Below are 144,179 nucleotides of genomic sequence, written 5' to 3'. Positions count from 1 at the left end.
CCTCACAGTCGATCTGGCAGACAAAGTCATGCAGCTGAAGATTCCAGTGGCCACGGTGACACGTCTGCATGTAAGAAATAACATTGAAGATGTTCAGCCATCAACAGGCGTCTGTACACAAGAAGAAGCAGACACCTTAATTATTTTACATGCAGCTGAGGTCTCTGCAGCTGGATAGAATGTGCATATTATGAGCCAGAACACAGATGTTATGGTACTTGCTCTACAGAGACTCCAAATTCTTGGTCCTCAGACAACCATGCTTATGGGAACAGGTGACAAGAGAAGAAAAGTGTTGCTGAAATCAATATATGACAGTCTTGGTCCATCAAAAGCTGCAGCACTTCCTGGGTTTCATAGTATGACAGGGTGCGACACATGTGGGCACTGGGCACACAAGAAGCAACACCAGATGAACTCACTGCATTGGCTTAACTTGGTACTGAAAAGATGCCATCTGCAGGTGTTATCTCGGGATGTGAGCAGTTCCTGTGTCAGCTGATGAGCACCAAAAGGGACTTGTCCAAAACAGCTGGAAAACTCAGATGGAAACGTTTCAAGAACCAATCTGGGGGGATAGACAGAATCCCTCCAACGGCTGGTGCCTGATATCAGCATATTCTCATGGCTCACATGCAAGAATATATTTGGAACCAAGACCTTGTGGAAGATCCAGATATTCCAGATATTCCAGATATTCCAGACCCTTTCAAGCGACGATTGCCGGACTCGCAGAGTAGTGCTCGTGGTGGGTGCAGCGCGTGGTTCCCGTGTAGAAGGGATTCCATCAAGCGGTGGTCAGGTACGCCGGCGGAGTGAGGCGCGACAGACACGGGAGTCGTGAGCACACATGTAGAAAATCACATCTCGTGCCAGGCAAGCAAATCCAGGAGGATTCTCGCATAAGTAGCCGTCAGCATTTCCCGGACCAAGGCAGTCACAGCCAGACTCGTACCTTCGGCTCCGAGCACGTCCATCGACCCAACGGGGTTTCAGCTGCAGGACGTTTCCCAGTGGCATCGTTCTCCAGGCGTCTTGCCGGAGTTCGTCACACCTGCTCCGGCGTTTGCACCTCGGTGAGCATTACTTGCTCAGACGACGTAGTTTCTGAACGAAATGCTTGAGGGGTTCCAATGCATCCAGTCTCTTCGTGGCAGACTGGTAGCGAGGGTAGTTGGTGCTCCGTGGCTAGAGATGGCTCGGCGGGTCCTCTGCTTGACGTTCTTCCCTGAGGAGGGGTAGTCGCAGGAGCGTGGGCATCATCTCGATTCAGAACGATGTCAGGAGAGGATCACGATTAATTGTTGTAATAATCAGATACAACATTGTCTCAGAGTAGAGTTTAATCGTGATCGATCTCAGACAGCATCGAAAGAGAGAACCAGCAATCATAGTATTAGTGTTACTACAGGTACATACAGGTGCATACAGGTGATATCTCATCAAGCGAGCATGCAGCGCACAATGCAGGATCCTTACCATTCTACGGAAGCCCGGAGTTGCTACAGGGTTACATGGCACAGAACTACCTTCTGCGCTGAACGGCAGTCTCTTTTATAGGAGCCGCGTACTGAGGGTGGGGGGCGGGATGGTCGCTTACATGGAGAGGGTCACACTACTGGGGGGGGGGGGGGGATGAGTGGATGGTCGCTCCAGTGGAGATGGTCACCCTACTGGGGGGGGGGGGATGATCGCTCTTGTGGAGATGGTCACCCTACTGGACGGGATGGTCGCTCCAGTGGAGACGGAAGCACAGGGGGGTTGGGGGGTGGTGGGGGGTAGTTGAAAGTTAGGTCGAGGGTGCAGGTAAATTGAAATGGATATTGACACCTGTGCTGCTGATTGTAGATTTGTAGTGTTTTGTGAGATGCAGGAGGCAGTAGAATGGCTGGGCGTGTGGTTTGGTTGTGAGAGATGGTTGACCGAGGCACCCCGGGCACTGTGAGCTCGTTGGCTAGGTAAGGCTGTAGGTAGGCTCAGGAAGCCAGTTAGGTTAGTGTGTGAGTGGGGCCCGAGAATCCAGGTAGATGACTCGGGTGCCAAATGCCAAGGTGGTGGGCATCGGGTGGTAAGTGCCAATGAGGGCTTTCCCCAAATAGGTAAGGGTGAGGAGTAAGCAAGCCTGGGCGGCAGCTCCGGTGGACGAGGGGACTTAGGCAGGTAGACCTGCCAGGTGAAGCCACACGACCCAGCCCTGAAATTGTGCAAGGGCACAGATAGAAAAGTCGGGGGGTGAGACCCAAATTCGGGGGGGGGGCGGGGAAGAGGAGGGGGCACTACTGTGTGGGCAATGGGAATTCGGGTTCTTAGAACCACATCGTTTAAATAAGGCCAATTGGCAGGGTACGATCCCAGGGAGGTTAAATGTGTAAATGATGTTAGTGTAGTTAGGATTTGTGAAGACCCCTTCGTACCACCCACAACCATCCACAAGGGGATAAATTTTGCACCATCGGGCTCGACGTTTGATGGGTGAGATTCATCATGACGTGGGTGAAAAACATTGTGTTCATTCCGTCTTTCCTTCCTGGGAGAACCTGGGGGGAGTTGGGGACGAATTTGGCAATAAAGAGGGGACGTGGGAGACAAGACGTCGAGATGAATTGTAAATACAAGGAGGGCTAGGGTAGTGTAGTAGACGGTGGGGGTACGTACGTTTAGGGCCAGGCTCGAGTTCACTCTGCCGGCATTCCTCTCACCCATTCCATTTGCCTTGTTTTGCATGTGCCACCGTGCCCTTTCCTTGTGCTCGTTGCGCTTTGTCTTCATCCCCGCCCCAGGACCATCATGAGGTCTCACCTTGCTGTCGCAGCATCTTGCTGCCATCCATCATCACATTATGGACCACTCGCCCTGTGGCCACACCTTCCTGCTGTTGCAGCTCTTAGCTGCTCCCATCATCTTGCTGGATGGACCACCTGTTGGGTGGCATTGATGCCACACCTTTGGACCACGTGTCAGTGGCCCTGTTCACAAAATAAAATGACCCATGTGTGGAAAGGCGAAAATTAGATGGCCTTATGATTTTGAAATGGCCTGTATACCGGTCAGGGCCAGCCGGTTTTGTTAGGAAGCCGACCAAGGCAAGAAGCCACAAGATGACTCCAGCAACAAGTCCTCCATTCTTTATTCCTTGAGTCCAGGTCCTGGGTCTTCGTTTTTGTAAATAAATCATGTGTATTGTGTAAATGTAAAAATGTTGCTCACTGGATATGTGTTTAGTTTCAAAATTCCAGCAATACGCGAACAGTATAAGGTTGTGGGTGTGTATCTGTAATGTAGTTTGTCAACGCATTCGGCGGGACATATTAGTTTAAATTGTCGCACACATTGGGGTTAGAGTTTAAAATGTTAGGGGAATTACATCTACGTGTCACACTAATGGTAATGTTAAATGAGTGCCAGCTCCCCCAGCCACTCCTGTGTGGACGACTTGGGACGAGTCTGGGTGAGAGGAGGGGGAAGTGTTACGGTTTTGCAATGAAGGACACCCCTCAAGTGAATTACACGACAACATGTAGCCTGCATTAGTCAGTTATTTCTTATTAAATGTAAAGATTAGTTCCCTTTCCATTGTGTAGTAATTAAAGCAGATATGTGGTGAGTTAGGCAGGATTTCAACCCCTCGTATGGTTGAACGAAGACGTTGGTTCGTGGGCGGGGAGAAACAGTCCACGTGATCAACCGCAACAGCGGTAGGCGGGAAATGAAACCTTCCAACGGTAGGTGTGGCATAAAACCTTCCAAAAGGAGGCGGGGCACAATGACCGCATGTGACTAGCAGTGACCAATGGTAGGTCGTGGAACCTTCCCGAAGGAGGAGCGTAGGTATGACCGCACGTGACCAACCTTGGCCAATGGGAGGTCGTGGAACCTTCTCGAAGGACATTCCACTCGATGAATGGCCGGATGCACCGGATGTACAGACAAACACTGTTCTAGTCGGCAATGCCCGAAGGTGTCCACCGTAAAAATATGGCTGTCGAACCACGTGACCGATAATGTCATCAATTTTCTTTTTCTCACAAATTTATCCCAAGATCACACTCAATAAATTTCATCCTGATCAGATATGACGAGCAATCGAATATGGCGGTTATTTTTGTCGCGCGCTTCAATTTTTTTTTTTTTTTTTTTTTTTTGTATACAAGATCGAGGCTCGTGAAAGAGCGAACATTAATCACACAGAAAGACAAACAGACACACAAAACAAATAACATCGGGAGCGGTAGACAAGATGAGGAGAGAGGGGGAAGGACACAAACACAACATATGAGAGCAGGGACCGAGAGACATGGAGACATCGAGAGAACTGTGGGAGGGAGAGGGCTTTGAGGGGGAGGCATGGGAAGGGGGGGGGGGGGGTGGGAGAGGTATAAAACATATGGACACTGCCAAGACTTCCAGGAAAGAAGTTGGAATTTCAAACAAGGTGGATCTGGGGTGAATTAGTGGGGTTAGAAAAGATCAAGGTTTTGGATGGGGGAAGATAAGAGATGGTGGTGAACAGCTGTTTTGAAGACCTGGAGGGAGGAGTGTGATTGAAGTGAGTGTGGGAGTTTGTTCCAGAGGCGGGAGAAAAGAGGAATGAAAGAGTGAAGGTGAGCAGAGAGCCGAGATTTCGGCAGTTTAACCATCAGAGGGTGGCTGGCAGATCTTGTGCGACCTGTAGGAATATTTGGGGGACAGAGCACAGAGAGAGCTGGGGGAGCAAGGCCGAGAGGAGTCGGTAGAAGACAGAAAGACCCCCTACCTGCCTGCGGTGAGTGAGTGAAAGGCCCTCAGAGATAGCTTCATCGCGGGAGATTCCAATGATTCTGAAAGCTTTGGATTCAACAGCGTGAAGCCGAGCCAGGTGTGAGGCAGGAGCACCAGCCCATAGGGGAGAACAGTATTCCATTGAGCTGCGGATGAAAGCCTTGTATGTGGTGAGGAGCTCAGGTGTGCCTAGGAAGGACTTCGCACGACGGAGGATGCCCAGTCGGCGACTGGCTTTGGAGGCCAGCTTGGAAATGTGGTTTTCCCAAGAAAGATCATGGCAGATGGTGAGACCCAAAAGCTTGAGCGACAGAACTTCTTGGAGAGGATTGTTGAGAAAGTAGATGGGAGGGTTGTCCAGTCGATCTTTTCGGAGAGACATAGTAAGAGTGTGAGATTTGTCAGGATTGAAAGACATGTTCCACATGTTTGACCAGTCTGTGATTTTGTCCAGGTCTTCAGAGAGTGAGGAGGCTGCAGACTGCCGATCTCAGGGAAGAGCAATGGAGCGGCAGAGAGTGGAGTCATCAGCAAAGAGATACAGAGGATTTTCCAGAGAGTCGGAGAGATCATTGATAAAGACCAGAAAAAGCACAGGGCCCAGCACACTGCCTTGGGGAACTCCAGCCTGAACGGGAAGGGGAGATGAGAGAAATCCATTCAGGGCCACATGTTGACTACGACCAGAGAGGAAGTCCGCAAGCCATGCATGGAGATTTCCATGGATACCATAGGAGGAGAGTTTGGTGAGCAGAGCTGGGTGCCAGACCGTATCGAAGGCACGTGATATGTCAAGGGAGACAGCTCTGATTTCCTGTTTGGCATTGAGGACCTCCATCCATTGTTGAGACAGCAGAAGCAGCATGTCCAGAGTAGAGTGACCTGGTCTGAAACCAAATTGATGATCAGAGATCAAGCCATTGGAGAAGAGGAAAGATTTCATATCCGAAGCAATGATGGATTCCATGACTTTGCTGATAATTGGGAGCAGGCTGATTGGTCTGTAGTTGCAAGGATCTGTTTTTGCACCTTTTTTGTGTAAAGCGGTAATGTTTGCTGATTTCCAGGATGCTGGCAGATGACCTTGAGCAAAGGATAGGGTGAAAAGAATAGAGAGAGGGTGAGATAGAGCGGCAGAGCAGGATTTTAGGACCCGTGGGCTGATGCCATCTGGTCCAGTTGCAGAATCAGAGTCGAGGTTTGACAAAAACTCCTCCACCTTGTCAGGAGAGAAGGTCACAGAGTCCAGGAGCAGTTTGTTTCGACTGGGAAAGGTGGGAACAGAGAGAGATGGGTTTGGGACTAAGGATTTTGAGGCAAACACAGAGTTGAGGCATTCAGCTTTGTCACGTGCGATGTCAACTGTGTGGCCATTTGAGGTAAGGGAGGGGATGGAGGGGGAACAAACACCAGAAACGGATTTGACCAGACGCCACCAGGATTTGGAGGAAGGAGACAGGTTTGAGAGTTCATTCTTGAGTGAGGAGAGATAGTGCTTCCTGGCACTCCTGAGGGTAGACACACACTTGTTCCGAGCTTGGTGGAAGGAACTGAGATTTCCTTCAGTTGGATTAGCCTTCCAAGAGGCAAAGGCAAGTTGTTTCAGGGCAACTGCCTCACCACAAGATTCAGTGTACCATGGACGGGAGGAAGGGTAAGACAACTGAAGGCGAGATGGGATAAATCTGTGCATGAGAGAGATCAGTTTGGTTTGGAAGAATTCCCAGGAAGAATTGATGTCAGAGGCAGTGGAGATGGGAGACCAATCCAGACGATTGATGGCTGCTTGAAGACCGTCCCAGTCGGCCTGAGTGAAATGCCAGACTCGTCGACGCTGAGGAGGCTCTCTGAGAATGGCCAGAGAGATGTCCACTTTGACAAGCACATGATCAGAAGAACCGATTGGAGCAGAAGAAGAGCAGCAGACATTAGCAGGGAAGTTAGTCATAACCAAGTCTAGAAGAGAAGATACTCCATTGGCTGAGATCCGGGTCGGGAAATTGACAGATTGTGTCAATCCCAGTGAGTCACAGAAGTCCAGAATGAAGGAATGCGAGATGTTTAGCTGGTGAAAAGAAACACAGGTTTATTCCCGAACCCACGAACAAAGAAACATGACAAATGAAAATACATCAATAATGATTTTAATGAAAATATAGCAAGGGGTGTTGCAAGGAGCAATGAGTTAAACACTAATTCATACAGAGGTACCTCACACAGACTGACTCAAAGACGGACACAAGGGGAAAGATAAATTAAAATAAAATGTCCTTTTTTTTAGTGCCGGCATTTAGCTCGTCCATTGAGTTATTTTGGTGAGGTCGGCAGTGCAAGGTGACTGACAAGGCAGATGGCCGACGAAAGGCCCGCGCGTCGAAGCACCACAAAATGGCGGCGGGGCCATGCTGTAAAAAACGCCCAGGCGTGATGCATAGAGTCAAGGCGGCCTCCTTTCGATTCCTTAGCCTGGCAAGCACAACGCGGCCCCAGCTCCCACCATGAGCTCAGCAGTCACCAAAGCCTCCTTTGCAATTGTTGCACCAGCTCTCCTCAAAAGCGCACCAACATAACCAACATGGCCAGCGTCTTGTCTGATTTCAGAGTCTCAGAGTCACCAACCAAGCGCACTCTTTACTCGGGTGAGCCAATCGGGTCATTTCCCCCCCAGTTCACCCCACCCACTTCTTGGTTCAATGACATCCCTCAGGACGTGGCCTGCTGCCGCTCTTAACCGCCCCCCTTATTCTCTGCCTCCCATGGGCGGAGTTTTTGCCGATTTGGTCCATTAGGGGCCGCGCGTAGTGTCCGGGAACCTGTTTACTTGCAGGTGGACGGTTGTTATGGCTTAACGGTGGCTTTCATGGCCGGCCTGGTCAGCAAAAACGTAAAGGAAAATATTACAGAGGCAAAGCATGCACTGGGGAAGATTATCCTTAATCCCTACCACTAATTAGCACCGTTTCAAGGTCATGAAGCCTTTTCTTGTGACCTCGACCACAAAGGTCATGAATCATTTTACATCTGATCTCCTCGCCCAGGAAAATCGATATACATATCAAGTATATCCAACTTGGTGCACCGGCTGATATATATGGTTTATCGTCATTTTTGGTCAAAATGCCAGTGACCTTGACCTTTCCATGTGACCTTGACATCGTATGGTGACGAAACATAGTTCATTCGATTCCTGATCATCAGAACTATCAATCGATGGTCAAAACATGTTTCATTCAGAGCAGGAACTGCTGAGACATTTTTTTATATCAGGTCAGTTTATGGTGGCCATTTTGCATTTATGCTAATTAGGACGTGGAAATCATGTTAACGAAGTCGAAATTATCTGTCCTTGATCAGACTTCGAAGAGGGCACAAATGAAAGGTAATCTGGGCCAAGTTTGGTGATTTCTTCCACAGGTGCACTGTGACGTCATGTGACGTTGGGTTAAATAATTAAATCCCTTCAGACTCTTGACGGAGCGAGTAGGGCGGATCGCCTAAGTGGAGCTATGTGGGCAGACATTCGCTCCTTTTTTATGCCTCCATTGACGAAGTCGCCGGAGGCATTATGTTTTCAGGCTGTCCATCCGTCTGTGATAGGTTTTCGTTTCCGAGATAACTTAAGAAAGGGATCTAAGTCAACTTGGTGCAGGTATGTATAAAAGGCCCATTCTGTGTTGTGACGTTCATTGCGAACCACGAGACAATCTGCATGACGAGGCCCATTCTGTGTCGTGACTTTCATTGCGAAACATGAGGCCATCTGCGTGACAAGGCCCATTCTGTGTTGTGACGTTCATACTGAACCATGAGACCATCTGCGTGACAAGGCCCATTCTGTGTTGTGACGCTCATACCGAACCATGACACCATCTGCGTAACAAGGACCATTATGTGTTGTGACGTTCATACTGAACCATGAGACCATCTGCGTGACAAGGCCCATTCTGTGTTGTGACGTTCATACCGAACCATGAGACCATCTGCGTGACAACGCACATTCTGTGTCGTGACGTTCATTGAGCACGACGAGACCATCTGCGTGACATGGCCCATTCTGTGTTGTGACATTCATTGCGAACCACGAGGCTTTCTGCGTGACGAGGCCTATTCTGTGTTGTGACATTCATTGCGAACCACGAGGCTTTCTGCGTGACGAGGCCCATTCTGTGTTGTGACGTTCGTACTGAACCACGAGACCATCGGCGTGACAAGGCCCATTCTGCATCCCTGTCTGCATACAATCGCTGTTCGTTGGAGGAATAAAGTTCTTCACGGAGGCTTTTGCTTTTCGGGATATTTTCGGAGCTTCTTGTGGGAAAATAGCTGAAGGTTTCTGTCTGAATAGGAGTCCTTCTTACCCTCATAATGTCGGCTGTTATGTAATTTCGTGTCAAATGTTTGTTAAAAGTAAACTTTTTCTTGATTTTGTATATTTAGATTGTGAAGATTTTAAAACAATAGGGTGTCATTTTTTTCGAACATGATAAAGGTCCCAAATCCAATATGGCCGCCTGCAATGAAAATAGACACTCAGTATGGAATAATTGGCATTAAACATTAGTTGTCGTTGCTGGTGTGAATTCAGTTATGTTGATACCATATTTATGATGACAGATACCTAAACAAATTATATTATGGATAACAACTACTATATGACGGCCATTTTGGATTTCAAAATGGCAGCCGTGAAGTATACAGGTGAAGGAGCAGCGCTCCTGCTTGAGATGGACGAAGTGACGGACAAGACACAAACTCGTCCGAGAAGATGTTTATTGTATAATCATCTCAGGAACTCTAAAAACCCGTTTATCGGGTTCGCATATATATATTCAAACCAAAAAGCATACATCAGAACCAAAGCCCCGCCTCTCAGACGAGGCACGCTTTGGTGGTCATGTGACCGACAGGTGCAAAGGATTATAACCTCGGCGCCGCGGTTTGGACGCCGGTTACGTCACCGGCTTGGGCCAGGAGATTCTGTTGCTGGTCTCGAGCTTTGGGGGACCCATGGGTCACCACACACGCCCCCCCAGAATCGACTTGGTCCAGGAAGGTCAACCTGAGGGGGGTCCGGATGACCCAACCGAAACGACCCCGGGCTGGTTGCGGGAGGGGGGGGGGGTCCGGTGTGGTGGCGGGTGGCCGGACGGGGGGTGCAGTGGACGGGGGGCGGCCGCGCCCCGGTGGGAGAGCCAGCCGTGGCGGCTGGCCGACGTCCATGTGGGCCGGCTTGAGGAGGTGCAATGAAATCCGGTCCGCCCGGCCGCCGATGCTGACGACGAAGGACTTGTTGTCCTGTCGTAGGACCTGGAATGGTCCGTCGTATGGTGGCCAGAGTGGCCCCCGGTGCGCGTCGTGGCGCACAAAGATGTACTCCGCCGTGCGGAGTGCTGGGAGGACGTAGGATTGGGGGTCGCCGTGGTGGGACGTGGGCACCGGGGCGAAACGTTGGGCGGCCTCCTGGAAGTCCATGCGCTGGGGCGCGGCGGACCAGGGGCTGGTGGCGTCGGCCACGAACTCGCCCGGGACGCGGAGGGCCTGGCCGTACACCAGCTCGGCGGTGGACGCCTGGAGGTCCTCCTTTGGAGCCGTGCGGAGGCCCAAAAGGACCCACGGGAGCCGGTTGGCCCAGCCGTCGTCCTGGAGGCCGGCTATGAGTGCGGCCTTCATGGAGCGGTGGAACCGCTCGCACAACCCGTTGGCCTGCGGGTGGTAGGCCGTGGTGCGGTGCAGGGTAACGCCCAATGTGCGGGCGACCGCGCCCCACAGTTCGGACGTGAACTGTGGGCCGCAGTCTGATGAGATGTCTGCCGGTGCGCCGAAACACGTGACCCAGGTGGCGATGAAAGCCTGGGCCACGTCCGCGGTGGTGGTGGAGGCGAGGGGCACGGCCTCCGGCTACCTGGTGGTCCTGTCCACCATGGTAAGCAGGTGGGTGAACCCCTGCGATGGGGGCAGGGGACCCACCAGGTCCACGTGGACGTGGTCAAAACGTCGCTCGGGCACGGTGAAAGGAGCCAGCAGAACCTGTGTGTGACGGTGGACCTTGGCCCGCTGGCAGGGTGTGCAGGCGTTGGCCCAGTCGCGGACGTCCCATCGCAACCCGTGCCAGATGAAACGTGCCGACACCAGCCTCTGGGACGCCTTCCGGCCCGGGTGTGAGAGGCCGTGGAGCGAAGCAAAAATGCGACGCCGCCAGGTGACCGGCACCACGGGGCGAGGTCGGCCTTGGGAGACGTCACAAAGCAGGACCGTGGCCGCGAAGGGGACGTCAGCCAAGCGGAGGCCGTGTCCGCCACCCGGAGCGCCTGCACCGTGCCGTCGGTGGCCTGGTCCTTCGCCATCAGGGCGAAATCGACGCCGAGGTGAATGTGTTGGCGCCGGCTCGAGAAAGGCAGTCGGCCACGGCATTGTCCTTTCCGGCGACGTGCCAGATGTCCGTGGTGTATTCCGACACGGCAGAGAGGTGGCGCTGCTGGCGGGCCGACCATGGCTCCGTGACCTTGGCCATGGCGAAAATCAATGGCTTGTGGTCGACAAAGGCCGTGAACGGGCGGCCCTCCAGGAGCTGGCGAAAATGGCGGACGGCCAGGTACAGCCCGAGGAGCTCGCGGTCGAAAGTGCTGTACTTCAACTCGTTGGGCAGGAGTTGCCGGCTGAAGAACACGAGCGGCTGCCAGGCCCCGTTTACCCATTGCTCATGAACCGCGCCCACGGCGTAGTCGGAGGCGTCCGTGGTGAGGGCGATGGGAGCATGGGGTACCGGGTGGGCCAGCAGCGTGGCGTTGGCGAGGGCCCGTTTCACGCCGGTGAAAGCAGCGTCCATGTCCGTGGACCAGACGACGTCGCGCTTCGCCGGCTGGCCGCGGAGGGCGGTGTACAAGGGCCGCATGAGTTGCGCAGCTCCGGGCACGAAGCGGTGGTAAAAGCTCAACATCCCGAGGAACTCCTGGAGCGCCTTGGCGGAGCGGGGGCGCGGGAAAGCGGCGATGGCCTCGACTTTGGCCGGTAGCGGTACGGCGCCGTTCCGGGTGATGTGGTGGCCCAAAAAGTCGATCGTCGCCGCACCAAAGTGACATTTGGCCGGGTTGACGATCAAGCCGTGCTCGGTGAGGCAGCCGAACAGCGTCCGGAGGTGGAGGAGGTGCTCGGCTCTGGACGTGCTGGCGACGAGGATGTCGTCCAGGTAGGTAAAGAGGCACGGCAAGTCGCGCAGCACGCCGTCCATCAGGCGCTGGAACTCCTGTGCCGCGTTTTTGAGGCCGAAGGGCACCCGGAGGAATTCGAAGAGGCCGAAAGGTGTAATAACGGCCATCTTCGGGATGTCGGCCGGGCGGACGGGCACCTGGTGGTACCCCCGAATCAGGTCCACTTTTGAAAAAATGGTCCGCCCCGCCAACCGGGCGGAAAAATCCTGGATGTGCGGGACGGGGTACCTGTCGGGGGTAGTGGCGTCGTTGAGGCGGCGGTAGTTGCCGCATGGCCACCATCCGCCCCCCGGCTTCGGGACGATGTGCAGCGGCGAGGCCCAGGCGCTGTCGGAGCGCCGCACAATGCCGAGGCGCTCCAGCGTGGCGAACTCGGCCTTGGCGATGGCGAGTTTGGCTGGGTCGAGACGGCGAGCTCGGGCGTACACCGGCGGGCCCGTAGTGGGAATGTGATGCTCGATGCCGTGACGCACCGCGACGGCCGAAAACGTCGGTCGCGTGAGGGCCGGGAACTCCGCGAGGAGACGCGCGAAGTCGTCTGCCAACGGGAGGACGCAGGAAAGCTCGGTGGGCGCGGAACGGCTCAAGGCACACGCCAGCAAGCTGAAAGTTTCGGCGTTGACGAGACGCCGACGTTTAACGTCGACCAGCAGCCCATGGGCGCAAAGGAAATCGGCCCCGAGCAAAGCCATGTGGACGTCCACCGTCACGAACTCCCAGCGAAAGAGCTGGCTGCCGAAGCGGAGGGCGACGGTGCGTGGGCCGAAGGTGCGGATGGTGGAGCCGTTGGCCGCGATTAAGGAGGGGCCGCAAATGGCGGCCCGCCTGTCCTCTGCCGAAGCGGGAATGACGCTCAGCTGAGCGCCGGTGTCGCAGAGAAAACGCCGCCCCAACGCTTGGTCCGCGATGAATAGCAGGTGTCCGGAACGGCCGGCGCTCATGGCTGGTAGTGAGCGCCGGCCGGACTGTTTCCCGACTTGCCGAACGTGCATGGGGGTCGACATGATCGGGCCTGCCGCCCGAACCTGGCGTGGAAATAACACCAGGCCGGTCTGGCGGGGGCTCCGGTCGACGCGTCGGGACTGGGTGACGCGGCGTCGCCGCTGCCAGTCGCGCCGGCCCGGCGGCCTCCGGGAAGGAAGCTGCATCGCGGGCGTCAGGCGGGTGGGCGGGAAACCGCGCCACGGGCGCCGACTAGGCGGCGGGCGGGCTCCCGGCAGCCACCTCGACGAGCTGGCTCGCCGCTACGATGAGCTGGCTTGCCGAATCGATCTTGTCGGCTCCATGGCGAGGTCGCGGGGGTTCGTGATGGTCGTGCTTGCCAGGGCGACCCGGACCTGGGCCAGGAGCTGGCGGAGAAAAAGCTCTTGGAAAAGGAAATCCGAGGGATGCTCGCCGAGCAACGCGAGCATGTAGTCCATACGTTCGGACGGGCGCGTATCGCCGAGCTCAGGAAGGTCGAGCAGGCGGCGTGCGCGTTCAGCCGGGGAGAGGGCGAAAGCGCCCAGAAGAAGTGCCTTGATGGCGTCGTACTTGCCGTCAGCGGGCGGGCTCTGGAGGAGGCTCAGGCAGCGGGCGGCGGTCACGGAGCCGAGCGCGGCGACCACGTAATGGTATTTCATTGTGTCCTCCGTAATGCCACGCAGGGCAAGCTGGGAGTCCGCCTGATTGAACCAGACGGCGGCATGTGCTTCCCAGAAAGTGGGCAGTTTGAGGGACACTGCCGTGTCCATCGCGTGTCGTAAACTCGGGGTCACCAGTGAAGGAGCAGCGCTCCTGCTTGAGACAGACGAAGTGACGGACTTCAGACACAAACACAAACTCGTCCGAGAAGATGTTTATTGTATAATCATCTCGGGAACTCTAAAAACCCGTTTATCGGGTTCGCATATATATATCCAAACCAAAAAGCATACATCAGAACCAAAGCCCCGCCTCTCAGGCGAGGCACGCTTTGGTGGTCATGTGACCGACAGGTGCAAAGGATTATAACCTCTGCGCCGCGGCTTGGCCGCCGGTTACGTCACCGGCTTGGGCCAGGAGATTCTGTTGCTGGTCTCGAGCTTTGGGGGACCCATGGGTCGCTACACAGGTAGCATTTCGATGGTATGTCAAAGCAAATACATGCACATGCATAATCGTAAATTTGGAGAGGAAAATGCGAACAATTCGCATGATTTCTTCACAATAAACATTTCAAATGAACAAGCATTGTAGCAAAACAGAATATAGTGCACATCCCTGTTTAGAAGGTCTGTGTTGAATATATCCCATTCTTACCAGCATAGGCTTACTGTGGGGAAGAAGACGACAGCCTCTCCGCGGTCTTCCCTACAAGTAACAAGAATTGTGAAACTAATGTCGCCACACAATCATCGAGCTGGCAGCCCAAGGTACAAGCCAAGGTCAAGACCAAGACCAAGGCACAGAACGTCCTTTTCAGGACGGGCGGCCATTCCGACCGTCGAAAACCAAGGCCTGTCAGTGCTCCAATTCAATGTCGAGGGCCTCACCACCGCCAAGCTCGAAGTCATACGACACCTTGCCGACTTCAACAAGGCAGCAGTCGTTCTGCTACAAGAGACACACTGTGCAGCTGACGACAACCTCAAGCTGCCTGGGTTCCTTCTCGCTGGGCCCATCCACAGTAAACAGCACGGAATGGCAACCTTCATCAGGACTGACCTAAGCTGGACAGCCATTAGCCAATCTCCACCAGGCTCCAACATCGAGTGGCTGGTCACCAAAATCCAGGAAACATCGGTCGTCAACGTATATAAGCCTCCTCCATCAGCGCTGATGGCGTCATCACTCCAGTCCGTTACTGCAGCCGCCATCTATGCAGGTGACTTCAACTGTCAACACACAGACTGGGGTTACAACTACACAACACCAGACGGAATGATGCTGAGCGACTGGGCCTCCAACACTGATGCACTGCTGCTGTTTGACCCAAAAGAGCCTCCAAGCTTCGTCTCTGCCCGCTGGAACACCTACACCAATCCGGACCTGGCCTTCGCCGTGTGCCGCACCAACGACCCGAAGCCTGAGAGATGCATCATTGACAGGTTCCCCCGCTCACACCACCGACCGTCCATCATCAAAGTGCCATCACTGGTGCAGTCGGTAGTGGGCAGACCTGTCAAGAGATGGAACTTCCAGAAGGCTAACTGGCAGTCGTTTGCTGCAGAGACAGAAAGAAGAACAGCCGGTCTCCCGAACCCAGAAGATGCTGATGTGGACGCTGCATACGCAGCCTATTGTAAGGTTCTCCTAGGTGCAGCAAAGAAAAACATCGCAAGTGGCTTTCATAAGAACTACATCCCGGGTTGGGACGAGGAGTGCAGCCATCGCCTGCACGACCATCAGCAGGCTAGCACCAGGGAAGAAGTGGACGCGACTGCAACAGCACTACTCCAGAAGCTGGACGCCACCCATAGGACCAGATGGACTGAAATAGTTGAGTCGATCGATTTTACCCACTCTAGTCGCAAGGCGTGGCAGACCATCAACCAACTGACAGGCAGAAATACAATGCCATTCAGGTGCCCGGTGACAGCAGACACCATTGCGTCCCAGCTCCTGAAGAACGGTCGCTTCCCGGATGCAGACAAAAACGTTGCCCGCCTGATGTTGCGTGAGGTGTCTTCTCTCTCCAGGGCGGCCAGCGTGGATGCCAATCTCTCTGGAGACTTCACAGCAGCCGAACTCAGCACGGCCATGAGAAAACTCAAGCCGGGTAAGTCACCAGGCCGTGACAACATCCATCCGGAGTTCGTCATCCACCAGAGCACAACAACATCTGGTTGGCTGTGTTCGTTCTTCTCGTCGTACCTCCGGAGGTCCAAGCTCCCGAAGACCTGGCACCACACTTCTGTCATAGCCCTGCCGAAGCCGAACAAACCTGCGGAAGATCCCAAGTCCTACAGACCGATCTCGTTGCTCTGCATCCCATTTAAGATTCTGGAGAGGATGATCCACAGCCGCATCGACCCAGTGGTGAACCCACAGCTCCCGCGGGAACAAGACGGTTTCCGTCGTGGCAGGTCAACAGTGGACCAGGTAACATTACTCACACAAGATATTGAAGACAGCTTCCAGGACAATGAGAAAGCTGGCGTAGTGTTCCTGGACCTGACAGCTGCATACGACACCGTTTGGCACCGTGGACTCCACCTGAAGTTGCTGAAGACAATCCCAGACCGGCATATGGTGAACTTCATCATGGAGATGCTGTCAAACCGCAGCTTCGTCCTACAGACCAGCGACGGCCAGCACAGCAGGCTCAGCAGACTGGGGAATGGTGTCCCGCAGGGTTCTGTTCTCTCGCCGATGCTGTTTAACATCTTCATCTACGACCTGCCGGATACAACATCCAGAAAGTACGGTTACGCAGACGACCTGGCCATCATGCTGCGACGACCAACATGGAAGGCGATGGAAAACGGTATCAACCAAGACATGGGCACCTTGGTAGCCTACCTCCGGAGGTGGCGTTTGCAGCTCAGCATTGGTAAGACAGTGTCAGTGGCATACCATCTTAACAACAGAGAAGCAAAAAGGGAACTGGACGTGTTTGTTGACAACAAACGCCTGGAGTTCCAGCAGGCCCCAAAGTACCTCGGTGTACGCCTAGATCGGATACTGTCCTTCGAGCAACACCGAGAAGAAGTTAAGGCCAAGGTGACATCAAGGGTCTCGCTTATCCGACGTCTCGCTGTTACGACCTGGGGAGCCTCTGCCAAGACCCTACGAATATCCACGCAAGCCCTGGTCTTCTCTGCAGCCGAATACTGTGCCCCAGCCTGGAGCAGAAGCCCACACGTGAGAAAGGTTGATGTTGCCATTAACATCGGCCTCTGCATTGTAGCTGGTTGCTTGAAGCCCACCCCGGCATTCCACCTGCCAGTCCTAGCGGGAATCGCCCCGGCCGGCCTCCGATAGGAGGCTGCTACCCTCGACCTGGCAAGGAATGTCCAGAAACACGACTGGCACATCCTGCACAACACCCCAACGATAGTGGCGCCTCCAAGCAGACTCAAGTCCCGCCATCCCTACAACAACACGGCACAAGAGATGCTCAGTTCTATCCCTGAGGACCTGTCTAGAAGCGCATGGCTGGCGGCATCTTGGAAGCAGGTGTGGGAAACGGCCGGGCCCACCCGCATCCACCGCTACATCTGGGACCCAAGAGGTGGCGTCGTAGGAGAAGTCCGACCACGCCTGCAATGGACCTTGCTGAACCGTCTACGTACGGGGGTCGGCCGCTTCAAATCATCGCTGAAGATGTGGGGCCTGGCAGACAGCGCCACGTGCGAGTGCGGCGAGCCTGAGCAGACTGCCGAACACATAATTACCACCTGCCCCCTATACAGACCACCTTCAGAAGCCGGCCTCTTTGACGTAGGACCAGAGACGAGGGCATGGCTGCACGACACTGAGCTGGCCATCTGATGATACACGAAAGAAGAAGAAGGCTTACTGTAAGATCAGGCCAATCACAAGATTTTCTGCACTGAAGGTTGCATCTCACACTCACCAGCCACCACGAATGGGATGACCTACCACAGTTGTATTAATGAGGAAAGAATATTAGGGTGGCACATCTAGACCTTATAAACAGACACTAACCGTATATTTTGTGTTCATGTATATTGTACATATATATATATATATATAATATATATATATATATATCACTGTTCATTACTGTCTCATATGCTAACACCATCTTTAACCTCCATCATCATCATCCAAATTGGCCTACTCATCATCATCTCTTACTCATTGTTCATCTCTGGCTTTGCTGCTGCAACTATAACCGAAGCAGCCACATAACTCTGTGCATGGAATGTTATTATTCCGACAACTGCATTTCCCCTTGTAGCCAGATTTGCACCCACACTTCACCAAGTTCATTATTGCATCGGGTGCTGGTTGATTCAAACATCGAACTGGAGTAAAACGGCATGTAGCTTCATCGAAGTTCCAACCGCACTCAGTTGGAGACGGGAGCCATGGGTGACTTTCGTCAGCTGTTCTCCAAATCATTGCTGTGTTATGAGCTCGCGCAATATGTGATGTTAACGAGCCAGTAGTTGAAGGAAGACTTTCTCCCTCAGCCGCACGGTTTGAGTATAAAAACCAACGAAGCTCATTTACTTTGGTGTACACGTTGTTCCTGTATAGCTTGCAGAGAAGTTGTTCCAAGTGGGAGCATATTTATGGAGATGGATCGTCTTTCACTAGTGACGCCAATGCTTCCAGGATCTCATCATCACAAGACATAAACACCTTGAAGCTCCAGTCCTTGGTTCTGCCAGCAAATCGCCAGATGTATCAGACCCTGTAAAAGCGTGGAAACCTAATATTGCTGATGCACGTTTTGGTCCGAACTTTGGGTAAATAGGTTGCACTGCGATATATCTCTTCAGCTTGCCCTTCCCTGTGAGAAAGCTGGTAGCAACTGGTAGGATTGGATACATTTGAACCATCAGTAAGAAGACAGCTTTGTCCTCTTTTTCCTCATTTGTTCTTTGAGGGATGTATTGATATACAGACTTGGCATTTAACATGGAATAATTTTTTTTTTTCACTTGGGTTTACTTTCTTAACTCAGTATATCAATCGAGTGAGTTTCTTTTACACTTTGGTGATTTATTTGTTAAAAGAACCATGTCACTGATTGTGTCGCAGCAAGAAGTCAACAACAGGATTATATCACAGGTGGCGTGGCAAAATGTACGGACAGGTGCATTTGATGATTGGCTTCACAGTCGGGTATACAAGGGTTGTTGCGTTCTGTATTAGTGGAAAACAACTGCTGCACATCTCCAACGGTTATTGCCGCTTCCTCTGGAGATGGTCCGTCAACTCGACAATGCTGTTTGTCATGGAGTGGTGGCTTTACGAAATTACGGCATGAAACGGCATGCTATTGCTCGGCAGTATGGCATCACTCAAGGTCAGGTGTCAAAGATCCTGAAACGAAATGCTCAGAGGGGTGTCCCTACTCCAATACCGAGGGCAGGACGTTCCCGCAGAACCACAAGGAGGGATGATCGCCAGCTGCACCGGTTAGTCCGCAATGGCCGTACCAAGTCAGCTAATCGGCTTGGGGCTGAGTGGCAGCAACTGGCAAATGTGCCTGTATCCAGAAGGCTATTCAACCAACGACTGGTTCAAGCAGGCTATCGTGCCAGGCGTCCCCTGGGAAAGCCACGCCTGATCAGACAACACCGCCAGCGCCGATTGCAGTGGGCCAGAGAGCACCGTCAAATGGCAGCCAGGACACTGGAATCACGTGATCTTCAGTGACGAGTCTAGATTTCTGGCCTATCGTCAATATGGCCGCGTCCGGGTGCGCAGACAAGTGCATGAAGCCTCCAACAAAGATTGTATAGTGCCAAGAGTCCAAGCTGGAGGTGGTTGGGTGACCGTTTGGGCTGCTTTTCATGCAGGCCTGGTTGTTCTGACCTGGTTGACCTGGTTGGCTGACCTGGTTGTTCTGAATGGAAACCTGAAGCAGTTCAAGTACACGGCCATTCTGGAAGAAACATTGCTTCCATTTGCTCGTGCAGCCTTTCGAGGAAACTTAGTCTTCCAAGATGACAATGCACGGCCTCATCATGCTCGCATGATCCAACACTTTCTTGCTGACCGTGGAGTAGAGCATATGGAGTGGCCTGCCATGTCCCCGGATATGAATCCGATAGAGAACTTGTGGGCAGAATTAACATGTCAAATCGACCACTCGGACCAACAGCCGACCTCTGTGCGTGAATTGCAGCAGGCCGTTGTCACTGCATGGCAAGCGATTCCTGTCCAAACCTTGGCAAATCTCGTGAACAGCATGCCTCAACGTGTACGTGCTCTCCCGAATGCTCGTGGGGGTTACACGAAGTACTGAACTGTAATTTTACTGTCTGTAATCCCAGTCGTAATTTAACTTTTGTTTTTGTTAAAAGAAATTTTGGCTAATGTGCAAAATAAAGAGATACTTCTGCAAAACGTTCACCAAGCTCGGAACAAGTGTGTGTCTACCCTCAGGAGTGCCAGGAAGCACTATCTCTCCACACTGAAGAATGAACTCTCAAACCTGTCTCCTTCCTCCAAATCCTGGTGGCGTCTGGTCAAATCCGTTTCTGGTGTTTGTTCCCCCTCCACCCCCTCCCTTACCTCAAATGGCCACACAGTTGACATCGCACATGACAAAGCCGAATGCCTCAACTCTGTGTTTGCCTCAAAATCTTTAGTCCCAAACCCATCTCTCTCTGTTCCCACCTTTCCCAGTCGAACCCAACTGCTCCTGGACTCTGTGTCCATCTCTCCTGACAAGGTGGAGGAGTTTTTGTCGAACCTCGACTCTGATTCTGCAACTGGACCAGACGGCATCAGCCCACGGCTCCTAAAATCCTGCTCTGCCGCTCTATCTCACCCTCTCTCTGTTCTTTTCACCCTCTCTTTTGCTCAAGGTCATCTGCCAGCATGCTGGAAATCAGCAAACATTACCGCTTTACACAAAAAGGTGCAAAAACAGATCCTTGCAACTACAGACCAATCAGCCTGCTCCCAATTATCAGCAAAGTCATGGAATCCATCATTGCCTCGGATATAAAATCTTTCCTCTTCTCCAATGGCTTGGTCTCTGATCATCAATTTGGTTTCAGACCAGGTCACTCTACTCTGGACATGATGCTTCTGCTGTCTCAACAATGGATGGAGGTCCTCAATGCCAAACAGGAAATCAGAGCTGTCTCCCTTGACATATCACGTGCCTTCGATACGGTCTGGCACCCAGCTCTGCTCACCAAACTCTCCTCCTATGGTATCCATGGAAATCTCCATGCATGGCTTGCGGACTTCCTCTCTGGTCGTAGTCAACGTGTGGCCCTGAATGGATTTCTCTCATCTCCCCTTCCTGTTCAGGCTGGAGTTCCCCAAGGCAGTGTTCTGGGCCCTGTGCTTTTTCTGGTCTTTATCAATGATCTCTCCGACTCTCTGGAAAATCCTCTCTATCTCTTTGCTGATGACGCCACTCTCTGCCGCTCCATGCCTCTTCCCTCAGATCGGCAGTCTGCAGCCTCCTCACTCTCTGAAGACTTGGACAAAATCACAGACTGGTCAAACAGGTGGAACATGTCTTTCAATTCTGACAAATCTCACACTCTTACTATGTCTCGCCGAAAAGACCGACTGGACAACCCTCCCATCCACTTTCTGAATAATCCTCTCCAAGAAGTTCTGTCACTCAAGCTTTTGGGTCTCACGATCTGCCATGATCTTTCCTGGGAAAACTACATTTCAAATCTGGCCTCCAAAGCCAGTCGCCGACTGGGCATCCACCGTCGGGCGAAGTCCTTCCTTGGCACACCTGAGCTCCTCACCACATACAAGGCTTTCATCCACAGCTCAATGGAATACTGCTCTCCCCTCTGGGCTGGTGCTCCTGCCTCACACCTAGCTCGTCTTCACGCTGTTGAAACCAAAGGGTTCAGAATCATTGGAATCTCCCACGATGAAGCTAACTCCAAGGGCCTTTCACTCACTCACCGCAGGCAGGTGGGTGGTCTTTCCGTCTTCTACCGACTCCTCTCTGGCCTTTCCCCCCCAGCTCTCTCTGGGCTCTGTCCCCCAAATATTCCTCCAGGTCGCACAAGATCTGCCTGCAACCCTCTTATGGTTAAACTGCCAAAATCAAGACTCTCTGCTCACTTTCACTCCTTCATTCCTCTTTTCTCCCATCTCTGGAACAAACTGCCTCACTCTCTTCAATCCCACTCCACCCTCCAGGTCTTTAAAACAGCTGTTCACCACCATCTCTTATGTTGGTGGTTGGTCCCCCATCCAAAATCTTGATCTTTTCTACCCCCGCTAATTTCACCCCAAATCCACTTTTTTGAAATACCAACTTCTGTCCTGGAAGTCCTTGGTGTCCTTGTGTTTTAAACCTCTCCCACACCCCCCCCCCCCCCTTCACATGCCTCCCCCCCAAAGCCCTCTCCCTCCCACAGATCTCTCGATGTCTCCATGTCTCTCGGTCCCTGCTCTCAAATGTTATGTTTGTGTGCTTCCCCTTCTCTCCCCATCTTGTCTTCCACTCCCTCTTTTTATATATTTTGTTTGTCTGGTTGATTTGTTTGTGAAATAAATGTTAGCTCTTTCATGAGCCTCGATTCAGTACACCAAAAAAAAAAAAAAACCTTTTTCAAATTTCTAAAATCCTCAATTTTCATCCGATTGACTTGAAAATTGAATGGGATTTACATATCAGCAAACGGAATTCAACCACCAACTATTTTTTGATCAACATAGGTCAAACTGTCAACACAGGCCAAAGGTCAACAACTTTTTTCAAATCTCTAAAATCCTCAATTTTCATCTGATTGACTTGAAATCTGAATAGGATTTTCATATCCGCCAACTGAAACCAACCACCAACTATTTTTTTGATCAACATAGGCCAAAAGGTTAACATCGACCAAAATGTCAACATCCGCCAAAATGTCAACATCGGTCAAATTTGTAAAACTAGCAACGGTACCCACCCTATGGGTGGGGGCTTCAAATGTGAGGCCCAAATGAAAAGGTAAATTCTTACTGTAATTCACCAAATGTCCGTCCGTCTGTGTGACAGTTCCACGTCTGTCTGTCGTCTGTCTAAATGTCCGTCCGTCGTCTGTCGGTCCGTTCGAAGGTACCGTAAAAACTGCTGAACCGATCGCAACGATATTTTGGGTGGATAATGCTGGAATCTCCAGGAGTAAAATAGGCTATTTAGTTTTCCCAATTTCAGCAATTTCAGTCAATTTTCAACCGATTAACTTAATTTGAAGAAGATTTGCATATCGATCACATAATTCAACCACTAACTATTTGTGAATGCAAAAGGATGCTTTTCCGAGCTCGATTCTACTTTATTCTCTTTTACCAAGTGTCGCTCTTTGAGTGATTTTTCATTTGTCGGTCTGTTTGTTTGTTTACTTCCGACACCGAACGTGGATTCTTCACCATTGAGAGATCGGGTGAAAACAGATATCTTACTATAATTCACCAAATGTCTGTCTGTCTGTCTGTCCGTTCGAGGGTACCGTAAAAACTGCTGAAACGATCGCAAAGATATTTTGGGTGTGTAGTCCTGGGATCCACAGGAGTAAAATAGGCTATTTAGTTTTCCCAATTTGAGCTTTAGTCTCCAGCATTCTCAGGTTTGGACTCCCGCATAACATTGACGTTTGCATGACGTTCATTGCGACGTATTCTGACGTCGAGCAACGGTACCCGCCCTATGGGCGGGGCTTCAATTGGGAGGCCCAAATGAAAAGGCTAAATATCGGAATTGAAGACTTTTTCTATTTTTTTTAATGATTTTTATAAACATCCGCCATGCGAAAACGTAACGCGGGAGCAAGGATCAGCAGGATGTGGCAGTGTTGGAGTCCACGTTTGCACTGATCGCTGCAGCGTGTGCCGCACAACGGCTGCACCGATCGCTGCACCATGTGCCACACAAACGACTGCACCGATCGCTGCACCATGTGCCACTCAAAGGACTGCACCGATCGCTGCACCATGTGCCGCACAAACGACTGCACCGATCGCTGCACCGTGTGCCGCACAAACGACTGCACCGATCGCTGCACCGTGTGACGCACAAACGACTGCACCGATCGTTGCACCATGTGCCGCACAAACGACTGCACCGATCGCTGCACCATGTGCCGCACAAACGACTGCACCGATCGCTGCACCATGTGCCGCACAAACGACTGCACCGATCGCTGCACGGCTGCATCGATCGGATGTGGCGTGAAGGAGGATCTGCACTTCGGCATGAAGGAGGATCAGATCTAACAGATCGCTTTCTCCATCGATCTTGCCAAGGCCGTAACACCTTTCGGCTCAAAATCCTTTTCACTGTTCATTTGGTACAGTTACACGTATCGGGAATCTGGTACACGTATCGGGAGTACATACGACATAGCGAATGTGAACACTATTATCGATCACGATTCACGATCACGATCATCACGATCATCGTGTATCGATTACTATTTGAAACACGATGGAATAATATTTACCGATATGAACAGTGATGTGGCTTGTATTGAAATTCTCAAGATACTGTTCAGATTTTGATGATTCGCGTGTGATTTGATTCAACGAATGTTTATATGAATCGTTTAAAATAAAAAAGCCTTCAATTTCTGATATTTTCCCATCGCCATGTCCAGATTCGCCACGGACCCACGATCGATGTTTCTCTACGTGAACGAACCCGTTTGTTTGCGAACAGGAATGTTTTTCATGGAAGTCCTTCACGAACTTGCTGTCCATGTCTGACGTGCGACTAAAGGTGCGACAGGAATGTGGAATTTATTGATTTCATGCTTTCGCATTCACCGTATCTGCATCGCCTGTTTGCTTCTGGCCTCCCACCTGTGCGTAGCACAGGTATTTCTCTAGTATAACATGATGTCAAAAGAAGTTATGGACGAGTTATGAATAAACTTGGTGGACGTGTTGGTTCGGTGACAAGAACAATAGATTTTGGTTCATGTCCGAATCCAGATCCGGCCTATCAGTGGATACAAAACGTAAACTGTTCACCTGGTGGAGGTATGCCCTCCACCGAGTGCCTTGCTTTTCTCTGCAACCGTTGGTCTGATTGACAGGAAGTTTTCAGCACAGGTGCGCCCCTTTTTATAGAATTATGATGTGAAAGGGAAGAGACAATTATGTTGCGAATACAGTAAATTATGTTGTGGTTTTTACTTTAACAACGTTATTGTTGATGTACTGTACGAAAGAGGCTTGCTTGACGACAATGCACCACGTGGTAACAACGGAGATGTGACGTCACAATAATCAGGTTTGGTTCAACAAAAATCTGGTAACCTAGCAATAATCCCACGTGATGTGTGACGTCACAATAATCGGCTTTAATGCAACAAACAGCTGGTTACGTTACTAGTTCTTTGAACGTGAGCAGGTATCGGACGGTTTTCCTGAAGCACCTGTTATTTTTCGATTACGAAAGAGAATGCAACGAAGGTAACGTGCCTTACACGGTTTTGTTTCTCAACATCAAGTGAATTTAATCTTTTAATGTCGAGTTTAACCATAACTCAGGTGGGAGAGGTGTAAAACACATGGACACTGCCAGAACTTCCAGGAAAGAAGTCGGTATTTCAAAAAAGTGGATCTGGGGTGAATTAACGGGGGTAGAAAAGATCACGGTTTTGGATGGGGGAAGATAAGAGATGTGGGTGAACAGGTGTTTTAAAGACCTGGAGGGAGGAGTGGGATTGAAGAGAGTGAGGGAGTTAGAACAAGTCAGACGAAACATGGTGGACAGGTTGGTGCTGTGAAGGACGAATTGATTATATTTTGGTTCAGGTCCGAATCCAGATCCGACCAATCAGTGGATAGAAACCATAAACTGTTCACCTGTGGAGGTATGCGCTCTACCGAGTGCCGCTCTAGTTTTATTTTACCTGGTTTTATGTGTCATTGTGGTGTCTGAAGGAAAGAAAAGATTTGTTGAAATGGAGAATGTGTTCATGTTTTCCGGTTTAGCACACCTGTATTAAGGTGTGGATGAAAGAAAACTGTTCTTTTTCAGGGAATCAAAGATGCTTCCATCATCATTTATCAAAGACGTTGATCTGAACTCCTCACCTCCACACGATTCACCAAAGAAGGAGAAAAACACCCTGTGGAAGCGTGTGAAGTAAATAATTTCATTCACCCCCATCTGCACTTTTGAAAACTTGATTTTGGATATATCTACCTCAGGGAATGTACAATAAATTGACTTTTCAATCTTTTTCAACTTAGACACATGTTCGGAAGAGACAACAACAAGGAGCGTTGTGCGGACGTTTCACATTCCATGTGAGTAAGAGAATCACCTTTCAGGACGTCATGACATTCATTGTGCTCGCAATAGAAATGGTATTTCTTTGAGGAAACTAATGTGAATCTTGTCGTGTTTCGATCACATTTTGATCCATAATTATTTTCTATATTATCGATTGGAGGTTTCACGGCTGTGGGATTTCTATGACGTGCCTCCATCGAGTTGTTTACCTGGGGTGGGAATCTTGATCCAGATATAAAGGGTCATGCGGGTGTTTTGTATGAAGAGCGAGTTTATCATATGGATAATATATATATACATCAGGAATACATCAGGAAGAAGATAATTGTTCTTTGGTCATTTATTGTTACATATCTTTTCTACCTGTCCCAGCTCGTATAATAATCATAAAAGTAGGACCGTGGGTCCTGAAGCTCACCTGGATCACGAGCTACAATCACTCAAACCCCCCACAGACCCTCTCAGACAATGATGTTTTTAATGTCGTGAACAAACTTTCGTACATCGTTGAAGGTTGTGATCAAGTTTCATTGAAATCGTGTGTGTCGTTTCAGAGAAAAGAGCAAATACCGATTTGGGTGGGTCAAAAATCCCCCGTGGACCCCACAATGAGCGCAGATTTTGATGTAGTCAATTCACCTTCGTTAGGTATCAGATATGAATCTTGTGGCCAGGTTTCATTCACATTGTGTGTGTAGTTTTGCAGAAGGGACAAATATCTATTTGGGGGGGGGGGGAGGTAGGTCAAACCCCCCCCGCCCCCCTTCAGACTCCCTTAATGAGCGCAGATTTTGATGTGGTCAATTCACCTTCGTTAGGTATCCGATATGAATCTTGTGGCCAGGTTTCATTCACATTGTGTGTGTAGTTTTGCAGAAGAGACAAATACCTATTTTTTGGGGGGGGGGGAGGGAGGTCAAAACACCCCTCCCCCCCCCCCCCCCCTTAAGACTCCCTTCATGAGCGCAGATTTTTATGTGGTCATACACCTTCGTTGGGCATCAGATATGAATCTCATGACCAAGTTCCATCGAAATCGTGTGTTTGTTTCAAGTGATAATCACTGAAGTGTTTACGGACTCATTCACTCACTCACTCACTGACTGGCCGACTTACCTGCGGACCAGACTAAATTCCAGGTGAGCTAATAATACACTTGCTTGTCCGTCCGTCCGTGTGTACCATTGCGTTACACCCATTGCTTGTTAATTACATTTTAAATCATAATTAATGGCTAGCCTGACTCCGCCCACAATGTCAACCTGAAAAATATCACATGGCCACCATTTTTGTGCTGTGCTTAGTGAAAGTCATCTTCAGAGGTGTCATATTCACAATCGCCATGCTCTCTGTAAGTTTTTCCTTTTGTGCAAAATGAGCAAAGTGACCATTAAAAGGATCATCAAATATCCAAAGATTGGGGCTGATATGTTCCCCAAGCCATATGAAGATCACGGTCCGTATCAGCCTCAGCGAACCAGGCATGGCTCTGTCGTCTATACACCGCCCAAATAACTGGCATTCCCTCAAGCAGGGATTTTACCGTGGACCTTATGTGGGTCAATACTATTATTTCCGACTATTTTGTCTTAAAAAACTCGAACAAGGACCATAAAACCCAACTCCACGGGGTTTCCGCGTATCTCGCGGGATTATCAATTGGACAGGTGACTGTGGTGGCCCATGCCATGTAAGAGCTGTTTTTTGAACATGATTTATGTGAAATCCATGACAGCATGATAGAGGAAGGGAAAAGCGTTAAATATTCTGCTGTTTCGAGGAGGTTATGAAGAAATGTGTTATAATCGAAGTGTGGAATGCCCTTTTGCTTTTATGAGCGTGAGGAGGGGAGGACTGAGTTGTGGCCATGAAGGAGGAGGAGGTACAGGTACATCCCCGACATCGAAAGGGCATTCACTCGTCCACTCGTCTCGACCAAATTACTTTTGTACATTTTACACCTTTTCCTGATCATGTTTTATATTCTGTGGCGTGTTGTGTCGGGGACATTGCAGCGTCAGTTGTGAAAAGAAAAGATTTGTTGAAATTGAGAATGTATTTATGTTATTTGGTATAACACACTTGCACCAACTTGTGGATGTTATTTTACCAGGAAAACAAACAAGAACAAGTCTCCTGGTTCTCAAGGCATGTGCGGGAACCCGTCACGTGGACGAAGTTATGAAAACGCGGGTTTCATGGAGGGTCCACCACACGATTCCCCACAGAGGAAGAAGAAAACCACGCCATGGAAGCGTGTGAAGTAAATAATTTCATTCACCCCCATCTGCACTTTTGAAAACTTGATTTTGGATATATCTACCTCAGGCAATGTACAATAAATTGAGTTTTCAATCTTTTTCAACTTAGGCGCATGTTCGGTGGAACTGTGAAGAAGAAGAAGCGACGTTACATGTTTACGTGTGGCGACCTTCCCCATATGTAAGTAAAAGAAGAATCCCTTTTCAGGATGTCATGACAAGATTTGTGGTAACGATATAATGGCATTCCTCAAAGGGAATGGAAGCTGATCTTGTCATATCTTATGTCATCTTCCATCTTCTTCAAAGTCAGCTTCCATCACCTTTGTCAGACAATCTTGCTGCTTATATTTGGAGCTTTCAAAAATCTCTTTTGCTTCCCTGCAAAGCTGTGTTTGGTGCTTTGGGATGAACCTCTGCTTAAAATAAATGAACTTAAACATTTTCTTCCTCAGATTTACTCGAACCCAGAAATTGTTAAAACTTTTTTTAATAAGAAAACGATGATTTCCAATACCGGATACCACCTTGTGGTGCTGGTTTCGATCACACATCCGGTTAGTTCTTCGGCTTCTGAAAGTTTGGATACACAACTTCCACTGCGTTTCCCTCATCCACGCATTCTTTAACTTTGAAACTCAGTGTACACAGACGTGGCGGATTCCTGAAAGTGAGGATTTGAATTTTCCATTTTGATGACACGTTGGGCTGTTTCCACTCCCTATTTTACCGCTTTTCCTCTTGAGTCTCAGCCATCATCATTTCATGGGAGCTGCTGCTTTGCATCATTGCTGGAAGCGTGGATGTGCCGCTGGTGCAATGTCCTCTGCTGGTCGGGGTAGGAATTTGTTCAGGGAGTCTGTGATAGCTCACCTACTTTTCTCAAAGGAGCAAACTGCCACCTGAAGGAGAGCACACACATTGATGAAGTGCCCTACCTGTGAAACACCAGGATGACAATTTATAGCTGGGTCGGGATTCAAACCCTGGCAAGACTGATGGGAGGCGAGTGTGGAAGATTGGGAAACCAAGGGGAAACAAAATTGTGGTTTTTGTGAACTTCACACCCGATTCACCACGTCACATTTCTTGTCTTCATTGCCAACTGTGTGTGAAGGTACTTAGAAGGGAGCAGTCCAGTCTTGTTTGCTCTCTCAATGCAGAAAATAAATAAAAAACTGATGCAGTCCGACCCACAGCATTTTTATTCTTACATTGTTTCTTTTTGTGACATTTTTTAACTTCAGCTTCACAAAATCTTTCTCATTTTTACAGGAATGATGTGTCTGAAATGTCAATACAACCGGTTGAGAAACAGCAGCGATCTGGTGAGTGTTGAAAATAAATATTTCCTTCTAATAAATTAGTTATCTCGGTTGCAAGTATTTTGCATGCATTTGGATGTTTAAGCACCTTTAGGAGGAGAGACATGGAAATCGTTGCTGTTACCTCCGCTACCGAAGGTAGATGGAGTCGGGAGAAGACAGAAAGACCACCAACCTGCCTGCGGTGAGACAGAGAAAGGCCCTCAGAATCAGCTTCATCATGGGAGATTCCAATGATGCTGAAAGCTTTGGTTTCAACAGCGTGAAACTGTGGTTTTGGCAGATGTGGTTTTGGCAGATGTGGTTTTGGCAGAAGTCCTTGATCAAAAGAGAAGGTGAAGAGAACAGAGACAGGGTGAGACAAAGCTTCCAGAGCTCTATATAGAGAAAGCAGAGCAGGATTTGAGGTCCCGTGGGCCGATGCCGCCTGGTCCAGTTGCAGAACCAGAGTCGAGGTTTGACAGAAACTTCTTCACCTTGTCAGGAGAGAAGGACACAGAGTCCAGGAGCAGCTGGTTTGGACTGGGTAAATGGATACAGAGAGCGATGGGTTTGACCAGACACCACCAGGATTTGGAGGATGGAGACAGGTTTGAGAGTTCAGTCTTGAGAGTAGAGAGATATTGTTTCCTGGCTCTCCTGAGGGGAGACACACACTTTTTCTGAGCTTTGTTGAAGGAACAGAGATTGCCTTCCATTGGATTTGCCTTCCATGAGGAGAAGGCAAGTTGTTTCTGGGCAACTGGCTCACCACAAGTTTCAGTGTACCATGGACGGGAGGAAGGGGGCGACAACTGAAGACGAGACGGGATGAATCTGTGCATGAGAGAGAGCAAATTTCTTTGGAAGAATTCCCAGAATGAGTTGATGTCAGAGACAGTAGAGATGGGAGACCAGTCCAGATGTTTGATGGTTGCATGAAGAATCCATGTTCCATCCATGTTTGATAAAATCAAATTGGTGCTTCGCAGGTAGGGCTTTTGGTTACAGGTGTGCAGTCCTTAAAATGAACCTTTTGCTGGATTTCCCGTCTGATGGCATTATTTTGGAGACATTAGACATCCCTCGGTGTCTTTCATGAAGAGTTGGCAAATTATCACCGACACCCGAAACAAATTACAAATTCCTGTCTTTGCCAACTTCAATCATGTCAGGCCTAGCCAACTGGTTCCTGAAAGACTCGAGCCACTATTGCATGTGCTGAGCACTAGACCTCTTACTCAGGGACATTGTACATGAACAACTGGCTGGCAAAGAAGAAGAAGAAGATGATTAAATAATAAAAATGACGTCTAATTTCCACAATACACACACACACACACACACACACACACACACACACACACACACACATACACACACACACGCGCACACACACGCGCACACACACACACATACACACACACATACACACACACACACATACACACACATACACACACACACACACGCACACGCACACATCTGAACATGTTGATATTCTCTCCATTGATGTTCCGTCACAATATCAGTATTGTGTTGACTTTTGCTTCATTTTTGAAGGTGATTTGGGTGATTCCTCCAAGCGGAAAACAAAGCCTGAGGAAGATCAGGATCTTGACCTGGTAAGCAAGATATTGGATCTCCTGCAGTGTTGTGCAAAAGCATGAGTCCACTTAAATGGATGCCAAACATTCTCCAATCACAAATGCAAACACTAATTTGTCATATTATATAAGATATGCAGGGGCGAATCCAGTTGGGTGGGGCACACCTGGGCGCCTCCCCCCACAAATACCTCACCTCCAATAAAAAGCGATCATTTTTTTTCACATGTGTTGAGGTGGGATCACCCGGTATTCCTCAAACCACAGCTGATGTTGACCATAGCGTTCAACATATGTGTTTAATACGTTCAACATTGTAACAGTTCAACATGTAACCGCAAAACCATAATTCTGATTGAAGGTCACTTCCACCATGTCAAATCATGTTCAATATGTCAGACATTGATTTGTTTTGATCATTATGTAACTTGTTTAATTGCATGCAGTGTCTGCTATTCATACATATTCATTCATTCATTCATTCATATTGCAACGTCTGCTATTCATTCAATTGGATTTTTTGATGAGACAAAAATTTAAATAAATGTTGAGGTTTTGAGGAAACGTTTTTTTCATTGGAGTACTTTTTTTTTAGAATACTTAGAGTACTTCATTACAGTACTTAGAAGCAAGCTTTGCGGGATATCCCATCATTCACACTGTAAACATAGCCGTTGCAGGATGTTCGACCATTCACACTGTAAACATTGCTTCATGGGAATATCCCACCAGCTGCTTAACATGTAATCCCCCACGAGTTACTGTACAGAATTAAAACATTCCACCACATGTATTAGTGCAATTAGCTGTCCCCATTTTCTCCATTGAAACATTTACCAGACAAGCGCAGATTTTCCTTGACAGTCACGGGATTTTCCTCGACATTCACTGGATTTTCCTTGACATTTACGGAATTTCCTCGACGTTCGTGGGATTTTCCTCGACATCTGTGGGATTTTCCGAGACATTCGTGGATTTTCCACGAACCAGGAACTGCCGGGAACCTATTCCCCCTTCTCCCATTGAAACAATGCCCCCACATTCGTGGTTCCAACATTTGTAGGAGAGAAGGAGGGGGGAGGGTGGGGAGAGGTGGGGGAGAGAGAGGAAGGTGTAGGAGGAGAGAGAGAGAGAGGGAGGGGGTGGGGGAGAGAGAGGGGAGGGAGAAAGGAGGAGGGGAGAGCGGAGATGTGACGATACTGTAATCAAAACTGAACCAATTCTCACCAAATTCGCTTTACCGGGGTCTTTATCGACCTCAGCGACGATGAAAACAGAAATCAAATCGGAGTTAAAATGAGTCTGTGAGGTCCTGAAGAACATTTGGAGCCATCACGATCACAATAATAAAAAGAGAGAATAATGCGGCTTCTGAATGTCTTACGTTAAGTCATTAAAGGTTGTATGTTTGTCAAATTTCATCAGATTTTCATCAAATTTGTTGTTGTTGAGTATGCAACCGCTCCCGCGACCACCGAAAACGAAAACATAAATCAAATCAAATTTTTAAAAAACCCGTGAGGCCGTTCAAAGCATTGAAGGAAAAAGGACAATGATCATCATCATTTCCCATGTTAAATCCTTGAGGTATCATACTTCGGGCTAGTGGAGAAATTAACAGAAGGGCGGGTAAACGGCGGGAGTAACCATTTTCTTTGTGGTGGGATTGACTCTCTTACACTCCACCCATCCTCCCCTTCCTCCCTCCCCTCTCTCCCTTCCCTTCCCTTCCGCTGCACTCTGTTGGAGGTCGAGATGTATGCATAAAAGTTTGGGGCCGCTAGGTTTCATGGTTTTGGAGTTATCAAGGACATACACACGTGCACACACACACACACGCACGTGCACACATACACACACACATGCACACACACACACACACACACACACACACACACACACACACACGCACGTGCACACATACACATGCACACACACACACACACACACATACACACACACACACACGCTGCGTTTTATTATTATAATAGAAGCATTGTTGTGAAGTTTTGTTTGTGCCTTCATCAGATTGGGGACTGGAAGGTCATCTCCAAAATTGGACAAGGCGGTCTTGGAACTGTCTATAAAGCAAGGGACATCAAGTCTGGAGTAGAGGTACAAACTTGTGGTATACTTTCTGTCTTTCTTTTACTTTCTGGGAGCTGGAACAGCTCGTGGGAGAGCTAGATAGAAAATACGTGTGGAAAAAGTCGAGTACACCCCTACATTTATCACTATTTCAAATACCTAAAATTTCAATCAGGTGCACCAGCTCAGGTGCAAATGATTAGAACATCGTTTGAGAGGATCTTGGAGGAACCTGTCTTATTTAAACCTCAGACATTTCGTTTGGTTTGCTCTTGTTGAAGTGTGCGGCGTCACCATGCCTCGATCAAAAGAGCTCTCTGAGGCCTTCAGAAAGAACGTTATAGATGCCAACGAGTCTGGGAATGGATTTAAAAAGATCTCCAAACAATTTGAAATCAATCATTCGACTGTCCGGAACATCATGTACTAGTGGAGAAGATTCCAAACAACTGCCAACTTGCTCACGCCAGGCCGCCCCAGCAAGTTCAGCCCGATAGCAGACCACAAGATGCTGAAAGAAGTCTCTAAGAACCCCAGAATGTCATCACGGGACCTACAGGTAGCTCAAAGTGCACGAGTCTACCATTAGAAAGAGGCTGCACAAATTTGATCTACATGGGAGGTGTGCCAGGAGGAAACCTTTGCTGTCCAGAAAGAACATCAGGGCAAGACTAGAGTTTGCAAATGAACACCGAGGCATAGACCAGCACTTCTGGAACAATGTGCTCTGCACAGATGAGTCAAAGGTAGAGCTATTTGGCCACAGTACCAGAAGACATGTTTGGCGAAAACCAAAGACAGCATTTGACCACAAGAACCTGATACCAACTGTAAAGCATGGTGGTGGAAATATTATGGTTTGGGGCAGCTTTGCTGCATCAGGGCCTGGGCAGCTCACCATCATAGAATCCACGATGAATTCTTCATTGCACCAGAGGGTGCTTGAGGATAATGTGAGGCCATCTGTCGGAAAGTTGAAGCTCAACCGAAGGTGGACCTTGCAACATGACAATGACCCTAAACATACCAGTAAATCCACCAAGGAATGGGTGAAAAAAAAGAAATGGATGGTTCTGGAATGGCCAAGTCAAAGCGCGGATCTAAATCCCATCGAGATGTTGTGGGGGATTTGAAACGAGCTGTGCATGCAATAAACCGCTCAAACGTCGCACAGCTGAAATAATTCTGCATGGAGGAGTGGGCAAAAATTTCTCCCAGTCGATGTCAGAGAATGGTAGACAGTTATAAGAAACGCCTACTTGAGGTTCTTTCTGCCAAAGGGGGCAATACCACCTATGAGAGCCAAGGGTGTACTTACTTTTTCCACATGCGAAATTTGCATTTATGTTTATTTAAATTATACAATGGACTACAAAATGTAAATGTTTCATGATATTTGTTGTATTATATCACCTTTATCTATCAATATTGTTGAAATGAAGATCAAATAGCTGTTTGTTGAAATATGTTGAAAAAGTCAAAACTTTACATGGGGTGTCCTTACTTTTTCACGTGACTGGAGGTCGAAGGTGTTATCATGTGGACCTTTTGTTTTCTCTTTCAGGTTGCTTTGAAGAAAGCAAGATATGTGAAGGTGAACGACGACGTAAGTTTGTGTGAATGTGGAGATAACTGTGTTTTAACTGCTGAACCAATAGTTCACTGTACCTCGGAACTGTCTTGATATAACTTTTGTCTGTGTTGAATCCTTGTCGATTGGCCCATGATGATGTGAGTCCCCATGTGTGAGTTACAACTTTGTGGGTGCAGCTGTGGGGTAAGTTTACCTTTTATACAGGTTTTCTTTTCTTCTTTTGTAGCTCTTGGAAGAAGCTGAGATGTTGCGGCGACTTGACCATCCACACATTGGTAAGTTTGGATTTCACTCAAACTTATTGCAATATGCACTATGACGTCACTCGATTGAGTGCATACCTCCGCCAGGTTAAACCTTTTACATTTTCTATTCCATTGATAGGCCCGATCCGGATCCAGACCTACAAAATCGAATGAGCTTGTTCTTGTCACCAACCCAACTCATCCGTCAAGTTTTGTCCAAATCTGTCCGTGGAAATCTGTCCGTGGATTGAAGCATGGACCAAATGTCGATTGAATAAAGATTGCTGGAACGGACGGAGTGGGAATTGTTGGAACGAACCGAATGGGAATTGAAAGAAACAGATAGTTTGAATTGGGGAGACACCACACTGGGAATACATCGACAAACTAACTTCAACGCATGTTCCCATAACCTGAACCCCTTAGACAATGGGCAAAGGTGCACCTTTACCTGGACTAAGAAATCACTATCCTGGGATTCCTATGGTGCACATGGTTGCGCTCCCTCATTGATACATTTTCCAAATCCACAGCAATATCCGGTACATCGTTTTTGGCGCTTTCTATCGATGATGAAGAATCGCTTTAGAAATAAAAAAATTCTCATATCTGGATCCGGATCTTCACTAAAAAGAATCAAAAATAGACCTCAGGATCCCAAGGCCGCCGCCTGAACCATGAGGCTAACACCAGTGCCAGTGATCACTCGCCTCCTCTTCATGAAGGACACCGTGGGATCCTCAACGCACACGGACTCGTGTCCGCAGATGGGATGCCGGTTTAACGTCCATCCGAGGGACAGCACACAGAATCACCTGTGAAACACGAACTTGTCACACTCTTGATCAGTTGTCATCGGAAGGGTGACACTAAATTCATGTGTTCATCATGAATGTTTAAAGGTGTTTAACTTTGGACGAGTTTCTTTATGCCATCTTAACTTGTGCTCCGCCATGTTGTTTCCTGACAGTGAAGCTGATTGGCGTTCATCAAGTTCAGATCTCAAAGGAAGTGGTCATCGCCATGGATTATGTCGCTGCAGGTGAGGTTGCTAAAGTCGTTTTGCTGAAACTCCGCTGTTTGTGTCCATCACTTTTACTTGAGCAGACAAATAACTTGGTAATTGGCAAACTTGAATTGTAATGTCTTGATTGTTGGGACTTTTTAGGTTCATGCTCGCCCATGAATATTTGTTATGGGAACAAAAAGAGCAGAAAAGATCATGTGAACATGTTTTGTTTCACCTTCTCGTGTTCTCAATCTGATGTCCCGATAAGCAGGTGTGTTGAGCTCAACCATGAGTGTTGATCAAAGGAGGAAAGTAAATAAATTGCATTTGAAGTTGAGGTCTGTTACTCTGATATCTGGCACTTCTTTCAGTTCTTACAAATCCCAAGAGAATATCCATGGCGTTTGTGCAGAAAAATACAGAGAAGTCGCGTGAACATTGAGCAGAGAACAAACACCAAGGTGCACGTGCAGACCAAGCAGCGGGCGGAGGGGCGCAGGAAGGTGCGCGATGTTGGGCACGGCAGCGAGCAGATCAAGTCATGAGCAGAGGGAGGGCAGCCGTGGCAGGAAGGGGGTCGTTTGGGAAGTGGTTTGGGAAGTGGTTTGTGAAGTGGTTTGGAGATGTGGTTTGGAGAAGTAGTTTGAAGAAGTGGTTTAGAGAAGTGGTTCGGGAAGTGGTTTGGGAAGTGGTTTGGAGAAGTGGTTTGGAGAAGTGGTTTGGAGAAGTGGTTTGGGAAGTATTTGGAGAAGTGGTTTGGAGAAGTGGTTTGGAGAAGTGGTTTGGAGAAGTGGTTTGGAGAAGTGGTTTGGTAAGTGGTTTGGGAAGTGATTTGGAGAAGTGGTTTGGAGAAGTGGTTTGGGAAGTGGTTTGGAGAAGTGGTTTGGGAAGTATTTGGAGAAGTGGTTTGGAGAAGTGGTTTGGAGAAGTGGTTTGGAGAAGTGGTTTGGAGAAGTGGTTTGGAGATGTGGTTTGGAGAAGTGGTTTGGAGAAGTGGTTTGGAGAAGTGGTTTGGAGAAGTGGTTTGGGAAGTGGTTTGGGAAGTGGTTTGGAGAAGTGGTTTGGGAAGTATTTGGAGAAGTGGTTTGGAGAAGTGGTTTGGAGAAGTGGTTTGGAGAAGTGGTTTGGAGAAGTGGTTTGGAGATGTGGTTTGGAGAAGTGGTTTGGGAAGTGGTTTGCAGAAGTGGTTTGGGAAGTGGTTTGGGAAGTGGTTTAGAGAAGTGGTTTGGGAAGTGGTTTGGAGATGTGGTTTGGAGAAGTGGTTTGGGAAGTGGTTTGCAGAAGTGGTTTGGGAAGTGGTTTGGGAAGTGGTTTAGAGAAGTGGTTTGGGAAGTGGTTTGGAGATATGGTTTAGAGAAGTGGTTTGGGAAGTGGTTTGGAGATGTGGTTTGGAGAAGTGGTTTGGGAAGTGGTTTGGAGAAGTGGTTTGGAGAAGTGGTTTGGGAAGTGGTTTGGAGATGTGGTTTGTAGAAGTGGTTTGGGAAGTGGTTTGGAGAAGTGGTTTCGAGAAGTGGTTTGGAGAAGTGGTTTGAAGAAGTAGTTTGAAGAAGTGGTTTGTGAAGTGGTTTGGAGATGTGGTTTGGAGAAGTGGTTTGGAGAAGTGGTTTGGAGAAGTGGTTTGGAGAAGTGGTTTGGGAAGTGGTTTGGGAAGTGGTTTGGGGAGTGGTTTGGAGATGTGGTTTGGAGAAGTGGTTTGGAGAAGTGGTTTGGGAAGTGGTTTGGAGAAGTGGTTTGGAGATGTGGTTTGGAGAAGTGGTTTGGGAAGTGGTTTGGGAAGTGGTTTGGAGATGTGGTTTGGAGAAGTGGTTTGGAGAAGTGGTTTGGGAAGTGGTTTGGAGAAGTGGTTTGGAGAAGTGGTTTGGAGAAGTGGTTTGGAGAAGTGGTTTGGAAAGGTGGTTTGGAGAAGTGGTTTGGATAAGTAATTTGGAAAAGTGATTTGGAGAAGTGATTTGGGAAGTGGTTTCGGAAGTGGTTTGGGAAGTGGTTTGGAGAAGTGGTTTGGAGAAGTGGTTTGGAGAAGTGGTTTGGAGAAGTGGTTTGGGAAGTGGTTTGGAGAAGTGGTTTGGGAAGTGGTGTGGAGAAGTGGTTTGGAGAAGTGGTTTGGAGAAGTGGTTTGGAGAAGTGGTTTGGAGATGTGGTTTGGAGAAGTGGTTTGGAGAAGTGGTTTGGAAAAGTAATTTGGAAAAGTGATTTGGAGAAGTGGTTTGGGAAGTGGTTTGGGAAGTGGTTTGGGAAGTGGTTTGGAGAAGTGGTTTGGAGAAGTGGTTTGGGAAGTGGTTTGGAGAAGTGGTTTGGGAAGTGGTTTGAAGAAGTGGTTTGTAGAAGTGGTTTGGGAAGTGGTTTGAAGAAGTGGTTTGGGAAGTGGTTTGGGAAGTGGTTTGAAGAAGTGGTTTGGGAAGTGGTTTGGAGAAGTGGTTTGGAGATGTGGTTTGGAGAAGTGGTTTGGAGAAGTGGTTTGGAGAAGTGGTTTGGAGATGTGGTTTGGAGAAGTGGTTTGGAGAAGTGGTTTGGAAAAGTAATTTGGAAAAGTGATTTGGAGAAGTGGTTTGGGAAGTGGTTTGGGAAGTGGTTTGGGAAGTGGTTTCGAGAAGTGGTTTGGAGAAGTGGTTTGAAGAAGTAGTTTGAAGAATTGGTTTGGGAAGTGGTTTGGAGATGTGGTTTGGAGAAGTGGTTTGGAGAAGTGGTTTGGAGAAGTGGTTTGGGAAGTGGTTTGGGAAGTGGTTTGGAGATGTGGTTTGGAGAAGTGGTTTGGAGAAGTGGTTTGTAGAAGTGGTTTGGGAAGTGGTTTGGAGAAGTGGTTTGGAGATGTGGTTTGGAGAAGTGGTTTGGGAAGTGGTTTGGGAAGTGGTTTGGAGATGTGGTTTGGAGAAGTGGTTTGGATAAGTAGTTTGGAGAAGTGGTTTGGAGAAGTGGTTTGGGAAGTGGTTTGGAGAAGTGGTTTGGAGAAGTGGTTTGGAGAAGTGGTTTGGAGAAGTGGTTTGGAGATGTGGTTTGGAGAAGTGGTTTGGAAAAGTAATTTGGAAAAGTGATTTGGAGAAGTGGTTTGGGAAGTGGTTTGGGAAGTGGTTTGGGAAGTGGTTTGGAGAAGTGGTTTGGAGAAGTGGTTTGGGAAGTGGTTTGGAGAAGTGGTTTGGGAAGTGGTTTGGAGAAGTGGTTTGGGAAGTGGTGTGGCGAAGTGGTTTGGAGAAGTGGTTTGGAGAAGTGGTTTGGAGATGTGGTTTGGAGAAGTGGTTTGGAAAAGTAATTTGGAAAAGAGATTTGGAGAAGTGGTTTGGGAAGTGGTTTGGGAAGTGGTTTGGGAAGTGGTTTGGAGAAGTGGTTTGGAGAAGTGGTTTGGGAAGTGGTTTGGAGAAGTGGTTTGGGAAATGGTTTGAAGAAGTGGTTTGTAGAAGTGGTTTGGGAAGTGGTTTGAAGAAGTGGTTTGGGAAGTGGTTTGAAGAAGTGGTTTGGGAAGTGGTTTGGAGAAGTGGTTTGGAAAAGTGGTTTGGAAAAGTGGTTTGGAGAAGTGGTTTTGGAAAAGTGGTTTGGAGAAGTGGTTTGGACAAGTGTTTTGGACAAGTGGTTTGGAGAAGTGGTTTGGAGAAGTGGTTTGGAGAAGTGGTTTGGAGAAGTGGTTTGGAGAATTGGTTTGGGAAGTGGTTTGGGAAGTGGTTTGGAGAAGTGGTTTGGGAAGTGGTTTGGAGAATTGGTTTGGGAAGTGGTTTGGGAAGTGGTTTGGAGAAGTGGTTTGGAGAAGTGGTTTGGAGAAGTGGTTTGGAGAAGTGGTTTGGAGAAGTGGTTTGGAGAAGTGGTTTGGAGAAGTGGTTTGGAGAAGTGGTTTGGAGAATTGGTTTGGGAAGTGGTTTGGGAAGTGGTTTGGAGAAGTGGTTTGGAGAAGTGGTTTGGAGAAGTGGTTTGGAGAAGTGGTTTGGAGAATTGGTTTTGGAAGTGGTTTGGGAAGTGGTTTGGAGAAGTGGTTTGGAGAAGTGGTTTGGAGAAGTGGTTTGGGAAGTGGCTTGGAGAAGTTTTGTTTGGGAAACCACATGAGAAGTGGTTTCGTCTGTTGACTTTATAGGCCTCACCATCAGCCATGGTCGTACAGTGGTTACCTGGCCAAATTCACCTTAATTGGTAAAATCATGATAGAAACATGAAATTTGGTGGAAATGTTCTTTATTCTATGCAGAACTACAAATGACTGGTACCCAGGGGAGCAACCAATGAGAACCGCATCAAATTGGCCACCATTTCCAAGATGGCCACCAAATGGATAACAAGTAGCGATTTTACAATCTTTATGGAGTTGTGTTTCCGGAAAACGATTCAAACACATTCTACCCTCCAACACCTCAAGCAGGGATGCACCTCCATCTCGAGTCATCCTCCACCTTTCCTTTTCCTATCTCCGTGAACCCTCTTTTCACTCCACTCACTTCCAGTCCCTCCCCTTCCTCTTCCTGTCTTGTTCTCCCTCACTCCTCTCCCTCTTCATTCACTCCTTCTTATGTCCATCAATGATCTCATTGCCCTTGTATGTTTGTGTTCGATGCGTGCAGGTTCGCTCTCTCGACAACTTAATTCACAGAAGACGTTCTCTTCACCTAAAGCGTGGTGTGTCATGAAGCAGGTGAGCTGACACATCTTTCAGCCTCAGTGTGATGTTGACGTGTTTTGAAATATGACAGAAAACATTGAACTCGAAATTGTAAAACCTGTCTCCATGTTTTAATATTCTACCTCCACCTTCCAGATGGCTTCTGCTTTTGAGTACTTGCACAATAAGAACATTGTGCACCGGGATATAAAGGTAACCAACGGCACCACCATAGACCGTGACATGTGCTGTGTAACACTGCGATGAAATATATATTTTCTTTGGGCAGCACAGCAAGGAAGGAATGGAGTGGGAAGGGGAGAAGGGAGGAAATAACAAAATGTATATCTTTGTATAATTACCAACAAGGGGTGGGGGGGGGGGGGCACATGTCCACCCATTTCTGCTCATTGCACAATTCATTAGACCTTTCTGTGAAGGTGTGTGCACACTGAACCACCCACTGTCGGAGTTTGTATTTCATCTTTACATCTCGATTCATGGCGACATTGTGAAGATGTTATTGCACATTTTCTCCATGAAGATTGCCCATTTCTCTGATAATGATTGCCCTCCTGTTCATCTATTGCACCTCTCTCCCTGCACTCTCAAAATTGCCCTTCCTGATATTTATAGAGGGTGTTTTTCTCTCTCTTCCTGGAATTTTATTTTCCTGCGTGCCCTTCTCATTAAACTTTGAATTTTTATTTTAACATGTTTTATCATCAAAAGTTTCACCTTTTTAAAATATATATTGATTTCTGTTTCTTCTCCAGCTTGACAACGTGCTTTGTGATCATCATTGGTTCGTGAAGGTCATCGACTTTGGTTTGGCTAAAATTTGCACGCCACGTGAAAAACTCAATCCCGACTGTGGCACACGTGCTTATTTGGCACCAGAGATCCTCAAAAGGGAGAACTATGAAGGTCCCCCAGCCGACGTGTGGGCACTCGGCATTCTGTCCACACAATTATTTGTGGGATGCCAATTTGATGGACGTGATCTTTTTCAAGTGAGTATTGTTCATAATGGTGTGAAGATCATTATCACATCGACATGTGACCATCATTATAACATGCAAAGTTGCCTTTTGAACATAACTGCTCTAATTGTTGTTTTGAAAACATTTTTTGTTGTTGAAAGTGTTGGGGAACTTATCGGTTGAAAGAATGGAGGAAGTGCTGTGGATAGCTTGAAATAACTTGGCAGGAGGTAACAGAATGTGAATATTGTAGTGTCGATCCTGTAGTGAAGACCTCAAGGCGACGGATGACCAAACGAGCCTTAACTCCGAGCCGTAAACACAAAAATATGGCGGTGCTATCTCTTCGGCACGTGGGGGGAGAAAGATAACGAGGTCCCTACCTGAACGGACGGATGTGACAGGGGTTTATCCGAAACCATAAACACAGAACACGACAAACAATTGAAAATGCAACACAGATGAATTTAATGAAATAAAGCAAATAATAGAAATGAACAGTGAGGTAAATTGAATATTTCCTTATGTGAGACTTCTCCACTCAGACACGAAAACAGACAGGGGAATGATTAAATAAAATAAAATAAAATGCCCCCTTTTGACTGACACTCAGCTCTGGTCTCGACGAGCACTTTGGTGGGGTCAGTCGACGAGTGGACCGCAAGTCGAAGCGCTCGAATAATGGCGCTGGTCAATCACGTGAGCACACTGAGCTGTGCAGCAGGCAGCCAAACGTCTCATCGCTCAATCCTGGGCCAGCCAGCACAACATGGTCCCCAGCTCCCCCGAAGAGCACCAAGTCGAACAACCTCCCCTCCTCTGATGTGGCAAAGGCTCCCCAAAGCTCTGAAAATGTTCTTTTCACAAAAAGCGCACACGAGCCAGCCCCGAGAGCCAGAGACAGCAGCATCCACCCACCACGAAACTCCAGACAAGAGAGAGAGAACAATGGAACAATGGCGAACAATGGCAGAGAGAGAACCGGATCCCTTCACTTTTCTTCCTCCTTTCTCCATCGTTCCTTCTGACGTCACGCTCACTCCAATCACCAAGCACAATTCAATCACCCCATCGTTCCTCAACCAATCCTCATTTGGGACCTGACCTCATGGCCATTCTTGACTGCCCATCGAGAATGTTTGGGGGGCGGCACACCCTGGCTGATCGGCCAATGTGCTGGGTTTCTGTCGGGCTTGTCGTTGTGGCTGTGGCAATGTGCCGAATGCATGGCTGGCCGAGTGAATTTTATAAGAACAAAGGGAAAAATCACAGGGACAATTAGACACTGGGGATTATTCTTAAGCCCTACCTAATTAGCATAGCTCCACCCCTCGTTTGGAGACATATACGATCTTACCCAGACATCGCCTCTTACAATGCAAAGGGATACGGTGTACCTATTCGAAATTGGGGTGCACACCGGGATCATTCATCCCAGCAAGCTGGCACTCAATTTGCCGACCTCGAAAGGATGACAGGCTGAGTCAACCCCCCTGGCGTTAATTCAGCGATCAACCAGGATTCAAACTCAGGATCCGAGGATCCCAAGCCTGCACCGTAACCGCTCAGCCAACACCAGTGAACACACAATCGTGTTAAAAGATTGGCCTTTAAAACCTAACCTTCTGAAGGAGGACAGATATCTGGACAAACAGACACACAAACTTTGGTTTGACTCGAACTGGTCCAAACCGGATGGGTGTTTTTTAGGATACACCATCACCTTATTGGATGGCCGTTGGCTCCCAAAAAGTGCTCATCCACCCTTTGTCAGGTGTTGTTTTTGGTCCTGGCAGGGTGTCACAGTTACCCTCCCCACCAACAAAGCCAGTGAGGGGTGTCGGTTTCGTCGCCGACAACCTGACCATGCGGCAGGTAGCACTGAGTTACATGTTACCTGCAGCAGTCCCAAAAGACTGACTTGATTTGAATTTGTAGATAACAGTGGATTAAGTTTGTGGAGAGAAACTGCACAGGAGATTGACAGTGCCGAGAGTGATAGGGTGTGCTAAGGGTGTGGTAAGTGAGGGAGGAGGGTCTGCCTGTGTGGTGTGAAGGTGCGGTGAGTGAAGAGAGTATTTCTGATGGTTTGGTGCGGGATGGTGTTGTTTGACTTGTTCAGCACATGCCATTTTGGACACATTGCTCATGGCGATGCTTTTGATGTTAAGATCTGTTCGTTTGATGAGTGGAGGTTCTGCTGCATATTCTGGTTTGGACACGTGATCTATTTCCTTCTCCACTGTGGAATGAAACAACCGATTGTTTCATCATTCACATGTACTCTCTTTTGTAATTACTGTTCGTTACGTTTCATTTTGACTGCCAAATGTTTGAGTTTTCACAAAAATATTTAATAAACCAATCGACTTCATATTCATTGTTGAGTGAAGAGGGTTTGTTTTTCGGTTAACAAAGAAAACTTCTGTATATCATCGCATATTTTATTTCATGAATCAAAATGTATTTTATTTGTTCAGAGTGAAGTCTTGGATCAGAGATGGATTGTTTGGAAGATGCTTCTGCTTATTATGTAAATGCGAGTACAGTATTTGAGTGCGATTATGCTTTTGGATTCTGTCACGAATACATTTGTTTTGCTGCTTCACAGGTAGATGTCAGCAATAACTTAGTGTACAAACCGCCACTACGTGCGGACAAAATTTTGACTTCCCTTCTGACCGGGATGCTTCATCAGAATCCCCAAAAAAGACTCACTATGAAGGTGAGGGTTTGATACCGTTTTCGACTATTTGATTTGCATGAACAAGTATGTTCACACATGCTGGGGTTGCTGACCTCCTGTTGCTGTGGAGCACAATACTGTTGTTCACTTGTGAAGGTGTTTCCTGGTCGTGTTTATATTTGATTCCAACACATTGTTTTGCAGAAGATTTCAAAGCACGCGTGGTTCAATCAAAAAATCCCTCTTCACAAACGTGGAGGTAAGCAGCCGCCCTTTTGCACTCTTTTAATATCTTCTGCTCGTATTGTTTCTCCACAAGATGGAAGAGCAAATGATGTATAATGGAAGAGCATGTAAGAGCAAATGATAGAGAGCATGAACTGACAAAAGGGCATCAGGGAAAGTAATGGACAAAATAAACATAAACTTCCAGTTCTGGGTCTGAGTGCGCTAGACTTTGATCCTCTTTCCAGTTTATCAAAGCTAAGTTTTCAAACCAGATCCGTTGTGCCCTCAACAGCACCTTCACAAAGTATTCACACCCCTTCACTTTTTTCACATTTCATTGCATTATAGCCTGAAGTTGAGATTTTTTTCTCTGATCTACACATAATACCCCATAATGTCAAAGTGGAATTTCTTTTTCGAAATTTTTACATATTAATTAAAAATGAAAAGCTGAAATGCCTTGAGTAAATAGTATTGTATGGCCGTTGGCTTCAAATCAACTTCCTCAAACTTAACTGTGATAAATCTGAAATAATCATCATTGGCCCAAAAACGCTCACCAAGTCCACCCATAACTTTGCCCTCAACATCGACGGTTTCCCAGTGTCCACCTCCCCTCACATCCGGAATCTTGGCATCATCTTTGACCAAACCCTCTCCTTCGACAAATACACTAAACAGATCACAAAGACAGCCTTCTTCCACCTGAAAAACATCGCCCGTCTCCGTCCATCCCTCTCCTCTGTGGCTGCAGAAACCCTCATCCACGCCTTCATCACTTCCCGTCTGGACTACTGCAATAGCCTCCTTTATGGTTCACCCTCAACAATCACCAATAAACTCCAATACATTCAGAACTCCGCTGCCCGTCTACTCACCCATTCCCGGACCCGTGACCACATCACCCCCGTCCTTTACAAGCTTCACTGGCTCCCCATCTCCCAGAGAATCCAGTACAAAATCCTCCTCTTGACCTACAAAGCCCTCCATAACCTGGCCCCATCCTACCTGGCTGACCTCCTCTCCAGACACACTCCCACCCGCAACCTCCGCTCTGCTGGTACCAACCTCCTGACCCCCCCCATCCGGACCAAATTTAGATCCTGGGGGGACAGGGCCTTCTCCATCGCTGCTCCCACCCTCTGGAACTCGCTACCTCACACCATCAGAGACTCCTCCTCACTCACCACATTCAAAACATCACTCAAGACCCACCTGTTCAACACTGCATTCAACATTTAACCCACAGCATCTAACCCCTGACTATCTCCTCTCCTTCTCCCTCCTTTGTGCTTTGAATATTTCCCTATTGATTCTTCTTTTTTTGCAATTGTCTTTATGTTTTGCTATGCGTTATGTTTTGCACTCTGTCAAAGCGTCTTTGGGCTTCCTGAAAAGCGCTATATAAAATAAATGCATTATTATTATTATTATTATTATTCAACTCCTCTGCTATGACGCTCCAAATTGAGCTCATGTGCATCCAATTGCCGTTGATCTTCCTTGAGATGTATCCATAACTTGATTGGAGTCCAGCTGTGGCCAATTTAATTGTTCAGACATGATTTAGAAAGAAACACACCTTCTGTACAAGGTCCCAGAGTTGGCAGTGCACGTCAGAGCAGGTACTACACCATGAAGTTCGAGGAACTGTACGTAGAACTCTGAGATAGAATTGTGAGGAGGCATAGAACAAGAACGTGAAAGTCCTTGAGTGGCCCAGCCAAAGCCCAGACTTGAATCCCATTGAGAATCTGTGGAAAGACTTGAAGATTGCCGTTCACCGATGCTCTCATCCAACTTGAAAGACCTTAAGCAAATCTGCAAGGAAGAGTGGGAGCAACTCCCCAAATCCAGATGTGAAAAGCTGTTACAGACATACCCAAGAAGACTCAAAGCTGTAATCGCTGCCAAAAGTGCTTATACGAGGGTATTAACTCGGGATACTCAATATGAATATAAATTAGATACCGTTGGACCCCGATATTCGCCGTTGATAAAATGCGACCTGCTTCCGCATTTGCGGCCCTGTGTCCCGCATATTCGCGGTTTTTGGCGGATGCAAAAAAAAATTCCCGCCCACCCACGGACTGACTTGGTACTAAGTTATTATCCCTTTTCACCTCCGGGTAGGGATCCCAAGTTAATATTATTAGTATTTTCTGTTTCAGGAAAAGCTTGGTTCACAGAGATGATTGCAAATTCTCCACATTGGGAGGAGTGGGAGGGGGAAAGAAGCTTACAGATGCGATATGACGTGGGGAGTAGGGTTGCTTGGTTTGTTACATAATTATTTTGTTATTTGTTTTTGATCGGGAACCGTGAGTGATTATTTAATTACTTATCTATTGTTTAATTTGAAGTCTCCTGATTCCTTTAGTCCGCACAAGATTAATGTGTAATATATGGGGTGCAAGTCTTGCGCCGATCAGCGAGACTGGTTCATAAAACGTGAGTGAAAATGAACTTTTGTTTTGAATCTAAAATAAAATGTAATTCTAACACAAGGCTGTGATACCTGTACATTTGTGATGATGAAATCTAAATTCAACATTTATCTTCGTAAGATAAAACAGAACACCGTATCATCCTTGAAGCTTGTGCAGTTAAAACGGCAACGATTGCCGGGGTCATGACGGGCTTTGGAAATCCAGCAAGATCGAAGCACAAACTGTTCGTTTTCGATAAAGTAACATGGCGCTCGCAGCAAAAGAGGAAGCTTAACTTTTGGAATTGTATTTGTAAGAATTTAATGAAAACGATAATCATGTGCATTCGTGTTCGTAAAAACGTTGACATTTTCCCTGATGAAAAACCATTTCCCACCAGCTGCGCGCACATCACTTCTGAAAGCAACTTCCACGTGCCACGTGTAAAACCAGGTCCATCCACTCTTAAACCATTTCCCACCAGCTGCGCGCACATCACTTCTGAAAGCAACTTCAACGTGCCACGTGTAAAACCAGGTCCATCCACTCTTAAACCATTTCCCACCCGCTGTGCATGTCGAGGCTCTACCCTTTTGCCCCATTTCCCCCCGGGTCGGAATGAGCCCCTTCTTGAGTCGGACCAAGATATACAAGACATTTATTCAGATACAAGACTATATACTTGGCACCATGGTTCGCATTGGGTTCAGCTCCTGCAGCCGAACACCAATGACGACCCTGAATTTTAATTTGCATTCACTTTTATACAATTTCACAGAACAGAGAGACCTTTATAACACACATGGAATCAAAAACATATCCTTTGTTTACGCTTTGTAGGCGGAGAGACCGAGCAAGGTCGAATAAGCTTGGTCAACAATCTCGCAAATTCCGACGTTTAGACGCGAGTTAAATGGGACACAGTTGTCTTGAGATTCCGGTGAACGCTTTCACCTGCACATAACGGTTCGAAAAGCATCTTCCACTTGTCACGCATGAAACAGTTGTATGTGCGCAAAAACCTTCCCCCACCATGCCAATCGACATTTGCGTTTTTTCACTAAACTTGTGAAAAGTTTTCAAAGTTTTAAATTCCACTCGCGGTTTGCTTCGACTTTTAAGGCTTTTGTGGGAATATTCGAGATTTTTGATTTTCCCCGATGAATCACGAACAGTCGGGAACCTATCCCCCTTTTTCATCCATTTTAAATTCAGGCTATAATGCAACAAAAAGTGAAAAAGTCAAGGGGTGAATACTTTCTGAAGGCACTGTATCTTTTCATCTTGGTTGTGTTTTTATGTAATTTTTACTGTTAACCTTAACTTATTGTGGTGTTTTGTCCCTGGTGTTTGACTAGGTAACTTGCCATGCAAAATATTGTTGTTTTTGATGGGGATGACCTGAGATGCTGGTGAGCAGCCACCCTCCAGAGGTGCGAAAAGAGCAGGAGGACCTAAAAGACCCCAGGGACACAGAAGACCCCAAGGACCCAGAAGACCGCAAAGACTCTATGGACCCTAAGGACCCAAAAGGCCAAAAATATCCAGAGATTTTAGTTCTCACACGAGCCTCGATTTTGAATACAAAAAATATATACATTGAAAAATAACTGCTTTTCAACTGCTGGCAGTGATGACCGGTTTACTCCGGTTTCCCGCTTTCATACAACCCTGCTTTTGATGCAACGTAACTTTCATTGGACATGCTTTGGCACAACCCCCTTGGATAAAACCCCGACACACACACACACACACACACACACACACACACATACACATCTTCCCCCCCTCCCCCCCCTGAGACACACACACACACATCCCCACATACACACACACACACCCACACACATATACACACACACACAGACATCCATATCCCCCCCCCCCCCACACACACACACACACACACACACAAACACACATATCCACACAAACACACACACACCCATTCCCCACCTCACACACACATCCCCACCCCCCCACATACATACATATCCCCCCCCCCCCCACATATCCACACAAACACACACACATACACATCTTCCCCCCCCCCCCCCACACACACACATCTCCCCCCACCCTCCCCCCACACACACAGACACATACACATCTTCCCCCCATCCCCCCCGCCCCCCACACACACACATACACACACCCCCACACACACCCATTCCCCACCTCACACACACACACATCCCCCCTCCCTCCCCCACACACATACCAAAGATGTATTATGACGTCAAAATTGAGGCAAGTGTATATTATATTACAAGTGTGTGTATTTTTAAACATGTGGTCCTTAAAATAAAATTTTCACACACAAAAAACATTTGTTTTTTTCCTTTGGTGTACAACATGTAAAAGTGGTCCAAATATAATAATAAATCTTTATTTTCCCATATTCAGGGAAATTATTCTTTGGTGACACCGTAAGTTGACCATCATTAAAACATAAAACACAAAGGGAATAAGAAAACAAAATAAAAAGATTTCAAATATAAAATAAATATAAAATATGGAAGATTGACCGAACAGCAAAATGTCGAGGAATTTGAATTTAGCATTTGAATTGGACATGGTAAAAATGACCTTTGGAAAATGTTCTTCTTCATCCTCCTTACACGAAAGCATCTCCCTGATGGCAGTTTTTCAAAAAGTCCGTTCAAGAAATGACTTTCATCAGTACACACCTGTACTGCCTTCCTTTTCAATGCTCGCAAGTGTAGAGACTCCAGACTGGTTGAAGGCCCACCCACTTTAAATGCCAGTGTGATGACCTTTCTCAATCGTGACTTATTCCGCACATCAAGATAACTGGACCAGGAAATCAAATTAAATAACAAAACAATGATCAGTAAGGAATTTGTTAACATCCGCATCACACGAGAGCAAACACCAAATGAATTCAACTTCCTGAGAAGATACAATCTTTGCATTGATTTCTGGTACACAGCATCAGTATTTACATCAAAAGTTAGCTTGTTATCAATAAAGGTGCCCAGGTATTTAAATTTGTTAACAATTTCCACCTTATCACCATTTATGGTTACAGGCTCTTGATTGTGACCTTCCCGAAAGTCCAAAGTCATCTCTTTTGTTTTGTCCACATTCAGAGTAAGACAAAAGTCCCCACACCACTTGTTCAATGTGTCAATCTCATCGAGGTGAAGATACAAAAGATGATTGATCGGAAAGACAGCCAACAATGGCGATATCGTCGGCATACTTAATAAAGTTACAAACTTCTTTGAGAGCCACACATCCATTGGTGTACAAACTGAACAGTCGAGGTAACAATACACAGCCTTGTGGAGCACCAGTATTCAACATTGATAACTTTGATAAGCTACCATCCACCCTCACCTGCTGAGGACGGTCTCGGAAAAAAACTTTCCACCCAGAGTATGATATGGGGGTTCAGGTACAGGTCACTCAACACTTTAAGAAGGGTAAATGGCTGCATCGTGTTAAAGGCTGACGAGAAATCAATAAATAACACACGGACATCGGTTCCATTCTGGTCAAGGTGATTTGTGATTAGATGAAGTAAAGTGAGCCAGGTATCTTCAACACCTCATCTTGCTTTGAATGCAAATTGTAAAGGATCCAGTTTAGGAGTTACGTCTGATGTTAGAAACTTCACTATCAATTTCTCCATACATTCACACAAGATGGAGGTAAGGGCAACAGGTCTATAATCATTGAGCTGCCTTGGGTGAACCTTTTTTGGCACGGGAGTCATAATGGACTTTTTCCAACAAATAGGAACAGTATGAGTGGCCAAAAGTAACAGAAACAATCGAGTAAAAACATTACTAAGTTCTTAACAGAACTCTTTCACAATATAAGACTTAATGCCACCTGTACCACAAGTCTTCCTTTCACTCAACGCCCTAAAACACCTCATAACATCAGGTTCAAAAATTACAGGTGTGGGACACGCTCGAGTATCTAGATCCTCACAGAGCGCTTCACATTTTACTCGGTTTCCTGGAACATCAAATCTCGCGTAAAATTCACTCAATTCATCCACAAATTTGGAATCTGGAACCTTCGTGGGCAATCTTCCATCCTTGAGCCTCTCATCCATTCCCATCATATGCCTGAGTCCCCTCCAAGCGGTACGAGCATCACCATCGTGTACTTGTCCTTCAATCTTATCCTTGTACGACCGTTTACACCTGCCGATGACAGAGCGCAATTCATTCTTCGCCACCCTGAGGGCCGAGTCATCCTTCTTCAGGAATGCATGCTTCTTCTTCATCAAACAGGTCTTCACTTCAGCGGTAACCCAAGGTATGTTATTGGGAAACATGCGATTGGTTCTCTCTGAGGTCACGAGGTCTTCACAGAACTTCACATCATCTGTGATCGTCTCAGTAGGTTCATCAGGGTCGTCACAAGAGTCGAAAAATACATCCCAGTCTGTGCATAGGAAACAGCCCTTCAAACGTTCGTTATCCTCCGCCGTTCTGGTTTTAACGTCTTGCAAGGAACTGGCATTCGTTTCACCTTTGGTCTATTCGTAGGTAAGAGATGGACCACCTTATGGTCTGTACATAGGCAAGAGATGGACTACCTCATGGTTTGTACATAGGCAAGAGATGGACCACCTTATGGTCTGTACGACTGTACATAGGCAAGAGATGGGCAACCTTATGGTCTGTACGACTGTACGTAGGCAAGAGATGGACCACCTTATGGTCTGTACATAGGCAAGAGATGGACCACCTTATGGTCTGTATGTAGGTAAGAGATGGACCGCCTTACGGTCTGTACGTAGGTAAGAGATAGACCACCTTATGGTCTGTACGTAGGCAAGAGATGGACCACCTTATGGTCTGTACGTAGGTAAGAGGTGGACCACCTTATGGTCTGTACCTGTACGTAGGCAAGAGATGGACCACCTTATGGTCTGTACCTGTACGTAGGCAAGAGATGGACCACCTTATGGTCTGTACCTGTACGTAGGCAAGAGATGGACCAACTTATGGTCTGTACGTAGGCAAGAGATGGACCACCTTATGTTCTGTACGTAGGTAAGAGATGGACCACCTTATGGTCTCTATGTAAGTAAGAGATGGACCACCTTATGGTCTGTATATAGGTAAGAGATGGACCACCTTATGGTCTGTACGACTGTACATAGGCAAGAGATGGGCAACCTTATGGTCTGAACGACTGTACGTAGGCAAGAGATGGACCACCTTATGGTCTATACATAGGCAAGAGATGGACCACCTTATGGTCTGTATGTAGGTAAGAGTTGGACCGCCTTACGGTCTGTACGTAGGTAAGAGATAGACCACCTTATGGTCTGTACGTAGGCAAGAGATGGACCACCTTATGGTCTGTACGTAGGCAAGAGATGGACCACCTTATGGTCTGTACGTAGGTAAGAGGTGGACCACCTTATGGTCTGTACGTAGGTAAGAGTTGGACCACCTTATGGTCTGTACCTGTATGGAGGCAAGAGATGGACCACATTATGGTCTGTACCTGTACGTAGGCAAGAGATGGACCACCTTATGGTCTGTACGTAGGTAAGAGATGGACCACCTTATGGTCTGTACCTGTACGTAGGCAAGAGATGGACCACCTTATGGTCTGTACCTGTACGTAGGCAAGAGATGGACCACCTTATGGTCTGTACGAAGGTAAGAGATGACCACCTTATGGTCTGTACCTGTACGTAGGCAAGAGATGGCCAACCTTATGGTCTGTATGTAGGTAAGAGATGGACCAACTTATGGTCTGTACGTAGGCAAGAGATGGACCACCTTATGTTCTGTACGTAGGTAAGAGATGGACCACCTTATGGTCTCTATGTAAGTAAGAGATGGACCACCTTATGGTCTGTATATAGGTAAGAGATGGACCACCTTATGGTCTGTACATAGGTGAGAGATGGACCACCTTATGGTCTGATCGTCCGATCACAGGAGCACATTTCGCCACGTAAGCATGTTCAATGTTACCGTAACATTTGTCCAACGTCCTGTTACCACGAGTAGCAACATCCACATACTGATCAAGCTGAGGAAGTTCCTGATCGAGGTCACAGCGATTTAAATCTCTAATGATCAGGATTGATTGATCCACTGAACGGGCGGTCTCGTACATGGTGTTATGTAGAATTATTTGATGTGCGTGAAAAATTTGCTATACTAATGGAACCAATGTTTTTTACCTTCCCTACACCCTAACGAACAAAACTGGAGTTGGTTCCATTTTTTTCAATGGCGTCTTCGGTGGCCATTTTGAATTTCAAAATTTTGAATTTCAAAATGGCCGCCATATTTTGAATTTTTCAAGAAGTATTTGCACCTAAAGCACAACAAGTTATGCTTTTTTCTATGATTTTCACCACTTGTTTGTGAGGAATCCACTAAAAACTAAAAACTTCATGAGATAAATCAATGATCTATAAGTTTGTTCCGAACCTTGATCAAGATCACACAATGCCTATCATTAAAGCACCAGCTCATGAGTGGACGACACTGGTGACAGTTCTTGAAAAGCTTTCCCATCTTAATAGTGTTGTATGTCCAGAAAGCACTGGAAAGATCTTAGTTACATTTGACATGGATCTTTACAAGAGAGCCCTGAAGTTAGATTATCTTAATGACCAATTTGCCGGGAAATGGATGGTATGGTAAGAGATGGTAAGAGACATTCCATTCACAGGTGTTGGGATTGATCAAGGACAGGAGCTTCTGAACAAAGTTTTCAAAGGAGATGGTGGTTTCAAAGGAATCACAAATAAGCCTCCAACTCTCCTGAAAAAACTGTCTTTGTGCCCCAGAGTTAGCCAGACTGGCCATGGAGTCAGAGACGATGACTGGTATGTCAACAGAAGACAATACTCATCACCACCACTTGACGTCAGCCAAATTTACTCAACGGGAGCAGAGTGTAAATCAGCTATTGGCAGCATTGAAGGACTGTAATCCATTTGCTGACAAATCACCTACATTGTACAATTTAATGACAAAAGAGGTGGTGCCTGAGAATATTGAAAAGGACATACTGAACATGGAAGTTCGTCGGCAGCAAGCACTCAGATCTTTTGTTGAACAGCGCATCTGTGGATCAACAAAAATATGGGACCGCATGACAAAAGTAAAGAATCTCAACTGGGACGACATGTGCAAAACCCTCAAACTGTAAGGTACCAAGGGGGAAGTCGAATTGAAAGCAACAAACACACTCTTTGCCAGATTGCTAATGATAGCAAAGTCAAGTCGCGAAATCGACCTTCAAGACGTTATCTCCAATTACGAGTTCACAGCCGTCAATTCAACTCTGATGAAAACTGACGGCTCGCTGATAACTTCAGACAGTAAAAGTGATCTGATACATGTGTTAGAAAGCTTGGCAACAGAAGAGAAAGCCAACAGAGAGGTGACAACTGATTAACATTTGAACACTTTCTTGGTTGTTGATGGCATGTCAGTAGTTCATGAAGTGAGGTCTGCAATGTCACCAAAAACCTGCAAAGATATGGGAGATGCCTTTGTTAAGACAATAGAAAGTAGATGCAAAAACTATGAAGGTTGCCGTGGAATCTCTGATAATTACGTAAGACTGAACTCAATCAAGGATATCATCAGACATCGCAAGTTGGGGCACCAATCATCGGCGATGGGATACATTGTTGTTGACACAATCCCTATCAATGACCCAAAGCTATTTCTGGCTGACAATGAAACTAAAGATTCCCTCACAGTCGACCTGGCAGACAAAGTCATGCAGCTGAAGATTCCAGTGGCCACGGTGACACGTCTGCATGTAAGAAATAACATTGAAGATGTTCAGCCATCAACAGGCGTCTGTACACAAGAAGAAGCAGACACCTTAATTATTTTACATGCAGCTGAGGTCTCTGCAGCTGGATAGAATGTGCATATTATGAGCCAGAACACAGATGTTATGGTACTTGCTCTACAGAGACTCCAAATTCTTGGTCCTCAGACAACCATGCTTATGGGAACAGGTGACAAGAGAAGAAAAGTGTTGCTGAAACCAATATATGACAGTCTTGGTCCATCAAAAGCTGCAGCACTTCCTGGGTTTCATAGTATGACAGGGTGCGACACATGTGGGCACTGGGCACACAAGAAGCAACACCAGATGAACTCACTGCATTGGCTTAACTTGGTACTGAAAAGATGCCATCTGCAGGTGTTATCTCGGGATGTGAGCAGTTCCTGTGTCGGCTGATGAGCACCAAAAGGGACTTGTCCAAAACAGCTGGAAAACTCAGATGGAAACGTTTCAAGAACCAATCTGGGGGGATAGACAGAATCCCTCCAACGGCTGGTGCCTGATATCAGCATATTCTCATGGCTCACATGCAAGAATATATTTGGAACCAAGACCTTGTGGAAGATCCAGATATTCCAGATATTCCAGATATTCCAGACCCTTTCAAGCGACGATTGCCGGACTCGCAGAGTAGTGCTCGTGGTGGGTGCAGCGCGTGGTTCGCGTGTAGAAGGGATTCCATCAAGCGGTGGTCAGGTACGCCGGCGGAGTGAGGCGCGACAGACACGGGAGTCGTGAGCACACGTGTAGAAAATCACATCTCGTGCCAGGCAAGCAAATCCAGGAGGATTCTCGCATAAGTAGCCGTCAGCATTTCCCGGACCAAGGCAGTCACAGCCAGACTCGTACCTTCGGCTCCGAGCACGTCCATCGACCCAACGGGGTTTCAGCTGCAGGACGTTTCCCAGTGGCATCGTTCTCCAGGCGTCTTGCCGGAGTTCGTCACACCTGCTCCGGCGTTTGCACCTCGGTGAGCATTACTTGCTCAGACGACGTAGTTTCTGAACGAAATGCTTGAGGGGTTCCAATGCATCCGGTCTCTTCGTGGCAGACTGGTAGCGAGGGTAGTTGGTGCTCCGTGGCTAGAGATGGCTCGGCGGGTCCTCCGCTTGACGTTCTTCCCTGAGGAGGGGTAGTCGCAGGAGCGTGGGCATCATCTCGATTCAGAACGATGTCAGGAGAGGATCACGATTAATTGTTGTAATAATCAGATACAACATTGTCTCAGAGTAGAGTTTAATCGTGATCGATCTCAGACAGCATCGAAAGAGAGAACCAGCAATCATAGTATTAGTGTTACTACAGGTACATACAGGTGCATACAGTTGATATCTCATCAAGCGAGCATGCAGCGCACAATGCAGGATCCTTACCATTCTACGGAAGCCCGGAGTTGCTACAGGGTTACATGGCACAGAACTACCTTCTGCGCTGAACGGCAGTCTCTTTTATAGGAGCCGCGTACTGAGGGTGGGGGGCGGGATGGTCGCTTACATGGAGAGGGTCACACTACTGGGGGGGGGGGGCGGATGAGTGGATGGTCGCTCCAGTGGAGATGGTCACCCTACTGGGGGGGGGGGGGGGATGATCGCTCTTGTGGAGATGGTCACCCTACTGGACGGGATGGTCGCTCCAGTGGAGACGGAAGCACAGGGGGGTTGGGGGGTGGTGGGGGGTAGTTGAAAGTTAGGTCGAGGGTGCAGGTAAATTGAAATGGATATTGACACCTGTGGTGCTGATTGTAGATTTGTAGTGTTTTGTGAGATGCAGGAGGCAGTAGAATGGCTGGGCGTGTGGTTTGGTTGTGAGAGATGGTTGACCGAGGCACCCCGGGCACTGTGAGCTCGTTGGCTAGGAAAGGCTGTAGGTAGGCTCAGGAAGCCAGTTAGGTTAGTGTGTGAGTGGGGCCCGAGAATCCAGGTAGATGACTCGGGTGCCAAATGCCAAGGTGGTGGGCATCGGGTGGTAAGTGCCAATGAGGGCTTTCCCCAAATAGGTAAGGGTGAGGAGTAAGCAAGCCTGGGCGGCAGCTCCGGTGGACGAGGGGACTTAGGCAGGTAGACCTGCCAGGTGAAGCCACACGACCCAGCCCTGAAATTGTGCAAGGGCACAGATAGAAAAGTCGGGGGGTGAGACCCAAATTCGTGGGGGGGGGGGGGCGGGGAGGAGGAGGGGGCACTACTGTGTGGGCAATGGGAATTCGGGTTCTTAGAACCACATCGTTTAAATAAGGCCAATTGGCAGGGTACGATCCCAGGGAGGTTAAATGTGTAAATGATGTTAGTGTAGTTAGGATTTGTGAAGACCCCTTCGTACCACCCACAACCATCCACAAGGGGATAAATTTTGCACCATCGGGCTCGACGTTTGATGGGTGAGATTCATCATGACGTGGGTGAAAAACATTGTGTTCATTCCGTCTTTCCTTCCTGGGAGAACCTGGGGGGAGTTGGGGACGAATTTGGCAATAAAGAGGGGACGTGGGAGACAAGACGTCGAGATGAATTGTAAATACAAGGAGGGCTAGGGTAGTGTAGTAGACGGTGGGGGTACGTAAGTTTAGGGCCAGGCTCGAGTTCACTCTGCCGGCATTCCTCTCACCCATTCCATTTGCCTTGTTTTGCATGTGCCACCGTGCCCTTTCCTTGTGCTCGTTGCGCTTTGTCTTCATCCCCGCCCCAGGACCATCATGAGGTCTCACCTTGCTGTCGCAGCATCTTGCTGCCATCCATCATCACATTATGGACCACTCGCCCTGTGGCCACACCTTCCTGCTGTTGCAGCTCTTAGCTGCTCCCATCATCTTGCTGGATGGACCACCTGTTGGGTGGCATTGATGCCACACCTTTGGACCACGTGTCAGTGGCCCTGTTCACAAAATAAAATGACCCATGTGTGGAAAGGCGAAAATTAGATGGCCTTATGATTTTGAAATGGCCTGTATACCGGTCAGGGCCAGCCGGTTTTGTTAGGAAGCCGACCAAGGCAAGAAGCCACAAGATGACTCCAGCAACAAGTCCTCCATTCTTTATTCCTTGAGTCCAGGTCCTGGGTCTTCGTTTTTGTAAATAAATCATGTGTATTGTGTAAATGTAAAAATGTTGCTCACTGGATATGTGTTTAGTTTCAAAATTCCAGCAATACGCGAACAGTATAAGGTTGTGGGTGTGTATCTGTAATGTAGTTTGTCAACGCATTCGGCGGGACATATTAGTTTAAATTGTCGCACACATTGGGGTTAGAGTTTAAAATGTTAGGGGAATTACATCTACGTGTCACACTAATGGTAATGTTAAATGAGTGCCAGCTCCCCCAGCCACTCCTGTGTGGACGACTTGGGACGAGTCTGGGTGAGAGGAGGGGGAAGTGTTACGGTTTTGCAATGAAGGACACCCCTCAAGTGAATTACACGACAACATGTAGCCTGCATTAGTCAGTTATTTCTTATTAAATGTAAAGATTAGTTCCCTTTCCATTGTGTAGTAATTAAAGCAGATATGTGGTGAGTTAGGCAGGATTTCAACCCCTCGTATGGTTGAACGAAGACGTTGGTTCGTGGGCGGGGAGAAACAGTCCACGTGATCAACCGCAACAGCGGTAGGCGGGAAATGAAACCTTCCAACGGTAGGTGTGGCATAAAACCTTCCAAAAGGAGGCGGGGCACAATGACCGCATGTGACTAGCAGTGACCAATGGTAGGTCGTGGAACCTTCCCGAAGGAGGAGCGTAGGTATGACCGCACGTGACCAACCTTGGCCAATGGGAGGTCGTGGAACCTTCTCGAAGGACATTCCACTCGATGAATGGCCGGATGCACCGGATGTACAGACAAACACTGTTCTAGTCGGCAATGCCCGAAGGTGTCCACCGTAAAAATATGGCTGTCGAACCACGTGACCGATAATGTCATCAATTTTCTTTTTCTCACAAATTTATCCCAAGATCACACTCAATAAATTTCATCCTGATCAGATATGACAAGCAATCGAATATGGCGGTTATTTTTGTCGCGCGCTTCAATTTTTTTTTTTTTTTTTTTTTTTGTATACAAGATCGAGGCTCGTGAAAGAGCGAACATTAATCACACAGAAAGACAAACAGACACACAAAACAAATAACATCGGGAGCGGTAGACAAGATGGGGAGAGAGGGGGAAGGACACAAACACAACATATGAGAGCAGGGACCGAGAGACATGGAGACATCGAGAGAACTGTGGGAGGGAGAGGGCTTTGAGGGGGAGGCATGGGAAGGGGGGGGGGTGGGAGAGGTATAAAACATATGGACACTGCCAAGACTTCCAGGAAAGAAGTTGGAATTTCAAACAAGGTGGATCTGGGGTGAATTAGTGGGGGTAGAAAAGATCAAGGTTTTGGATGGGGGAAGATAAGAGATGGTGGTGAACAGCTGTTTTGAAGACCTGGAGGGAGGAGGGTGATTGAAGTGAGTGTGGGAGTTTGTTCCAGAGGCGGGAGAAAAGAGGAATGAAAGAGTGAAGGTGAGCAGAGAGCCGAGATTTCGGCAGTTTAACCATCAGAGGGTGGCTGGCAGATCTTCTGCGACCTGTAGGAATATTTGGGGGACAGAGCACAGAGAGAGCTGGGGGAGCAAGGCCGAGAGGAGTCGGTAGAAGACAGAAAGACCCCCTACCTGCCTGCGGTGAGTGAGTGAAAGGCCCTCAGAGATAGCTTCATCGCGGGAGATTCCAATGATTCTGAAAGCTTTGGATTCAACAGCGTGAAGCCGAGCCAGGTGTGAGGCAGGAGCACCAGCCCATAGGGGAGAACAGTATTCCATTGAGCTGCGGATGAAAGCCTTGTATGTGGTGAGGAGCTCAGGTGTGCCTAGGAAGGACTTCGCACGACGGAGGATGCCCAGTCGGCGACTGGCTTTGGAGGCCAGCTTGGAAATGTGGTTTTCCCAAGAAAGATCATGGCAGATGGTGAGACCCAAAAGCTTGAGCGACAGAACTTCTTGGAGAGGATTGTTGAGAAAGTAGATGGGAGGGTTGTCCAGTCGATCTTTTCGGAGAGACATAGTAAGAGTGTGAGATTTGTCAGGATTGAAAGACATGTTCCACATGTTTGACCAGTCTGTGATTTTGTCCAGGTCTTCAGAGAGTGAGGAGGCTGCAGACTGCCGATCTCAGGGAAGAGCAATGGAGCGGCAGAGAGTGGAGTCATCAGCAAAGAGATACAGAGGATTTTCCAGAGAGTCGGAGAGATCATTGATAAAGACCAGAAAAAGCACAGGGCCCAGCACACTGCCTTGGGGAACTCCAGCCTGAACGGGAAGGGGAGATGAGAGAAATCCATTCAGGGCCACACGTTGACTACGACCAGAGAGGAAGTCCGCAAGCCATGCATGGAGATTTCCATGGATACCATAGGAGGAGAGTTTGGTGAGCAGAGCTGGGTGCCAGACCGTATCGAAGGCACGTGATATGTCAAGGGAGACAGCTCTGATTTCCTGTTTGGCATTGAGGACCTCCATCCATTGTTGAGACAGCAGAAGCAGCATGTCCAGAGTAGAGTGACCTGGTCTGAAACCAAATTGATGATCAGAGATCAAGCCATTGGAGAAGAGGAAAGATTTCATATCTGAAGCAATGATGGATTCCATGACTTTGCTGATAATTGGGAGCAGGCTGATTGGTCTGTAGTTGCAAGGATCTGTTTTTGCACCTTTTTTGTGTAAAGCGGTAATGTTTGCTGATTTCCAGGATGCTGGCAGATGACCTTGAGCAAAGGATAGGGTGAAAAGAATAGAGAGAGGGTGAGATAGAGCGGCAGAGCAGGATTTTAGGACCCGTGGGCTGATGCCATCTGGTCCAGTTGCAGAATCAGAGTCGAGGTTTGACAAAAACTCCTCCACCTTGTCAGGAGAGAAGGTCACAGAGTCCAGGAGCAGTTTGTTTCGACTGGGAAAGGTGGGAACAGAGAGAGATGGGTTTGGGACTAAGGATTTTGAGGCAAACACAGAGTTGAGGCATTCGGCTTTGTCACGTGCGATGTCAACTGTGTGGCCATTTGAGGTAAGGGAGGGGATGGAGGGGGAACAAACACCAGAAACGGATTTGACCAGACGCCACCAGGATTTGGAGGAAGGAGACAGGTTTGAGAGTTCATTCTTGAGTGAGGAGAGATAGTGCTTCCTGGCACTCCTGAGGGTAGACACACACTTGTTCCGAGCTTGGTGGAAGGAACTGAGATTTCCTTCAGTTGGATTAGCCTTCCAAGAGGCAAAGGCAAGTTGTTTCAGGGCAACTGCCTCACCACAAGATTCAGTGTACCATGGACGGGAGGAAGGGTAAGACAACTGAAGGCGAGATGGGATAAATCTGTGCATGAGAGAGATCAGTTTGGTTTGGAAGAATTCCCAGGAAGAATTGATGTCAGAGGCAGTGGAGATGGGAGACCAATCCAGACGATTGATGGCTGCTTGAAGACCGTCCCAGTCGGCCTGAGTGAAATGCCAGACTCGTCGACGCTGAGGAGGCTCTCTGAGAATGGCCAGAGAGATGTCCACTTTGACAAGCACATGATCAGAAGAACCGATTGGAGCAGAAGAAGAGCAGCAGACATTAGCAGGGAAGTTAGTCATAACCAAGTCTAGAAGAGAAGATACTCCATTGGCTGAGATCCGGGTCGGGAAATTGACAGATTGTGTCAATCCCAGTGAGTCACAGAAGTCCAGAATGAAGGAATGCGAGATGTTTAGCTGGTGAAAAGAAACACAGGTTTATTCCCGAACCCACGAACAAAGAAACATGACAAATGAAAATACATCAATAATTATGATTTTAATGAAAATATAGCAAGGGGTGTTGCAAGGAGCAATGAGTTAAACACTAATTCATACAGAGGTACCTCACACAGACTGACTCAAAGACGGACACAAGGGGAAAGATAAATTAAAATAAAATGTCCTTTTTTTTAGTGCCGGCATTTAGCTCGTCCATTGAGTTATTTTGGTGAGGTCGGCAGTGCAAGGTGACTGACAAGGCAGATGGCCGACGAAAGGCCCGCGCATCGAAGCACCACAAAATGGCGGCGGGGCCATGCTGTAAAAAACGCCCAGGCGTGATGCATAGAGTCAAGACGGCCTCCTTTCGATTCCTTAGCCTGGCAAGCACAACGCGGCCCCAGCTCCCACCATGAGCTCAGCAGTCACCAAAGCCTCCTTTGCAATTGTTGCACCAGCTCTCCTCAAAAGCGCACCAACATAACCAACATGGCCAGCGTCTTGTCTGATTTCAGAGTCTCAGAGTCACCAACCAAGCGCACTCTTTACTCGGGTGAGCCAATCGGGTCATTTCCCCCCCAGTTCACCCCACCCACTTCTTGGTTCAATGACATCCCTCAGGACGTGGCCTGCTGCCGCTCTTAACCGCCCCCCTTATTCTCTGCCTCCCATGGGCGGAGTTTTTGCCGATTTGGTCCATTAGGGGCCGCGCGTAGTGTCCGGGAACCTGTTTACTTGCAGGTGGACGGTTGTTATGGCTTAACGGTGGCTTTCATGGCCGGCCTGGTCAGCAAAAACGTAAAGGAAAATATTACAGAGGCAAAGCATGCACTGGGGAAGATTATCCTTAATCCCTACCACTAATTAGCACCGTTTCAAGGTCATGAAGCCTTTTCTTGTGACCTCGACCACAAAGGTCATGAATCATTTTACATCTGATCTCCTAGCCCAGGAAAATCGATATACATATCAAGTATATCCAACTTGGTGCACCGGCTGATATATATGGTTTATCGTCATTTTTGGTCAAAATGCCAGTGACCTTGACCTTTCCATGTGACCTTGACATCGTATGGTGACGAAACATAGTTCATTCGATTCCTGATCATCAGAACTATCAATCGATGGTCAAAACATGTTTCATTCAGAGCAGGAACTGCTGAGACATTTTTTTATATCAGGTCAGTTTATGGTGGCCATTTTGCATTTATGCTAATTAGGACGTGGAAATCATGTTAACGAAGTCGAAATTATCTGTCCTTGATCAGACTTCGAAGAGGGCACAAATGAAAGGTAATCTGGGCCAAGTTTGGTGATTTCTTCCACAGGTGCACTGTGACGTCATGTGACGTTGGGTTAAATAATTAAATCCCTTCAGACTCTTGACGGAGCGAGTAGGGCGGATCGCCTAAGTGGAGCTATGTGGGCAGACATTCGCTCCTTTTTTATGCCTCCATTGACGAAGTCGCCGGAGGCATTATGTTTTCAGGCTGTCCGTCCGTCTGTGATAGGTTTTCGTTTCCGAGATAACTTAAGAAAGGGATCTAAGTCAAACTTGGTGCAGGTATGTATAAAAGGCCCATTCTGTGTTGTGACGTTCATTGCGAACCACGAGACAATCTGCATGACGAGGCCCATTCTGTGTCGTGACTTTCATTGCGAACCATGAGGCCATCTGCGTGACAAGGCCCATTCTGTGTCGTGACTTTCATTGCGAACCATGAGGCCATCTGCGTGACAAGGCCCATTCTGTGTTGTGACGTTCATACTGAACCATGAGACCATCTGCGTGACAAGGCCCATTCTGTGTTGTGACGCTCATACCGAACCACGACCCCATCTGCGTAACAAGGACCATTATGTGTTGTGACGTTCATACTGAACCATGAGACCATCTGCGTGACAAGGCCCATTCTGTGTTGTGACGTTCATACCGAACCATGAGACCATCTGCGTGACAACGCACATTCTGCGTCGTGACGTTCATTGAGCACGACGAGACCATCTGCGTGACATGGCCCATTCTGTGTTGTGACATTCATTGCGAACCACGAGGCTTTCTGCGTGACGAGGCCCATTCTGTGTTGTGACGTTCGTACTGAACCACGAGACCATCGGCGTGACAAGGCCCATTCTGCATCCCTGTCTGCATACAATCGCTGTTCGTTGGAGGAATAAAGTTCTTCACGGAGGCTTTTTCTTTTCGGGATATTTTCGGAGCTTCTTGTGGGAAAATAGCTGAAGGTTTCTGTTTGAATAGGAGTCCTTCTTACCCTCATAATGTCGGCTGTTATGTAATTTCGTGTCAAATGTTTGTTAAAAGTAAACTTTTTCTTGATTTTGTATATTTAGATTGTGAAGATTTAAAAAAAATAGGGTGTCATTTTTTTCGAACATGATAAAGGTCCCAAATCCAATATGGCCGCCTGCAATGAAAATAGACACTCAGTATGGAATAATTGGCATTAAACATTAGTTGTCGTTGCTGGTGTGAATTCAGTTATTATGTTGATACCATATTTATGATGACAGATACCTAAACAAATTATATTATGGATAACAACTACTATATGACGGCCATTTTGGATTTCAAAATGGCAGCCGTGAAGTATACAGGTGAAGGAGCAGCGCTCCTGCTTGAGATGGACGAAGTGACGGACAAGACACAAACTCGTCCGAGAAGATGTTTATTGTATAATCATCTCGGGAACTCTAAAAACCCGTTTATCGGGTTCGCATATATATATTCAAACCAAAAAGCATACATCAGAACCAAAGCCCCGCCTCTCAGACGAGGCACGCTTTGGTGGTCATGTGACCGACAGGTGCAAAGGATTATAACCTCGGCGCCGCGGTTTGGCCGCCGGTTACGTCACCGGCTTGGGCCAGGAAATTCTGTTGCTGGTCTCGAGCTTTGGGGGACCCATGGGTCGCCACACACGCCCCCCCAGAATCGACTTGGTCCAGGAAGGTCAACCTGAGGGGGGTCCGGATGACCCGACCGAAACGACCCTTGGCTGGTCGCGGGGGGGGGGGGGGTTCCGGTGTGGTGGCGGGTGGCCGGACGGGGGGTGCAGTGGACGGGGGGCGGCCGCGCCGCGGTGGGAGAGCCAGCCGTGGCGGCTGGCCGACGTCCATGTGGGCCGGCTTGAGGAGGTGCACCGAAATCCGGTCCGCGCGGCCGCCGATGCTGACGACGAAGGACTTGTTGTCCCGTCGTAGGACCTGGAAGGGTCCGTCGTATGGTGGCCAGAGTGGCCCCCGGTGCGCGTCGTGGCGCACAAAGATGTACTCCGCCGTGCGGAGTGCTGGGGGGACGTAGGATTGGGGGTCGCCGTGGTGGGACGTGGGGACCGGGGCGAAACGTTGGGCGGCCTCCTGGAAGTCCATGCGCTGGGGCGTGGCGGACCAGGGGCTGGTGGCGTCGGGCACGAACTCGCCCGGGACGCGGAGGGCCTGGCCGTACACCAGTTCGGCGGTGGACGCCTGGAGGTCCTCCTTTGGAGCCGTGCGGAGGCCCAAAAGGACCTACGGGAGCCGGTTGGCCCAGCCGTCGTCCTGGAGGCCGGCCATGAGTGCGGCCTTCATGGAGCGGTGGAACCGCTCGCACAACCCGTTGGCCTGGGGGTGGTAGGCCGTGGTGCGGTGCAGGGTAACGCCCAACGTGCGGGCGACCGCGCCCCACAGTTCGGACGTGAACTGTGGGCCGCAGTCTGACGAGATGTCTGCCGGTGCGCCGAAACGCGTGACCCAGGTGGCGATGAATGCCTGGGCCACGTCCGCGGTGGTGGTGGAGGCGAGGGGCACGGCCTCCGGCCACCTGGTGGTCCTGTCCACCATGATAAGCAGGTGGGTGAACCCCTGCGATGGGGGCAGGGGACCCACCAGGTCCACGTGGACGTGGTCAAAACGTCGCTCGGGCACGGTGAAAGGAGCCAGCGGAGCCTGGGTGTGATGGTGGACCTTGGCCCACTGGCAGGGTGTGCAGGCGTTGGCCCAGTCGCGGACGTCCCGTCGCAACCCGTGCCAGATGAAACGTGCCGACACCAGCCTCTGGGACGCCTTCCGGCCCGGGTGTGAGAGGCCGTGGAGCGAAGCAAAAATGCGACGACGCCAGGTGACCGGCACAACGGGGCGAGGTCGGCCTTGGGAGACGTCACAAAGCAGGACCGTGTCCGCGAAGGGGACGTCAGCCAAGCGGAGGCCCGTGTCCGCCACCCGGAGCGCCTGCACCGTGCCGTCGGTGGCCTGGTCCGTCGCCATCAGGGCGAAATCGACGCCGAGGTGGATGCGTTGGCGCCGGCTTGAGAAAGGCAGTCGGCCACGGCATTGTCCTTTCCGGCGACGTGCCGGATGTCCGTGGTGTATTCCGACACGGCGGAGAGGTGGCGCTGCTGGCGGGCCGACCATGGCTCCGTGACCTTGGCCATGGCGAAAATCAATGGCTTGTGGTCGACAAAGGCCGTGAACGGGTGGCCCTCCAGGAGGTGGCGAAAATGGCGGACGGCCAGGTACAGCCCGAGGAGCTTGCGGTCGAAAGTGCTGTACTCCAACTCGTTGGGCAGGAGTTGCCGGCTGAAGAACACGAGCGGCTGCCAGGCCCCGTTTACCCATTGCTCATGAACCGCGCCCACGGCGTAGTCGGAGGCGTCCGTGATGAGGGCGATGGGAGCATGGGGTACCGGGTGGGCCAGCAGCGTGGCGTTGGCGAGGGCCCGTTTCACGCCGGTGAAAGCAGCATCCATGTCCGTGGACCAGACGACGTCGCGCTTCGCTGGCTGGCCGCGGAGGGCGGTGTACAAGGGCCGCATGAGTTGCGCAGCTCGGGGCACGAAGCGGTGGTAAAAGTTCACCATCCCGAGGAACTCCTGGAGCGCCTTGGCGGAACGGGGGCGCGGGAAAGCGGCGATGGCCTCGACTTTGGCCGGTAGCGGTACGGCGCCGTTCCGGATGATGTGGGTGGCCCAAAAAGTCGATCGTCGCCGCACCAAAGTGACATTTGGCTGGGTTGACGATCAAGCCGTGCTCGGTGAGGCGGCCGAACAGCGTCCGGAGGTGGAGGAGGTGCTCGGCTCTGGACGTGCTGGCGACGAGGATGTCGTCCAGGTAGGTAAAGAGGCACGGCAAGTCGCGCAGCACGCCGTCCATCAGGCGCTGGAACTCCAGTGCCGCGTTTGAGGCCGAAGGGCATCCGGAGGAATTCGAAGAGGCCGAAAGGTGTAATAACGGCCATCTTCGGGATGTCGGCCGGGCGGACGGGCACCTGGTGGTACCCCCGAATCAGGTCCACTTTTGAAAAAATGGTCCGCCCCGCCAACCGGGCGGAAAAATCCTGGATGTGCGGGACGGGGTACCTGTCGGGGGTAGTGGCGTCGTTGAGGCGGCGGTAGTCGCCGCATGGCCGCCATCCGCCCCCCGGCTTCGGGACGATGTGCAGCGGCGAGGCCCAGGCGCTGTCGGAGCGCCGCACGATGCCGAGGCGCTCCAGCGCGGCGAACTCGGCCTTGGCGACGGCGAGTTTGGCTGGGTCGAGACGGCGAACCCGGGCGTACACCGGCGGGCCCGTAGTGGGAATGTGATGCTCGATGCCGTGACGCACCGCGACGGCCGAAAACGTCGGTCGCGTGAGGGCCGGGAACTCCGCGAGGAGACGCGCGAAGTCGTCTGCAAACGGGAGGACGCAGGAAAGCTCGGTGGGCATGGAACGGCTCAAGGCACACGCCAGCAAGCTGAAAGTTTCGGCGTTGACGAGACGCCGACGTTTAACGTCGACCAGCAGCCCATGGGCGCAAAGGAAATCGGCCCCGAGCAAAGCCATGTGGACGTCCGCCGTCACGAACTCCCAGCGAAAGAGCTGGCTGCCGAAGCAGAGGGCGACGGTGCGTGGGCCGAAGGTGCGGATGGTGGAGCCATTGGCCGCGATTAAGGAGGGGCCGCAAATGGCGGCCCGCCTGTCCTCTGCCGAAGCGGGAATGATGCTCAGCTGAGCGCCGGTGTCGCAGAGAAAACGCTGCCCCAACGCTTGGTCCGCGATGAATAGCAGGTGTCCGGAACGGCCGGCGCTCATGGCTGGTAGTGAGCGCCGGCCCGACCGTTTCCCGACTTGCCGAACGTGCATGGGGGTCGACATGATCGGGCCTGCCGCCCGAACCTGGCGTGGAAATAACACCAGGCCGGTCTGGCGGGGGCTCCGGTCGACGCGTCGGGACCGGGTGACACGGCGTCGCCGCTGCCAGTCGCGCCGGCCCGGCGGCCTCCGGGAAGGAAGCTGCGTCGCGGGCGTCGGGCGGGTGGGCGGGAAACCGCGCCGCGGGCGCCGACTGGGCGGCGGGCGGGCTCCCGGCAGCCACCCCGATGAGCTGGCTCGCCGCGCCGATGAGCTGGCTTGCCGAATCGATCTTGTCGGCCTCCATGGTGAGGTCGCGGGGGTTCGTGATGGTCGTGCTTGCCAGGGCGACCCGGACCTGGGCCGGGAGCTGGCGGAGAAAAAGCTCTTGGAAAAGGAAATCCGAGGGATGCTCGCCAAGCAACGCGAGCATGTAGTCCATACGTTCGGACGGGCGCGTATCGCCGAGCTCAGGAAGGTCGAGCAGGCGTCGTGCGCGTTCAGCCGGGGAGAGGGCGAAAGCGCCCAGAAGAAGTGCCTTGATGGCGTCGTACTTGCCGTCAGCGGGCGGGCTCTGGAGGAGGCTCAGGCAGCGGGCGGCGGTCACGGAGCCGAGCGCGGCGACCACGTAATGGTATTTCATTGTGTCCTCCGTAATGCCACGCAGGGCGAACTGGGAGTCCGCCTGAGTGAACCAGACGGCGGCATGTGCTTCCCAGAAAGTGGGCAGTTTGAGGGACACTGCCGTGTCCATCGCGTGTCGTAAACTCGGGGTCACCAGTGAAGGAGCAGCGCTCCTGCTTGAGACAGACGAAGTGACGGACAAGACACAAACTCGTCCGAGAAGATGTTTATTGTATAATCATCTCGGGAACTCTAAAAACCCGTTTATCGGGTTCGCATATATATATCCAAACCAAAAAGCATACATCAGAACCAAAGCCCCGCCTCTCAGGCGAGGCACGCTTTGGTGGTCATGTGACCGACAGGTGCAAAGGATTATAACCTCTGCGCTGCGGTTTGGCCGCCGGTTACGTCACCGGCTTGGGCCAGGAGATTCTGTTGCTGGTCTCGAGCTTTGGGGGACCCATGGGTCGCTACACAGGTAGCATTTCGATGGTATGTCAAAGCAAATACATGCACATGCATAATCGTACATTAGGAGAGGAAAATGCGAACAATTCGCATGATTTCTTCACAATAAACATTTCAAATGAACAAGCATTGTAGCAAAACAGAATATAGTGCACATCCCTGTTTAGAAGGTCTGTGTTGAATATATCCCATTCTTACCAGCATAGGCTTACTGTGGGGAAGAAGACGACAGCCTCTCCGCGGTCTTCCCTTCAAGTAACAAGAATTGTGAAACTAATGTCGCCACACAATCATCGAGCTGGCAGCCCAAGGTACAAGCCAAGGTCAAGACCAAGACCAAGGCACAGAACGTCCTTTTCAGGACGGGCGGCCATTCCGACCGTCGAAAACCAAGGCCTGTCAGTGCTCCAATTCAATGTCGAGGGCCTCACCACCGCCAAGCTCGAAGTCATACGACACCTCACCGACTTCAACAAGGCAGCAGTCGTTCTGCTACAAGAGACACACTGTGCAGCTGACGACAACCTCAAGCTGCCTGGGTTCCTTCTCGCTGGGCCCATCCACAGTAAACAGCACGGAATGGCAACCTTCATCAGGACTGACCTAAGCTGGACAGCCATTAGCCAATCTCCACCAGGCTCCAACATCGAGTGGCTGGTCACCAAAATCCAGGAAAGATCGGTCGTCAACGTATATAAGCCTCCTCCATCAGCGCTGATGGCGTCATCACTCCAGTCCGTTACTGCAGCCGCCATCTATGCAGGTGACTTCAACTGTCAACACACAGACTGGGGTTACAACTACACAACACCAGACGGAATGATGCTGAGCGACTGGGCCTCCAACACTGATGCACTGCTGCTGTTTGACCCAAAAGAGCCTCCAAGCTTCTTCTCTGCCCGCTGGAACACCTACACCAATCCGGACCTGGCCTTCGCCGTGTGCCGCACCAACGACCCGAAGCCTGAGAGATGCGTCATTGACAGGTTCCCCCGCTCACACCACCGACCGTCCATCATCAAAGTGCCATCACTGGTGCAGTCGGTAGTGGGCAGACCTGTCAAGAGATGGAACTTCCAGAAGGCTAACTGGCAGTCGTTTGCTGCAGAGACAGAAAGAAGAACAGCCGGTCTCCCGAACCCAGAAGATGCTGATGTGGACGCTGCATACGCAGCCTATTGTAAGGTTCTCCTAGGTGCAGCAAAGAAAAACATCGCACGTGGCTTTCATAAGAACTACATCCCGGGTTGGGACGAGGAGTGCAGCCATCGCCTGCACGACCATCAGCAGGCGAGCTCCAGGGAAGAAGTGGACGCGACTGCAACAGCACTACTCCAGAAGCTGGACGCCACCCGTAGGACCAGATGGACTGAAATAGTTGAGTCGATCGATTTTACCCACTCTAGTCGCAAGGCGTGGCAGACCATCAACCAACTGACAGGCAGAAATACAATGCCATTCAGGTGCCCGGTGACAGCAGACACCATTGCGTCCCAGCTCCTGAAGAACGGTCGCTTCCCGGATGCAGACAAAAACGTTGCCCGCCTGACGTTGCGTGAGGTGTCTTCTCTCTCCAGGGCGGCCAGCGTGGATGCCAATCTCTCTGGAGACTTCACAGCAGCCGAACTCAGCACGGCCATGAGAAAACTCAAGCCGGGTAAGTCACCAGGCTGTGACAACATCCATCCGGAGTTCGTCATCCACCAGAGCACAACAACATCTGGTTGGCTGTGTTCGTTCTTCTCGTCGTACCTCCGGAGGTCCAAGCTCCCGAAGACCTGGCGCCACGCTTCTGTCATAGCCCTGCCGAAGCCAAACAAACCTGCGGAAGATCCCAAGTCCTACAGACCGATCTCGTTGCTCTGCGTCCCATTTAAGATTCTGGAGAGGATGATCCACAGCCGCATCGACCCAGTGGTGAACCCACAGCTCCCGCGGGAACAAGACTGTTTCCGTCGTGGCAGGTCAACAGTGGACCAGGTAACATTACTCACACAAGATATTGAAGACAGCTTCCAGGACAATGAGAAAGCTGGCGTAGTGTTCCTGGACCTGACAGCTGCATACGACACCGTTTGGCACCGTGGACTCCACCTGAAGTTGCTGAGGACAATCCCAGACCGGCATATGGTGAACTTCATCATGGAGATGCTGTCAAACCGCAGCTTCGTCCTACAGACCAGCGACGGCCAGCACAGCAGGCTCAGCAGACTGGGGAATGGTGTCCCGCAGGGTTCTGTTCTCTCGCCGATGCTGTTTAACATCTTCATCTACGACCTGCCGGATACAACATCCAGAAAGTACGGTTACGCGGACGACCTGGCCATCATGCTGCGACGACCAACATGGAAGGCGATGGAAAACGGTATCAACCAAGACATGGGCACCTTGGTAGCCTAACTCCGGAGGTGGCGTTTGCAGCTCAGCATTGGTAAGACAGTGTCAGTGGCATACCATCTTAACAACAGAGAAGCAAAAAGGGAACTGGACGTGTTTGTTGACAACAAACGCCTGGAGTTCCAGCAGGCCCAAAAGTACCTCGGTGTACGCCTAGATCGGATACTGTCCTTCGAGCAACACCGAGAAGAAGTTAAGGCCAAGGTGACATCAAGGGTCTCGCTTATCCGACGTCTCGCTGTTATGACCTGGGGAGCCTCTGCCAAGACCCTACGAATATCCACGCAAGCCCTGGTCTTCTCTGCAGCCGAATACTGCACCCCAGCCTGGAGCAGAAGCCCACACGTGAGAAAGGTTGATGTTGCCATTAACAACGCCCTCCGCATTATAGCTGGTTGCTTGAAGCCCACCCCGGCATTCCACCTGCCAGTCCTAGCGGGAATCGCCCCGGCCGGCCTCCGATAGGAGGCTGCTACCCTCGACCTGGCAAGGAATGTCCAGAAACACGACAGGCACATCCTGCACAACACCCCAACGATAGTGGCGCCTCCAAGCAGACTCAAGTCCCGCCATCCCTACAACAACATGGCACAAGAGATGCTCAGTTCTATCCCTGAGGACCTGTCCAGAAGCGCATGGCTGGCGGCATCTTGGAAGCAGGTGTGGGAAACGGCCGGGCCCACCCGCATCCACCGCTACATCTGGGACCCAGGAGGTGGCGTCGTAGGAGAAGTCCGACCACGCCTGCAATGGACCTTGCTGAACCGTCTACGTACGGGGGTCGGCCGCTTCAAATCATCGCTGAAGATGTTGGGCCTGGCAGACAGCGCCACGTGCGAGTGCGGCGAGCCTGAGCAGACTGCCAAACACATAATTACCACCTGCCCCCTATACAGACCATCTTGAGAAGCCGGCCTCTTTGACGTAGGACCAGAGACGAGGGCATGGCTGCACGACACTGAGCTGGCCATCTGATGATACACGAAAGAAGAAGTAGGCTTACTGTAAGATCAGGCCAATCACAAGATTTTCTGCACTGAAGGTTGCATCTCACACTCACCAGCCACCACGAATGGCATGACCTACCACAGTTGTATTAATGAGGAAAGAATATTAGGGTGGCACATCTAGACCTTATAAACAGACACTAACCGTATATTTTGTGTTCATGTATATTGTATATATATATATATATATATATCACTGTTCATTACTGTCTCTTATGCTAACACCATCTTTAACCTCCATCATCATCATCCAAATTGGCCTACTCATCATCATCTCTTACTCATTGTTCATCTCTGGCTTTGCTGCTGCAACTATAACCGAAGCAGCCACATAACTCTGTGCATGGAATGTTATTATTCCGACAACTGCATTTCCCCTTGTAGCCAGATTTGCACCCACACTTCACCAAGTTCATTATTGCATCGGGTGCTGGTTGATTCAAACATCGAACTGGAGTAAAACGGCATGTAGCTTCATCGAAGTTCCAACCGCACTCAGTTGGAGACGGGAGCCATGGGTGACTTTCGTCAGCTTTTCTCCAAATCATTGCTGTGTAATGAGCTCACGCAATATGTGATGTTAACGAGCCAGTAGTTGGAGGAAGACTTTCTCCCTCAGCCGCACGGTTTGAGTATAAAAACCAACGAAGCTCATTTACTTTGGCGTACACGTTGTTCCTGTATAGCTTGCAGAGAAGCTGTTCCAAGTGGGAGCATATTTATGGAGATGGATCGTCTTTCACTAGTGACGCCAATGCTTCCAGGATCTCATCATCACAAGACATAAACACCTTGAAGCTCCAGTCCTTGGTTCTGCCAGCAAATCTGCCAGATGTATCAGACCCTGTAAAAGCGTGGAAACCTAATATTGCTGATGCACGTTTTGGTCCGAACTTTGGGTAAATAGGTTGCACTGCGATATATCTCTTCAGCTTGCCCTTCCCTGTGAGAAAGCTGGTATCAACTGGTAGGATTGGATACATTTGAACCATCAGTAAGAAGACAGCTTTGTCCTCTTTTTCCTCATTTGTTCTTTGAGGGATGTATTGATATACAGACTTGGCATTTAACATGGAATAATTTTTTTTTTTCACTTGGGTTTACTTTCTTAACTCAGTATATCAATCGAGTGAGTTTCTTTTACACTTTGGTGATTTATTTGTTAAAAGAACCATGTCACTGATTGTGTCGCAGCAAGAAGTCAACAACAGGATTATATCACAGGTGGCGTGGCAAAATGTACGGACAGGTGCATTTGATGATTGGCTTCACAGTCGGGTATACAAGGGTTGTTGCGTTCTGTATTAGTGGAAAACAACTGCTGCACGTCTCCAAAGGTTATTGCCGCTTCCTCGGGAGATGGTCCGTCAACTCGACAATGCTGTTTGTCATGGAGTGGTGGCTTTACGAAATTACGGCATGAAACGGCATGCTATTGCTCGGCAGTATGGCATCACTCAAGGTCAGGTGTCAAAGATCCTGAAACGAAATGCTCAGAGGGGTGTCCCTACTCCAATACCGAGGGCAGGACGTTCCCGCAGAACCACAAGGAGGGATGATCGCCAGCTGCACCGGTTAGTCCGCAATGGCCGTACCAAGTCAGCTAATCGGCTTGGGGCTGAGTGGCAGCAACTGGCAAATGTGCCTGCATCCAGAAGGCTATTCAACCAACGACTGGTTCAAGCAGGCTATCGTGCCAGGCGTCCCTTGGGAAAGCCACGCCTGATCAGACAACACCGCCAGCGCCGATTGCAGTGGGCCAGAGAGCACCGTCAAATGGCAGCCAGGACACTGGAATCACGTGATCTTCAGTGGCGAGTCTAGATTTCTGGCCTATCGTCAATATGGCCGCGTCCGGGTGCGCAGACAAGTGCATGAAGCCTACAACAAAGATTGTATAGTGCCAAGAGTCCAAGCTGGAGGTGGTTGGGTGACCGTTTGGGCTGCTTTTCATGCAGGCGGCAAAACTGACCTGGTTGTTCTGAATGGAAACCTGAAGCAGTTCAAGTACACGGCCATTCTGGAAGAAACATTGCTTCCATTTGCTCGTGCAGCCTTTCGAGGAAACTTAGTCTTCCAAGATGACAATGCGCGGCCTCATCATGCTCGCATGATCCAACACTTTCTTGCTGACCGTGGTGTAGAGCATATGGAGTGGCCTGCCATGTCCCCGGATATGAATCCGATAGAGAACTTGTGGGCAGAATTAACATGTCAAATCGACCACTTGGACCAACAGCCGACCTCTGTGCGTGAATTGCAGCAGGCCGTTGTCACTGCATGGCAAGCGATTCCTGTCCAAACCTTGGCAAATCTCGTGAACAGCATGCCTCAACGTGTACGTGCTCTCCCGAATGCTCGTGGGGGTTACACGAAGTACTGAACTGTAATTTTACTGTCTGTAATCCCAGTCGTAATTTAACTTTTGTTTTTGTTAAAAGAAATTTTGGCTAATGTGCAAAATAAAGAGATACTTCTGCAAAACGTTCACCAAGCTCGGAACAAGTGTGTGTCTACCCTCAGGAGTGCCAGGAAGCACTATCTCTCCACACTGAAGAATGAACTCTCAAACCTGTCTCCTTCCTCCAAATCCTGGTGGCGTCTGGTCAAATCCGTTTCTGGTGTTTGTTCCCCCTCCACCCCCTCCCTTACCTCAAATGGCCACACAGTTGACATCGCACGTGACAAAGCCGAATGCCTCAATTCTGTGTTTGCCTCAAAATCTTTAGTCCCAAACCCATCTCTCTCTGTTCCCACCTTTCCCAGTCGAACCCAACTGCTCCTGGACTCTGTGTCCATCTCTCCTGACAAGGTGGAGGAGTTTTTGTCGAACCTCGACTCTGATTCTGCAACTGGACCAGACGGCATCAGCCCAAGGGGCCCTAAAATCCTGCTCTGCCGCTCTATCTCACCCTCTCTCTGTTCTTTTCACCCTCTCTTTTGCTCAAGGTCATCTGCCAGCATCCTGGAAATCAGCAAACATTACCGCTTTACACAAAAAGGTGCAAAAACAGATCCTTGCAACTACAGACCAATCAGCCTGCTCCCAATTATCAGCAAAGTCATGGAATCCATCATTGCCTCGGATATAAAATCTTTCCTCTTCTCCAATGGCTTGGTCTCTGATCATCAATTTGGTTTCAGACCAGGTCACTCTACTCTGGACATGCTGCTTCTGCTGTCTCAACAATGGATGGAGGTCCTCAATGTCAAACAGGAAATCAGAGCTGTCTCCCTTGACATATCACGTGCCTTCGATACGGTCTGGCACCCAGCTCTGCTCACCAAACTCTCCTCCTATGGTATCCATGGAAATCTCCATGCATGGCTTGCGGACTTCCTCTCTGGTCGTAGTCAACGTGTGGCCCTGAATGGATTTCTCTCATCTCCCCCTTCCTGTTCAGGCTGGAGTTCCCCAAGGCAGTGTTCTGGGCCCTGTGCTTTTTCTGGTCTTTATCAATGATCTCTCCGACTCTCTGGAAAATCCTCTCTATCTCTTTGCTGATGACGCCACTCTCTGCCGCTCCATTCCTCTTCCCTCAGATCGGCAGTCTGCAACCTCCTCACTCTCTGAAGACTTGGACAAAATCACAGACTGGTCAAACAGGTGGAACATGTCTTTCAATCCTGACAAATCTCACACTCTTGCTATGTCTCGCCGAAAAGACCGACTGGACAACCCTCCCATCCACTTTCTGAATAATCCTCTCCAAGAAGTTCTGTCACTCAAGCTTTTGGGTCTCACGATCTGCCATGATCTTTCCTGGGAAAACTACATTTCAAATCTGGCCTCCAAAGCCAGTCGCCGACTGGGCATCCACCGTCGGGCGAAGTCCTTCCTTGGCACACCTGAGCTCCTCACCACATACAAGGCTTTCATCCGCAGCTCAATGGAATACTGCTCTCCCCTCTGGGCTGGTGCTCCTGCCTCACACCTAGCTCGTCTTCACGCTGTTGAAACAAAAGGGTTCAGAATCATTGGAATCTCCCGCGATGAAGCTAACTCCAAGGGCCTTTCACTCACTCACCGCAGGCAGGTGGGTGGTCTTTCCGTCTTCTACCGACTCCTCTCTGGCCTTTCCCCCCCAGCTCTCTCTGGGCTCTGTCCCCCAAATATTCCTACAGGTCGCACAAGATCTGCCTGCAACCCTCTTATGGTTAAACTGCCAAAATCAAGACTCTCTGCTCACTTTCACTCCTTCATTCCTCTTTTCTCCCATCTCTGGAACAAACTGCCTCACTCTCTTCAATCCCACTCCACCCTCCAGGTCTTTAAAACAGCTGTTCACCACCATCTCTTATGTTGGTGGTTGGTCCCCCATCCAAAATCTTGATCTTTTCTACCCCCGCTAATTTCACCCCAAATCCACTTTTTTGAAATACCAACTTCTGTCCTGGAAGTCCTTGGTGTCCTTGTGTTTTATACTTCTCCCACACCCCCCCCCCCCCCCTTCCCATGCCTCCTCCCCCCAAGCCCTCTCCCTCCCACACATCTCCCTGCTCTCAAATGTTATGTTTGTGTGCTTCCCCTTCTCTCCCCATCTTGTCTTCCACTCCCTCTTTTTATATATTTTGTTTGTCTGGTTGATTTGTTTGTGAAATAAATGTTAGCTCTTTCATGAGCCTCGATTCAGTACATCAAAAAAAAAAAAAACCTTTTTCAAATTTCTAAAATCCTCAATTTTCATCCGATTGACTTGAAAATTGAATGGGATTTACATATCAGCAAACGGAATTCAACCACCAACTATTTTTTGATCAACATAGGTCAAACTGTCAACACAGGCCAAAGGTCAACAACTTTTTTCAAATCTCTAAAATCCTCAATTTTCATCTGATTGACTTGACATCTGAATAGGATTTTCATATCCGCCAACTGAAACCAACCACCAACTATTTTTTTGATCAACATAGGCCAAAAAGTTAACATCGACCAAAATGTCAACATCCGCCAAAATGTCAACATCGGTCAAATTTGTAAAACTAGCAACGGTACCCACCCTATGGGTGGGGGCTTCAAATGTGAGGCCCAAATGAAAAGGTAAATTCTTACTGTAATTCACCAAATGTCCGTCCGTCTGTGTGACAGGTCCACGTCTGTCTGTCGTCTGTCTAAATGTCCGTCCGTCGTCTGTCGGTCCGTTCGAAGGTACCGTAAAAACTGCTGAACCGATCGCAACGATATTTTGGGTGGATGATGCTGGAATCTCCAGGAGTAAAATAGGCTATTTAGTTTTCCCAATTTCAGCAATTTCAGTCAATTTTCAACCGATTAACTTAATTTGAAGAAGATTTGCATATCAGATCACATAATTCAACCACTAACTATTTGTGAATGCAAAAGGATGCTTTTCCGAGCTCGATTCTACTTTATTCTCTTTTACCAAGTGTCGCTCTTTGAGTGATTTTTCATTTGTCGGTCTGTTTGTTTGTTTACTTCCGACACCGAACGTGGATTCTTCACCATTGAGAGATCGGGTGAAAACAGATATCTTACTATAATTCACCAAATGTCTGTCTGTCTGTCTGTCCGTTCGAGGGTACCGTAAAAACTGCTGAAGCGATCGCAAAGATGTTTTGGGTGTGTAGTCCTGGGATCCACAGGAGTAAAATAGGCTATTTAGTTTTCCCAATTTGAGCTTTAGTCTCCAGCATTCTCAGGTTTGGACTCCCGCATAACATTGACGTTTGCATGACGTTCATTGCGACGTCTTCTGACGTCGAGCAACGGTACCCGCCCTATGGGCGGGGCTTCAATTGGGAGGCCCAAATGAAAAGGCTAAATATCGGAATTGAAGTCTTTTTTTTTTTAATGATTTTTATGAACATTCGCCATGCGGAAACGTCACGCGGGAGCAAGGATCAGCAGGATGTGGCAGTGTGGGAGTCCACGTTTGCACCGATCGCTGCACCGTGTGCCGCACAACGGCTGCACCGATCGCTGCACCGTGTGCCACACAAACGACTGCACCGATCGCTGCACCATGTGCCACTCAAACGACTGCACCGATCGCTGCACCGTGTGCCGCACAAACGACTGCACCGATCGCTGCACCGTGTGCCACACAAACGACTGCACCGATCGCTGCACCGTGTGCCGCACAAACGACTGCACCGATCGCTGCTCCGTGTGCCGCACAAACGACTGCACCGATCGCTGCACCATGTGCTGCACAAACGATTGCACCGATCGCTGCACCGTGTGCCGCACAAACGACTGCACCGATCGCTGCACCATGTGCCGCACAAACGACTGCACCGATCGCTGCACGGCTGCATCGATCGGATGTGGCGTGAAGGAGGATCTGCACTTCGGCATGAAGGAGGATCAGATCTAACAGATCGCTTTCTCCATCGATCTTGCCAAGGCCGTAACACCTTTCGGCTCAAAATCCTTTTCACTGTTCATTTGGTACAGTTACACGTATCGGGAATCTGGTACACGTATCGGGAGTACATACGACATAGCGAATGTGAACACTATTAATCGATCATGATTCACGATCACGATCATCACGATCATCGTGTATCGATTACTATTTGAAACACGATGGAATAATATTTACCGATATGAACAGTGATGTGGCTTGTATTGAAATTCTCAAGATACTGTTCAGATTTTGATGATTCGCGTGTGATTTGATTCAACGAATGTTTATATGAATCGTTTAAAATAAAAAAAGCCTTCAATTTCTGATATTTTCCCATCGCCATATCCAGATTCGCCACGGACCCACGATCGATGTTTCTCTACGTGAACGAACCCGTTTGTTTGCGAACAGGAACGTTTTTCATGGAAGTCCTTCACGAACTTGCTGTCCATGTCTGACGTGCGACTGAAGGTGCGACAGGAATGTGGAATTTATTGATTTCATGCTTTCGCATTCACCGTATCTGCATCGCCTGTTTGCTTCTGGCCTCCCACCTGTGCGTAGCACAGGTATTTCTCTTGTATAACATGATGTCAAAAGAAGTTATGGACGAGTTATGAATAAACTTGGTGGACCTGTTGATTCGGTGACAAGAACAATCGATTTTGGTTCATGTCCGAATCCAGATCCGGCTCATCAGTGGATACAAAACGTAAACTGTTCACCTGGTGGAGGTATGCCCTCCACCGAGTGCCTTGCTTTTCTCTGCAACCGTTGGTCTGATTGACAGGAAGTTTTCAGCACAGGTGCGCCCCTTTTTATAGAATTATGATGTGAAAGGGAAGAGACAATTATGTTGCGAATACAGTAAATTATGTTGTGGTTTTTACTTTAACAACGTTATTGTTGATGTACTGTACGATAGAGGCTTGCTTGACGACAATGCACCACGTGGTAACAACGGAGATGTGACGTCACAATAATCAGGTTTGGTTCAACAAAAATCTGGTAACCTAGAAATAATCCCACGTGATGTGTGACGTCACAATAATCGGCTTTAATGCAACAAACAGCTGGTTACGTTATTAGTTCTTTGAACTTTCGCAGGTATCGGACGGTTTTCCTGAAGCACCTGTTATTTTTCGATTACGAAAGAGAATGCAACGAAGGTAACGTGCCTTACACGGTTTTGTTTCTCAACATCAAGTGAATTTAATCTTTTAATGTCGAGTTTAACCAGAACTCAGGTGGGAGAGGTGTAAAACACATGGACACTGCCAGAACTTCCAGGAAAGAAGTCGGTATTTCAAAAAAGTGGATCTGGGGTGAATTAACGGGGGTAGAAAAGATCACGGTTTTGGATGGGGGAAGATAAGAGATGGGGGTGAACAGGTGTTTTAAAGACCTGGAGGGAGGAGTGGGATTGAAGAGAGTGAGGGAGTTAGAACAAGTCAGACGAAACATGGTGGACAGGTTGGTGCTGTGAAGGACGAATTGATTATATTTTGGTTCAGGTCCGAATCCAGATCCGACCAATCAGTGGATAGAAACCATAAACTGTTCACCTGTGGAGGTATGCGCTCTACCGAGTGCCGCTCTAGTTTTATTTTACCTGGTTTTATGTGTCATTGTGGTGTCTGAAGGAAAGAAAAGATTTATTGAAATGGAGAATGTGTTCATGTTTTCCGGTTTAGCACACCTGTATTAAGGTGTGGATGAAAGAAAACTGTTCTTTTTCAGGGAATCAAAGATGCTTCCATCATCATCAATCAAAGACGTTGATCTGAACTCCTCACCTACACACGATTCACCTAAGAAGGAGAAAAACACCCTGTGGAAGCGTGTGAAGTAAATAATTTCATTCACCCCCATCTGCACTTTTGAAAACTTGATTTTGGATATATCTACCTCAGGGAATGTACAATAAATTGACTTTTCAATCTTTTTCAACTTAGACACATGTTCGGAAGAGACAACAACAAGGAGCGTTGTGCAGACGTTTCACATTCCATGTGAGTAAGAGAATCACCTTTCAGGACGTCATGACATTCATTGTGCTCGCAATAGAAATGGTATTTCTTTGAGGAAACTAATGTGAATCTTGTCGTGTTTCGATCACATTTTGATCCATAATTATTTTCTATATTATCGATTGGAGGTTTCACGGCTGTGGGATTTCTCTGACGTGCCTCCATCGAGTTGTTTACCTGGGGTGGGAATCTTGATCCAGATATAAAGGGTCATGCGGGTGTTTTGTATGAAGAGCGAGTTTATCATATGGATAATATATATATACATCAGGAATACATCAGGAAGAAGATAATTGTTCTTTGGTCATTTATTGTTACATATCTTTTCTACCTGTCCCAGCTTGTATAATAATCATAAAAGTAGGACCGTGGGTCCTGAAGCTCACCTGGATCACGAGCTACAATCACTCAAACCCCCCACAGACCCTCTCAGACAATGATGTTTTTAATGTCGTGAACAAACTTTCGTACATCGTTGAAGGTTGTGATCAAGTTTCATTGAAATCGTGTGTGTCGTTTCAGAGAAAAGAGCAAATACCGATTTGGGTGGGTCAAAAATCCCCCGTGGACCCCACAATGAGTGCAGATTTTGATGTAGTCAATTCACCTTCGTTAGGTATCAGATATGAATCTTGTGGCCAGGTTTCATTCACATTGTGTGTGTAGTTTTGCAGAAGGGACAAATATCTATTTGGGGGGGGGGGGGGGGAAAGGTCAAAACACCCCTCCCCCCCCCCCCCCCCCTTAAGACTCCCTTCATGAGCGCAGATTTTTATGTGGTCATACACCTTCGTTGGGCATCAGATATGAATCTCATGACCAAGTTCCATCGAAATCGTGTGTTTGTTTCAAGTGATAATCACTGAAGTGTTTACGGACTCATTCACTCACTCACTGACTAGCCGACTTACCTGCGGACCAGACTAAATTCCAGGTGAGCTAATAATACACTTGCTTGTCCGTCCGTCCGTGTGTAACATTGTGTTACACCCATTGCTTGTTAATTACATTTTTAATCATAATTAATGGCTAGCCTGACTCCGCCCACAATGTCAACCTGAAAAATATCACATGGCCACCATGTTTGTGCTATGTTAAGTGAAAGGCATCTTCAGAGGTGTCATATTCACAATCGCCATGCTCTCTGTAAGTTTTTCCTTTTGTGCAAAATGAGCAAAGTGACCATTAAAAGGATTTTTTTTTTTTTTTTTTTTTTTTTTTTTTTTGCATACAAGATCGAGGCTCGTGAAAGAGCGAACATTAATCACACAGAAAGACAAACAGACACATAAAACAAATAACATCGGGAGCGGTAGACAAGATGGGGAGAGAGGGGGAAGGACACAAACACAACATTTGAGAGCAGGGACCGAGAGACATGGAGACATCGACAGATCTGTGGGAGGGAGAGGGCTTTGGGGGGGAGGCATGTGAAGGGGGGGAGGCATGTGAAGGGGGGGGGTGGGAGAGGTATAAACATATGGACACAGCCAGGATTTCCAGGAAAGAAGTTGGAATTTCAAACAAGGTGGATCTGGGGTGAATTAGTGGGGGTAGAAAAGATCAAGGTTATGGATGGGGGAAGATAAGAGATGGTGGTGAACAGCTGTTTTAAAGACCTGGAGGGAGGAGAGGGATTGAAGGGAGTGTGGGAGTTTGTTCCACAGGCGGGAGAAAAGAGGAATGAAAGAGTGAAGGTGAGCAGAGAGCCGAGATTTCGGCAGTTTAACCATCAGAGGGTTGCTGGCAGATCTTGTGCGACCTGTAGGAATATTTGGGGGACAGAGCACAGAGAGAGCTGGGGGAGCAAGGCCGGAGAGGAGTCGGTAGAAGACAGTAATTCCACCTACCTGCCTGCGGTGAGTGAGTGAAAGGCCCTCAGAGATAGCTTCATCGCGGGAGATTCCAATGATTTTGAAAGCTTTGGATTCAACAGCATGAAGCCGAGCCAGGTGTGAGGCAGGAGCACCAGCCCATAGGGGAGAACAGTATTCCATTGAGCTGCGGATGAAAGCCTTGTATGTGGTGAGGAGCTCAGGTGTGCCGAGGAAGGACTTCGCACGACGGAGGATGCCCAGTCGGCGACTGGCTTTGGAGGCCAGCTTGGAAATGTGGTTTTCCCAAGAAAGATCATGGCAGATAGTGAGACCCAAAAGCTTGAGTGACAGAACTTCTTGGAGAGGATTGTTGAGAAAATAGATGGGAGGGTTGTCCAGTCGATCTTTTCGGAGAGACATAGTAAGAGAGTGAGATTTGTCAGGATTGAAAGACATGTTCCACTTGTTTGACCAGTCTGTGATTTTGTCCAGGTCTTCAGAGAGTGAGGAGGCTGCAGACTGCCGATCTGAGGGAAGAGGAATGGAGCGGCAGAGAGTGGAGTCATCAGCAAAGAGATAGAGAGGATTTTCCAGAGAGTCAGAGAGATCATTGATAAAGACCAGAAAAAGCACAGGGCCCAGCACACTTCCTTGGGGAACTCCAGCCTGAACAGGAAGGGGAGATGAGAGAAATCCATTCAGGGCCACACGTTGACTACGACCAGAGAGGAAGTCCGCAAGCCATGCATGGAGATTTCCATGGATACCATAGGAGGAGAGTTTGGTGAGCAGAGCTGGGTGCCAGACCGTATCAAAGGCCCTTGATATGTCAAGGGAGACAGCTCTGATTTCCTGTTTGGCATTGAGGACCTCCATCCATTGTTGAGACAGCAGAAGCAGCATGTCCAGAGTAGAGTGACCTGGTCTGAAACCAAATTGATGATCAGAGATCAAGCCATTGGAGAAGAGGAAAGATTTCATATCCGAAGCAATGATGGATTCCATGACTTTGCTGATAATTGGGAGCAGGCTGATTGGTCTGTAGTTGCAAGGATCTGTTTTTGCACCTTTTTTGTGTAAAGCGGTAATGTTAGCTGATTTCCAGGATGATGGCAGATGACCTTGAGCAAAAGATAGGGTGAAAAGAACAGAGAGAGGGTGAGATAGAGCGGCAGAGCAGGATTTTAGGACCCGTGGGCTGATGCCGTCTGGTCCAGTTGCAGAATCTGAGTCGAGGTTTGACAAAAACTCCTCCACCTTGTCAGGAGAGAAGGACACAGAGTCCAGGAGCAGTTGGGTTCGACTGGGAAAGGTGGGAACAGAGAGAGATGGGTTTGGGACTAAGGATTTTGAGGCGAACACAGAGTTGAGGCATTCGGCTTTGTCACGTGCGATGTCAACTGTGTGGCCATTTGAGGTAAGGGAGGGGATGGAGGGGGAACAAACACCAGAAACGGATTTGACCAGACGCCACCAGTATTTGGAGGAAGGAGACAGGTTTGAGAGTTCATTCTTGAGTGAGGAGAGATAGTGCTTCCTGGCACTCCTGAGGGTAGACACACACTTGTTCCGAGCTTGGTGGAAGGAACTGAGATTTCCTTCAGTTGGATTAACCTTCCAAGAGGCAAAGGCAAGTTGTTTCAGGGCAACTGCCTCACCACAAGATTCAGTGTACCATGGACGGGAGGAAGGGTAAGACAATTGAAGGCGAGATGGGATAAATCTGTGCATGAGAGAGATCAGTTTGCTTTGGAAGAATTCAAAATCAAATCCAAATATCCGTCCGTCCATATGGATCATCAAATATCCAAAGATTGGGGCTGATATGTATCCCAAGCCATATGAAGATCATAGTCCGTATCAGCCTCAGCGAACCAGGCAGGGCTCTGTCCTCTATACACCGCCCAAATAACTGGCATTCCCTCAAGCAGGGCTTTTACCGTGGACCTTATGTGGGTCAATGCTATTATTTCCGACTATTTTGTCTTAAAAAACTCGAACAAGGACCATAAAACCCAACTCCACGGGGTTTCCGAGTATCTCGCGGGATTATCAGTTGGACAGGTGACTGTGGTGGCCCATGCCATGTAAGAGCTGTTTTTTTAACATGATTTATGTGAAATCCATGACAGCATGATAGAGGAAGGGAAAAGCGTTAAATATTCTGCTGTTTCGAGGAGGTTATGAAGAAATGTGTTATAATCGAAGTGTGGAATGCCCTTTTGCTTTTATGAGCGTGAGGAGGGGAGGACTGAGTTGTGGCCATGAAGGAGGAGGAGGTACAGGTACATCCCCGACATCGAAAGCGCATTCACTCATCCACTCGTCTCGACCAAATTACTTTTGTACATTTTACACCTTTTCCTGATCATGTTTTATATTCTGTGGCGTGTTGTGTCGGGGACATTGCAGCGTCAGTTGTGAAAAGAAAAGATTTGTTGAAATTGAGAATGTATTTATGTTATTTGGTATAACACACTTGCACCAACTTGTGGATGTTATTTTACCAGGAAAACAAACAAGAACAAGTCTCCTGGTTCTCAAGGCATGTGCGGGAACCCGTCACGTGGACGAAGTTATGAAAACGCGGGTTTCATGGAGGGTCCACCACACGATTCCCCACAGAGGAAGAAGAAAACCACGTCCATGGAAGCGTGTGAAGTAAATAATTTCATTCACCCCCATCTGCACTTTTGAAAACTTGATTTTGGATATATCTACCTCAGGGAATGTACAATAAATTGAGTTTTCAATCTTTTTCAACTTAGGCGCATGTTCGGTGGAACTGTGAAGAAGAAGAAGCGACGTTACATGTTTACGTGTGGCGACCTTCCCCATATGTAAGTAAAAGAAGAATCCCTTTTCAGGATGTCATGACAAGATTTGTGGTAACGATACAAATGGCATTCCTCAAAGGGAATGGAAGCTGATCTTGTCATATCTTATGTCATCTTCCATCTTCTTCAAAGTCAGCTTCCATCACCTTTGTCAGACAATCTTGCTGCTTATATTTGGAGCTTTCAAAAATCTCTTTTCCTTCCCTGCAAAGCTGTGTTTGGTGCTTTGGGATGAACCTCTGCTTAAAATAAATGAACTTAAACATTTTCTTCCTCAGATTTACTCCAACCCAGAAATTGTTTAAACTTTTTTAAATAAGAAAACGATGATTTCCAATACCGGATACCACCTTGTGGTGCTGGTTTCGATCACACATCCGGTTCGTTCTTGGGCTTCTGAAAGTTTGGATACACAACTTCCACTGCGCTTCCCTCATCCACGCATTCTTTAACTTTCAAACTCAGTGTACACAGACGTGGCGGATTCCTGAAAGTGAGGATTTGAATTTTCCATTTTGATGACACGTTGGGCTGTTTCCACTCCCTATTTTACCGCTTTTCCTCTTGAGTCTCAGCCATCATCATTTCATGGGAGCTGCTGCTTTGCATCATTGCTGGAAGCGTGGATGTGCCGCTGGTGCAATGTCCTCTGCTGGTCGGGGTAGGAATTTGTTCAGGGAGTCTGTGATAGCTCACCTACTTTTCTCAAAGGAGCAAACTGCCATCTGAAGGAGAGCACACACATTGATGAAGTGCCCTACCTGTGAAACACCAGGATGACAATTTATAGCTGGGTCGGGATTCAAACCCTGGCAAGACTGATGGGAGGCGAGTGTGGAAGATTGGGAAACCAAGGGGAAACAAAATTGTGGTTTTTGTGAACTTCACACCCGATTCACCACGTCACATTTCTTGTCTTCATTGCCAACTGTGTGTGAAGGTACTTAGAAGGGAGCAGTCCAGTCTTGTTTGCTCTCTCAATGCAGAAAATAAATAAAAAACTGATGCAGTCCAACCCACTGCATTTTTATTCTTACATTGTTTCTTTTTGTGACATTTTTTAACTTCAGCTTCACAAAATCTTTCTCATTTTTACAGGAATGATGTGTCTGAAATGTCAATACAACCGGTTGAGAAACAGCAGCGATCTGGTGAGTGTTGAAAATAAATATTTCCTTCTAATAAATTAGTTATCTCGGTTGCAAGTATTTTGCATGCATTTGGATGTTTAAGCACCTTTAGGAGGAGAGACATGGAAATGGTTGCTGTTACCTCCGCTACCGAAGGTAGATGGAGTCGGGAGAAGACAGAAAGACCACCAACCTGCCTGCGGTGAGACAGAGAAAGGCCCTCAGAATCAGCTTCATCATGGGAGATTCCAATGATGCTGAAAGCTTTGGTTTCAACAGCGTGAAACTGTGGTTTTGGCAGATGTGGTTTTGGCAGATGTGGTTTTGGCAGAAGTCCTTGATCAAAAGAGAAGGTGAAGAGAACAGAGACAGGGTGAGACAAAGCTTCCAGAGCTCTATATAGAGAAAGCAGAGCAGGATTTGAGGTCCCGTGGGCTGATGCCGCCTGGTCCAGTTGCAGAACCAGAGTCGAGGTTTGACAGAAACTTCTTCACCTTGTCAGGAGAGAAGGACACAGAGTCCAGGAGCAGCTGGTTTGGACTGGGTAAATGGATACAGAGAGCGATGGGTTTGACCAGACACCACCAGGATTTGGAGGAGGGAGACAGGTTTGAGAGTTCAGTCTTGAGAGTAGAGAGATATTGTTTCCTGGCTCTCCTGAGGGGAGACACACACTTTGTCTGAGCTTTGTTGAAGGAACAGAGATTGCCTTCCATTGGATTTGCCCTCCATGAGGAGAAGGCAAGTTGTTTCTGGGCAACTGGCTCACCACAAGTTTCAGTGTACCATGGACGGGAGGAAGGGGGCGACAACTGAAGACGAGACGGGATGAATCTGTGCATGAGAGAGAGCAAATTTCTTTGGAAGAATTCCCAGAATGAGTTGATGTCAGAGACAGTAGAGATGGGAGACCAGTCCAGATGTTTGATGGTTGCATGAAGAATCCATGTTCCATCCATGTTTGATAAAATCAAATTGGTGCTTCGCAGGTAGGGCTTTTGGTTACAGGTGTGCAGTCCTTAAAATGAACCTTTTGCTGGATTTCCCGTCTGATGGCATTATTTTGGAGACATTAGACATCCCTCGGTGTCTTTCATGAAGAGTTGGCAAATTATCACCGACACCCGAAACAAATTACAAATTCCTGTCTTTGCCAACTTCAATCATGTCAGGCCTAGCCAACTGGTTCCTGAAAGACCCGAGCCACTATTGCATGTGCTGAGCACTAGACCTCTTACTCAGGGACATTGTACATGAACAACTGGCTGGCAAAGAAGAAGAAGAAGATGATTAAATAATAAAAATGACGTCTAATTTCCACAATACACACACACACACACACACACACACACACACACACACATACACACACACACGCGCACACACAAGCGCACACACACACACATACACACACACATACACACACACAAACATACACACACATACACACACACACACACACACACACACGCACACGCACATATCTGAACATGTTGATATTCTCTCCATTGATGTTCCGTCACAATATCAGTATTGTGTTGACTTTTGCTTCATTTTTGAAGGTGATTTGGGTGATTCCTCCAAGCGGAAAACAAAGCCTGAGGAAGATCAGGATCTTGACCTGGTAAGCAAGATATTGGATCTCCTGCAGTGTTGTGCAAAAGCATGAGTCCACTTAAATGGATGCCAAACATTCTCCAATCACAAATGCAAACACTAATTTGTCATATTACATAAGATATGCAGGGGCGAATCCAGTTGGGTGGGGCACACCTGGGCGCCTCCCCCCACAAATACCTCACCTCCAATAAAAAGCGATCATTTTTTTTCACATGTGTTGAGGTGGGATCACCCGGTATTCCTCAAACCACAGCTGATGTTGACCATAGCGTTCAACATATGTGTTTAATACCTTCAACATTGTAACAGTTCAACATGTAACCGCAAAACCATAATTCTGATTGAAGGTCACTTCCACCATGTCAAATCATGTTCAATATGTCAGACATTGATTTGTTTTGATCATTATGTAACTTGTTTAATTGCATGCAGTGTCTGCTATTCATACATATTCATTCATTCATTCATTCATATTGCAACGTCTGCTATTCATTCAATTGGATTTTTTGATGAGACAAAAATTTAAATAAATGTTGAGGTTTTGAGGAAACGTTTTTTTCATTGGAGTACTTTTTTTTTAGAATACTTAGAGTACTTCATTACAGTACTTAGAAGCAAGCTTTGCGGGATATCCCACCATTCAAACTGTAAACATAGCCGTTGCAGGATGTTCCACCATTCACACTGTAAACATTGCTTCATGGGAATATCCCACCAGCTGCTTAACACGTAATCCCCCACGAGTTACTGTACAGAATTAAAACATTCCACCACATGTATTAGTGCAATTAGCTGTCCCCATTTTCTCCATTGAAACATTTACCAGACAAGCGCAGATTTTCCTTGACAGTCACGGGATTTTCCTCGACATTCACTGGATTTTCCTTGACATTTACGGAATTTCCTCGACGTTCGTGGGATTTTCCTCGACATCTGTGGGATTTTCCGAGACATTCGTGGATTTTCCACGAACCAGGAACTGCCGGGAACCTATTCCCCCTTCTCCCATTGAAACAATGCCCCCACATTCGTGGTTCCAACATTTGTAGGAGAGAAGGAGGGGGGAGGGTGGGGAGAGGTGGGGGAGAGAGAGGAAGGTGTAGGAGGAGAGAGAGAGAGGGAGGGGGTGGGGGAGAGAGAGGGGAGGGAGAAAGGAGGAGGGGAGAGCGAAGATGTGACGATACTGTAATCAAAACTGAACCAATTCTCACCAAATTCGCTTTACCGGGGTCTTTATCGACCTCAGCGACGATGAAAACAGAAATCAAATCGGAGTTAAAATGAGTCTGTGAGGTCCTGAAGAACATTTGGAGCCATCACGATCACAATAATAAAAAGAGAGAATAATGCGGCTTCTGAATGTCTTACGTTAAGTCATTAAAGGTTGTATGTTTGTCAAATTTCATCAGATTTTCATCAAATTTGTTGTTGTTGAGTATGCAACCGCTCCCGCGACCACCGAAAACGAAAACATAAATCAAATCAAATTTTAAAAAAACCCGTGAGGCCGTTCAAAGCATTGAAGGAAAAAGGACAATGATCATCATCATTTCCCATGTTAAATCCTTGAGGTATCATACTTCGGGCTAGTGGAGAAATTAACAGAAGGGCGGGTAAACGGCGGGAGTAACCATTTTCTTTGTGGTGGGATTGACTCTCTTACACTCCACCCATCCTCCCCTTCCTCCCTCCCCTCTCTCCCTTCCCTTCCCTTCCGCTGCACTCTGTTGGAGGTCGAGATGTATGCATAAAAGTTTGGGGCCGCTAGGTTTCATGGTTTTGGAGTTATCAAGGACATACACACGTGCACACACACACGCAAGTGCACACATACACACACACATGCACACACACACACACACACACACACACACACACACACACAAAGACACACACACACACACGCACGTGCACACATACACATACACACACACACACACACATACACACACACACACTGCCTTTTATTATTATAATAGAAGCATTGTTGTGAAGTTTTGTTTGTGCCTTCATCAGATTGGGGACTGGAAGGTCATCTCCAAAATTGGACAAGGCGGTCTTGGAACTGTCTATAAAGCAAGGGACATCAAGTCTGGAGTAGAGGTACAAACTTGTGGTATACTTTCTGTCTTTCTTTTACTTTCTGGGAGCTGGAACAGCTCGTGGGAGAGCTAGATAGAAAATACGTGTGGAAAAAGTCGAGTACACCCCTACATTTATCACTATTTCAAATACCTAAAATTTCAATCAGGTGCACCAGCTCAGGTGCAAATGATTAGAACATCGTTTGAGAGGATCTTGGAGGAACCTGTCTTATTTAAACCTCAGACATTTCGTTTGGTTTGCTCTTGTTGAAGTGTGCGGCGTCACCATGCCTCGATCAAAAGAGCTCTCTGAGGCCTTCAGAAAGAACGTTATAGATGCCAACGAGTCTGGGAATGGATTTAAAAAGATCTCCAAACAATTTGAAATCAATCATTCGACTGTCCGGAACATCATGTACTAGTGGAGAAGATTCCAAACAACTGCCAACTTGCTCACGTCAGGCCGCCCCAGCAAGTTCAGCCCGATAGCAGACCACAAGATGCTGAAAGAAGTCTCTAAGAACCCCAGAATGTCATCACGGGACCTACAGGTAGCTCAAAGTGCACGAGTCTACCATTAGAAAGAGGCTGCACAAATTTGATCTACATGGGAGGTGTGCCAGGAGGAAACCTTTGCTGTCCAGAAAGAACATCAGGGCAAGACTAGAGTTTGCCAATGAACACCGAGGCATAGACCAGCACTTCTGGAACAATGTGCTCTGCACAGATGAGTCAAAGGTAGAGCTATTTGGCCACAGTACCAGAAGACATGTTTGGCGAAAACCAAAGACAGCATTTGACCACAAGAACCTGATACCAACTGTAAAGCATGGTGGTGGAAATATTATGGTTTGGGGCAGCTTTGCTGCATCAGGGCCTGGGCAGCTCACCATCATAGAATCCACGATGAATTCTTCATTGCACCAGAGGGTGCTTGAGGATAATGTGAGGCCATCTGCCGGAAAGTTGAAGCTCAACCGAAGGTGGACCTTGCAACATGACAATGACCCTAAACATACCAGTAAATCCACCAAGGAATGGGTGAAAAAAAAGAAATGGACGGTTCTGGAATGGCCAAGTCAAAGCGCGGATCTAAATCCCATCGAGATGTTGTGGGGGGATTTGAAACGAGCTGTGCATGCAAGAAACCGCTCAAACGTCGCACAGCTGAAAGAATTCTGCATGGAGGAGTGGGCAAAAATTTCTCCCAGTCGATGTCAGAGACTGGTAGACAGTTATAAGAAACGCCTACTTGAGGTTCTTTCTGCCAAAGGGGGCAATACCACGTATTAGAGCCAAGGGTGTACTTACTTTTCCACATGCGAAATTTGCATTTATGTTTATTTAAATTATACAATGGACTACAAAATGTAAATGTTTCATGATATTTGTTGTATTATATCACCTTTATCTATCAATATTGTTGAAATGAAGATCAAATGGCTGTTTGTTGAAATATGTTGAAAAAGTCAAAACTTTACATGGGGTGTCCTTACTTTTTCACGTGACTGGAGGTCGAAGGTGTTATCATGTGGACCTTTTGTTTTCTCTTTCAGGTTGCTTTGAAGAAAGCAAGATATGTGAAGGTGAACGACGACGTAAGTTTGTGTGAATGTGGAGATAACTGTGTTTTAACTGCTGAACCAATAGTTCACTGTACCTCGGAACTGTCTTGATATAACTTTTGTCTGTGTTGAATCCTTGTCGATTGGCCCATGATGATGTGAGTCCCCCTGTGTGAGTTACAACTTTGTGGGTGCAGCTGTGGGGTAAGTTTACCTTTTATACAGGTTTTCTTTTCTTCTTTTGTAGCTCTTGGAAGAAGCTGAGATGTTGCGGCGACTTGACCATCCACACATTGGTAAGTTTGGATTTCACTCAAACTTATTGCAATATGCACTATGACGTCACTCGATTGAGTGCATACCTCCGCCAGGTTAAACCTTTTACATTTTCTATTCCATTGATAGGCCCGATCCGGATCCAGACCTACAAAATCGAATGAGCTTGTTCTTGTCACCAATCCAACTCATCCGTCAAGTTTTGTCCAAATCTGTCCGTGGAAATCTGTCCGTGGATTGAAGCATGGACCAAATGTGGATTGAATAAAGATTGCTGGAACGGACGGAGTGGGAATTGTTGGAACGAACCGAATGGGAATTGAAAGAAACAGATAGTTTGAATTGGGGAGACAGCACACTGGGAATACATCGACAAACTAACTTCAACGCATGTTCCCATAACCTGAACCCCTTAGACAATGGGCAAAGGTGCACCATTACCTGGACTAAGAAATCACTATCCTGGGATTCCTATAGTGCACATGGATGCGCTCCCTCATTGATACATTTTCCAAATCCACAGCAATATCCGGGACATCGTTTTTGGCGCTTTCTATCGATGATGAAGAATCGCTTTAGAAATAAAAAAAATTCTCATATCTGGATCCGGATCTTCACTAAAAACAATCAAAAAAAGACCTCAGGATCCCAAGGCCGCCGCCCGAACCATGAGGCTAACACCAGTGCCAGTGATCACTCGCCTCCTCTTCATGAAGGACACCGTGGGATCCTCAACGCACACGGACTCGTGTCCGCAGATGGGATGCCGGTTTGACGTCCATCCGAGGGACAGCACACAGAATCACCTGTGAAACACGAACTTGTCACACTGTTGATCAGTTGTCATCGGAAGGGTCACACTAAATTCATGTGTTCATCATGAATGTTTAAAGGTGTTTAACTTTGGACGAGTTTCTTTATGCCATCTTAACTTGTGCTCCACCATGTTGTTTCCTGACAGTGAAGCTGATTGGCGTACATCAAGATCAGATCTCAAAGGAAGTGGTCATCGCGATGGATTATGTAGCTGCAGGTGAGGTTGCTAAAGTCGTTTTGCTGAAACTCCGCTGTTTGTGTCCATCACTTTTACTTGAGCAGACAAATAACTTGGTAATTGGCAAACTTGAATTGTAATGTCTTGATTGTTGGGACTTTTTAGGTTCATGCTCGACCATGAATATTTGTTATGGGAACAAAAAGAGCAGAAAAGATCATGTGAACATGTTTTGTTTCACCTTCTCGTGTTCTCAATCTGATGTCCCGATAAGCAGGTGTATTGAGCTCAACCATGAGTGTTGATCGGAGGAGGAAAGTAAATAAATTGCATTTGAAGTTGAGGCCTGTTACTCTGATATCTGGCACTTCTTTCAGTTCTTACAAATCCCAAGAGAATATCCATGGCGTTTGTGCAGAAAAATACAGAGAAGTCGTATGAACATTGAGCAGAGAACAAACACCAAGGTGCACGTGCAGACCAAGCAGCGGGCGGAGGGGCGCAGGAAGGTGCGCGATGTTGGGCCCGGCAGCGAGCAGATCAAGTCATGAGCAGAGGGAGGGCAGCCGTGGCAGGAAGGGGGTCGTTTGGGAAGTGGTTTGGACAAGTTTGGTTTGGGAAGTGGTTTGGGAAGTGGTTTGAAGAAGTGGTTTGGATAAGTGGTTTGGAGAAGTGGTTTGGAGAAGTGGTTTGAAGGAGTGGTTTGGAGAAGTGGTTTGGAGAAGTGGTTTGGGAAGTGGTTTGGAGAAGTGGTTTGGAGAAGTGGTTTTGGAAGTGGTTTGGGGCAGTGGTTTGGAGAAGTGGTTTGGGAAGTGGTTTGAAGAAGTGGTTTGGAGAAGTGGTTTGGGAAGTGGTTTGGAGAAGTGGTTTGGGAAGTGGTTTAGAGAAGTGGTTTGGAGAAGTGGTTTGGAGAAGTGGTTTGGGAAGTGGTTTGGAGAAGTGGTTTGGGAAGTGGTTTGGAGAAGTGGTTTGGAGAAGTGGTTTGGAGAAGTGGTTTTGGAAGTGGTTTGGAGAAGTGGTTTGGGAAGTGGTTTGGAGAAGTGGTTTGGAAAAGTAATTTGGAAAAGTGATTTGGAGAAGTGGTTTGGGAAGTGGTTTGGAGAAGTTGTTTGGAGAAGTGGTTTGGAGAAGTGGTTTTGGAAGTGGTTTGGAGAAGTGGTTTGGAGAAGTGGTTTTGGAAGTGGTTTGGAGAAGTGGTTTGGAGAAGTGGTTTGGAGAAGTGGTTTGGAGAAGTGGTTTTGGAAGTGGTTTTGGAGAAGTGGTTTTGGAAGTGATTTGGAAAAGTGATTTGGAGAAGTGGTTTTGGAAGTGGTTTGGAGAAGTGGTTTGGAGAAGTGGTTTGGAGAAGTGGTTTGGAGAAGTGGTTTGGAGAAGTGGTTTTGGAAGTGGTTTGGAGAAGTGGTTTGGAGAAGTGGTTTGGAGAAGTGGTTTGGGAAGTGATTTGGAAAAGTGATTTGGAGAAGTGGTTTTGGAAGTGGTTTGGAGAAGTGGTTTGGAGAAGTGGTTTGGAGAAGTGGTTTGGAGAAGTGATTTGGAAAAGTGGTTTGGGAAGTGGTTTGGAGAAGTGATTTGGAGAAGTGGTTTTGGAAGTGGTTTGGAGAAGTGGTTTGGAGAAGTGGTTTGGAGAAGTGATTTGGAAAAGTGGTTTGGGAAGTGGTTTGGAGAAGTGGTTTGGGAAGTGGTTTGGAGAAGTGGTTTGGGGAAGTGGTTTGGGAAGTGGTTTGGAGAAGTGGTTTGGGAAGTGGTTTGGAGAAGTGGTTTGGGGAAGTGGTTTGGGAAGTGGTTTGGAGAAGTGATTTGGAGAAGTGGTTTTGGAAGTGGTTTGGAGAAGTGGTTTGGAGAAGTGGTTTGGAGAAGTGGTTTGGAGAAGTGATTTGGAAAAGTGGTTTGGGAAGTGGTTTGGAGAAGTGATTTGGAGAAGTGGTTTTGGAAGTGGTTTGGAGAAGTGGTTTGGAGAAGTGGTTTGGGAAGTAGTTTGGAAAAGTGATTTGGAGAAGTGGTTTGGAGAAGTGATTTGGAGAAGTGGTTTTGGAAGTGGTTTGGAGAAGTAGTTTGGAGAAGTGGTTTGGAGAAGTGATTTGGAAAAGTGGTTTGGGAAGTAGTTTGGAGAAGTGGTTTGGAGAAGTGGTTTGGAGAAGTGATTTGGAAAAGTGGTTTGGAGAAGTGGTTTGGAGAAGTGATTTGGAAAAGTGGTTTGGGAAGTAGTTTGGAGAAGTGGTTTGGAGAAGTGGTTTGGAGAAGTGATTTGGAGAAGTGGTTTTGGAAGTGGTTTGGAGAAGTGGTTTGGAGAAGTGGTTTGGGAAGTAGTTTGGAAAAGTGATTTGGAGAAGTGGTTTGGAGAAGTGATTTGGAGAAGTGGTTTGGGAAGTAGTTTGGAAAAGTGATTTGGAGAAGTAGTTTGGAAAAGTGGTTTGGAGAAGTGGTTTGGAGAAGTGATTTGGAGAAGTGGTTTTGGAAGTGGTTTGGAGAAGTAGTTTGGAGAAGTGGTTTGGAGAAGTGATTTGGAAAAGTGGTTTGGGAAGTAGTTTGGAGAAGTGGTTTGGAGAAGTGATTTGGAAAAGTGGTTTGGAGAAGTGGTTTGGAGAAGTGGTTTTGGAAGTGGTTTGGAGAAGTGGTTTGGAGAAGTGGTTTGGAGAAGTGGTTTGGAGAAGTGGTTTGGAGAAGTGGTTTGGAGAAGTGGTTTGGAAAAGTGATTTGGAAAAGTGGTTTGGAGAAGTGGTTTGGAGAAGTGGTTTTGGAAGTGGTTTGGAGAAGTCGTTTGGAGAAGTGGTTTGGAGAAGTGGTTTGGAGAAGTGGTTTGGAGAAGTGGTTTGGAGAAGTGGTTTGGGAAGTGATTTGGAAAAGTGATTTGGAGAAGTGGTTTGGAGAAGTGATTTGGAGAAGTGGTTTTGGAAGTGGTTTGGAGAAGTGATTTGGAGAAGTGGTTTGGAGAAGTGGTTTTGGAAGTGGTTTGGAGAAGTAGTTTGGAGAAGTGGTTTGGAGAAGTGATTTGGAAAAGTGGTTTGGGAAGTAGTTTGGAGAAGTGGTTTGGAGAAGTGGTTTGGAGAAGTGATTTGGAAAAGTGGTTTGGAGAAGTGGTTTGGAGAAGTGGTTTTGGAAGTGGTTTGGAGAAGTGGTTTGGAGAAGTGGTTTGGAGAAGTGGTTTGGAGAAGTGGTTTGGAGAAGTGGTTTGGAGAAGTGGTTTTGGAAGTGGTTTGGAGAAGTGGTTTGGAGAAGTAGTTTGGAGAAGTGGTTTGGAGAAGTGATTTGGAAAAGTGGTTTGGGAAGTAGTTTGGAGAAGTGGTTTGGAGAAGTGATTTGGAAAAGTGATTTGGAGAAGTGGTTTGGAGAAGTGGTTTGGAGAAGTGGTTTGGGAAGTGGTTTGGAGAAGTGGTTTTGGAAGTGGTTTGGAGAAGTGGTTTGGAGAAGTGGTTTGGAGAAGTGGTTTGGGAAGTGGTTTGGAGAAGAGGTTTTGGAAGTGGCTTGGAGAAGTGGTTTTGGAAGTGGTTTGGAGAAGTGGTTTGGGGAAGTGGTTTGGGAAGTGGTTTGGAGAAGTGATTTGGAGAAGTGGTTTTGGAAGTGGTTTGGAGAAGTGGTTTTTTAGAAGTGGTTTTGGAAGTGGTTTGGAGAAGTGGTTTGGGAAGTGGTTTGGAAAAGTAATTTGGAAAAGTGATTTGGAGAAGTGGTTTGGGAAGTGGTTTGGAGAAGTGGTTTGGAAAAGTGATTTGGAAAAGTGATTTGGAAAAGTGGTTTGGGAAGTGGTTTGGAGAAGTGGTTTGGAAAAGTGATTTGGAGAAGTGGTTTTGGAAGTGGTTTGGAGAAGTGATTTGGGAAGTGGTTTGGAGAAGTGATTTGGAGAAGTGGTTTGGAGAAGTGGTTTGGAGAAGTGGTTTGGGAAGTGGTTTGGAGAAGTGATTTGTAGAAGTGGTTTTGGAAGTGGTTTGGGAAGTGGTTTGGAGAAGTGATTTGGAGAAGTGGTTTTGGAAGTGGTTTGGAGAAGTGGTTTGGAGAAGTGGTTTTGGAAGTGGTTTGGAGAAGTGGTTTGGAGAAGTGGTTTGGAGAAGTGGTTTTGGAAGTGGTTTGGAGAAGTGGTTTGGGAAGTGGTTTGGAAAAGTAATTTGGAAAAGTGATTTGGAGAAGTGGTTTGGGAAGTGGTTTGGAGAAGTGGTTTGGAAAAGTGATTTGGAAAAGTGATTTGGAAAAGTGGTTTGGGAAGTGGTTTGGAGAAGTGGTTTGGAGAAGTGGTTTGGAGAAGTGGTTTTGGAAGTGGTTTGGAGAAGTAGTTTGGAGAAGTGGTTTGGAGAAGTGATTTGGAAAGTTTTGTCCAAATCTGTCCGTGGAAATCTGTCCGTGGATTGAAGCATGGACCAAATGTGGATTGAATAAAGATTGCTGGAACGGACGGAGTGGGAATTGTTGGAACGAACCGAATGGGAATTGAAAGAAACAGATAGTTTGAATTGGGGAGACAGCACACTGGGAATACATCGACAAACTAACTTCAACGCATGTTCCCATAACCTGAACCCCTTAGACAATGGGCAAAGGTGCACCTTTACCTGGACTAAGAAATCACTATCCTGGGATTCCTATGGTGCACATGGATGCGCTCCCTCATTGATACATTTTCCAAATCCACAGCAATATCCGGTACATCGTTTTTGGCCCTTTCTATCGATGATGAAGAATCGCTTTAGAAATAAAAAAATTCTCATATCTGGATCCGGATCTTCACTAAAAACAATCAAAAATAGACCTCAGGATCCCAAGGCCGCCGCCTGAACCATGAGGCTAACACCAGTGCCAGTGATCACTCGCCTCCTCTTCATGAAGGACCCTGTGGGATCCTCAACGCACACGGACTCGTGTCCGCAGATGGGATGCCGGTTTGACGTCCATCCGAGGGACAGCACACAGAATCACCTGTGAAACACGAACTTGTCACACTGTTGATCAGTTGTCATCGGAAGGGTCACACTAAATTCATGTGTTCATCATGAATGTTTAAAGGTGTTTAACTTTGGACGAGTTTCTTTATGCCATCTTAACTTGTGCTCCACCATGTTGTTTCCTGACAGTGAAGCTGATTGGCGTACATCAAGATCAGATCTCAAAGGAAGTGGTCATCGCGATGGATTATGTAGCTGCAGGTGAGGTTGCTAAAGTCGTTTTGCTGAAACTCCGCTGTTTGTGTCCATCACTTTTACTTGAGCAGACAAATAACTTGGTAATTGGCAAACTTGAATTGTAATGTCTTGATTGTTGGGACTTTTTAGGTTCATGCTCGACCATGAATATTTGTTATGGGAACAAAAAGAGCAGAAAAGATCATGTGAACATGTTTTGTTTCACCTTCTCGTGTTCTCAATCTGATGTCCCGATAAGCAGGTGTATTGAGCTCAACCATGAGTGTTGATCGGAGGAGGAAAGTAAATAAATTGCATTTGAAGTTGAGGCCTGTTACTCTGATATCTGGCACTTCTTTCAGTTCTTACAAATCCCAAGAGAATATCCATGGCGTTTGTGCAGAAAAATACAGAGAAGTCGTATGAACATTGAGCAGAGAACAAACACCAAGGTGCACGTGCAGACCAAGCAGCGGGCGGAGGGGCGCAGGAAGGTGCGCGATGTTGGGCCCGGCAGCGAGCAGATCAAGTCATGAGCAGAGGGAGGGCAGCCGTGGCAGGAAGGGGGTCGTTTGGGAAGTGGTTTGGACAAGTTTGGTTTGGGAAGTGGTTTGGGAAGTGGTTTGAAGAAGTGGTTTGGATAAGTGGTTTGGAGAAGTGGTTTGGAGAAGTGGTTTGAAGGAGTGGTTTGGAGAAGTGGTTTGGAGAAGTGGTTTGGGAAGTGGTTTGGAGAAGTGGTTTGGAGAAGTGGTTTTGGAAGTGGTTTGGGGCAGTGGTTTGGAGAAGTGGTTTGGGAAGTGGTTTGAAGAAGTGGTTTGGAGAAGTGGTTTGGGAAGTGGTTTGGAGAAGTGGTTTGGGAAGTGGTTTAGAGAAGTGGTTTGGAGAAGTGGTTTGGAGAAGTGGTTTGGGAAGTGGTTTGGAGAAGTGGTTTGGGAAGTGGTTTGGAGAAGTGGTTTGGAGAAGTGGTTTGGAGAAGTGGTTTTGGAAGTGGTTTGGAGAAGTGGTTTGGGAAGTGGTTTGGAGAAGTGGTTTGGAAAAGTAATTTGGAAAAGTGATTTGGAGAAGTGGTTTGGGAAGTGGTTTGGAGAAGTTGTTTGGAGAAGTGGTTTGGAGAAGTGGTTTTGGAAGTGGTTTGGAGAAGTGGTTTGGAGAAGTGGTTTTGGAAGTGGTTTGGAGAAGTGGTTTGGAGAAGTGGTTTGGAGAAGTGGTTTGGAGAAGTGGTTTTGGAAGTGGTTTTGGAGAAGTGGTTTTGGAAGTGATTTGGAAAAGTGATTTGGAGAAGTGGTTTTGGAAGTGGTTTGGAGAAGTGGTTTGGAGAAGTGGTTTGGAGAAGTGGTTTGGAGAAGTGGTTTGGAGAAGTGGTTTTGGAAGTGGTTTGGAGAAGTGGTTTGGAGAAGTGGTTTGGAGAAGTGGTTTGGGAAGTGATTTGGAAAAGTGATTTGGAGAAGTGGTTTTGGAAGTGGTTTGGAGAAGTGGTTTGGAGAAGTGGTTTGGAGAAGTGGTTTGGAGAAGTGATTTGGAAAAGTGGTTTGGGAAGTGGTTTGGAGAAGTGATTTGGAGAAGTGGTTTTGGAAGTGGTTTGGAGAAGTGGTTTGGAGAAGTGGTTTGGAGAAGTGATTTGGAAAAGTGGTTTGGGAAGTGGTTTGGAGAAGTGGTTTGGGAAGTGGTTTGGAGAAGTGGTTTGGGGAAGTGGTTTGGGAAGTGGTTTGGAGAAGTGGTTTGGGAAGTGGTTTGGAGAAGTGGTTTGGGGAAGTGGTTTGGGAAGTGGTTTGGAGAAGTGATTTGGAGAAGTGGTTTTGGAAGTGGTTTGGAGAAGTGGTTTGGAGAAGTGGTTTGGAGAAGTGGTTTGGAGAAGTGATTTGGAAAAGTGGTTTGGGAAGTGGTTTGGAGAAGTGATTTGGAGAAGTGGTTTTGGAAGTGGTTTGGAGAAGTGGTTTGGAGAAGTGGTTTGGGAAGTAGTTTGGAAAAGTGATTTGGAGAAGTGGTTTGGAGAAGTGATTTGGAGAAGTGGTTTTGGAAGTGGTTTGGAGAAGTAGTTTGGAGAAGTGGTTTGGAGAAGTGATTTGGAAAAGTGGTTTGGAGAAGTGGTTTGGAGAAGTGGTTTGGGAAGTAGTTTGGAGAAGTGGTTTGGAGAAGTGGTTTGGAGAAGTGATTTGGAAAAGTGGTTTGGAGAAGTGGTTTGGAGAAGTGATTTGGAAAAGTGGTTTGGGAAGTAGTTTGGAGAAGTGGTTTGGAGAAGTGGTTTGGAGAAGTGATTTGGAGAAGTGGTTTTGGAAGTGGTTTGGAGAAGTGGTTTGGAGAAGTGGTTTGGGAAGTAGTTTGGAAAAGTGATTTGGAGAAGTGGTTTGGAGAAGTGATTTGGAGAAGTGGTTTGGGAAGTAGTTTGGAAAAGTGATTTGGAGAAGTAGTTTGGAAAAGTGGTTTGGAGAAGTGGTTTGGAGAAGTGATTTGGAGAAGTGGTTTTGGAAGTGGTTTGGAGAAGTAGTTTGGAGAAGTGGTTTGGAGAAGTGATTTGGAAAGTGGTTTGGGAAGTAGTTTGGAGAAGTGGTTTGGAGAAGTGATTTGGAAAAGTGGTTTGGAGAAGTGGTTTGGAGAAGTGGTTTTGGAAGTGGTTTGGAGAAGTGGTTTGGAGAAGTGGTTTTGGAAGTGGTTTGTAGAAGTGGTTTGGAGAAGTGGTTTGGAGAAGTGGTTTGGGAAGTGGTTTGGAGAAGTGGTTTGGAGAAGTGGTTTTGGAAGTGGTTTGGAGAAGTGGTTTGGAGAAGTGGTTTGGAGAAGTGGTTTGGGAAGTGGTTTGGAGAAGTGGTTTGGAGAAGTGGTTTGGAGAAGTGGTTTGGGAAGTGATTTGGAAAGTGATTTGGAGAAGTGGTTTGGAGAAGTGATTTGGAGAAGTGGTTTTGGAAGTGGTTTGGAGAAGTGATTTGGAGAAGTGGTTTGGAGAAGTGGTTTTGGAAGTGGTTTGGAGAAGTAGTTTGGAGAAGTGGTTTGGAAAAGTGGTTTGGGAAGTAGTTTGGAGAAGTGGTTTGGAGAAGTGGTTTGGAGAAGTGATTTGGAAAAGTGGTTTGGAGAAGTGGTTTGGAGAAGTGATTTGGAAAGTGGTTTGGGAAGTAGTTTGGAGAAGTGGTTTGGAGAAGTGGTTTGGAGAAGTGATTTGGAAAAGTGGTTTGGAGAAGTGGTTTGGAGAAGTGGTTTTGGAAGTGGTTTGGAGAAGTGGTTTGGAGAAGTGGTTTGGAGAAGTGGTTTGGAGAAGTGGTTTGGAGAAGTGGTTTGGAGAAGTGGTTTTGGAAGTGGTTTGGAGAAGTGGTTTGGAGAAGTAGTTTGGAGAAGTGGTTTGGAGAAGTGATTTGGAAAAGTGGTTTGGGAAGTAGTTTGGAGAAGTGGTTTGGAGAAGTGATTTGGAAAGTGATTTGGAGAAGTGGTTTGGAGAAGTGGTTTGGAGAAGTGGTTTGGGAAGTGGTTTGGAGAAGTGGTTTTGGAAGTGGTTTGGAGAAGTGGTTTGGAGAAGTGGTTTGGAGAAGTGGTTTGGGAAGTGGTTTGGAGAAGAGGTTTTGGAAGTGGCTTGGAGAAGTGGTTTTGGAAGTGGTTTGGAGAAGTGGTTTGGGGAAGTGGTTTGGGAAGTGGTTTGGAGAAGTGATTTGGAGAAGTGGTTTTGGAAGTGGTTTGGAGAAGTGGTTTTTTAGAAGTGGTTTTGGAAGTGGTTTGGAGAAGTGGTTTGGGAAGTGGTTTGGAAAAGTAATTTGGAAAAGTGATTTGGAGAAGTGGTTTGGGAAGTGGTTTGGAGAAGTGGTTTGGAAAAGTGATTTGGAAAAGTGATTTGGAAAAGTGGTTTGGGAAGTGGTTTGGAGAAGTGGTTTGGAAAAGTGATTTGGAGAAGTGGTTTTGGAAGTGGTTTGGAGAAGTGGTTTGGGAAGTGGTTTGGAGAAGTGATTTGGAGAAGTGGTTTGGAGAAGTGGTTTGGAGAAGTGGTTTGGGAAGTGGTTTGGAGAAGTGATTTGTAGAAGTGGTTTTGGAAGTGGTTTGGGAAGTGGTTTGGAGAAGTGATTTGGAGAAGTGGTTTTGGAAGTGGTTTGGAGAAGTGGTTTGGAGAAGTGGTTTTGGAAGTGGTTTGGAGAAGTGGTTTGGAGAAGTGGTTTGGAGAAGTGGTTTTGGAAGTGGTTTGGAGAAGTGGTTTGGGAAGTGGTTTGGAAAAGTAATTTGGAAAAGTGATTTGGAGAAGTGGTTTGGGAAGTGGTTTGGAGAAGTGGTTTGGAAAAGTGATTTGGAAAAGTGATTTGGAAAAGTGGTTTGGGAAGTGGTTTGGAGAAGTGGTTTGGAGAAGTGGTTTTGGAAGTGGTTTGGAGAAGTGGTTTGGAGAAGTGGTTTTGGAAGTGGTTTGGAGAAGTGGTTTTGGAACTGGTTTGGAGAAGTGGTTTGGGAAGTGATTTGGAAAAGTGATTTGGAGAAGTGGTTTGGGAAGTGGTTTGGAGAAGTGGTTTTGGAAGTGGTTTGTAGAAGTGGTTTGGAGAAGTGGTTTGGAGAAGTGGTTTGGGAAGTGGTTTGGAGAAGTGGTTTGGAGAAGTGGTTTTGGAAGTGGTTTGGAGAAGTGGTTTGGAGAAGTGGTTTGGAGAAGTGGTTTGGGAAGTGGTTTGGGAAGTGATTTGGAAAGTGATTTGGAGAAGTGGTTTGGGAAGTGGTTTGGAGAAGTGGTTTTGGAAGTGGTTTGGAAAGTGGTTTGGAAAAGTGGTTTGGAGAAGTGGTTTTGGAAGTGGTTTGGAGAAGTGGTTTGGAGAAGTGGTTTTGGAAGTGGTTTGGAGAAGTGGTTTTGGAAGTGGTTTGGAGAAGTGGTTTGGAGAAGTGGTTTTGGAAGTGGTTTGGAGAAGTGGTTTGGAGAAGTGGTTTTGGAAGTGGTTTGGAGAAGTGGTTTGGAGAAGTGGTTTTGGAAGTGGTTTGGAAAGTGGTTTGGAAAAGTGGTTTGGAAAGTGATTTGGAGAAGTCGTTTTGGAAGTGGTTTGGAGAAGTGGTTTGGAGAAGTGGTTTGGAGAATTGGTTTTGGAAGTGGTTTGGAGAAGTGGTTTGGAGAAGTGGTTTTGGAAGTGGTTTGGAAAAGTGGTTTGGAAAAGTGGTTTGGAGAAGTCGTTTTGGAAGTGGTTTGGAGAAGTGGTTTGGAGAAGTGGTTTGGAGAAGTGGTTTTGGAAGTGGTTTGGAAAAGTGGTTTGGAAAAGTGGTTTGGAAAAGTGATTTGGAGAAGTCGTTTTCGAAGTGGTTTGGAGAAGTGGTTTTGGAAGTGGTTTGGAGAAGTGGTTTGGAGAAGTGGTTTTGGAAGTGGTTTGGAGAAGTGGTTTGGAGAAGTGGTTTGGAGAAGTGGTTTGGAAAAGTGATTTGGAAAAGTGGTTTGGAAAAGTGATTTGGAGAAGTGGTTTGGAAAAGTGGTTTGGAAAAGTGGTTTGGAGAAGTGGTTTTGGAAGTGGTTTGGAGAAGTGGTTTGGAGAAGTTTGGTTTGGGAAACCACATGAGAAGTGGTTTCGTCTGTTGACTTTATAGGCCTCACCATCAGCCATGGTCGTACAGTGGTAACCTGGCCAAATTCACCTTAATTGGTAAAATCATGATAGAAACATGAAATTTGGTGGAAATGTTCTTTATTATATGCAGAACTACAAATGACTGGTACCCAGGAGAGCAACCAATGAGAACCGCATCAAATTGGCCACCATTTCCAAGATGGCCACCAAATGTATAACAAGTAGCGATTTTACAATCTTTATGGAGTTGTGTTTCCGGAAAACGATTCAAACACATTCTCCCCTCCAACACCTCAAGCAGGGATGCACCTCCATCTCGAGTCATCCTCCACCTTTCCTTTTCCTATCTCCGTGAACCCTCTTTTCACTCCACTCACTTCCAGTCCCTCCCCTTTCTCTTCCTCTCTTGTTCTCCCTCACTCCTCTTCCTCTTCATTCACTCCTTCTTATGTCCATCAATGATCTCATTGCCCTCGTATGTTTGTGTTCGATGCGTGCAGGTTCGCTCTCTCGCCAACTTAATTCACAGAAGACGTTCTCTTCACCTAAAGCGTGGTGTGTCATGAAGCAGGTGAGCTGACACATCTTTCAGCCTCAGTGTGATGTTGATGTGTTTTGAAATACTAGGGCATGCCCGTACTATATATAAGCTAGGACGTGCCCGTACGTGGGTGCCCGTTCCTTGCCAAAAAAAAAAAAAAAAAAAACATGAATGGTTTGGTCCATTCGCAACGACCACAGAACCCCCCCCCCTCTATTTACATGCAATGGTTTGGTCCAAAGCGAACGGTTTGGTCCATTCGATGTGATTCGATGATTCGATGTGAATGGTTTGGTCCATTCGCAACGACCACAGAACCCCCCCCTCTATTTACATGAATGGTTTGGTCCATTCGCAAAGCCAAAGCGAACGACCACAGAACCCCCCCCTCTATTTACATGAATGGTTTGGTCCATTCGCAAAGCCAAAGCGAACGACCACAGAACCCCCCCCCCCCCCCCTCTATTTACATGAATGGTTTGGTCCATTCGCAACGGCAAAGCGAACGGCGAACGGCTAAATCGCCATAGCTCGGTAAGTACTTGTCCGATTAATTGCAAACCTTGAAAAGGCACATCCTCGGGTCCCCAGCAATATACCTGGCAAGTTTCAAGTATATCGGACCGGTAGTTGTCGAGAAACAGCGGTCACAGACAAACAGACAAACGTACAAACGTACAAACGTACAAACGTACAAACGTACAAACGTACAAACGTACAAACGTACAGAGATTACTGGAATTATAGATAGATGACAGAAAACATTGAACTCGAAATTGTAAAATCTGTCTCCATGTTTTAATATTCTACCTCCATCTTCCAGATGGCTTCTGCTTTTGAGTACTTGCACAAGAAGAACATTGTGCACCGGGATATAAAGGTAACCAACGGCACCACCATGGACCGTGACATGTGCTGTGTAACACTGCGATGAAATAAATATATTTTCTTTGGGCAGCACAGCAAGGAAGGAATGGAGTGGGAAGTGGAGAAGGGAGGAAATAACAAAATGTATATCTTTGTATAATTACCAACAAGGGGGGGTCACATGTCCACCCATTTCTGCTCATTGCACAATTCATTAGACCTTTCTGTGAAGGTGTGCCACACTGAACCACCCACTGTCGGAGTGTGTATTTCATCTTTACATCTCGATTCATGGCGACATTGTGAAGATGTTATTGCACATTTTCTCCATGAAGATTGCCCATTTCTCTGATAATGATTGCCCTCCTGTTCATCTATTGCACCTCTCTCCCTGCACTCTCAAAATTGGCCTTCCTGATATTTATAGAGGATGTTTTTTTCTCTCTTCCTGGAATTTTATTTTCCTGCATGCCCTTCTCATTAAACTTTGAATTTTTATTTTAACATGTTTTATCATCAAAGGTTTCACCTTTTAAATATATATATTGATTTCTGTTTCTTCTCCAGCTGGACAACGTGCTTTGTGATTATCATTGGTTCGTGAAGGTCATCGACTTTGGTTTGGCTAAAATTTGCACGCCACGTGAAAAACTCAATCCCGACTGTGGCACACGTGCTTATTTGGCTCCAGAGATCCTCAAAAGGGAGAACTATGAAGGTCCCCCAGCCGACGTGTGGGCACTCGGCATTCTGTCCACACAATTATTTGTGGGATGCCAATTTGATGGACGTGATCTTTTTCAAGTGAGTATTGTTCATAATGGTGTGAAGATCATTATCACATCGACATGTGACCATCATTATAACATGCAAAGTTGCCTTTTGAACATAACTGCTCTAATTGTTGTTTTGAAAATATTTTTTGTTGTTGAAAGTGTTGGGGAACTTATCGGTTGAAAGAATGGAGGAAGTGCTGTGGATAGCTTGAAATAACTTGGCAGGAGGTAACAGAATGTGAATATTGTAGTGTCGATCCTGTAGTGAAGACCTCAAGGCGACGGATGACCAAACGAGCCTTAACTCCGAGCCGTAAACCCAAAAATATGGCGGTGCTATCTCTTCGGCACGTGGGGGAGAAAGATAACGAGGTCCCTACCTGAACGGACGGATGTGACAGGGGTTTATCCGAAACCATAAACACAGAACACGACAAACAATTATTGAAAATGCAACACAGATGAATTTAATGAAATAAAGCAAATAATATAAATGAACAGTGAGGTAAATTGAATATTTCCTAATGTGAGACTTCTCCACTCATACAAGAAAACAGACAGTGGAATGATAAAATAAAATAAAATAAAATCCCCCCTTTTGACTGACACTCAGCTCTGGTCTCGACGAGCACTTTGGTGGGGTCAGTCGACGAGTGGGCCGCACGTCGAAGCGCTCAAACAATGGCGCCGGTCAATCACGTGAGCACACTGAGCTGTGCAGCAGGCAGCCAAACGTCTCATCGCTCAATCCTGGGCCAGCCAGCACAACACGGTCCCCAGCTCCCCCGAAGAGCACCAAGTCGAACAACCTCCCCTCCTCTAATGTGGCAAAGGCTCCCCAAAGCTCGGAAAATATTCTTTTCACAAAAAGCGCACACGAGCCAGCCCAGAGAGCCAGAGACAGCAGCATCCACACACCACGAAACTCCGGACAAGAGAGAGAGAGAACAATGGAACAATGGCGAACAATGGCAGAGAGAGAACCGGGTCCCTTCACTTTTCTTCCTCCTTTCTCCATCGTTCCTTCTGACGTCACGCTCGCTCCAAACACCAAGCACAATTCAATCACCCCATCGTTCATCAACCAATCCTCATTTGGGACCTGACCTCATGGCTATTATTGACTGCCCATCGAGAATGTTTGGGGGGCAGGACTCCCTGGCTGATCGGCCAATGTGCTGGGTTTCTGTCGGGCTTGTCGTTGTGGCTGTGGCAATGTGCCGAATGCATGGCTGGCCGAGTGAATTTTATAAGAACAAAGGGAAAAATCACAGGGACAATTACACATGAGGATTATTCTTAAGCCCTACCTAATTAGCATAGCTCCACCCCTCGTTTGGAGACATATACGATCTTACCCAGACATCGCCTCTTACAATGCAAAGGGATACGGTGTACCTATTCGAAATTGGGGTGCACACCGGGATCATTCATCCCAGCAAGCTGGCACTCAATTTGCCGACCTCGGAAGGATGACAGGCTGAGTCACCCCCCTGGCGTTAATTCAGCGATCGACCAGGATTCAAACTCAGGATCCTAGGATGCCAAGCCTGCACCGTAACCACTCAGCCAACACCAGTGAACACACAATCGTGTTAAAAGATTGGCCTTTAAAACCTAACCTTCTGAAGGAGGACAGATATCTGGACAAACAGACAGACAAACTTTGGTTTGACTCGAACTGGTCCAAACCGGATGGGTGTTTTTTAGGATACACCATCACCTTACTGGATGGCCGTTGGCTCCCTAAAAGTGCTCATCCGCCCTTTGTCAGGTGTTGTTTTTGGTCCTGGCAGGGTGTCACAGTTACCCTCCCCACCAACAAAGCCAGTGAGGGGTGTCGGTTTCGTCGCTGACAACCTGACCATGCGGCAGGTAGCACTGAGTTACATGTTACCTGCAGCAGTCCCAAAAGACTGACTTGATTTGAATTTGTAGATAACAGTGGATTAAGTTTGTGGAGAGAAACTGCACAGGAGATTGACAGTGCCGAGAGTGATAGGGTGTGCTAAGGGTGTGGTAAGTGAGGGAGGAGGGTCTGCCTGTGTGGTGTGAAGGTGCGGTGAGTGAAGAGAGTGCTGAGGGATATATTTTGTTTTAGTATTTCTGATGGTTTGGTGCAGGATGGTGGTGTTTGACTTGTTCAGCACATGCCATTTTGGACACATTGCTCTTGGCGATGCTTTTGATGTTAAGATCTGTTCGTTTGATGAGTGGAGGTTCTGCTGTATATTCTGGTTTGGACACGTGATCTATTTCCTTCTCCACTGTGGAATGAAACAAGCGATTGTTTCATCATTCACGTGTACTCTCTTTTGTAATTACTGTTCGTTACGTTTCATTTTGACTGCCAAATGTTTGAGTTTTCACAAATATATTTCATAAACCAATCGACTTCATATTCATTGTTGAGTGAAGAGGGTTTGTTTTTCGGTTAACAAAGAAAACTTCTGTATATCATCGCATATTTTATTTCATGAATCAAAATGTATTTTATTTGTTCAGAGTGAAGTCTTGGATCAGAGATGGATTGTTTGGAAGATGCTTCTGCTTATTATGTAAATGCGAGTGCAGTATTTGAGTGCGATGATGCTTTTGGATTCTGTCACGAATACATTTGTTTTGCTGCTTCACAGGTCGATGTGAGCAATAACTTAGTGTACAAACCGCCACTACGTGCGGACAAAATTTTGACTTCCCTTCTGACCGGGATGCTTCATCAGAATCCCAAAAAAGACTCACTATGAAGGTGAGGGTTTGATACCGTTTTCGACTATTTGATTTGCATGAACAAGTATGTTCACACATGCTGGGGTTGCTGACCTCCTGTTGCTGTGGAGCACAATACTGTTGTTCACTTGTGAAGGTGTTTCCTGGTCGTGTTTATATTTGATTCCAACACATTGTTTTGCAGAAGATTTCAAAGCACGCGTGGTTCAATCAAAAAATCCCTCTTCACAAACGTGGAGGTAAGCAGCCGCCCTTTTGCACTCTTTTAATATCTTCTGCTCGTATTGTTTCTCCACAAGATGGAAGAGCAAATGATGTATAATGGAAGAGCATGTAAGAGCAAATGATAGAGAGCATGAACTGACAATAGGGCAGCAGGGAAAGTAATGGACAAAATAAACATAAACTTCCAGTTCTGGGTCTGAGTGCGCTAGACTTTGATCCTCTTTCCAGTTTATCAAAGCTAAGTTTTCAAACCAGATCCGTTGTGCCCTCAACAGCACCTTCACATTGTATTCACACCCCTTGACTTTTTTCACATTTCGTTGCATTATAGCCTGAAGTTGAGATTTTTTTCTCTGATCTACACATAATACCCCATAATGTCAAAGTGGAATTTCTTTTTCGAAATTTTTACATATTAATTAAAAATGAAAAGCTGAAATGTCTTGAGTAAATAGTATTCAACTCCTCTGCTATGACGCTCCAAATTGAGCTCATGTGCATCCAATTGCCGTTGATCTTCCTTGAGATGTATCCATAGCTTGATTGGAGTCCAGCTGTGGCCAATTTAATTGTTCAGACATGATTTAGAAAGAAACACACCTTCTGTACAAGGTCCCAGAGTTGGCAGTGCACGTCAGAGCAGGTACTACACCATGAAGTTCGAGGAACTGTACGTAGAACTCTGAGATAGAATTGTGAGGAGGCATAGAACAAGAACGTGAAAGTCCTTGAGTGGCCCAGCCAAAGCCCAGACTTGAATCCCATTGAGAATCTGTGGAAAGACTTGAAGATTGCCGTTCACCGATGCTCTCATCCAACTTGAAAGACCTTGAGCAAATCTGCAAGGAAGAGTGGGAGCAACTCCCCAAATCCAGATGTGAAAAGCTGTTACAGACATACCCATGAAGACTCAAAGCTGTAATCGCTGCCAAAAGTGCTTATACGAGGGTATTAACTCGGGATACTCAATATGAATATAAATTAGATACCGTTGGACCCCGATATTCGCGGTTGATAAAATGCGACCTGCTTCCGCATTTGCGGCCCTGTGTCCCGCATATTCGCGGTTTTTGGCGGATGCAAAAAAAATTTCCCGCCCACCCACGGACTGACTTGGTACTAAGTTATTATCCCTTTTCACCTCCGGGTAGGGATCCCAAGTTAATATTATTAGTATTTTCTGTTTCAGGAAAAGCTTGGTTCACAGAGATGATTGCAAATTCTCCACATTGGGAGGAGTGGGAGGGGGAAAGAAGCTTATAGATGCGATATGACGTGGGGAGTAGGGTTGCTTGGTTTGTTACATAATTATTTTGTTATTTGTTTTTGATCGGGAACCGTGAGTGATTATTTAATTACTTATCTATTGTTTAATTTGAAGTCTCCTGATTCCTTTAGTCCGCACAACATTAATGTGTAATATATGGGGTGCAAGTCTTGCGCCGATCAGCGAGACTGCTTCATAAAACGTAAGTGAAAATGAACTTTTGTTTTGTATCTAAAATAAAATGAAATTCTAACACAAGGCTGTGATACCTGTACATTTGTGATGATGAAATCTAAACTCAACATTTATCTTCGTAAGATAAAACAGAACACCGTATCATCCTTGAAGCTTGTGCAGTTAAAACGGCAACGATTGCCGGGGTCATGACGGGCTTTGGGAATCCAGCAAGATCGAAGCACAAACTGTTCGTTTTCGATAAAGTAACATGGCGCTCGCAGCAAAAGAGGAAGCTAAACTTTTGGAATTGTATTTGTAAGAATTTAATAAAAACTATAATCATGTGCATTCGTGTTCGTAAAAACGTTGACATTTTCCCTGATGAAAAACCATTTCCCACCAGCTGCGCGCACATCACTTCTGAAAGCAACTTCCACGTGCCACGTGTAAAACCAGGTCCATCCACTCTTAAACCATTTCCCACCAGCTGTGCATGTCGAGGCTCTACCCTTTTGCCCCATTTCCCCCCGGGTCGGAATGAGCCCCTTCTTGAGTCGGACCAAGATATACAAGACATTTATTCAGATACAAGACTATATACTTGGCACCATGGTTCGCATTGGGTTCAGCTCCTGCAGCCGAACACCGATGACGACCCTGAATTTTAATTTGCATTCACTTTTATACAATTTCAGAGAACAGAGAGACCTTTATAATACACATGGAATCAAAAACATATCCTTTGTTTACGCTTTGTAGGCGGAGAGACCGAGCAAGGTCGAATAAGCTTGGTCAACAATCTCGCAAATTCCGACGTTTAGACGCGAGTTAAATGGGACACAGTTGTCTTGAGATTCCGGTGAACTCTTCCACCTGCACATAACGGTTCGAAAAGCATCTTCCACTTGTCACGCATGAAACAGTTGTATGTGCGCAAAAACCTTCCCCCACCATGCCAATCGACATTTGCGTTTTTTCACTAAACTTGTGAAAAGTTTTCAAAGTTTTAAATTCCACTCGCGGTTTGCTTCGACTTTTAAGGCTTTTGTGGGAATATTCGAGATTTTTGATTTTCCCCGATGAATCACGAACAGTCGGGAACCTATCCCCCTTTTTCATCCATTTTAAATTCAGGCTATAATGCAACAAAAAGTGAAAAAGTCAAGGGGTGAATACTTTCTGAAGGCACTGTATCTTTTCATCTTGGTTGTGTTTTTATGTAATTTTTACTGTTAACCTTAACTTATTGTGGTGTTTTGTCCCTGGTGTTTGACTAGGTAACTTACCATGCAAAATATTGTTGTTTTTGATGGGGGATGACCTGAGATGCTGGTGAGCAGCCACCCTCCAGAGGTGCGAAAAGAGCAGGAGGACCTAAAAGACCCCAGGGACACAGAAGACCCCAAGGACCCAGAAGACTGCAAAGACTCTATGGACCCTAAGGACCCAAAAGGCCAAAAATATCCAGAGATTTTAGCTCTTACACGAGCCTCGATTTTGAACACAAAAAATATATACATTGAAAAATAACTGCTTTTCAACTGCTGGCAGTGATGACCGGTTTACTCCGGTTTCCCGCTTTCATACAACCCTGCTTTTGATGCAACGTAACTTTCATTGGACATGCTTTGGCACAACCCCCTTGGATAAAACCCCGACACACACACACACACACACACACACACACACACACACACACACACACACACACACATCTTCCCCCCCTCCTCCCCCTGAGACACACACACACACATCCCCACATACACACACACACACACCCACACACATATACACACACACACAGACATCCATATCCCCCCCCCCACACACACACACACACACACACACACACACACACAAACACATATCCACACAAACACACACACACCCATTCCCCACCTCACACACACATCCACACCCCCCCCACACAAACACACACATACATATCCCCCCCCCCCCCACATATCCACACAAACACACACACATACACATCTTTCCCCCCCCCCCCCACACACACACACACATCTCCCCCCACCCTCCCCCCACACACACAGACACATACACATCTTCCCCCCATCCCCCCCTCCCCCCACACACACACATACACACACCCCCACACACACACATACACACACCCCCACACACACCCATTCCCCACCTCACACACACACACATCCCCCCTCCCTCCCCCACACACACACCAAAGATGTATTATGACGTCAAAATTGAGGCAAGTGTATATTATATTACAAGTGTGTGTATTTTTAAACATGTGGTCCTTAAAATAAAATTTTCACACACAAAAAACATTTGTTTTTTTCCTTTGGTGTACAACATGTAAAAGTGGTCCAAATATAATAATAAATCTTTATTTTCCCATATTCAGGGAAATTATTCTTTGGTGACACCGTAAGTTGACCATCATTAAAACATAAAACACAAAGGGAATAAGAAAACAAAATAAAAAGATTTCAAATATAAAATAAATATAAAATATGGAAGATTGACCGAACAGCAAAATGTCGAGGAATTTGAATTTAGCATTTGAATTGGACATGGTAAAAATGACCTTTGGAAAATGTTCTTCTTCATCCTCCTTACACGAAAGCATCTCCCTGATGGCAGTTTTTCAAAAAGTCCGTTCAAGAAATGACTTTCATCAGTACACACCTGCACTGCCTTCCTTTTCAATGCTCGCAAGTGTAGAGACTCCAGACTGGTTGAAGGCCCACCCACTTTAAATGCCAGTGTGATGACCTTTCTCAATCGTGACCTATTCCGCACATCAAGATAACTGGACCAGGAAATCAAATTAAATAACAAAACAATGATCAGTAAGGAATTTGTTAACATCCGCATCACACGAGAGCAAACACCAAATGAATTCAACTTCCTGAGAAGATACAATCTTTGCATTGATTTCTTGTACACAGCATCAGTATTTACATCAAAAGTTAGCTTGTTATCAATAAAGGTGCCCAGGTATTTAAATTTGTTAACAATTTCCACCTTATCACCATTTATGGTTACAGGCTCTTGATTGTGACCTTCCCGAAAGTCCAAAATCATCTCTTTTGTTTTGTCCACATTCAGAGTAAGACAAAAGTCCCCACACCACTTGTTCAATGTGTCAATCTCATCGAGGTGAAGATACAAAAGATGATTGATCGGAAAGACAGCCAACAATGGCGATATCCTCTGCATACTTAATAAAGTTACAAACTTCTTTGAGAGCCACACATCCATTGGTGTACAAACTGAACAGTAGAGGTGACAATACACAGCCTTGTGGAGCACCAGTATTCAACATTGATAACTTTGATAAGCTACCATCCACCCTCACCTGCTGAGGACGGTCTCGGAAAAAACTTTCCACCCAGAGTATGATATGGGGGTTCAGGTACAGGTCACTCAACACTTTAAGAAGGGTAAATGGCTGCATCGTGTTAAAGGCTGACGAGAAATCAATAAATAACACACGGACATCGGTTCCATTCTGGTCAAGGTGATTTGTGATTAGATGAAGTAAAGTGAGCCAGGTATCTTCAACACCTCAACTTGCTTTGAATGCAAATAGTAAAGGATCCAGTTTAGGAGTTACGTCTGATGTTATAAACTTCACTATCAATTTCTCCATACATTCACACAAGATGGAGGTAAGGGCAACAGGTCTATAATCATTGAGCTGCCTTGGGTGAACCTTTTTTGGCACGGGAGTCATAATGGACTTTTTCCAACAAATAGGAACAGTATGAGTGGCCAAAAGTAACAGAAACAATCGAGTAAAAACATTACTAAGTTCTTAACAGAACTCTTTCACAATATACGACTTAATGCCACCTGGACCACAAGTCTTCCTTTCACTCAACGCCCTAAAACACCTCATAACATCAGGTTCAAAAATTACAGGTGTGGGACACGCTCGAGTATCTAGATCCTCACAGAGCGCTTCACATTTTACTCGGTTTCCTGGAACATCAAATCTCGCGTAAAATTCACTCAATTCATCCACAAATTTGGAATCTGGAACCTACGTGGGCAATCTTCCATCCTTGAGCCTCTCATCCATTCCCATCATATGCCTGAGTCCCCTCCAAGCGGTACGAGCATCACCATCGTGTAGTTGTCCTTCAATCTTATCCTTGTACGACCGTTTACACCTGCCGATGACAGAGCGCAATTCATTCTTCGCCACCCTGAGGGCCGAGTCATCCTTCTTCAGGAATGCATGCTTCTTCTTCATCAAACAGGTCTTCACTTCAGCGGTAACCCAAGGTATGTTATTGGGAAACATGCGATTGGTTCTCTCTGAGGTCACGAGGTCTTCACAGAACTTCACATCATCTGTGATCGTCTCAGTAGGTTCATCAGGGTCGTCACAAGAGTCGAAAAATACATCCCAGTCTGTGCATAGGAAACAGCCCTTCAAACGTTCGTTATCCTCCGCCGTTCTGGTTTTAACGTCTTGCAAGGAACTGGCATTCGTTTCACCTTTGGTCTATTCGTAGGTAAGAGATGGACTACCTTATGGTCTGTACATAGGCAAGAGATGGACTACCTCATGGTTTGTACATAGGCAAGAGATGGACCACCTTATGGTCTGTACGACTGTACATAGGCAAGAGATGGGCAACCTTATGGTCTGTACGACTGTACGTAGGCAAGAGATGGACCACCTTATGGTCTGTACATAGGCAAGAAATGGACCACCTTATGGTCTGTATGTAGGTAAGAGATGGACCGCCTTACGGTCTGTACGTAGGTAAGAGATAGACCACCTTATGGTCTGTACGTAGGCAAGAGATGGACCACCTTATGGTCTGTACATAGGCAAGAGATGGACCACCTTATGGTCTGTACGTAGGTAAGAGGTGGACCACCTTATGGTCTGTACCTGTACGTAGGCAAGAGATGGACCACCTTATGGTCTGTACCTGTACGTAGGCAAGAGATGGACCACCTTATGGTCTGTACGTTGGTAAGAGATGGACCACCTTATGGTCTGTACCTGTACGTAGGCAAGAGATGGACCACCTTATGGTCTGTATGTAGGTAAGAGATGGACCAACTTATGGTCTGTACGTAGGCAAGAGATGGACCACCTTATGTTCTGTACGTAGGTAAGAGATGGACCACCTTATGGTCTCTATGTAAGTAAGAGATGGACCACCTTATGGTCTGTATATAGGTAAGAGATGGACCACCTTATGGTCTGTACGACTGTACATAGGCAAGAGATGGGCAACCTTATGGTCTGTACGACTGTACGTAGGCAAGAGATGGACCACCTTATGGTCTGTACATAGGCAAGAGATGGACCACCTTATGATCTGTATGTAGGTAAGAGATGGACCGCCTTATGGTCTGTACATAGGTAAGAGATAGACCACCTTATGGTCTGTACGTAGGCAAGAGATGGACCACCTTATGGTCTGTACGTAGGCAAGGGATGGACCACCTTATGGTCTGTACATAGGTAAGAGGTGGACCACCTTATGGTCTGTACGTAGGTAAGAGTTGGACCACCTTATGGTCTGTACCTGTATGGAGGCAAGAGATGGACCACATTATGGTCTGTACCTGTACGTAGGCAAGAGATGGACCACCTTACGGTCTGTACGTAGGTAAGAGATGGACCACCTTATGGTCTGTACCTGTACGTAGGCAAGAGATGGACCACCTTATGGTCTGTACCTGTACGTAGGCAAGAGATGGACCACCTTATGGTCTGTACGAAGGTATGGTCTGTACGTGGTCCGCGCGCGGACCACGCGGCCTAGTTGTTGAAGCTTCCGACCTGGAGGCTTGGTTTCTCTCCGGGCATCCAAAGTGGTTATTTTTTAATTCGTGTGTTTGCCAAATTTCAACTCGTTACTTTATCGTCCATGCTTTATTGTTTGTTTATAGTTAGTTTTGGTTTGAATTTCCTGTAACTCGTAATTAATTAATCCTGTTCTGCGCCTCGTGTGCGGCCTTGTACCCTTGTCGGTGTTTGTTAACTTAAGTCCCCTACATCGTGTTTTGCTTGGCTCTCAGTTTTTCCCTTCTACACCGAACGTAATACTCTCTGTCTAACGTTTTAAATCTCCACCCCACCCCACCCCACCACCCCCCCCCCCCAAAAAAAAACAAAAAAAAAAACATCTATTTTTCCTTTCTCCACGTGTGCCGTTGTCTCATCCTGTACTTTCTGTCCAGGTGTATCGCGGTGCTTTTCGCCCCGCCCCCATTATCTCCTTGCCATCCACCTTTTGCCCTGTTCACGTGACTCGTGGTAGTCCCTCTCGGCCCTCCCCCCGTTGGTATTTTGTGCATATAAGATTGTTCACGGTTCTGTTTAGATATTATTTTAAATATGTTTACCCTTTCGCCTTCAGTGGTTTATTCAGTGGTATATTACAACACGCTGTTTTTCTTCCTATTTAAAAGGCTTTTCTCAATTTCCTCTCCAACTCATTCCACGTCAAAAAAAAGAAATTCAATATCTTATACGTCTCCCTCACTACATGGTCTAAATTCACATTCATTCCATCCCTCCTCCATCGTTCTGAATCGGATTGCTAACTTGAAAATCACAACAAACCCAATTTGTTATCAATGTTCGTCTTTCATTAATCATCCACATTCTAAACTCCCCTCTTGCCCCTCCCATCCAAATCCCCCCCCCCCCTTGCACCTACACTCCTAAACTACCCCCTTTCCCCTCCACTCTTAAACTCCCCCCTTGCCCCTCCACTCCTGAACTCCCCCCTTGCCCCTCCCCTCCAAATCCCCCCCTTGCCCCTCCACTCCTGAACTCCCCCCTTGCCCTTCCCCTCATAAACTCCTCCCTTGCCTCTCCCCTCCAAATCCCCCCCCTTGCCCCTACACTCCTAAACTCCCCCCTTGCCCCTCCACTACTAGACTCCCCCCTTGCCCCTCCCCTCTTAAACTTCCCCCTTGCTCCTCCCCTCCTAAACTCCCGCCTCACTCCTCCCCTTCAAAACTCCCCCCCAACTCCTCCCATTCAAATCTCCCCCCATACCATTCCTCTCAAATTCTCCCTCCTCCCCCCTTCTCAAAGTTGCCTCCTCCCCACCTCGTCTCCCTTCTATCTCATGCCTCCACCCCCCCCCAACCTTCTACTGTCCCATGCCCCCCCTCAAACAACCCCTCACTCTGCCTCATCCCTTCACCACCAAACCTTTCTTCCTCCTCATCCTTCCCTTTTTTGGAACTCTTCTGAAATCTCTGACACACTATCAACTGCTCTCCCTACCTCCCCCTCTCATCCTTCATCTTACCCTACTCCTCCCCTCCGCTGTCCTGTACCCGATGCTCCCCCTCTCTCTTCTTTAACGGTATGGACCTCAAACATCCGGGGCCTTCGCTCAAACCTGACTGATCTCTCCATACAGGTTGCTTCTGACAATCCAGACTTGATCTGCTTAACAGAGACTTTCCTCCTTCAAGATGTCTCTGATTCCTCAATATCTCTTCCTGGTTACTCCCTCTTCCGGTATGATAGACCTGAGCCTCGTCCTGGTGGTGGGGTGGCTATCTTTATCAAAAACTCTCTTCCTCATTCTCCTTGCACTGCCCTCCCTCCTCCTCACCCCCAGGAGTACCTCTGGCTACGGGTTCCTCTCCGCTCCCACCTTTTGTTCATATGTGTTCTGTACCATCCCCCAAACAGTGATGACTCAATTTACATTTCACTCTCTGACAACATGGACCAACTTCTATCCACTCATCCCAACTCTCTCTTCCTCATATGTGGTGACTTCAACTGTCATCATGCCACCTGGTTGGGTGTGGGTTCCTCTCTCACCAGTCATGGAACCTCAGCAAAGGACTTCTGTGACTCACTGGGATTGACACAATCTGTCAATTTCCCGACCCGGATCTCAGCCAATGGAGTTTCTTCTCTTCTAGATTTGGTTATGACAAACTTCCCTGCTAATGTCTGCTGCTCTTCTTCTGCTCCAATCGGTTCTTCTGATCATGTGCTTGTCAAAGTGGACATCTCTCTGGCCATTCTCAGAGAGCCTCCTCAGCGTCGAAGAGTCTGGCATTTCACTCAGGCCGACTGGGACGGGCTTCAAGCAGCCATCAATCGTCTGGATTGGTCTCCCATCTCCACTGCCTCTGACATCAATTCTTCCTGGGAATTCTTCCAAAGCAAACTGATCTCTCTCATGCACAGATTTATCCCATCTCGTCTTCAGTTGTCTTACCCTTCCTCCCGTCCATGGTACACCGAATCTTGTGGTGAGGCAGTTGCCCTGAAACAACTTGCCTTTGCCTCTTGGAAGGCTAATCCAACTGAAGGCAATCTCAGTTCCTTCCACCAAGCTCGGAACAAGTGTGTGTCTACCCTCAGGAGTGCCAGGAAGCACTATCTCTCCTCACTCAAGAACGAACTCTCAAACCTGTCTCCTTCCTCCAAATCCTGGTGGCGTCTGGTCAAATCCGTTTCTGGTGTTTGTTCCCCCTCCATCCCCTCCCTTACCTCAAATGGCCACACAGTTGACATCGCACGTGACAAAGCCGAATGCCTCAACTCTGTGTTTGCCTCAAAATCTTTAGTCCCAAACCCATCTCTCTCTGTTCCCACCTTTCCCAGTCGAACCCAACTGCTCCTGGACTCTGTGTCCTTCTCTCCTGACAAGGTGGAGGAGTTTTTGTCTAACCTCGACTCTGATTCTGCAACTGGACCAGACGGCATCAGCCCACGGGTCCTAAAATCCTGCTCTGCCGCTCTATCTCACCCTCTCTCTGTTCTTTTCACCCTATCTTTTGCTCAAGGTCATCTGCCAGCATCCTGGAAATCAGCAAACATTACCGCTTTACACAAAAAAGGTGCAAAAACAGATCCTTTTAACTACAGACCAATCAGCCTGCTCCCAATTATCAGCAAAGTCATGGAATCCATCATTGCTTCGGATATGAAATCTTTCCTCTTCTCCAATGGCTTGATCTCTGATCATCAATTTGGATTCAGACCAGGTCACTCTACTCTGGACATGCTGCTTCTCCTGTCTCAACAATGGATGGAGGTCCTCAATGCCAAACAGGAAATCAGAGCTGTCTCCCTCGACATATCACGTGCCTTCGATACGGTCTGGCACCCAGCTCTGCTCACCAAACTCTACTCCTATGGTATCCATGGAAATCTCCATGCATGGCTTGCGGACTTCCTCTCTGGTCGTAGTCAACGTGTGGCCCTGAATGGATTTCTCTCATCTCCCCTTCCTGTTCAGGCTGGAGTTCCCCAAGGCAGTGTGCTGGGCCCTGTGCTTTTTCTGGTCTTTATCAATGATCTCTCCGACTCTCTGGAAAATCCTCTGTATTTCTTTGCTGATGACTCCACTCTCTGCCGCTCCATTCCTCTTCCCTCAGATCGGCAGTCTGCAGCCTCCTCACTCTCTGAAGACCTGGACAAAATCACAGACTGGTCAAACAAGTGGAACATGTCTTTCAATCCTGACAAATCTCACACTCTTACTATGTCTCTCCGAAAAGATCGACTGGACAACCCTCCCATCTACTTTCTCAACAATCCTCTCCAAGAAGTTCTGTCGCTGCAGCTTTTGGGTCTCACTATCTGCCATGATCTTTCTTGGGAAAACCACATTTCCAAGCTGGCCTGCAAAGCCAGTCGCCGACTGGGCATCCTCCGTCGTGCGAAGTCCTTCCTTGGCACACCTGAGCTCCTCACCACGTACAAGGCTTTCATCCGCAGCTCAATGGAATACTGCTCTCCCCTCTGGGCTGGTGCTCCTGACTCACACCTAGCTCGTCTTCACGCTGTTGAAAGCAAAGCATTCAGAATCATTGGAATCTCCCGTGATGAAGCTAACTCCAAGGGCCTCTCACTCACTCACCGCAGGCAGGTTGGTGGTCTTTCCGTCTTCTACCGACTCCTCTCCGGCCTTGCTCCCCCAGCTCTCTCTGTGCTCTGTCCCCCAAATATTCCTACAGGTCGCACAAGATCTGCCAGCAAGCCTCTGATGGTTAAACTGCCGAAATCTCGGCTCTCTGCTCACCTTCACTCCTTCATTCCTCTTTTCTCCCGCCTCTGGAACAAACTCCCACACTCCCTTCAATCCCACTCCTCCCTCCAGGTCTTTAAAACAGCTGTTCACCACCATCTCCTATCTTCCCCCATCCAAAACCTTGATCTTTTCTACCCCCACTAATTCACCCCAGATCCACCTTGTTTGTAATTCCAACTTCTTTCCTGGTAGTCCTGGCAGTGTCCATATGTTTTATGCCTCTCCCACCCCCTTTCCCATGCCTCCCCCCCCAAAGCCCTCTCCCTCCCACAGATCTCTCCATGTCTCCATGTCTCTCGGTTCCTGCTCTAAAATGTTGTGTTGTGTTGTGTTGTGTTGTGTTTGTGTCCTTCCCCCTCTCTCCCCATCTTGTCTACCGCTCCCGATGTTATTTGTTCTATGTGTCGGTTTGTCGGTTATGTGTCGGTTTGTCGGTTTGTCTTTCTGTGTGATAAATGTTCGCTCTTTCACGAGCCTCGATCTTGTATACAAAAAAAAAAAAAAAGAGATGGACCACCTTATGGTCTGTACCTGTACGTAGGCAAGAGATGGCCAACCTTATGGTCTGTATGTAGGTAAGAGATGGACCAACTTATGGTCTGTACGTAGGCAAGAGATGGACCACCTTATGTTCTGTACGTAGGTAAGAGATGGACCACCTTATGGTCTCTATGTAAGTAAGAGATGGACCACCTTATGGTCTGTATATAGGTAAGAGATGGACCACCTTATGGTCTGTACATAGGTGAGAGATGGACCACCTTATGGTCTGATCGTCCGATCACAGGAGCACATTTCGCCACGTAAGCATGTTCAATGTTACCGTAACATTTGTCCAACGTCCTGTTACCACGAGTAGCAACATCCACATACTGATCAAGCTGAGGAAGTTCCTGATCGAGGTCACAGCGATTTAAATCTCTAATGATCAGGATTGATGGATCCACTGAACGGGCGGTCTCATACATGGTGTTATGTAGAATTATTTGATGTGCGTGAAAAATTTGCTATACTAATGGAACCAATGTTTTTTACCTTCCCTACACCCTAACGAACAAAACTGGAGTTGGTTCCATTTTTTTCAATGGCGTCTTCGGTGGCCATTTTGAATTTCAAAATTTTGAATTTCAAAATGGCCGCCATATTTTGAATTTTTCAAGAAGTATTTGCACCTAAAGCACAACAAGTTATGCTTTTTTCTATGATTTTCACCACTTGTTTGTGAGGAATCCACTAAAAACTAAAAACTTCATGAGATAAATCAATGATCTATAAGTTTGTTCCGAACCTTGATCAAGATCACACAATGCCTATCATTAAAGCACCAGCTCATGAGTGGACGACACTGGTGACAGTTCTTGAAAAGCTTTCCCATCTTAATAGTGTTGTATGTCCAGGAAGCACTGGAAAGATCTTAGTTACATTTGACATGGATCTTTACAAGAGAGCCCTGAAGTTAGATTATCTTAATGACCAATTTGCCGGGAAATGGATGGTATGGTAAGAGATGGTAAGAGACATTCCATTCACAGGTGTTGGGATTGATCAAGGACAGGAGCTTCTGAACAAAGTTTTCAAAGGAGATTGTGGTTTCAAAGGAATCACAAATAAGCCTCCAACTCTCCTGAAAAAACTGTCTTTGTGCCCCAGAGTTAGCCAGACTGGCCATGGAGTCAGAGACGATGACTGGTATGTCAACAGAAGACAATACTCATCACCACCACTTGACGTCAGCCAAATTTACTCAACGGGAGCAGAGTGTAAATCAGCTATTGGCAGCATTGAAGGACTGTAATCCATTTGCTGACAAATCACCTACATTGTACAATTTAATGACAAAAGAGGTGGTGCCTGAGAATATTGAAAAGGACATACTGAACATGGAAGTTCGTCGGCAGCAAGCACTCAGATCTTTTGTTGAACAGCGCATCTGTGGATCAACAAAAATATGGGACCGCATGACAAAAGTAAAGAATCTCAACTGGGACGACATGTGCAAAACCCTCAAACTGAAAGGTACCAAGGGGGAAGTCGAATTGAAAGCAACAAACACACTCTTTGCCAGATTGCTAATGATAGCAAAGTCAAGTCGCGAAATCGACCTTCAAGACGTAATCTCCAATTACGAGTTCACAGCCGTCAATTCAACTCTGATGAAAACTGGCGGCTCGCTGATAACTTCAGACAGTAAAAGTGATCTGATACATGTGTTAGAAAGCTTGGCAACAGAAGAGAAAGCCAACAGAGAGGTGACAACTGATTCACATTTGAACACTTTCTTGGTTGTTGATGGCATGTCAGTAGTTCATGAAGTGAGGTCTGCAATGTCACCAAACACCTGCAAAGATATGGGAGATGCCTTTGTTAAGACAATAGAAAGTAGATGCAAAAACTATGAAGGTTGCCGTGGAATCTCTGATAATTACGTAAGACTGAACTCAATCAAGGATATCATCAGACATCGCAAGTTGGGGCACCAATCATCGGCGATGGGATACATTGTTGTTGACACAATCCCTATCAATGACCCAAAGCTATTTCTGGCTGACAATGAAACTAAAGATTCCCTCACAGTCGACCTGGCAGACAAAGTCATGCAGCTGAAGATTCCAGTGGCCACGGTGACACGTCTGCATGTAAGAAATAACATTGAAGATGTTCAGCCATCAACAGGCGTCTGTACACAAGAAGAAGCAGACACCTTAATTATTTTACATGCAGCTGAGGTCTCTGCAGCTGGATAGAATGTGCATATTATGAGCCAGAACACAGATGTTATGGTACTTGCTCTACAGAGACTCCAAATTCTTGGTCCTCAGACAACCATGCTTATGGGAACAGGTGACAAGAGAAGAAAAGTGTTGCTGAAACCAATATATGACAGTCTTGGTCCATCAAAAGCTGCAGCACTTCCTGGGTTTCATAGTATGACAGGGTGCGACACATGTGGGCACTGGGCACACAAGAAGCAACACCAGATGAACTCACTGCATTGGCTTAACTTGGTACTGAAAAGATGCCATCTGCAGGTGTTATCTCGGGATGTGAGCAGTTCCTGTGTCGGCTGATGAGCACCAAAAGGGACTTGTCCAAAACAGCTGGAAAACTCAGATGGAAACGTTTCAAGAACCAATCTGGGGGGATAGACAGAATCCCTCCAACTGCTGGTGCCTGGTATCAGCATATTCTCATGGCTCACATGCAAGAATATATTTGGAACCAAGACCTTGTGGAAGATCCAGATATTCCAGATATTCCAGATATTCCAGACCCTTTCAAGCGACGATTGCCGGACTCGCAGAGTAGTGCTCGTGGTGGGTGCAGCGCGTGGTTCGCGCATAGAAGGGATTCCATCAAGCGGTGGTCAGGTACGCCGGTGGAGTGAGGCGCGACAGACACGGGAGTCGTGAGCACACGCGTAGAAAATCACATCTCGTGCCAGGCAACCAAATCCAGGAGGATTCTCGCATAAGTAGCCGTCAGCATTTCCCGGACCAAGGCAGTCACAGCCAGACTCGTACCTTCGGCTCCGAGCACGTCCATCGACCCAACGGGGTTTCAGCTGCAGGACGTTTCCCAGTGGCATCGTTCTCCAGGCGTCTTGCCGGAGTTCGTCACACCTGCTCCGGCGTTTGCACCTCGGTGAGCATTACTTGCTCAGACGACGTAGTTTCTGAACGAAATGCTTGAGGGGTTCCAATGCATCCGGTCTCTTCATGGCAGACTGGTAGCGAGGGTAGTTGGTGCTCCCTGGCTAGAGATGGCTCGGCGGGTCCTCCGCTTGACGTTCTTCCCTGAGGAGGGGTAGTCGCAGGAGCGTGGGCATCATCTCGATTCAGAACGATGTCAGGAGAGGATCACGATTAATTGTTGTAATAATCAGATACAACATTGTCTCAGAGTAGAGTTTAATCGTGATCGATCTCAGACAGCATCGAAAGAGAGAACCAGCAATCATAGTATTAGTGTTACTACAGGTACATACAGGTGCATACAGTTGATATCTCATCAAGCGAGCATGCAGCGCACAATGCAGGATCCTTACCATTCTACGGAAGCCCGGAGTTGCTACAGGGTTACATGGCACAGAACTACCTTCTGCGCTGAACGGCAGTCTCTTTTATAGGAGCCGCGTACTGAGGGTGGGGGGCGGGATGGTCGCTTACATGGAGAGGGTCACACTACTGGGGGGGGGGGGTGAGTGGATGGTCGCTCCAGTGGAGATGGTCACCCTACTGGGGGGGGGGGGGGGGGGGATGATCGCTCTTGTGGAGATGGTCACCCTACTGGACGGGATGGTCGCTCCAGTGGAGACGGAAGCACAGGGGGGGTTGGGGGGTGGTGGGGGGTAGTTTAAAGTTAGATCGAGGGTGCAGGTAAATTGAAATGGATATTGACACCTGTGGTGCTGATTGTAGATTTGTAGTGTTTTGTGAGATGCAGGAGGCAGTAGAATGGCTGGGCGTGTGGTTTGGTTGTGAGAGATGGTTGACCGAGGCACCCCGGGCACTGTGAGCTCGTTGGCTAGGTAAGGCTGTAGGTAGGCTCAGGAAGCCAGTTAGGTTAGTGTGTGAGTGGGGCCCAAGAATCCAGGTAGATGACTCGGGTGCCAAATGCCAAGGTGGTGGGCATCGGGTGGTAAGTGCCAATGAGGGCTTTCCCCAAATAGGTAAGGGTGAGGAGTAAGCAAGCCTGGGCGGCAGCTCCGGTGGACGAGGGGACTTAGGCAGGTAGACCTGCCAGGTGAAGCCACACGACCCAGCCCTGAAATTGTGCACGGGCACAGATAGAAAAGTCGGGGGGTGAGACCCAAATTCGGGGGGGGGGCGGGGAGGAGGAGGGGGCACTACTGTGTGGGCAATGGGAATTCGGGTTCTTAGAACCACATCGTTTAAATAAGGCCAATTGGCAGGGTACGATCCCAGGGAGGTTAAATGTGTAAATGATGTTAGTGTAGTTAGGATTTGTGAAGACCCCTTCGTACCACCCACAACCATCCACAAGGGGATAAATTTTGCACCATCGGGCTCGACGTTTGATGGGTGAGATTCATCATGACGTGGGTGAAAAACATTGTGTTCATTCCGTCTTTCCTTCCTGGGAGAACCTGGGGGGAGTTGGGGACGAATTTGGCGATAAAGAGGGGACGTGGGAGACAAGACGTCGAGATGAATTGTAAATACAAGGAGGGCTAAGGTAGTGTAGTAGACAGTGGGGGTACGTAAGTTTAGGGCCAGGCTCGAGTTCACTCTGCCGGCATTCCTCTCACCCGTTCCATTTGCCTTGTTTTGCATGTGCCACCGTGCCCTTTCCTTGTGCTCGTTGCGCTTTGTCTTCATCCCCGCCCCAGGACCATCATGAGGTCTCACCTTGCTGTCGCAGCATCTTGCTGCCATCCATCATCATATTATGGACCACTCGCCCTGTGGCCACACCTTCCTGCTGTTGCAGCTCTTAGCTGCTCCCATCATCTTGCTGGATGGACCACCTGTTGGGTGGCATTGATGCCACACCTTTGGACCACGTGTCAGTGGCCCTGTTCACAAAATAAAATGACCCATGTGTGGAAAGGCGAAAATTAGATGGCCTTATGATTTTGAAATGGCCTGTATACCGGTCAGGGCCAGCCGGTTTTGTTAGGAAGCCGACCAAGGCAAGAAGCCACAAGATGACTCCAGCAACAAGTCCTCCATTCTTTATTCCTTGAGTCCAAGTCCTGGGTCTTCGTTTTTGTAAATAAATCATGTGTATTGTGTAAATGTAAAAATGTTGCTCACTGGATATGTGTTTAGTTTCAAAATTCCAGCAATACGCGAACAGTATAAGGTTGTGGGTGTGTATCTGTAATGTAGTTTGTCAACGCATTCGGCGGGACATATTAGTTTAAATTGTCGCACACATTGGGGTTAGAGTTTAAAATGTTAGGGGAATTACATCTACGTGTCACACTAATGGTAATGTTAAATGAGTGCCAGCTCCCCCAGCCGCTCCTGTGTGGACGACTTGGGACGAGTCTGGGTGAGAGGAGGGGGAAGTGTTACGGTTTTGCAATGAAGGACACCCCTCAAGTGAATTACACGACAACATGTAGCCTGCATTAGTCAGTTATTTCTTATTAAATGTAAAGATTAGTTCCCTTTCCATTGTGTAGTAATTAAAGGAGATATGTGGTGAGTTAGGCAGGATTTCAACCCCTCGTATGGTTGAACGAAGACGTTGGTTCGTGGGCGGGGAGAAACAGTCCACGTGATCAACCGCAACAGCGGTAGGCGGGAAATGAAACCTTCCAACGGTAGGTGTGGCATAAAACCTTCCAAAAGGAGGCGGGGCACAATGACCGCATGTGACTAGCAGTGACCAATGGTAGGTCGTGGAACCTTCCCGAAGGAGGAGCGTAGGTATGACCGCACGTGACCAACCTTGGCCAATGGGAGGTCGTGGAACCTTCTCGAAGGACATTCCACTCGATGAATGGCCGGATGCACCGGATGTACAGACAAACACTGTTCTAGTCGGCAATGCCCGAAGGTGTCCACCGTAAAAATATGGCTGTCGAACCACGTGACCGATAATGTCATCAATTTTCTTTTTCTCGACAAATTTATCCCAAGATCACACTCAATAAATTTCATCCTGATCAGATATGACGAGCAATCGAATATGGCGGTTATTTTTGTCGCGCGCTTCAATTTATTTTTTTTTTTTTTTATTTTTTTTGTATACAAGATCGAGGCTCGTGAAAGAGCGAACATTAATCACACAGAAAGACAAACAGACACACAAAACAAATAACATCGGGAGCGGTAGACAAGATGGGGAGAGAGGGGGAAGGACACAAACACAACATATGAGAGCAGGGACCGAGAGACATGGAGACATCGAGAGAACTGTGGGAGGGAGAGGGCTTTGAGGGGGAGGCATGGGAAGGGGGGGGGGGTGGGAGAGGTATAAAACATATGGACACTGCCAAGACTTCCAGGAAAGAAGTTGGAATTTCAAACAAGGTGGATCTGGGGTGAATTAGTGGGGGTAGAAAAGATCAAGGTTTTGGATGGGGGAAGATAAGAGATGGTGGTGAACAGCTGTTTTGAAGACCTGGAGGGAGGAGTGTGATTGAAGTGAGTGTGGGAGTTTGTTCCAGAGGCGGGAGAAAAGATGAGCCAAGGTCACGGAGCCATGGTCTGCCCGCCAGCAGCGCCACCTCTCTGCCGTGTCGGAATACACCACGGACATCCGGCACGTCGCCGGAAAGGTCAATGCCGTGGCCGACTGCCTTTCTCGAGCCGGCGCCAACGCATCCACCTCGGCGTCGATTTCGCCCTGATGGCGACGGACCAGGCCACCGACGGCACGGTGCAGGCGCTCCGGGTGGCGGACACGGGCCTCCGCTTGGCTGACGTCCCCTTCGCGGACACGGTCCTGCTTTGTGACGTCTCCCAAGGCCGACCTCGCCCCGTTGTGCCGGTCACCTGGCGGCATCGCATTTTTGCTTCTCTCCACGGCCTCTCACACCCGGGCCGGAAGGCGTCCCAGAGGCTGGTGTCGGCACGTTTCATCTGGCACGGGTTGCGACGGGACGTCCGCGACTGGGCCAACGCCTGCACACCCTGCCAGCGGGCCAAGGTCCACCGTCACACCCAGGCTCCGCTGGCTCCTTTCACCGTGCCCGAGCGACGTTTTGACCACGTCCACGTGGACCTGGTGGGTCCCCTGCCCCCATCGCAGGGGTTCACCCACCTGCTTACCATGGTGGACAGGACCACCAGGTAGCCGGAGGCCGTGCCCCTCGCCTCCACCACCACCGCGGACGTGGCCCAGGCTTTCATCGCCACCTGGGTCACGTGTTTCAGCGCACCGGCAGACATCTCATCAGACTGCGGCCCACATTTCGGACGTGAACTGTGAAATGAAAGAGTGAAGGTGAGCAGAGAGCCGAGATTTCGGCAGTTTAACCATCAGAGGGTGGCTGGCAGATCTTGTGCGACCTGTAGGAATATTTGGGGGACAGAGCACAGAGAGAGCTGGGGGAGCAAGGCCGGAGAGGAGTCGGTAGAAGACAGAAAGACCACCTACCTGCCTGCGGTGAGTGAGTGAAAGGCCCTCAGAGATAGCTTCATCGCGGGAGATTCCAATGATTCTGAAAGCTTTGGATTCAACAGCGTGAAGCCGAGCCAGGTGTGAGGCAGGAGCACCAGCCCATAGGGGAGAACAGTATTCCATTGAGCTGCGGATGAAAGCCTTGTATGTGGTGAGGAGCTCAGGTGTGCCTAGGAAGGACTTCGCACGACGCAGGATGCCCAGTCGGCGACTGGCTTTGGAGGCCAGCTTGGAAATGTGGTTTTCCCAAGAAAGATCATGGCAGATGGTGAGACCCAAAAGCTTGAGCGACAGAACTTCTTGGAGAGGATTGTTGAGAAAGTAGATGGGAGGGTTGTCCAGTCGATCTTTTCGGAGAGACATAGTAAGAGTGTGAGATTTGTCAGGATTGAAAGACATGTTCCACATGTTTGACCAGTCTGTGATTTTGTCCAGGTCTTCAGAGAGTGAGGAGGCTGCAGACTGCCGATCTGAGGGAAGAGGAATGGAGCGGCAGAGAGTGGAGTCATCAGCAAAGAGATACAGAGGATTTTCCAGAGAGTCGGAGAGATCATTGATAAAGACCAGAAAAAGCACAGGGCCCAGCACACTGCCTTGGGGAACTCCAGCCTGAACGGGAAGGGGAGATGAGAGAAATCCATTCAGGGCCACACGTTGACTACGACCAGAGAGGAAGTCCGCAAGCCATGCATGGAGATTTCCATGGATACCATAGGAGGAGAGTTTGGTGAGCAGAGCTGGGTGCCAGACCGTATCGAAGGCACGTGATATGTCAAGGGAGACAGCTCTGATTTCCTGTTTGGCATTGAGGACCTCCATCCATTGTTGAGACAGCAGAAGCAGCATGTCCAGAGTAGAGTGACCTGGTCTGAAACCAAATTGATGATCAGAGATCAAGCCATTGGAGAAGAGGAAAGATTTCATATCCGAAGCAATGATGGATTCCATGACTTTGCTGATAATTGGGAGCAGGCTGATTGGTCTGTAGTTGCAAGGATCTGTTTTTGCACCTTTTTTGTGTAAAGCGGTAATGTTTGCTGATTTCCAGGATGCTGGCAGATGACCTTGAGCAAAGGATAGGGTGAAAAGAATAGAGAGAGGGTGAGATAGAGCGGCAGAGCAGGATTTTAGGACCCGTGGGCTGATGCCATCTGGTCCAGTTGCAGAATCAGAGTCGAGGTTTGACAAAAACTCCTCCACCTTGTCAGGAGAGAAGGTCACAGAGTCCAGGAGCAGTTTGGTTCGACTGGGAAAGGTGGGAACAGAGAGAGATGGGTTTGGGACTAAGGATTTTGAGGCAAACACAGAGTTGAGGCATTCGGCTTTGTCACGTGCGATGTCAACTGTGTGGCCATTTGAGGTAAGGGGGGGGATGGAGGGGGAACAAACACCAGAAACGGATTTGACCAGACGCCACCAGGATTTGGAGGAAGGAGACAGGTTTGAGAGTTCATTCTTGAGTGAGGAGAGATAGTGCTTCCTGGCACTCCTGAGGGTAGACACACACTTGTTCCGAGCTTGGTGGAAGGAACTGAGATTTCCTTCAGTTGGATTAGCCTTCCAAGAGGCAAAGGCAAGTTGTTTCAGGGCAACTGCCTCACCACAAGATTCAGTGTACCATGGACGGGAGGAAGGGTAAGACAACTGAAGGCGAGATGGGATAAATCTGTGCATGAGAGAGATCAGTTTGCTTTGGAAGAATTCCCAGGAAGAATTGATGTCAGAGGCAGTGGAGATGGGAGACCAATCCAGACGATTGATGGCTGCTTGAAGACCGTCCCAGTCGGCCTGAGTGAAATGCCAGACTCGTCGACGCTGAGGAGGCTCTCTGAGAATGGCCAGAGAGATGTCCACTTTGACAAGCACATGATCAGAAGAACCGATTGGAGCAGAAGAAGAGCAGCAGACATTAGCAGGGAAGTTAGTCATAACCAAGTCTAGAAGAGAAGATACTCCATTGGCTGAGATCCGGGTCGGGAAATTGACAGATTGTGTCAATCCCAGTGAGTCACAGAAGTCCAGAATGAAGGAATGCGAGATGTTTAGCTGGTGAAAAGAAACACAGGTTTATTCCCGAACCCACGAACAAAGAAACATGACAAATGAAAATACATCAATAATGATTTTAATGAAAATATAGCAAGGCGTGTTGCAAGGAGCAATGAGTTAAACATTAATTCATACAGAGGTACCTCACACAGACTGACTCAAAGACGGACACAAGGGGAAAGATAAATTAAAATAAAATGTCCTTTTTTTTAGTGCCGGCATTTAGCTCGTCCATTGAGTTATTTTGGTGAGGTCGGCAGTGCAAGGTGACTGACAAGGCAGATGGCCGACGAAAGGCCCGCGCGTCGAAGCACCACAAAATGGCGGCGGGGCCATGCTGTAAAAAACGCCCAGGCGTGATGCATAGAGTCAAGACGGCCTCCTTTCGATTCCTTAGCCTGGCAAGCACAACGCGGCCCCAGCTCCCACCATGAGCTCAGCAGTCACCAAAACCTCCTTTGCAATTGTTGCACCAGCTCTCCTCAAAAGCGCACCAACATAACCAACATGGCCAGCGTCTTGTCTGATTTCAGAGTCTCAGAGTCACCAACCAAGCGCACTCTTTACTCGGGTGAGCCAATCGGGTCATTTCCCCCCCAGTTCACCCCACCCACTTCTTGGTTCAATGACATCCCTCAGGACGTGGCCTGCTGCCGCTCTTAACCGCCCCCCTTATTCTCTGCCTCCCATGGGCGGAGTTTTTGCCGATTTGGTCCATTAGGGGCCGCGTGTAGTGTCCGGGAACCTGTTTACTTGCAGGTGGACGGTTGTTATGGCTTAACTGTGGCTTTCACGGCCGGCCTGGTCAGCAAAAACGTAAAGGAAAATATTACAGAGGCAAAGCATGCACTGGGGAAGATTATCCTTAATCCCTACCACTAATTAGCACCGTTTCAAGGTCATGAAGCCTTTTCTTGTGACCTCGACCACAAAGGTCATGAATCATTTTACATCTGATCTCCTAGCCCAGGAAAATCGATATACATATCAAGTATATCCAACTTGGTGCACCGGCTGATATATATGGTTTATCGTCATTTTTGGTCAAAATGCCAGTGACCTTGACCTTTCCATGTGACCTTGACCTTTCCATGTGACCTTGACATCGTATGGTGACGAAACATAGTTCATTCGATTCCTGATCATCAGAACTATCAATCGATGGTCAAAACATGTTTCATTCAGAGCAGGAACTGCTGAGACATTTTTTTATATCAGGTCAGTTTATGGTGGCCATTTTGCATTTATGCTAATTAGGACGTGGAAATCATGTTAACGAAGTCGAAATTATCCGTCCTTGATCAGACTTCGAAGAGGGCACAAATGAAAGGTAATCTGGGCCAAGTTTGGTGATTTCTTCCACAGGTGCACTGTGACGTCATGTGACGTTGGGTTAAATAATTAAATCCCTTCAGACTCTTGACGGAGCGAGTAGGGCGGATCGCCTAAGTGGAGCTATGTGGGCAGACATTCGCTCCTTTTTTATGCCTCCATTGACGAAGTCGCCGGAGGCATTATGTTTTCAGGCTGTCCGTCCGTCTGTGATAGGTTTTCGTTTCCGAGATAACTTAAGAAAGGGATCTTAGTCAAACTTGGTGCAGGTATGTATAAAAGGCCCATTCTGTGTTGTGACGTTCATTGCGAACCACGAGACAATCTGCATGACGAGGCCCATTCTGTGACGTGACTTTCATTGCGAACCATGAGGCCATCTGCGTGACAAGGCCCATTCTGTGTCGTGACTTTCATTGCGAACCATGAGGCCATCTGCGTGACAAGGCCCATTCTGTGTTGTGACGTTCATACTGAACCATGAGACCATCTGCGTGACAAGGCCCATTCTGTGTTGTGACGCTCATACCGAACCACGACACCATCTGCGTAAGAAGGACCATTATGTGTTGTGACGTTCATACTGAACCATGAGACCATCTGCGTGACAAGGCCCATTCTGTGTTGTGACGTTCATACCGAACCATGAGACCATCTGCGTGACAACGCACATTCTGCGTCGTGACGTTCATTGAGCACGACGAGACCATCTGCGTGACATGGCCCATTCTGTGTTGTGACATTCATTGCGAACCACGAGGCTTTCTGCGTGACGAGGCCTATTCTGTGTTGTGACATTCATTGCGAACCACGAGGCTTTCTGCGTGACGAGGCCCATTCTGTGTTGTGACGTTCGTACTGAACCACGAGACCATCGGCGTGACAAGGCCCATTCTGCATCCCTGTCTGCATACAATCGCTGTTCGTTGGAGGAATAAAGTTCCTCACGGAGGCTTTTGCTTTTCGGGATATTTTCGGAGCTTCTTGTGGGAAAATAGCTGAAGGTTTCTGTCTGAATAGGAGTCCTTCTTACCCTCATAATGTCGGCTGTTATGTAATTTCGTGTCAAATGTTTGTTAAAAGTAAACTTTTTCTTGATTTTGTATATTTAGATTGTGAAGATTAAAAAAAAATAGGGTGTCATTTTTTTCGAACATGATAAAGGTCCCAAATCCAATATGGCCGCCTGCAATGAAAATAGACACTCAGTATGGAATAATTGGCATTAAACATTAGTTGTCGTTGCTGGTGTGAATTCAGTTATTATGTTGATACCATATTTATGATGACAGATACCTAAACAAATTATATTATGGATAACAACTACTATATGACGGCCATTTTGGATTTCAAAATGGCAGCCGTGAAGTATACAGGTGAAGGAGCAGCGCTCCTGCTTGAGATGGACGAAGTGACGGACAAGACACAAACTCGTCCGAGAAGATGTTTATTGTATAATCATCTCGGGAACTCTAAAAACCCGTTTATCGGGTTCGCATATATATATTCAAACCAAAAAGCATACATCAGACCCAAAGCCCCGCCTCTCAGACGAGGCACGCTTTGGTGGTCATGTGACCGACAGGTGCAAAGGATTATAACCTCGGCGCCGCGGTTTGGCCGCCGGTTACGTCACCGGCTTGGGCCAGGAGATTCTGTTGCTGGTCTCGAGCTTTGGGGGACCCATGGGTCGCCACACATGCCCCCCCAGAATCGACTTGGTCCAGGAAGGTCAACCTGAGGGGGGTCCGGATGACCCGACCGAAACGACCCCTGGCTGGTTGCGGGAGGGGGGGGGGGGGGTCCGGTGTGGTGGCGGGTGGCCGGACGGGGGGGGTGGGGGGGGCGGCCGCGCCGCGGTGGGAGAGCCAGCCGTGGCGGCTGGCCGACGTCCATGTGGGCCGGCTTGAGGAGGTGCACCGAAATCCGGTCCGCCCGGCCGCCGATGCTGACGACGAAGGACTTGTTGTCCCGTCGTAGGACCTGGAATGGTCCGTCGTATGGTGGCCAGAGTGGCCCCCGGTGCGCGTCGTGGCGCACAAAGATGTACTCCGCCGTGCGGAGTGCTGGGGGGACGTAGGATTGGGGGTCGTCGTGGTGGGACGTGGGCACCGAGGCGAAACGTTGGGCGGCCTCCTGGAAGTCCATGCGCTGAGGCGCGGCGGACCAGGGGCTGGTGGCGTCGGGCACGAACTCGCCCGGGACGCGGAGGGCCTGGCCGTACACCAGCTCGGTGGTGGATGCCTGGAGGTCCTCCTTTGGAGCCGTGCGGAGGCCCAAAAGGGCCCACGGGAGCCGGTTGGCCCAGCCGTCGTCCTGGAGGCCGGCCATGAGTGCGGCCTTCATGGAGCGGTGGAACCGCTCGCACAACCCGTTGGCCTGGGGGTGGTAGGCCGTGGTGCGGTGCAGGGTAACGCCCAATGTGCGGGCGACCGCGCCCCACAGTTCGGACGTGAACTGTGGGCCGCAGTCTGATGAGATGTCTGCCGGTGCGCTGAAACACGTGACCCAGGTGGCGATGAAAGCCTGGGCCACGTCCGCGGTGGTGGTGGAGGCGAGGGGCACGGCCTCCGGCTACCTGGTGGTCCTGTCCACCATGGTAAGCAGGTGGGTGAACCCCTGCGATGGGGGCAGGGGACCCACCAGGTCCACGTGGACGTGGTCAAAACGTCGCTCGGGCACGGTGAAAGGAGCCAGCGGAGCCTGGGTGTGACGGTGGACCTTGGCCCGCTGGCAGGGTGTGCAGGCGTTGGCCCAGTCGCGGACGTCCCGTCGCAACCCGTGCCAGATGAAACGTGCCGACACCAGCCTCTGGGACGCCTTCCGGCCCGGGTGTGAGAGGCCGTGGAGAGAAGCAAAAATGCGATGCCGCCAGGTGACCGGCACAACGGGGCGAGGTCGGCCTTGGGAGACGTCACAAAGCAGGACCGTGTCCGCGAAGGGGACGTCAGCCAAGCGGAGGCCCGTGTCCGCCACCCGGAGCGCCTGCACCGTGCCGTCGGTGGCCTGGTCCGTCGCCATCAGGGCGAAATCGACGCCGAGGTGGATGCGTTGGCGCCGGCTCGAGAAAGGCAGTCGGCCACGGCATTGACCTTTCCGGCGACGTGCCGGATGTCCGTGGTGTATTCCGACACGGCAGAGAGGTGGCGCTGCTGGCGGGCAGACCATGGCTCCGTGACCTTGGCCATGGCGAAAATCAATGGCTTGTGGTCGACAAAGGCCGTGAACGGGCAGCCCTCCAGGAGGTGGCGAAAATGGCGGACGGCCAGGTACAGCCCGAGGAGCTCGCGGTCGAAAGTGCTGTACTTCAACTCGTTGGGCAGGAGTTGCCGGCTGAAGAACACGAGCGGCTGCCAGGCCCCGTTTACCCATTGCTCATGAACCGCGCCCACGGCGTAGTCGGAGGCGTCCGTGGTGAGGGCGATGGGAGCATGGGGTACCGGGTGGGCCAGCAGCGTGGCGTTGGCAAAGGCCCGTTTCGCGCCGGTGAAAGCAGCGTCCATGTCCGTGGACCAGACCACGTCGCGCTTCGCCGGCTGGCCGCGGAGGGCGGTGTACAAGGGCCACATGAGTTGCGCAGCTCTGGGCACGAAGCGGTGGTAAAAGCTCACCATCCCGAGGAACTCCTGGAGCGCCTTGGCGGAGCGGGGGCACGGGTAAGTGGCGATGGCCTCGACTTTAGCCGGTAGCGGTACGGCGCCGTTCCGGGTGATGTGGTGGCCCAAAAAGTCGATCGTCGCCGCACCAAAGTGACATTTGGCCGGGTTGACGATCAAGCCGTGCTCGGTGAGGTGGCCGAACAGCGTCCGGAGGTGGAGGAGGTGCTCGGCTCTGGACGTGCTGGCGACGAGGATGTCGTCCAGGTAGGTAAAGAGGCACGGCAAGTTGCGCAGCACGCCGTCCATCAGGGGCTGGAACTCCTGTGCCGCGTTTTTGAGGCCGAAGGGCACCCGGAGGAATTTGAAGAGGCCGAAAGGTGTAATAACGGCCATCTTCAGGATGTCGGCCGGGCGGACGGGCACCTGGTGGTACCCCCGAATCAGGTCCACTTTTTAAAAAATGGTCCGCCCCGCCAACCGAGTGGAAAAATCCTGGATGTGCGGGACGGGGTACCTGTCGGGGGTAGTGGCGTCGTTGAGGCGGCGGTAGTTGCCGCATGGCCGCCATCTGCCCCCCGGCTTCGGGACGATGTGCAGCGGCGAGGCCCAGGCGCTGTCGGAGCGCCGCACGATGCCGAGGCGCTCCAGCGCGGCGAACTCGGCCTTGGCGACGGCGAGTTTGGCTGGGTCGAGACGGCGAGCTCGGGCGTACACCGGCGGGCCCGTAGTGGGAATGTGATGCTCGATGCCGTGACGCACCGCGACGGCCGAAAACGTCGGTCGCGTGAGGGCCGGGAACTCCGCGAGGAGACGCGCGAAGTTGTCTGCCAAGGATGCAGGAAAGCAGACAACTGGATGGATGCAGGAAAGCTCGGTGGGCGCGGAACGGCTCAAGGCACACGCCAGCAAGCTGAAAGTTTCGGCGTTGACGAGACGCCGACGTTTAACGTCGACCAGCAGCCCTTGGGCGCAAAGGAAATCGGCCCCGAGCAAAGCCATGTGGACGTCCGCCGTCACGAACTCCCAGCGAAAGAGCTGGCTGCCGAAGCGGAGGGCGACGGTGCGTGGGCCGAAGGTGCGGATGGTGGAGCCGTTGGCCGGGATTAAGGAGGGGCCGCAAATGGCGGCCCGCCTGTCCTCTGCCGAAGCGGGAATGACGCTCAGCTGAGCGCCGGTGTCGCAGAGAAAACGCCGCCCCAACGCTTGGTCCGCGATGAATAGCAGGTGTCCGGAACGGCCAGCGCTCATGGCTGGTAGTGAGCGCCGGCCGGACCGTTTCCCGACTTGCCGAACGTGCATGGGGGTCGACATGATCGGGCCTGCCGCCCGAACCTGGTGTGGAAATAACACCAGGCCGGTCTGGCGGGGGCTCCGGTCGACGCGTCGGGACCGGGTGACGCGGCGTCGCCGCTGCCAGTCGCGCCGGCCCGGCGGCCTCCGGGAAGGAAGCTGCATCGCGGGCGTCAGGCGGGTGGGCGGGAAACCGCGCCGCGGGCGCCGACTGGGCGGCGGGCGGGCTCCCGGCAGCCACCCCGACGAGCTGGCTCGCCGCTCCGATGAGCTGGCTTGCCGAATCGATCTTGTCGGCCTCCATGGCAAGGTCGCGGGGGTTCGTGATGGTCGTGCTTGCCAGGGCGACCCGGACCTGGGCCAGGAGCTGGCGGAGAAAAAGCTCATGGAAAAGGAAATCCGAGGGATGCTCGCCGAGCAACGCGAGCATGTAGTCCATATGTTCGGACGGGCGCGTATCGCCGAGCTCAGGAAGGTCGAGCAGGCGTCGTGCGCGTTCAGCCGGGGAGAGGGCGAAAGCGCCCAGAAGAAGTGCCTTGATGGCGTCGTACTTGCCGTCAGCGGGCGGGCTCTGGAGGAGGCTCAGGCAGCGGGCGGCGGTCACGGAGCCGAGCGCGGCGAGCACGTAATGGTATTTCATGGTGTCCTCCGTAATGCCACGCAGGGCGAGCTGGGAGTCCGCCTGAGTGAACCAGACGGCGGCATGTGCTTCCCAGAAAGTGGGCAGTTTGAGGGACACTGCCGTGTCCATCGCGTGTCGTAAACTCGGGGTCACCAGTGAAGGAGCAGCGCTCCTGCTTGAGACAGACGAAGTGACGGACAAGACACAAACTCGTCCGAGAAGATGTTTATTGTATAATCATCTCGGGAACTCTAAAAACCCATTTATCGGGTTCGCATATATATATTCAAACCAAAAAGCATACATCAGAACCAAAGCCCCGCCTCTCAGACGAGGCACGCTTTGGTGGTCATGTGACCGACAGGTGCAAAGGATTATAACCTCGGCGCCGCGGTTTGGCCGCCGGTTACGTCACCGGCTTGGGCCAGGAGATTCTGTTGCTGGTCTCGAGCTTTGGGGGACCCATGGGTCGCCACACACGCCCCCCCAGAATCGACTTGGTCCAGGAAGGTCAACCTGAGGGGGGTCCGGATGACCCGACCGAAACGACCCCTGGCTGGTTGCGGGAGGGGTGGGTCCGGTGTGGTGGCGGGTGGCCGGACGGGGGCTGCAGTGGATGGGGGGCGGCCGCGCCCCGGTGGGAGAGGCAGCCGTGGCGGCTGGCCGACGTCCATGTGGGCCGGCTTGAGGAGGTGCACCGAAATCCGGTCCGCCCAGCCGCCGATGCTGACGACGAAGGACTTGTTGTCCCGTCGTAGGACCTGGAATGGTCCGTCGTATGGTGGCCTGAGTGGCCCCCGGTGCACGTCGTGGCGCACAAAGATGTACTCCGCCGTGCCGAGTGCTGGGGGGATGTAGGATTGGGGGTCGCCGTGGTGGGACGTGGGCACCGGGGCGAAACGTTGGGCGGCCTCCTGGAAGTCCATGCGCTGGGGCACGGCGGACCAGGGGCTGGTGGCGTCGGGCACGAACTCGCCCGGGACGCGGAGGGTCTGGCCGTACACCAGCTCGGCGGTGGACGCCTGGAGGTCCTCCTTTGGAGCCGTGCGGAGGCCCAAAAGGACCCACGGGAGCAGGTTGGCCCAGCCGTCGTCCTGGAGGCCGGCCATGAGTGCGGCCTTCATGGAGCGGTGGAACCGCTCGCACAACCCGTTGGCCTGGGGGTGGTAGGCCGTGGTGCGGTGCAGGGTAACGCCCAACGTGCGGGCGACCGCGCCCCACAGTTCAGACGTGAACTGTGGGCCGCAGTCTGACGAGATTTCTGCCGGTGCGCCGAAACACGTGACCCAGGTGGCGATGAACGCCTGGGCCACGTCCGCGGTGGTGGTGGAGGCGAGGGGCACGGCCTCCGGCCACCTGGTGGTCCTGTCCACCATGGTAAGCAGGTGGGTGAACCCCTGCGATGGGGGCAGGGGACCCACCAGGTCCACGTGGACGTGGTTAAAACGTCGCTCGGGCACGGTGAAAGGAGCCAGGGTGTGACGGTGGACCTTGGCCCGCTGGCAGGGTGTGCAGGCGTTGGCCCAGTCGCGGACGTCCCGTCGCAACCCGTGCCAGATGAAACGTGCCGACACCAGCCTCTGGGACGCCTTCCGGCCCGGGTGTGAGAGGCCATGGAGCGAAGCAAAAATGCGACGCCGCCAGGTGACCGGCACAACGGGGCGAGGTCGGCCTTGGGAGACGTCACAAAGCAGGACCGTGTCCGCGAAGGGGACGTCAGCCAAGCGGAGGCCCGTGTCCGCCAGCCGGAGCGCCTGCCGTTGGTGGCCTGGTCTGTCGCCATCAGGGCGAAATCGATGCCGAGGTGGATGCGTTGGCGCCGGCTCGAGAAAGGCAGTCGGCCACGGCATTGTCCTTTCCGGCGACGTGCCGGATGTCCGTGGTGTATTCCGACACGGCGGAGAGGTGGCGCTGCTGGCAGGCCGACCATGGCTCCGTGACCTTGGCCATGGCGAAAATCAATGGCTTGTGGTCGGCAAAGGCCGTGAACGGGCGGCCCTCCAGGAGGTGGCGAAAATGGCGGACGGCCAGGTACAGCCCGAGGAGCTCGCGGTCGAAAGTGCTGTACTTCAACTCGTTGGGCAGGAGTTGCCGGCTGAAGAACACGAGCGGCTGCCAGGCCCCGTTTACCCATTGCTCATGAACCGCGCCCACGGCGTAGTCGGAGGCGTCCGTGGTGAGGGCGATGGGAGCATGGGGTACCGGGTGGGCCAGCAGCGTGGCGTTGGCGAGGGCCCGTTTCGCGCCGGTGAAAGCAGCGTCCATGTCCGTAGACCAGACGACGTCGCGCTTCGCCGGCTGGCCGCGGAGGGCGGTGTACAAGGGCCGCATGAGTTGCGCAGCTCGGGGCACGAAGCGGTGGTAAAAGCTCACCATCCCGAGGAACTCCTGGAGCGCCTTGGCGGAGCGGGGGCGCGGGAAAGCGGCGATGGCCTCGACTTTGGCCGGTAGCGGTACGGCGCCGTTCCGGGTGATGTGGTGGCCCAAAAAGTCGATCGTCGCCGCACCAAAGTGACATTTGGCCGGGTTGACGATCAAGCCGTGCTCGGTGAGGCGGCCGAACAGCGTCCGGAGGTGGAGGAGGTGCTCGGCTCTGGACGTGCTGGCGACGAGGATGTCGTCCAGGTAGGTAAAGAGGCACGGCAAGCCGCGCAGCATGCCGTCCATCAGGCGCTGGAACTCCTGTGCCGCGTTTTTGAGGCCGAAGGGCACCCGGAGGAATTCGAAGAGGCCGAAAGGTGTAATAACGGCCATCTTCGGGATGTCGGCAGGGCGGACGGGCACCTGGTGGTACCCCCGAATCAGGTCCACTTTTGAAAAAATGGTCCGCCCCACCAACCGGGCGGAAAAATCCTGGATGTGCGGGACGGGGTACCTGTCGGGGGTAGTGGCGTCGTTGAGGCGGCGGTAGTTGCCGCATGGCCGCCATCCGCCCCTCGGCTTCGGGACGATGTGCAGCGGCGAGGCCCAGGCGCTGTCGGAGCGCCGCACGATGCCGAGGCGCTCCAGCGCGGCGAACTCGGCCTTGGCGACGGCGAGTTTGGCTGGGTCGAGATGGCGAGCTCCGGCGTACACCGGCGGGCCCGTAGTGGGAATGTGATGCTCGATGCCGTGACGCACCGCGACGGCCGAAAACGTCGGTCGCGTGAGGGCCGGGAACTCCGCGAGGAGACGCGCGAAGTCGTCTGCCAAAGGGAGGATGCAGGAAAGCTCGGTGGGCGCGGAACGGCTCAAGGCACACGCCAGCAAGCTGAAAGTTTCGGCGTTGACGAGACGCCGACGTTTAACGTCGACCAGCAGCCCATGGGCGCAAAGGAAATCGGCCCCGAGCAAAGCCATGTGGACGTCCGCCGTCACGAACTCCCAGCGAAAGAGCTGGCTGCCGAAGCGGAGGGCGACGGTGCGTGGGGCGAAGGTGCGGATGGTGGAGCCGTTGGCCGCGATTAAGGAGGGGCCGCAAATGGCGGCCCGCCTGTCCTCTGCCAAAGCGGGAATGACGCTCAGCTGAGCGCCGGTGTCGCAGAGAAAACGCCGCCCCAACGCTTGGTCCGCGATGAATAGCAGGTGTCCGGAACGGCCGGCGCTCATGGCTGGTAGTGAGCGCCGGCCCGACCGTTTCCCGACTTGCCGAACGTGCATGGGGGTCGACATGATCGGGCCTGCCGCCCGAACCTGGCGTGGAAATAACACCAGGCCGGTCTGGCGGGGGCTCCGGTCGACGCGTCGGGACCGGGTGACGCGGCGTCGCCGCTGCCTGTCGCGCCGGCCCAGCGGCCTCCGGGAAGGAAGGGGCATCGCGGGCGTTTAAGCGGGTGGGCGGGAAACCGCGCCGCGGGCGCCGACTGGGCGGCGGGCGGGCTCCCGGCAGCCACCCCGACGAGCTGGCTCGCCGCTCCGATGAGCTGGCTTGCCTAATCGATCTTGTCGGCCTTCATGGCGAGGTCGCGGGGGTTCGTGATGGTCGTGCTTGCCAGAGCGACCCGGACCTGGGCCAGGAGCTGGCGGAGAAAAAGCTCTTGGAAAAGGAAATCCGAGGGATGCTCGCCGAGCAACGCGAGCATGTAGTCCATACGTTCGGACGGGCGCGTATCGCCGAGCTCAGGAAGGTCGAGCAGGCGTCGTGCGCGTTCAGCCGGGGAGAGGGCGAAAGCGCCCAGAAGAAGTGCCTTGATGGCGTCGTACTTGCCGTCAGCGGGCGGGCTCTGGAGGAGGCTCAGGCAGCGGGCGGCGGTCACGGAGCCGAGCGCGGCGACCACGTAATGGTATTTCATGGTGTCCTCCGTAATGCCACGCAGCGCGAACTGGGAGTCCGCCTGAGTGAACCAGACGGCGGCATGTGCTTCCCAGAAAGTGGGCAGTTTGAGGGACACTGCCGTGTCCATCGCGTGTCGTAAACTCGGGGTCACCAGTGAAGGAGCAGCGCTCCTGCTTGAGACAGACGAAGTGACGGACAAGACACAAACTCGTCCGAGAAGATGTTTATTGTATAATCATCTCGGGAACTCTAAAAACCCGTTTATCGGGTTCGCATATATATATCCAAACCAAAAAGCATACATCAGAACCAAAGCCCCGCCTCTCAGGCGAGGCACGCTTTGGTGGTCATGTGACCGACAGGTGCAAAGGATTATAACCTCTGCGCTGCAGTTTGGCCGCCGGTTACGTCACCGGCTTGGGCCAGGAGATTCTGTTGCTGGTCTCGAGCTTTGGGGGACCCATGGGTCGCTACACAGGTAGCATTTCGATGGTATGTCAAAGCAAATACATGCACATGCATAATCGTACATTTGGAGAGGAAAATGCGAACAATTCGCATGATTTCTTCACAATAAACATTTCAAATGAACAAGCATTGTTGCAAAACAGAATATAGTGCACATCCCTGTTTAGAAGGTCTGTGTTGAATATATCCCATTCTTACCAGCATAGGCTTACTGTGGGGAAGAAGACGACAGCCTCTCCGAGGTCTTCCCTTCAAGTAACAAGAATTGTGAAACTAATGTCGCCACACAATCATCGAGCTGGTAGCCCAAGGTACAAGCCAAGGTCAAGACCAAGACCAAGGCACAGAACGTCCTTTTCAGGACGGGCGGCCATTCCGACCGTCGAAAACCAAGGCCTGTCAGTGCTCCAATTCAATGTCGAGGGCCTCACCACCGCCAAGCTCGAAGTCATACGACACCTCACCGACTTCAACAAGGCAGCAGTCGTTCTGCTACAAGAGACACACTGTGCAGCTGACGACAACCTCAAGCTGCCTGGGTTCCTTCTCGCTGGGCCCATCCACAGTAAACAGCACGGAATGGCAACCTTCATCAGGACTGACCTAAGCTGGACAGCCATTAGCCAATCTCCACCAGGCTCCAACATCGAGTGGCTGGTCACCAAAATCCAGGAAAGATCGGTCGTCAACGTATATAAGCCTCCTCCATCAGCGCTGATGGCGTCATCACTCCAGTCCGTTACTGCAGCCGCCATCTATGCAGGTGACTTCAACTGTCAACACACAGACTGGGGTTACAACTACACAACACCAGACGGAATGATGCTGAGCGACTGGGCCTCCAACACTGATGCACTGCTGCTGTTTGACCCAAAAGAGCCTCCAAGCTTCTTCTCTGCCCGCTGGAACACCTACACCAATCCGGACCTGGCCTTCGCCGTGTGCCGCACCAACGACCCGAAGCCTGAGAGATGCGTCATTGACAGGTTCCCCCGCTCACACCACTGACCGTCCATCATCAAAGTGCCATCACTGGTGCAGTTGGTAGTGGGCAGACCTGTCAAGAGATGGAACTTCCAGAAGGCTAACTGGCAGTCGTTTGCTGCAGAGACAGAAAGAAGAACAGCCAGTCTCCCGAACCCAGAAGATGCTGATGTGGACGCTGCATACGCAGCCTATTGTAAGGTTCTCCTAGGTGCAGCAAAGAAAAACATCGCACGTGGCTTTCATAAGAACTACATCCCAGGTTGGGACGAGGAGTGCAGCCATCGCCTGCACGACCATCAGCAGGCTAGCACCAGGGAAGAAGTGGACGCGACTGCAACAGCACTACTCCAGAAGCTGGACGCCACCCGTAGGACCAGATGGACTGAAATAGTTGAGTCGATCGATTTTACCCACTCTAGTCGCAAGGCGTGGCAGACCATCAACCAACTGACAGGCAGAAATACAATGCCATTCAGGTGCCCGGTGACAGCAGACACCATTGCGTCCCAGCTCCTGAAGAACGGTCGCTTCCCGGATGCAGACAAAAACGTTGCCCGCCTGACGTTGCGTGAGGTGTCTTCTCTCTCCAGGGTGGCCAGCGTGGATGCCAATCTCTCTGGAGACTTCACAGCAGCCGAACTCAGCACGGCCATGAGAAAACTCAAGCCGGGTAAGTCACCCGACCGTGACAACATCCATCCGGAGTTCGTCATCCACCAGAGCACAACAACATCTGGTTGGCTGTGTTCGTTCTTCTCGTCGTACCTCCGGAGGTCCAAGCTCCCGAAGACCTGGCGCCACGCTTCTGTCATAGCCCTGCCGAAGCCGAACAAACCTGCGGAAGATCCCAAGTCCTACAGACCGATCTCGTTGCTCTGCATCCCATTTAAGATTCTGGAGAGGATGATCTACAGCCGCATCGACCCAGTGGTGAACCCACAGCTCCCGTGGGAACAAGACGGTTTCCGTCGTGGCAGGTCAACAGTGGACCAGGTAACATTACTCACACAAGATATTGAAGACAGCTTCCAGGACAATGAGAAAGCTGGCGTAGTGTTCCTGGACCTGACAGCTGCATACGACACCGTTTGGCACCGTGGACTCCACCTGAAGTTGCTGAGGACAATCCCAGACCGGCATATGGTGAACTTCATCATGGAGATGCTGTCAAACCGCAGCTTCGTCCTACAGACCAGCGACGGCCAGCACAGCAGGCTCAGCAGACTGGGGAATGGTGTCCCGCAGGGTTCTGTTCTCTCGCCGATGCTGTTTAACATCTTCATCTCCGACCTGCCGGATACAACATCCAGAAAGTACGGTTACGCAAACGACCTGGCCATCATGCTGCGACGACCAACATGGAAGGCGATGGAAAACGGTATCAACCAAGACATGGGCACCTTGGTAGCCTACCTCCGGAGGTGGCGTTTGCAGCTCAGCATTGGTAAGACAGTGTCAGTGGCATACCATCTTAACAACAGAGAAGCAAAAAGGGAACTGGA

This window comes from Myxine glutinosa, chromosome 5, assembly GCF_964187855.1.
Source record: "Myxine glutinosa chromosome 5, kmMyxGlut1.1, whole genome shotgun sequence".
Taxonomy (NCBI): domain Eukaryota; kingdom Metazoa; phylum Chordata; class Myxini; order Myxiniformes; family Myxinidae; genus Myxine; species Myxine glutinosa.
The sequence above is the reverse complement of the archived record's forward strand: the minus strand, read 5'-3'. Positions refer to the sequence as shown.